Here is a 135,860-nt window from a genome sequence, read left to right as displayed (position 1 = left end):
GACAAGCACGCGAAACGTCGGATAAACTTAAAATTATGTTAAATAGTTGTAAATTTATAATAATACATAACTTCAATCCGGTCAAAAAAGTTTTTGCTTTAAATGAGCAACATTGTTTGTGATGACAGATGGTTCTAAAAGACCCTTACCTGTAATAGCCCAGTGGGAAGAAAGAAGAGAAGACGCTTAGACGCTGGGAAGATGTAATAATAGCGGGGAAAGTTGGAAAATAGAAGCGAAGAATTTCGTGCCATTCTCTCCGCCGGAGGTGGCGTTATTAAATATAATAACATTAACTTAATGTAATCCTTTTATAGTCGCATAAAGGCTGACAAGAAGAGACAATTGGACATATATTTTAGACTTATAAAGGTGTCGAAGTTTTATTTATTTATATAATAAATGGTAAAATTCAGCAACATGTATTCAAAGTGTTATTCACTGAAAGCATGTTATTTTCAACGCATAAACAATTGATGAAAACTCGCAGAAAAGTACTGTTTATATTACGTCAGTAACTCTTCAATTGACATAAACAGACTATAGTATCAACAAACAAGTAAAAAACGTTTACAACAACAGATAGTGTGTGTAGTGCGTGAATTATTGAGTGAAGTGGAATACTCTTCACTATCGCCTAGTGGCGTCTGGGTGCGAGTCTCATCCTTGAGTTCATACATTCGATCCCCGGCTGTGCATCAATGGATTTTCTGTCTATGTGCGCATGTATGATTCGCTCAAACGGTGAAGGAAAACATTGTGAGGAAATGCTTGCCTTAGAAGATTTATATGTTATAACGTAATATATTACATAGAGTAAGAATAGAAAAACTAAGACGTAGTTGTAGCCGACCATTTAAGATTCGGTAGGTCTTCTTGAAGGACCCCAAGTCAAATTGGTTCGGAAATACTTCAGTGGGAAGCTGCTTCCACATAGTGGTAGTGCGTGACAAATACTACATAGTTCGAATTAACTTCTAATGGCTCCAGTCCTTGGTTTATTGGGCCAGTGTTCGGTTTTGAAAGCGTTTTTTGTTTCTTACATACGCTAAACATTACATATTAAAATCTTTTGTGTTCAAAACATTGGGATTATTATTATTTAAATTATATAGGTATAAGCTGACTTAACACACGCTTTAGCCACTTAGATGAGAGTGGAATCACAAAACGTCGATTGTACGATAGCTAAGACGTTATAATTCACACTTAGCGTTTACGTGGAATGCTATTATTTATTTCGTAATGGATCCTTCAGCAGTTTTTTGTTTTAATTTATTTGAACGGTAAATTTAGGTATCAATAAGAAAATAGTGTTTTCAACAGGTTGCGGTGAAACATGTAATCAGTTTTAGAGAACTTATATTATATTATAAATATGAAAATATGATTTATAATAATAATAAATCGTTTATTTGCAAAGAATTTTCAGATTGATTAATTATAAAAAGCCGCACAATCAGCCATATTAATTATGATTCTTCCTATTCGGTGCACTCTTGACAGAGCGGTCGTGATCGCTAGGAAGTAGTTGTAAGGCCTACAACGCACTAGCGGCTGGCCGTGATGCGGTGTGCCGCTGCGGCAGGCCGCAGTATATACGGTCTGCCGTAGCGGCATGCCGCATTCCGGCTAACCGTCCCTATTGCGGTCCTATTGCGGTCTGCCGCAATCGTCACTCGTCAGTGCTTGTCGTTCTTGAAATATTACAAATTCAAATTTAATGACGTGGAATAAGTGATACATGTATCTTATGTTCCATAATAAACATATTTTATTTTTTTATTTTTTACTCTTTTAAAATAGGTTTACAATATTTTGTTTACATTTGTTAAATAATTATATGTGATGACGTAGGTAGGACGGCTAACCGCGCCGAGTGCGTGGAGGGGACGCGGCGCGCCGCATCATTGAACCGGTGCGGCTCGCCGCAGCTCCAGATCAACCGGAGCGGTTGACGGTTGACCGCAAGTCAGTGCGTTGTTATCGTGCGGTTTCATGTAATAATCGATGTGCGGCCCGCCGCAGCGGCACACCGCATTGCGGCCAGCCGCTAGTGCGTTGTAGGTCTAATAGTAGGGGCAGATGTGATGCGCTTCACGACGTTTTGCCATCGTTGCCTATTAGTGGTCATCCTGCTGCACTGATTGAGAGAGTCTCCTACGGCAGACTTGATTTGGTCAGTCCAACGCGTAGGTGACCTTCCGCGCGGTCTAGTGCCTTCCACCTTCCCCTGGACGACAAGGCGTTCTATGGACTGATCACCACTTCGAGATATATATATTAATTATGATAATGTCATAATAATAATGGGCTTCTTAAAGATTGCTAACCAAAAAGTAGAATTCGAAAATCGAACTCAAACATGCAAAATCGTTTCTCCATACATATTATACAAAATGCATTAATAAAATAATGAAACACTAACTATTTCATTTATTAACTAAATGTAAAAAGCGGTCCATTACAGTAAATAACAATTAACATATTCTGGGTCCGTTGAAAGCATTTTTACGATTTTTCTAAACTTTTATCCTCTTTTATAGTCTTAATTAAATTTTTTATGATTAAATCCTGTTAACACTTCTTCGGTCGTTTTACTTGAAAATTAAAATGTTGGCCTGTATAATTTAGCAGATTTTTACGGTGAATAATCATTATTTATAGTTGCAAATGTGCCCTGCCCTGCGATTCTGTAACTCACTTTTCGAACTCACACAGCGGTTTTCGCATCGGCGGTGTGAGTTCGAAAAGTGAGTTACAGAATCGCAGGGCAGCGCTGTACGATTATTGAAGATAGTTAAGCAACGCACAGGCGATATAACCCTTGGTTTAGGATTGTTCTGTATCTGTTTTGTGATGATTTTGATGCCGTTTTTGACCGACGTCTAGGATGAATTAATTTGCAATGGTCTTAAAATTATCTACTCATTTTACCACAATTTGTTTGTGTGGAAAAAAAGGGTTTCTTCATCATTTATATTTTCCTTGTACTTTTACGTTTAGAAAAAAATGCCATAACGTATCTTATACGTTGTATGGGTAGACAAACCTTCTGTGTCTGACAAACGCTGTCGACTAAATTTGTTTTTAGTTGTTTTCCTTCATTCAGCGTTACATAGAAAAGAGTTAATTGGTGCATAAACGGGGTTCGAACCTACGACGTAAGGGATGTGAAACATACGCTCAAGTATTGTCTTGACTTGGTTAGGCCAACATTGATCTATCAATCATCGAATAAGTAAAAATAAATATCATAATTATTCGGAGCGAGTCTATACAAAAGCTTGCCTCCTAAGGGAAATAGTAGCCGTTTCAAATACGCTTGCGAAGATTTTTGGTAGATGGACTTTGGATGCAATAAAAGCGTTTGAAGGTGGCGACATATTTTTTAAATCTTTGTTTGTTTTCGTAGTTACGCCCCGAGAGTATAGCCAGGCGCAGGCACTCTTCAACAGATACATTTCATTCATTCGTTACATAACAATTAACATTTCATTATTTCGCTTATATTTTATTGTTGTACTCGAGTGGTTAGTATAGAGTAAGTCCAAAATCCTCTATTATTCAAAGCACCCCGATGACACAGGAACCATACAATGAGAGTAAACTTCTTTGAACTCAGTCGGAAATACTAATCACTACCCCAAGAGTCAATAACCCTTATAACTAAATTTATTGCCAATAATATTGTAATTACAGTGAGAACAAAAACAATATTAGTTTAGTAATAAACGGGTGCCTTCAGCTGTATTCGGTACAGAAATAGACACAATTTAAAATATGAACACAGCGACCAGAAGCGACTATTTCATTAAAGCAGTTCTGAAAACTCGATTATAATCGAAAATGATGGCTCATTGGTCTAGTGGTCCCCTGACTGCAGATCCATGGGTATCCATCCCGGGTTCAATCCCCGGCTGAGACAAACATCGATGTGATGAGCATTTGGTGTTGTGCTTAGGTCTTGGGTGTTTAAATATGTATTGATATGTGTTAGGTCTATCTATGTATAATATGTATGTATATCCGTTGCCTAGTACCCATAACACAAGCTTCACCAGCTTAGCATGGGACTAGGTCAATTGGTGTGAATTGTCCAATCAAAAAAAAAAATCTGAAACTCGAAATAAATAAAAATTGTTCGTTTGACCGCTGTAAATTCAATCATTAATTTATTATGTAAATTTATTGCTTTAGTACGACGTCGTGCGACGTTCATTAAAACTGAAAAAGGTCAAATTACCGCTGTTTGTTTTTTAATTTTCAAAGGGGAGTGTATAATCTTTGTATACCAAATAAATCACTTTACCAGACAACAGGTAGTATTCATGCCTTAAAGAGTGGCGGAGAGTTTATTGCCAGTTCTTTTCTTCCGCCCTTGAGAACTGACAGTAAGTTAAAATTAGAAGCATTTAATGTATTTTTCTTTATTGACGTTCATAAGTGTACATTATGAATAAATGATTTTTGACTTTGACTTAGTTTTTGTAAGGGAAGAAATTTTTATTAGAGTCCTAAATTGTAATATGCAGTGCGCAGCAGCAGTGTTGGCTTAGTGGCTTGAACGTGCGACTCTCATCCCTGAGGTCATAGGTTCGATCCCCGACTTTCAGTCTATGTGCGCATTTAACATTCGCTCGAACGGTGAAGGAAAACATCGTGAGAAAGTCGGCTTGCCTTAAAACTAAAGGTCTACGTCGAGTGTTAGGCACAGAAGGCTGACTTGCCTATAAGACAAATGATGATGGAACAGATACAACAAATAATTAAAGAAAAATATAAATCTCAGACCTAAAAAGGTTGTAGCGCCACTGAATCCTTTTTTAAATTTTAATATGAAGTACAACCTTTATTAAAAAAAAAAGGCATTTAAAGAACTTTATTTAACATTTACCTATTGTAGTACTAGTTTATTTAAACAATTAATAGCATAACATATATCTATATATATAAAAGAAAGTCGTGTTTGTTACAACACTTATAACTCGAGAACGGCTGGACCGATTGCCATGGTATTTAATTTGGTGGATTTGTTTCCGTCCCGAATAGCAGAATAAGCAATAAAATATCGGATAAGTTATCAAATAACAATAAATAAATTAATTAATTTTACGAATGCAAAAACCATATGGTGCCATCTGTTGACAAAACTACGCATCATTTTACGTCGAATTCGTGTCAGTTCAAGAAATTCCGATCTTGAGGTGAATGAGGAGATGTATAAACATGCTTTGATCCTGATCAAAAGATGTTGGATATCAGAAAGTGCTTAACATGCAGTATCGCCATATTGACGCTAGAGAGAAGATGCCTAATGTGTAAAACCGCCATTCTTCTTTCGCAATGGCAAGCAATAAAACATTTCTGTATTTGCAAAAAAGTTGTATTAATGTAATACTTAACATTAATGAAATCCTAAAATAAGTTAAATTAAAGTAACAACGATATTATAAGGTTGTAGGGCGGAACGCAGTTAGCCAGGTGAGCTAGTTTTATATAGTTTTAAAGTTCTATCTACGAAGAAAGTATTAGAAATCCAATACTAAAGTTACATATAGTGGTCGTAAAACGTGTATAATATTGAAAGAATTTATAATGTTAGAGAATAAATTTGCTACGCCGTAGACAGCTACGACGTAGAGACCATTACTATCAAGGCATTTATTAATTATATAATATGTTTTCTTTTTTGCTTGGGTGCATGTGTGTATTAGTTAGTGTGGCGATAGTACAGAATGAAAAATATTAATATTATACTATCACGAGTTAAGTTCGGCGGCGGTTTTTATTGGAATGTTCAAATATATGTTAAATGAAACTCTTCCTTTGAAACTGGGTATCAACTGGCTTTAATCGTTTAAAACTTGAGCTTATAACCAATATAAAGTAAGGGGTAGTGGGGTTGCGACGCTAGACTAACAAAAAACTTGAATTATTTAAGGATTTTTGTCTATGTGACGATTATGTTATCTATAAAGAATATATTAAGTATAGTCAACCTATTGGACATTATCAGAAACGAGAATGTTACAATTTATAAAGGAGGATTGATTACATTTGGATTGCGCTTCTTATTATTAATTAAAAAAAAATATAACTTAACTTAAATCTTTGTTTTTTATAATAAATAAAAAACAAAGATTAAATTTTATTATTATTTATTACTTAAGCTGTCATGTGGAACATGGTATAATGGTTGCAGCTCCTTACAAACGTTGTGTAAAACAAAAAACTTGGCGATTAAAAAGAGTGGCGGAGAGTTTATTGCCAGTTCTTCTCTTCCGTTCTACGCCCTTGATTTGAGAACTAAATGTAAAGCTAGAAGCATTTCCTACATGTGTTCCTATGTGTGTTATCTACATGAATAAATGATTTTAGATTTTTGACTTTTGATAAATTCTTATCCATGGATATAGATAAGATTTTTTATCACTAGTTTTATTGCTGAAACCACATAAAATCCGTAGTGTATCATCATCATAATCATAAACTATTCTAAGTGTGTATGGTTTGTTGGTTGGATGGTTGGGTTGATCCCTCTTGCCTCGTTTCATCACAATGAGCTATAGTAACTTAAAATTTCCAGCATCACTTTGATGGCTGAAAGTCTTCCTCGGTCCGCTTCATAAGACATTTTCATTTGCAAACTAGACTCCCAGTGGGGGTCTTCCCTGGAAAGACCCCTATTGTTTAAAAAAGAGCATACTCCTCAAAGGTCGGCAACGCACCCACTAAAATAGGTGTCCATGGGCCCCAACTCCCGGTGGTGGTCTTCCCTGGGGAGACCTCCAACTGTTTAAAAAAAAGAGCATACTCCTCAAAAGCCGACAATGCTTCCACTAAAATACGTGTCCATGGGCTACGTAGACTGCCCTTTTTGGGCGTCCCGTAGGCTGGTTTGTCACCTATGCTTAAAGGTTGTTTTCTTGTAGAAACTTTATAAAATAATTGTGAACTTACTAAAAAACTGATAATTTTATATGAAGAAATTCCGGGCTTAAAAATGCCAAGAAAATGAATTTTCAATACATTCTTTTCAGAAAAGGCGAGACAATATTTTTATGCGCCATAAGGCTTTCTCGCTAGCATTTTGTTTGCTTTCAGCAACAGTAAATTCTGATGTGGGTCATCGTATCTCTACTATTGTTTCTCGAACATATAATATTATATTTATACCGAGCCGGCAAACGTCGTTTTGCCATGTATATCATTTATAATAAAAAATATGGGATTATCGTAGGGAAAAAAAACGGGAAAATATCGTAGAGGGGTGAAAGTTAGGGGTTGTATGTATTTTTTAATGCTGTATCATAAAAATATAGAAATTAAAAACTTTGTCTAAAAAAATAAAAAATAAAATTTAGGGGTGGACATTTAACATTTAGGGGGATGAAAAATAGATGCTGTCTGATTCTCAGACATACCCAATATGCACACAAAATTTCATGAGAATCGGTCGAGCCGTTTCGGAGGAGTTTAACCACTGTAGCGCCACTGATATGAAACCTTTAAGAATAATCAAGCAGCTAATTGGGTCTCTTCTCTATTCTTCTTTTAGTTCTAGAAATTAAAATGTAGTGGTGATGGTTGCTGGACCTCGATTTCTCGACCTACGTAGAAAGTGTCTAAACTTTATCATTATTAATGAATATACCACTGTGTCTTACGTCTTTGTATGTAATAATAAATATAGTTTAAAAAAAACTATAAAACACGCTTTTAAAGCACATCAAACTAAAAAGTGAAAAATAATTCCTAATTTAGGCTGAAAATGGTAATGAACAAAAATTACTGGTTTTATTGTGAAATCACATTTATTTTCCACTTTTTAGTCCTAGCAGCAATACATGTTGTCTCAATTTAATCGTATTGCTTTGTGGACTTAAAAAAAATTTCATTGTTTTTTCGAGATAAACCTATGAAATTATTATATTGTCGCTGATTCTTTATAAGTGTACAAAGTTTGAATTAAATCTGTCCGTTTAAAGTGGGTCAAAATCGAGTCCGAAGGAGTCGGTTACATACATACATACATACAGGTGAAGCTAATATAAAGCATGTAAAAAGAGTATGCAACTACCTGCACCTGGACTAAAAGTCACATTTGACCACTGTAATGGTAAACGTACCTGTAGATAAGTAAGAAGCAACCCATGCATATTCGTCATACGAGCTGAAGTTTTCCCGAACCAATTATTAAAAGGCCGGCAACGCACTCGCGAGCCCTCTGTCATTGAGTGTACATAAGTAGTGGTATCACTTAACATCAGGGGAACCTCCTGCCCGTTTGCCCCTTTCTGTATAAAAAATATTGAAAATCACTCATCAATTCGAACACACTATTTAAGTCACACAAATAGTAGGGGTAATATAGGCGTTTATGGAGTATTTAGTGCAAATGGGTCAAAGTTGGCTTTGGAGGGTTTCGTCACGACTATCATTCTTCATATTTTGGGTGAATCATACCCAAACACATTAAACTATGATCTTTATAGGCATAAAGTCATAAATGTTTATTATAAGGGTATGCAAAATGGCTGAATTTGAGAGATAGGAAAGATTTGCAATGAGTACCCTTTAAAAAAAATTGATACTTGTTTTTCGTTTTATGATATATTGTCAAAAAGCAATAGGTAAGTGTCTATTTCATGTATGAATTGATAGTCATAAGTATGTCAGGATATTCGCACAAAAAGTTCAATTATTTTACAATACGAGGGTAGACTAAAAAATTATCGCCCAAAGTAAATGTTGACAGCGCGCCATATAAGTTTTTCTATTTGTGCTATTATTGAATTAGATAAAAAAATTATTAGCAATTTCGTAATAATTTGTTAGCACGATGTAAACAACTAACCTACCTTTAATTTAAAAGAAATAAAGTATCTTTGTACCGAAAAATCTATAATGAAAAATATTACCATCACAGAATATAACGATCACAGATAAGTCGTCAAAATGCTTGTTCTTCGACTATCTAATGCAGCTTTTGAGTATAATTTCGCTGGAGACTAATTTCTGGACTAATTTCCCCACATAATATTTGTGTTATTAAAGAATAATTAACACGTAAAAAAGTTTTTTTAAAAGTTTGTTAGAGTCTGTCTTATGAAAGAAGATAATTGAATTATTTGAAAACTTTCGGATGGCAACACACAATGTCATTGAATTTCTTAGGTTAGTATGATTTATTGTCTTGATATTTCATGCAATTACTTATTTTTATTTCTATTATATATTTTTTCAAATACTTAACAGGTATAACAGCTTTAACTTTGTTTTATTTGATAGAATATTTCTTTTCTTTCGCAGGATTTGATTATTCCGAATAAAGTTGTGTTTTATAGTAAATATAGTTTTAGTTTTCCATGCAATGCTAGTCATTTAAGTATCAATAGTAAAATACTAAATACGTATAGTATTTAATTTCATAGAAATACAGATAATATCAATGAAAAAATATTTAAAAAATCAAGTATCAAGTAAATTTAATCCACAAAATATATCTAACTTTTAGGGATACCATACAATTTTTTTTTAATTTGCCGCGCTTTTTCATTATCTTCTGTCATTAGCCAGACTCTTGTTACACAAATGGATCGTCATAGGGATTGGTACGACGCCATCTTGCCTTGCCAGCGTTAGTGAATTTTTAAAGCATTAAAAGAATTCAAAATGACCTTAAATAGGTTTTATAGTCACTAATAAATAATCTAAAATCTTGTTTAATATCCCATAACGTATCTCTATCACAGCGAAAACACAACTTGACAGAAAATTAGAAGTGTACATTAGTTAATAAGAAATAACTTTCCTAAAGGTTAATACACCCTTTTTTTCTATTCCTTATACGTCAATAGATCCACAAAAACTGCGAATCACTAATATAATAATAGCAAAAATATATTTACCAATAAAAGCTTTCATAAAATGATATAAAATGAAAGTTACTTTTGAATGGATAGCTTTTACGAATGACGCAACTGCCAACCCCTCAAATTGTAAAGGTATTTCATACGAAAACGTAGGTTAATAAAAATATAGCTTGATGACTTAATTAATTGAAGTTAGATTACAAATCAGAAATTTTAATATATTATTGGATATGTACAAAAATTATAATTTTCTTTAGGCGCTTGAGAGTAAAATATTCACGGAAGAAACACTATAATATTAATATTAGCGTCACGAAGATGTGCAGCGTTTATGTCGAAGAAAAGGGAGAGAGCGATTGAGACCGATTGAGAGAGAGTGAGAAAGGGCGAACGTAGCGTAAGGCAAATACCCATGGAGCGAGAGTAGGGAGCAAGCAAGTGAGAAAGATCTAGAGAGAGAGTGAGATAGAACGAACGTCGCATCACGCACAGTCCCATGGAGCGAGAGGTGGGAGAGAGCTATAATGAGAAAGATTGAGTGAGAGAGTAAGGGAGATCGAGAAAAAATACACGCTATTGGTTGATGTATTTATTTAGTTTTTACATATTAGAACTTTAGATGACGCTACGTCTTGTGCAATAAACGCAGATTTTTTATTTATGTATATTATCATTAGCACATATACAGTATGTAAACAGTGTGAATATAGATATACAAATACATGGAGTGATCATATACTGGTACATGATAATCTATTGGGGCTTTTACCTTAGTAAAAGTTCCTCTCCCCCCTTGGATGTCTGGCTGACTAGACGTGTTTTACGGCTACACCTTATAAAATTATTTTAAAAATATTTTTAAATTTAATATATTCAAAAATAAGTGATTCGAGTACTAGGCGCACATAACTCCCGAGGATACTCAAGACAAGCTTCGTGCACTGCGAGACGACTGACGGCTCTCCCACCAAGCTCCGAGGCCACTCAAGTAACGCAGCATAAGAGTGAGTGAGATAATTATATTTGGCGCATCTCGTCGTTACGCATCCCGCAATTCGAGTGGCTAATTAGCAGTAACGCCCACCTGCGTACGAGCAAGTTAAAGGAGGCGTGGCTAGCACTAGGCCCAATAGTGATTTATTAATTATACCATAAGATTAATAGTAAATCGCACATCACTTTAAGTGTTGTCGCCTTTATATTTTTGCACTGACACGGATAGCTTCTTCTGTTTGCGATCACAAAATGATTAGAAGTCCATGTAAACAAGATGTACAGTATGGCTCCGCTCCAAACTTAAACTTAAGTGATACTAGCACTATTGATGACAACATTACTCAACGTTCGAAGCGAAGGCGGTGCGAATGTGGTGGAGTTTCGGAAGAGTCAAAAATCGATAAATTCTTAAACACGATTAATATGTGGCGACAGGAAACTGATGAGAAATTGTCAGAAATAAAAACGTACGTGCAGGATGTTGTGCGACAAAACACAGAAATTCTGGCTTCGCAGAGTGAAACAGAAAAATCTATAGAATTTTTGTCGCAAAAGTATGATGACTTGCTGTTACAATTGAGTTCACATCAAAAACAAACACAATCTTTCCTTGAGCGTGTATCTAAGGTTGAAGACACAACAGAGGATATGGACCGTCGTTCTAGGCTGAGCTCCCTGGAAATTCGTAACATCCGGCTGGCAAACAGAACTCTGTCTCAGGATGAGCAGATATCTGTTGTCACTCGGCTTTTCAAGGAGATATCGGTGGAAGTCTCGTTGTCTGAGATATTTGATATCCGCCGTGTCCCGTCAAAGTCTGATAGTATCACTCTGGTATGCACCCTGAATTCAGTTATTACGAGGGGAAGAATTCTGAAGGCGTTCAAAGAACATAACAGAGGCAGTAACAAACTCAACTCCACCATCGTCGGTGGTCCGCAACATCCGATTTACATCGCCGAGCATCTGACGGCACAGGCACGCCGCCTATACTATCTAGCTCGAGAATACGCCAAGACGGAAAAATATAAGTATTGCTGGACTTCCGGAGGCCGAGTGCTGCTGAGGCAGGCAGACCACACCAAACTCATTGTTGTTACTAATGAAAGTCAGCTGGTTGGCCCCCAGCCAAAAAACTAGATCCTTGCGACGTATTTCCGTCTTTGTTTATGATTAGATTTAGTTTTTTAATTACTATGATATTAGTACTAGGTAAAATCATTGTTTGTAACTGTGCTATAGTGCCGACGCGCCTTTACATATGTATTATATTATATTTTATATTTCCACATATAATATACCTATATAATTTAGCATTTCTGATAGTATTTGGTTCCTTAGGCTCAATTTTCAAATATTATTCTAGAGTTGTTACTCACGTAATTAATTTCATACCTCTTTATTCACACACAAATATTGTAGACACTTTTCTCTTATACATAATCTATGACTATCTCACTGATATATACTATTTAAATTGTACTCTAATTCCAATGCGTGCATATATCTTTAAGTTTAGTAAACCTGTGCTTGCACTCATTGACCATACACTGCTATTCCCATTTAATAACTGTATTGTGCTAGCAAATTGGTTACTTTTAGTTACTCAAGGCTTCAAAATTCGATCGTAATAATAGACAATTATTAAACAACATCGATAATGTATCGGTTGCTTCAAGCCATTGCTGTGATCCACATGAAGTCCGAAACTATTTACCTAAACATAATAAAGTCCTAAATATTATAACGCAAAATATTCGGAGCTTATCGGCAAATTTCGCGAACTTTGAAATTTTACTTACAAATTTTCATACTATCCCGGATATTATCATTCTCACTGAATGTTTTCTAGAAAGCAACCCGGTAATACCAACCATAAAAGGTTTCTCCAGCATCTCTTCCTGTAACCCAGTTAATAAAAATGACGGAGTCCTGGTTTACTATAAAAATTGTATTACAGGCATCTCAATTGAAGAACCCTCTGTAGCAGAAGCCAGCGTTCTCTTAATTAAACTTAATATTGATACTGCAATTTTAGGTATTTATCGACCAAGTGCTTTCAAAAATAAAACGAACTTTATTAACTCTCTAAATACCTTGCTAGAATCTCTTAAAAGTTTCAAAAATATAATAATCTTAGGTGACATAAATATTGATATTACTCCAGAGAATCTTAACCAAGAAGCTGAAGATTATCTTAACATGTTGGTTTACCATGGGCTTCTCCCAACTCATACCTTCCCTACTCGTTTTCCTTCTTCTACGTGTCTTGATCACGGTATTCTTAAATCACCTCTTACTGCTCTTACTCTTGTCATCAATTCTTCAATCACTGATCATAGTTCAGTAGTAATGTCCTTAGATATAAAGAAACGCTACTCTGCTCCTACTCGATCTATCAAAAAAGTGGATCATGATAGCCTCTCACAGTCTCTCCTGTATACAGATTTTTCATCTGTTCTCAATAACACTGACTGTGAAGAAGCAACCAACAATTTGATAGAAATTCTTCAATCAGTTATCTCTATGCACACCTCCGTAATGACTCGCTCTCACCGCACTAAAATCATCAAGCCATGGATGACCCCAGGCTTACTTAAATGTATACGTAATAGAGATAGAATGCATTACAAACTAAAAAAGCAACCTGAAAATGATATTCTGCGTAAAACATACTACAGATACCGGAACTTCTGTAATAGTCTACTGAAGAAATTAAAAAAGAATTATGAAAAAGGTCTACTACTAAATGCAGGAACTAACACCAAAAAACTTTGGACAGCTATAAAAGACGTTAGTAATCTTAATAAAAAACATGATAGACCAAGTGACCTCCTAAAATGTAGAGCGAATCCAAAAGACTCAACAAACCATGTTAACTCTCACTTTGTGGGTATCGGAAAATCGCTTGCCTTAAATATACAATCCAATCATCAACACGACTCTCCACCTCCATTACGGCCAAATCCTCCTTTTCCTCTCCAATCATTCGTCATGCTCGACACTTCTATTGAAGAAGTCGAAATCACTATAAATTCCTTGAAAGAAAGCTGTGCTGCAGGTTGGGACAACATCACGTCTGCCATACTTAAACGCAACCTTAAAATATTAGCTACACCAATCGCCCATGTATGTAACTTAAGTATGCGTACGGGAATCTTCCCATCCGCTTTTAAAAAGGCAATAGTGCATCCCATTTTCAAATCCGGCAACCGTGGCAGTGTCGACAACTATCGCCCCATCTCTATTCTGTCAGCACTGTCCAAGATCCTTGAACGCCTAATAAACAAACGTCTCGTTAGTTATCTGGAAGATAAACAATTACTTTCTCCGAACCAATTCGGTTTCAGAGCTAAAAGATCTTCATCGGATGCCATCCATGAATTAACCGATCACATAGTTAGGAACTTGGACAGCCATAGGAAGTGTCTGGGCATATTCTTAGACCTCGCGAAGGCATTCGACACTGTCTCGGCCCAAATCCTTCTACAGAAACTGGAAGCGCTTGGAGTGAGAGGAGTTCAACTTTCCTTATTTAAAAGTTACCTCAGCGGTCGGAGTCAATGTGTAGTGGTAGATGGCCATGTCAGCTCTTACCTTCCAGTGGAATTCGGAGTCCCCCAGGGCAGCATTCTTGGTCCTACGCTGTTCCTAGTGTACATGAATGATCTGTGTTCCCTGAAAATACCTAATTGCAAATTGGTCTCTTACGCCGACGATACTGCTCTTGTTTTCTCTGCAAAAAGCTGGAGGGAAGCTTTCTCTTATGCACAGACCGGATTTGATATCGTTTCGTGTTGGCTGCGCCAAAATTTATTAACTCTTAATATAGAGAAAACTTGCTATCTTACCTTCTCCATATATACTCCTCCCATAGCCTTAATCCCGTATTCCTTAACTGCCCATACACATTCTTCTGTTCCTTCTGTTCCATGCTCTTGCGCTACATTGAAGAGAGGTTGTACGGTTAAGTATCTTGGCATCACACTAGATAGTCGACTCACGTTTCAGGCCCATCTTATGAATATGTGTGGTAGAGTCCGCAAACTCATGTTTATCTTTAAGAAAATTCGTCATGTTGCCGAGCCTCATATAGTCAGAATGATGTATTTAGCATTATGTCAATCTGTTTTATTATATGCTATCACCACTTGGGGTGGTGCAGCCAAAACCCATCTGCTGTCCCTGGAACGTGCCCAGAGGGCTCTTCTAAAAGTTTGCTTATTCAAACCCATTCTTTTCCCTACTTTCACCCTCTATCAGGAAGCTCAGATACTTACAGTACGTCAACTGTTCATCCTAAACACAGCCCTCAAACAGCATCACGAACATAAACCTAGTCCTTCTTCCTCTCGATCTGCTCGCCGCCCACCCCCTGTTCACCTTCCTTCTCTCTACACTGCCTTTTCCCACCGCTTCTACTGTTACCTCGGCCCTTTTATTTACAACAAACTAAATCGCAAGCTGAATATTCACTTACTCTTATCCTTCAGTTGTAAAAAGAAGGTCACTGCCTACATACAAGGTCTCAACTATGATGAGACTGAAAACTTAATCCAACCAATGGTCTAACTTACAATTTATAGCTTATTTTTGATTTACTATTTATTTTTATACTTATTTAAGTACTGTTATCTATTTATCTAAGTACTAATATATATATATTTATCTAAGTACTAATATATATATATATATAATAATATATATAATAATTAGCACGGATGTTATATCGGCGCGATTGCACACCTACATATTTTAATTAGGTACCTCTTTTCTCCATGTTACATCTGTAAAATGTCCTTATTAATAATTTACTCTTGTTACTGGTTACTTTTTACACCATGTGGGGAGAGGCTGGTGGTCTGAGATACAAGCCCTGCTTAGTTCAGTCACCAGTCTCTCACAATCTTATAATGTTTCCTTGTGACAATATATCTGTTTCTTAATATTAGTTAATATCAATGTAAGATTGTGGAGAAAAAATAAAGATTTGTTTGTTTGTTTGTTTAGTAATAATAAATTTACAAAGATGTTTCACTTCTGACATGTGTTCTTTGTACGCACGTACATTTTTTTTATTTACTTGACTTTCAGTATTTCTGCAAGTAGTTATGATAATAGTTTATTACAAGGTTTAGAAGAAAATATTGGGAAAATACGGGTATGCAAAAATTACTAGCATATGCGTATATATTAAGATGATTCTTATATACTAGTTCATAATTAATATTTTAAAAACAAAACACGAGTCAATTGTATGTCACAATGTGTCAAATTAGACATTTTGACATACTAAGTCATGGTAAATGTTTCTTAAAGACCAGAGACAATGTAACAGATGAGAAGATAGATAATAATAGGTATTGTAAAACTTTAATTAGACATATTTTGAGTGAGACAAAGTGACTTTTCGACAGTCGTGACCCATTTGTATGAGAATTACATTTGCTCATGGTCACGTGACATCATTTAAATACAAATTCGTTTAGCGTAAATGGGTCACGCCTATTGAAAAGTGATTTTGAACAGAACTATTATAAAAATTCATTTATTGGCATAGAAAAAGAAGCTTTAATTTTCTGAAATATTTGAATTATGAACGTGAACGCAATTCTATGGCATATAATACTTAAATCTTTATTATAATACCGGTCAAAAATTAAAAAACTTAATCGACTTATAAAATACCTTAAACTTATTTTAGGTATTTAAATAGAAACTATGACGAAGGAGTTTCAATTATTATTTTTCCTAGAAGGCGCGCCATTTTTATAGTCTATAGCACGTTTCAATTTCACTGGTCTGTGGCCGCGTCTGCATTGCGCGGTTGAATTCATAATTAATTGTTAGGTTAGGTTATATCGTCGTTCAATTTTAATATTATAGATTAGTGAATCTTGTGTTTAAATGTGAATAATCTTATAAACTGTTATATGTTATAAACAAAGAATAATTTTCTTACACTTTCCCAAATATTCCTGCCTTTCATCTGTTCTCGACTTTACACAAATAAGAATACTTTTGGTTGGAAGTGTCACAACTTCATTGTGTTACAGTTTCAATACTTCCAGAGTGATGTGAGCTTTGACTAGATAAAATTTACTCAAAAAGGCGCGTCGCTTTTCCATTTTCTATACAAATGCGCTTACAGAATCCACGAAACTAAAAACTCTGATATAAGCTTACATGCAATTAAAATTTTGAACTAACTTTGATTACTCAAGTGTCTTTTCATACAGATTTCAATTACACACACCTTTTAGAATATCTGTATGTAATATATATATATATTTGCTTCTTCACAATATTTTATGGCTTTACACGCTGGTATTGACCATCTTTGTGAGAGGATGGTGCCTATAATAGGACTATAGAAGTCCTGAAGGACTATAGAAGGTAACAGCCTTGCGATTCTGTAACTCACTTTTCGAACTCTGATAAGAAGGGGGGTTGTAGTTTATTGTTTATCAGAATGCCAAATCGTAAAATGACTGCTTGACGACTGATTTGAGCGCGACCGCCGCGGCCGCTGCGAAAACCGCTGTAAGAGTTCAAAAAGTGAGTTACAGAATCGCAAGGCTGGTCACCATCCTTCCATCGCGGACAGAAAATATACAAAGAAATGAATTTATAATAAAACTAAACTAAGCTAACATAAAACTAAAGCATGATTGGTTGTGGGTGTATAAATATAATATGATTTTTAATTTTAATAAACGGTGCAAATATAACTGTTTCCCAATTTTGTTCTCTTTAGAGTAGAGACTCTTGGGCCATGGGGTTCAAGTGCATAGCTAATTAAAGATTTAAGTTGGCGATAGATAGTACCGGTGACGGGTGACCCCATAGTTGGTTCTCGACAAATAAGTAAATATGGAATGCTGGAAGAAATTTGACATGGCAAAATGCATCATTGGAAAAACTGAAACCACACACATTAAAGTCATGCTGGAAAAAACTATGGCCTGCTCTGACTGCGGAAAATGACGAAGAATCCGTGCAAGTTCAAACTTTGACTGCAAACATAGCCGAAATTGCAAATGGAATAGGACGAAATGGGTTCGAATAAATAGAATCAAGGGACATTCAGGAATAGCTTGAATCGCAAGGTGAAGATTTGACTGAAACCGACTTGGAGGAAATGTTAAATTCACAGCCCAATGAAGAAGAGGCTTCAACTAGCACTGAAAATGTGACATTTGCTGAAAAATCTTAGTGAAGGTTTATGAATGGCAAATGAGCTTTGCGATTTCTTTATGAACAATGATCCATCTGTGGAACGAAGTCTTAATTTTAAGAGGCAAATTGCTAATGCGACTGCTGAGTATCAGTCTAAATTGAAGGAGCTATTAAAAACTGCCAAGCAAGAGAAAATAACAAAATTCTTCAAACCATTACCTTAGCCTGAGGATAATGATTACATAATCAAAATGTTCAATAACATCAATAAAATTGATTTTCTTATATATTTGTGTATATTTTGGCACCTAGGAACGTATCCCCCTATAAACCCATATAAATTACCATTCTGTATTCGCGGCTTATTTATGGAACATATACCCAAGGAATAAAAAGATTTTAATGTGCTGTATATTTGTGTATTGGATATAAATACTGTTACTACTATATTAAAAGTATGTTAAAAGTTGTAAGCGTTCAGACGGCGGCAAATGATTTATGTGTTATTTCTTGTCCTACCTTTTCGCCTTTTTTAGATAAACAACATAATAATGTCCCAACCACATAAAAACGTGTCGAATGACTTATAAAGATACATGCGCCTTTGGCAACGTGTAACGCGGTATTGGGTAGGTATAATAATATTTTTTAATCGGATGTCAAGGCCCTATCCTAGAACGAATTGCTGTGTCAGTGTCTCACAAACATTACGATCTAGCCTTAACTTAAGACTAATAAGTAATTTAAGTCCAACCTAATTTACTCATAAGGATTAAGGATATTTATCATAAGAAAGTGTCCAATAACGCTACTTACAGTCTCTATTAAGACACACTGTTCTTGTGTTCTAGTTTTCCACTCACCACTGTTTAGCACTTAAGACTAACGTACACTAACACTAATTCAAATAGTCACTAAGCTCGTGATTGAATAACCGCGACTTGATGGTAGAGCCTTTGTTCGTGGGATCTATTTGAACTAAAATATAAATGTCTCAGATAATTTATTGCGTAAACTGCGGGACGACGGTTTTATTGAATTTTGATATCTTGAATAAATCTTCAATCCTTTCGATATAAATCTATTACTTTAATAATTGGAATTGTGAATAACGATAAAGATTTTATCCCCAAATATTGGTCAAATGATCTCATCAGTCGCAGAGTTAATAATTTTTACTCGAATTAACATCTTTCGCGTTTATTGTTTTTTTTTTGTTTCAGAAAACGGGCAAGAGGCTCTTCTGATGGACACTCTCAATGTCCAATTAGATCTGTACACAGCATTTTAGTGGAATCTTCAGTGCTGGTTTACGAAATACTAACAATTACATACAGTATATAAAATATGTACATATTATATTAAACTTAATGACAAAAAAATAGAAAAATTTAATGACAAAAAATATAAATATAAGTAATAAAATATAAATATAAATACACATGAAGTCTGAAACTAACTGGCATGGTCAATTCTCTTACAAGTCGTATTACGATGCCGTGTCATTCGTATGCGTAGGCTCCTAAAAAGGTACTAAGGCCCTATAGACAGGTATAAACAGGCTTTTATATTTATAAAGATTATCATGTCATCCCGATACACGCTTTGCCACTTTATAAGTAGGATAATGAGTGATAAAGCTAGACAAAGGAACTTTGCGGCTTGGGGACAATTCAACTTTACGTTGAGCAAAGTTGACGCTAAACTCAGTCTTAGAACTTTAGTCATAAAGCTCAAATTGAGTTATGAATTTGTTTCTTTGCGTTTTAGATTCAGGTGATATTAAAGTCGGCTTTTGACAATGAAGGGTTTTTGGGTCATGGTTATAGTAACAGCGGAGAATAGGCACCGACGTTATTTTGTCGTAATTTTATTTACTACGAAATATTTTTGGCTAGACCACAAACATTTCGTAGTCACAATGTTCTACAAAATTCTCTAAGACTCAAGTTTATTAAAAAATCAGTGGCGCTACAACCTCTTTAGGTCTGTGCCTCAGATTTCTGAATCTGTTTCATTATCATTTTTAATCCAATAGGCAAGTAGGTGATCAGCCTCCAGTGCCAGACACACGTCGTCGACTTTTTGGGTCTAAGACATGTCGGTTTCCTCACAATGTTTTCCTTCACCGTTCGAGCGAATGTTAAAAGCGCACATAGTAAGAAAGTCCATTGGTGCACAGGCGGAGATCGAACCTACAACCTAGGGGATGAGAGTCGCACGCTGAAGCCACTAGGCCAAAGCTTTAAAATTTATCTTAATATATATAAATTACGTGTCACGTTGTTTGTCCGCTATGGACTCCTAAACTACCGAACCGATATCAATCAAATTTGCACACCGTGTGCAGTTTGATCTAACTTAAAAGATAGGATAGCTTACATCTCAATTTATACCCGCAATATTATTTTATTGCAAAATATTTGTTTATTATTTAATAGTCACAATTCTAACAGATGGCGCTATGTTGAAAGTACCAACGTTTCACATAAGCTACAATTTAATGGCATAACCACCAAAAAAAGCGTGGTGGTCCCCATGACTGGTGTTCTCCTACCGTTTCCCTTGAATAGTTTACTACAGCTATGTAATATAACAAAAACTTTAGCCACAGCAACGCTTGGCCGGTCTGTTAGTTATTATTATATATTACAATTAAATAAATTTAATTTCCAGCAAGTATCGCAATACATCGAAGAAATGCTGCCAGCATTTAAGGTTTCCAAACTTTACATTTGTTTTAATTTTCTATTTATCAATATTTCGTTATTATTACTATGTAGGGTAAGAGTATTGTAAATTTCTGTATAGAATAATTTGTGTGTTGGTTATATAAAGTTTTAAAACGCTTTCAATATAAACACACCTTTGAAACTAACCATATTTAGTTAATTAAAATATAATTTAGTTAAGGATAACGTAAGCTTGGCTTTAGCTGGAGTCAAATATTAACCTCGTAATCATCACAAGAAAGGATTATCCATAAGTTTCATGTTAATAATATTTATTATTTTATTTTAATTTATTAAACATATTAACAACGAAAACCTGTATTACTAACTAAATATATAGTTGATAAGGCACGGAGAAACTTAGCTTATCTCAGTTCTATGTATTTAGTGGAATTTCAACTGTTCGAACAGTCTTTTGAGGTCAAAGTAAGCCTCTAACATAGTTTAAACTTCCTGTTCGACAAAGTGACTGATACCAGGTGTTTGTATTAACGTTTTGTTTTTCTATTATTAACATAACATTTATGAAGGTAATAAACTCGAAACGGGGAACTCGGGAGTTCTATCAAACAATGGAGAATTAGATATTATTGAGTTTCCTCGACATGAATCGATTGATATAAAGAAATCAATGGCGCTACAACCTTTTTAGGTCTGGGCCTCAGATTTCTGTATCATAACCATTTGTAAATCTAATAGGCAAGTAGGTGATCAGTTGACACACGCCGTCGACTATTGGGTCCAAGGCAAGCCGGTTTCCTCACGATGTTTTCCTTCACCGTTCGAGCGAACGTTAAATGCGCACATATAGAGTCCATTGGTGCACAGCCTGGGATCGAACCTACTACCTCAAGGAAGTCGCACGCTGAAGCCACTAGACACTGCTCTGAATCCACTGATATAAGCCAGAATTCATTTAATATTTTTAAAGCGGTTATGAAAATATTTTAGTACGCTGTTCCTCCGTTATTATTATAGCATTATCACTTCATTTCTGTGTGTGTATAATGTATGTATAGGATTAACGGAAAATATTCAAAATTCACTTGTTTTTCAAAATACTATAACGCATTGTCCGTTACATGGTTCTTGCTAAGAAAGTTTACTAATTTATTTATTTCGTAATCCAACAGCTAACATAAACAAAATACAATTATATTTAAGATATAAAAAGAAATCCAAAGACAGAATATTGACGACTCATTGGTCTAGTGGTTAGTACCCCTGACTGCGAAACCATGGGTCCCGGGTTCGATCCCCGGCTGAGACAAACATCGATCTATAATATGTATGTATATCCGTTGCCTAGTACCCATAACACAAGCTTCACCAGCTTAGCATGGGACTAGGTCAATTGGTGTGAATTGTCTTTTAAAAAAAAAAATACATATATACAAAAAAGCTCAAATATTTACCTAAGGAAAAAATCATTAAAAATTATTATATACATTTAACTAAGTGAATGTGGCGTGGGCTTAAAGCTTTTAAGGGCTATGGATATTCTTAATACTCCTTTTAAGTATAATTAAATCAACACTTCTACGAATGAGGCTTTGTGTGTATTTTTAGCTTCAATAAAACCTTAATTACAATAGGGGCCAAGGTGATAAATCATAGTGAATGCTACGGTGCTACGGTAGATTGTATCAGTACAAAGTCTAGAAGCTGAAGTTATTTTTAGTTTTTGAATATCGAATCTCGTAGAAACAAAAGAGGTTTTATGTTTTTTTTTGTTTGTGAAAGGTGATGGTTTAAATTTAGATTTTAATTTTATACCATAGATAATGATTCTGTTTTTAACAACATATTAATAATTACCTGAATTTAAACTATGTTACCGTGTCTCACGTGTGATTTACACGGATCGATTTTTGCCGTGCGGCTAGTCGCTTCACAAATCGCCTCATCAAGACGCATCGCTTGCCTATTTACACAGGTGACTAAAATCGCATGCGGCTCGGTCATTTTCTTTCAAAATGTTGAGTAGAATGGCTGCTCGTTCCGGAATCGAAATAGTCGATTGATTATTCAAGAATTGCTGCAAGAATAAAAAAACTAAAAAAAAAAGAATATATAATATGCTGAATTGTATTATTTTTATTCATGGGTAACGATTTGTACGAACAACGTGCGCGGAAAACACTCTCATGTGGCGGGCGATCGCCTGCATCTGATCGTTTACACGGTCGATTTTAGTCACCAGTCGCATGCGGTCGGTACGCCGCACCGCAAAAGTCGGATGCTACTCAACTTTGGGGCTTGCGGCTTTAGTCACTTGCGACCTAGGCAAATTGTCATTTAGACGGTCGATTTTAGCCGCACGGCAAAAATCGTGCGGCTTTAGTCACCCGTCTAATCCCCACTTTAGGGATGCCAATCCTAGCAAAAACAATCAGAATCTTACAGTTTGTCAACGGCACATGGAACGTAGTATGTTGAACATACGGAGGTGTGACAGATACCACAAAAATAAGGAAAAAATGCGATGTATTAACCAAAATTAAAAACTTAATGGACTTGAACTGAGGTCGTATCATGAGGTCGAAGGACGTCATAGAATGGTATCTCAGAGAAGGGAGAAGGGAAAGAGACTGTCAAATAAACAGATGAGAAGACGATCTGCCCGAAGGATGGAGATCAGCTCGTGTAAGAGACGAGAGTAAACCACAAGGGGAGGTCTATGTTGGAAGACAACTTGAACAACTGGCTGCTGCTATCTAGTGTGCTGTAAAAAAACAAAAATGAAAATATTTAAAATGTATGTTATAGCTTATGTATTATTATTATATTTCAGTCTGGGCCTTAGATTTCTGTATCTGTTTCGTGATCATTTGTCAATCTAATAGACAAGTAGGTGATCGCTATGTTTTCCTTTACCGTTTGAATGATAAATGTTCACATAGTAAGTCAATTGGTGCACCACCTGGGATCGGACCTACGACCTCAGGGATGAGAGTCGCACGCTGAATCAGGCAACCACTGCTCATTAAAATTAATGTTCTTGCTATAAAATGTATACTTACTATGTATAACTATTCTCAAAGAGTTCGAAATAAATAAAGGGGAAGCAATCTCTTACACTATGAAAGCGTTTGCTATTTTCCCTACATTTTCCCATATCGGCAATAGGCGTAGACTACGGCAGATGGCGCTGATACCAACGCCGGATATGAATTCAGCTACTAATCTATGGTGCATAGACTTAAGAATTTATAGATACGCGCACCACTACTATGTGGAACCAGCTGCCCACTGAAGTATTTCTGAACCAATTGGACTTAGGGTCCTTCGGGAAAAGAGCGTACCAATTCTTAAAAGGCCGGCAACGCACTTGCGAGCCTTCTGGCAATGTGAGTGTCCATGGGCGGCGGTATCACTTAACATCAGATGAGCCTCCTGCCCGTTTGCCTCCTTGTACATTAACAGTTTTTTTTTTGTTTCTTTAGAACTTGCTATAATGTCCTATACCCCCTAGGTGGGGCAGATAGCGTCCACTGTGAGTCTCTATCAGTCTTTCCGGCTCTCTTCGCTTCATCTGCAACAGTACGACGCCAGGTTTGCTTAGGACGGTCCTGCTTCCGCTTTCCTTGCGGGTTTCAATCCTGCCTGCTTGGTTATATAATTGGAATCTCTTGGAATGTATGGCCTATCTATTTCCACTAGCGTCACTTGATCTGCTAGCTCATTAGTTAGAGATCTTCTCGGGCCAGTAGGACCCAGAATAAGGCGAAGACAGCTTTTGATGAAGACTTAGAGCCGGAGTGAGGTGTCCTTAATGACTTTTCCGATACTAAACACGACTTCATAATAATTACTAATAGTAGGAATCTAGTAAGGGAGCGTGCAAGTATTACGTCACGTAATTTTTGGAGATTATTGACACCCCCCTCCCATGTAACGCGCCCTAACGTTTTTCTGTACAGTACTGTACCCATAATAAAACGTTTCGTGACCACCTAGTGACTCTTTATACCTAAAAGTTACGTGGAGTAAAGTACTGGAAAGTCGAAAATAATATTAACAATAACGCGTAATTCAATCCCCGCCCCGAATCGTAACGTTTTACAAAATTCGTTACGTAATACTTGAACGCTCCCTAACTCTTAAACTAAAAACAGACAAAATACTGCTTCTGAATTTTCAGTAGTAGAAAGTCTATAGATTTTTATACCCTGATCAGCACGACTTCAATTCTGCTTTGGCTTCGCCAGCCATTGTGTTCTTTTTTACTCGTATTTTTGTTCTAAACAAAAATCTCTTCTATTTTTCACCGTTTACGGCTGAATGTTCATATAAAGTTACCGAGAAAATTGCTTTCTCAAACAACAAACAACATCCTCCATACAAACATATGAAGAATTTTGTTTATATTTTTTGCATATGACAATAATAGTGTAAAATAGCATACACACTACACAGTACTAAGCCAATATGATAATGTCATATAGGCTTAACAATAACACAAAAAATATAGCCAAAGATGGAATACATAATATTTAGAAAAAGGTTCAGATATTTACAAAAGGGAACAAAACAATAAAACTTATTCAATATATTTAACTAAGTGATACCTAATTTGGCTGTGTTGTGTGATGGTGTAAAAGTGAGGGTAAGTACGTGAAGATGATGATGCAAGTGATTTCGCGCTACGGATAAGGCAAAAAGTCAAAATCATTTATTCATATAGGTAACGCAATGTACACTTATGAAAAAAATTTAATAAATATGAAATGATTCTAATACTCCTATTCACCATATTCCACGATAGCTTAAACATGTCAAGGCTAATATTGGTCGTTGTATGTCTGGGCTGCGCGATAGAAAGCTGAGCTTTTTCGCATAGTTAGTGTTGATGTGAGGAACATGAAACAAAGCACGATTTCCGGTCTTCCGGAAGGGGAAATTATCTAACCGAATCTTTTAAACGAAAATTTAACTATTTATTTATCTATTAACACTTCGTTGCATTACAATATCAAAATTTAACATAATTAAATGAAAAGGAGGGCAACTGGCGGCCTTATCGCTTTCCAGCGATCTCTTCCAGGCGACCTCTGTGAGAATTTTTTTTTAATTAGATAAGGTATAGGATAATATTTACTGACCAGTATTGAGTTAAGATATTTCGATCAAGCTTCGTTCCATTGCATGACTATGTTTATTCAGTGATGGAAAGTGTGACTAAAAACATGAGTGAGAAAATATGAACAGGAGGCAAAGCGGCAGGAGGCTCATCTGATATTAAGTGATACCTATGGACACTCTCAATGCCAGAGAGCCTCTTTTAATGATTGGTACGCTAAGTCGAATTGGTTTGGAAATAGTACAGCGGGTAGCTGGTTCCACATATGAAGACAAACTACCTTAAAAAACGCTCAGTTGTGGAACGACGCACGTCCAGGTGATACTGGTGGAATTTCGTATTCTACTTCGACGTCCGGTTATGAAACTCAGCTGCAGGGTCAACTCCTCTTGAACCTCTCCATTGTAAATGCGGTCGAAGACGCAGTGAGATCCCACATCCCACGTGACTGATCGTCAACGATTCGAATAGATCATTCGACGACTCATTGGTCTAGTGGTTAGTACCCCTGACTGCGAATCCATGGGTCCCGGGTTCGATCCCGGGCTGAGGCGAACATCGATGTGATGAGCATTTGGTGTTGTTCTTAGGTCTTGGCTGTTTAAATATGTATTTATATGTATATCTATCTATAATATGTATGTATATCCGTTGCCTAGTTCCCATAACACAAGCTTCACCAGCTTAGCATGGGACTAGGTCAATTGGTGTGAATTGTCTTTAAAAAAAAAAAATTAGTAAGATAAGTGAAGTTGTGTCTGTAACATGAAAGTAGTTGGAGGTAGCAGAAAAATAATCTATCAATATATTATCTAGGAATTTCAGGGACATCAAAAAGGGAATTATCAGGTCCTGTCGATCCGAAGGTCCTAAGTAATGGCTCGCCCTTCTTATCAGGTCATAAAAGAAACATCTTTCGGAGATTTGTCGAACATTTAATGCTTAATATTTTAGCAACTCAGTCGCCCGTATGTCAAAAATGTATTGAAAATGTGTTATTTAGCGCTTACTATAAGTTTTATAATAATATTAATTTATTTAGTATTGTCTTTTATTGACATAACTTTTAGACATAGAAAAACAAAAGGTGTTGAATGTCAAAAAGTATCACAGTTGTGTTATCTGTATTTATTTTCCTGGAGTTGGTATCGACTAAACTAAAAGATGGAGGGTTTTGGCAGAAATGGCTCACGGTGTCCTCTCCGTGTCAGAGGCCACTGTGTCTTGAGTCACCCTGACCACGCACGCTGTACAGCACGCGAAACGTCGGTTAAATTTAAAATTATGTAAAATAATTGTAAATTTCTAATAAAACTTAACTTCAAATCCGTCAATAATTTATTTGATAGGACATGGTTTAAAAATATTATTTTTTTAAATTTATTCAGAAAGATTTACAGCTTACTAACTTACTAAATATAAAGTTCTTTTTACGTCATTAAACAAATCTTTACATAAAAGTACTTAATAATTAACTGGATTGGTAACAATTAATTCATTTTAATCCTATCTATATCTATCAAATATAAACTAACTAACCATTAGTTGAGGAACACTTAGTATAACTTTTAAAACTTATGATACACTATTTATTCCACACAGGAACTTTTCTGTCACAGCTCTTCTTGCTGACGCCACACTTGAGGCGAACAGCCCTTATAAACAATAAACTACAAGCTCCCACCTTTTCAGAATGCCAAATCATAAAATGACTGCTTCACGACTGATTTGAGAGCGACCGCCGATGCGAAAACCGCTGGGTGAGTTCGAAAAGTGAGTTACAGAATCGCAAGGCTGGTCAATGTGAACAGTTAAATTATTAAACTTACCCGCCACACATAAAGCTGTTCCCTCTGTGACTTGAGGTGTATACAATAGGTGCATATTTTTTAGCTTATTGGACACACGGAGATTTATATTATTTATAGATTACTTAGTAACTCAGGACTGTACAAGTTCGCACATTCTGCCACACATAATTGCAAATTTGTGTTAAAAGCTAGAATAGAAGTTACATTATGAGTCATATTTACTCTTAGTGTCTACGGGAAGGCATCTCAATTAAATGTTCATCCGTAGCCTAGGTCTAACCTCGGATAGGCTGCATCGACAGATCTTTCTATGTGCGCAATTAAGACTCTCATACGGTGATAGAAAATGGTTAATGTCCGGCAACCTTCGAGTCTGCTGGTGAGAGTGAAGACGGAGAGTGTTCAGAGTTTCAGTTCAAAGAAATCTCGGGCCACGTCACGAAACCTATTTTAACTAAATAATTGTATTTTTTTTTGTATTTACAATTATTTATTTATTACATGGAATGTTTGTCACATTGTATCCAAAATATACAGTATTTACTTATCTTAACCTACAAAGTAATAATAGAAATAATTAAAATTGAAATCAAAACAAATTTATATTTATTTTCAACATAAAAATATATATAGTAGTAAAATAATTAAAAATTGATAAATAGAACATTCAAACAAATTTTAAAAGTTTAATGCTGGCAGAATTTCCTTGCTGTATTGGACGATTACATTATCTCTGACAAATATTAGTCGATACTTCAGATTCTACGGTACAAAGTTCATAAGGTTACATTAGACAGCCGAGTTCAGCCTTAAACAAGCGATCTAAACGCGTTAAAATGAGAAAATAAAAAGTTCTGTTTATATCTGGTTGTAAAACCTTAACGATATCGTTATTCTGATGGAATTCCGGATTATTTTGTGGTAATACTTCGGAGTTTCATGACGCTTTCATGAGCTTTTGTAACAAAGATGCAGAAAAAGCTTTAAAGTTTAAGCTTAGAAGTAATAGCTTTAGTGCTGACTCAAGTATTAGTAAACGTAATTTCAAGTTTAAAAAATATTTAAAGAGAAATAATATTAATTACTAGAATACTTTTAATAATAAGGAACATCGTATCACTTACATATATTTGTGCCAGAACTTAACCCAAAATTTGTAAAACACACCAAATAGATGCACACAATTTTAATAAATGTTATTCAGGTTATATTGAGTCGATTAGTAGTTTTAAGGTATTTTGGATCAAAAGAATTATTTGCCTAGTGAATCGATGATGTGTCAGGCATCAATCATTATATTATATTGATCTATAAAGAAAATGTGTTGATGTTTTGTCATAATCTAAATATACTTCGTCAGGTTCTTTGTCTCTTGTTTAAATATTTCTATTTAATTTAATTTCCTTCGTTTTGCGTGCAAGGCATGGGGTTGGTCGGAAAGTTTTATTACTTTAATATTCTACGTTGTGATAATTAAATGAAATATGGTAAGGTGTATTTTTTAAAAATAAACACGTAAATAAAAGTTTATACTTACAAAGGCATACAAATGTGACTACGTTCGTGGAACTTTTCTGACATTTCCTTACAAATGCGGACCGTTTCTAAAATATTCAATTCAAAGTGCAACCTCTTTGATGTACTTTGACGTAGTTTTTCCATTTAAGCGGGAATAGTTCAGCATCTCGTATTACTTGAAAGAGATTTCATTCTAGCTTTATTAAATATGTAACTTTGTGTATTAAATTTTGTAGAATTAATACATATAGGCGAACTTGGCGCAATTGTAGGCCTGGGGAAAAAGTGTGCAGGAGGATTGGAAGTTTCTTTAAGAGCAGTGTGTGACTCTCTTCCTGAGGACGTAAGTTCAAACTCCAGCTCAATGGACTTTTTGTCTATATAATACCTGCTCGGACGATGAAGGTAAATATAAAACAGCCAAACACACACAGGTAAATATAAATATATTTCACCATGCCTACTGCTGATAGAGGACAAATCTTTGTTTTTTTTATTATTAATTACTGAAGATGTCATGTGGAACATGGTGTAACGGTTGCAGCTTCTTACAAACATTTTGTAAAACAAAAAACTTGGCGATTAAAAAGAGTGGCGGAGAGTTTATTGCCAGTTCTTCTCGTCCGTTTTACGCCCTTGATTTGAGAACTGGCAGTAAATGTAAAATTAGAAGCATTTAGCATTTAACATGTAATTCTTTATTGACGTTCTTAAGTGTACCTAAATGAATAAATGATTTTTGTCTTTTTATACTGAGGACTATACTTGTCTATCAAGCCAAACAATTATCATAAAACAGATACAGAACTCTGAGGCCCAGGCCGAAGAAAGGTTCTCGTTTCGGAGGAAAAGAAAGTTTAGTTTATTAATTTATTTACTTTAAATTTCAATTAAAATGCACGGCGGTTGCAAAACGCCGCAAACTTAATTTATACAAGAATCGTTTGAATGACATGTTTCAGTTTCTTTTGACATCCTACATACTATTGATCACTCATTGGTCTAGTGGTTAGTACCCCTGACTGCGAATCCATGGCTCCCGGGTTCGATCCCCGGTTGAGACGAACATCGATGTGATGAGCATTTGGTGTTGTGCTTAGGTCTTGGGTGTTTAAATATGTATTTATATGTCTATCTATCTATAATATGTATGTATATCCGTTGCCTAGTACCCATAACACAAGCTTCACCAGCTTAGCATGGGGCTCGGTCAATTGGTGTGAATTGTCTTAAAAAAAAAAAAAACTCTAGCAGATACGATACGATGTCTGCTAACAGATTATCGAGGTTTTGTTGTTCTAAATCTTATGTAATAACAGTGTAGCTTCTGTGCACGGCGGTTTTGAAGTGAAAGTTCTTTAGGCGCATGAGGGTAAAATTTGTTACGGATGAAACGCAATAATAATAATATTAGCGTCACCAAGATGTGCAGCGTTTTTGTTGAAGAAAAGGGAGAGAGCGATTGAGAGAGAGTGAGAAGGGCGAATTACCTTACAGATTCTATTTTTAAAATTAAAATTTCGTAAAGAGAATTTATGAAATATGAGTATTTTATATTTTATGCAAAATAATTTATTTAAAACCTCAAATGAGGAATTGTAAATTAAAATGCTGTGTGTTTTTATTATCGAAGAAATAAATTTAAAAAACTAAGTTTATAATTTGTATAAATTTTCGACACTTTTAATATTTTATTTAATGACTTCAGACATGTACGCACGCACTTTTTTTTCGGTTTTAACTTTATGCCAGTTTCAAGTAAAATACACGGCGGTTTTACCCGCTTTAGTCACCTCGAATATTAATTAACACGCTTTAATTCCTTCCGTGTTAAATAGACTTTAAACAAAAATAATTTTCAATCGATCCAGCATTATTATAATACACAAACTATTCAATTTTATAAATAATAAAATAAATCGAAATTACATTCAGCAAGCAAAACCTTTATCTAATCTAGTTAATCTAAGCCATAACATCAAATTGAATGTGATTAGTTTCAAGTGATATCAATCAATGGAATTTATTAGAATCTTAATTTTTCTACAATTGAATAAAGAATTGACTTACTTTGAAACCGTCAATTAAAAATATCTAAAATGAAAAGGTTCTACTGTGCTTAATTGGTTGAGCGTGGATAGTAACTTGATTGCAGCTCATAGATGCATTCAGCTGGAAAATAAAGATTCCTCTATTAATAAAATAAATCAGTGGCCCAGAACCTATTTAGGTCTGTGCCTCAGATTTCTGTATCTGTTTCATGATCATTTGTCAATCTAATAGGCAAGTAGATGATCAGCCGCCTGAAACACGCAGTCGACTTTAGGTTATAAGGCAAGCCGGTTTCCTCACGGTGTTTTCCTTCACCGTTCGAGCGAATGTTAAATGCGCAAGAAAGTCTATTGGTGCGCAGCCGGGAATCAAACCTACAACCTCAGGGATGAGAGTTGCACGCTGAAGCCACTATGCGCTGCTTCTTCTATTATTTATTACATCTAATAAAGTTGGTGTATGATGGTATATCTCCAGCACGTCGACATATCGTGTCCTTCATATGACTTCTGAATCTCAATAGATTTAAGCTACGTCACGACGCTATATTATCGTGCCTGCGCACACTTATGTTCGAATCACCTTCAATGGCTAATGGCTGGAAGTCTTCCACGGTTCGCTACAAAAGACATTTCATTTGCGAACTACCGAACTGTGTAAGTATGACTAAGGCCTACAACGCACTTGCGGCTGGCCGCGATGCGGCGCGCCGCTGCGGTAGGCCGCACATCGATTATTACATGAAACCGCACGATAATGACGCACTGACATGCGGACAACCGTCAACCGCTCCGGTTGTTCTGGGGCTGCGACGTGCCGCACCGATTGAATGATGCGGCGCGCCGCGTCCCCTTCACGCACTCGGCGCGGTTAGCCGCAAATACCGCGTCCTACCCGCCTCAGTCATCGCTTGTTCCTTGCGCTAGACACTACGCAGAGTTTTTTTGACGATATTTTCTACTATGATATAAATAAATAATGGCCGTAACTTCTTCAACGTCCATCATGTGCAATATTTCAAGAAGCACTGACGAGTGACGATTGCGGCAGACCGCAATAGGGACGGTTAGCCGGAATACGGCATGCCGCTACGGCAGACCGTATATACCGCGGCCTACCGCAGCGGCACACCGCATCGCGGCCAGCCGCTAGTGCGTTATAGGCCTAAGGCCGACGACTTGTTATTTAAAGTTGGTACTAATATTAGCATCAAGAATTTGCAGTAAAAAAAGGATTCAACACCAAATTGTAGTTATTAAAAAATATTGGAATCGAGCCAATTCATTTCAATATTTATTGGTTCTATTGTTGTCATGTTGGAGATTATTGCTTGTTAAATACAAACAAAATGGCTGCGTCTGATGCATCTTGCTTAAAAACTTTTATTGTATGACGGAATAGATTTAAGAAGAGTACCTAAATAATGGTGCAGGTGCAAGGATTACGTGTGGAGAAAGGAAGGTAGAAAGTGAAGCAGAAACTGACAACGAACAATAGGAATATTTTCATCTAAGGACAGGAAGGCTGGGACAGCCTCAAACCTGCATATGCATAATTAATAGAAAGCACGATCTGAATTTTAACAAAAACAGGACCTGCAGATACATTATTGAAGATAATGACGTCAAAACGTCTATTTTGTAAAGGCTTCTGATTGGTTCACACCGAGGTCCGCACTAACCAGTTTCTGTATTTATAGTGTACTAGCGACCCGCCCCGGCTTCGCACGGGTGCAATGCTGATACTAAATACACGACAGAACTGTGAACGTTGTATATGAAAACATAGCGGCCCGCTCCGGCTTTGCAGGGTATTAAATATATAGCCTATGTCACTCACTGAAAAAATAATTAAAATCGATCCAGTAGTTTTGATTTATATTATATTACTGCCCGTGGCCCGCATGCGTTAAATTTGGATAATTTGAGAAATCTCGTAGGGTTCAGCAATGCAATGTAAGCGGAAAAAATGTAATGATTTACGACATCACATTAGAAACCTCAAAAATAACAGTATTTCTTTACTATTAAATCGATGTTATTATACATATAAACCTTCCTCTTCAATCACTCTATCTATTAAAAACAATCGCATCAAAATCCGTTGCGTAGTTTTAAAGATTTAAGCATACATAGGGATATAGGGACAGAGAAAGCAACTTTGTTTTATACTATATTAGTGATTTGTGATAAAAAAGTTTTGTGACATTACGAGTACTCGTTTAGCTACTGAACGGGCGACATAATTTTATTTTTAACATTAATTTCAGAGATTTAATGTTGATAATTTACTTTTAATAATAATAATACTCTGGAGTCACTATTATTATCGACCAATGAAATTTCATTAATTTTTAGATCTAGCAACATTAACAAATCGAATAAACGTACACAGCTGAGTTTTAAATACCCAACCTCAGGTTTGTAAATCGGTTTACGACTAGAACAACACTGCTGACTTTAAAATAATAAGTCAACTAATCAATCCTTACAATGTAAAATATAAATTTCAAAGACAAGTATTATATAGTTATATCACATCAAACGATTCTAAAAGGCTTTCAAGGAAAAATCCCCCGACCTATAACAAACATTATTTCGCTCTTCAAAGTTACAAAAGTGTTTTTATGCTTTTGTTATTTCTCGCTGTATTTTCTAAACAATTTTCATACAAAATCATTGACGCCTTTAGAAGTGCGAATGTTAAGTTCCAGACGGTGCGTTTAAAGTCGTTTAACTTATTACGATGACGTTTTGGACAGCTGGAACCTTCTAAATTAGATATAGACTACATTAATTCAAAAGATAAGACTCCCACGGAACCGCGCTATTTACTATCTATATCTTTTACCCTTAATGCAGCTATTGTAGATTGTATAACTAAAATATAAAAAGAAGCTCAATATAATATTTTCCTTCACCGTTCGAGCGAATGTTAAATGCGTACATAGAAAGTCCATTGGCGCATAGCCGGGGATCGAACCTATGACCTCAGGATTGAGAGTCGCACGCTGAAGCTACTAGGCCAGTACTGCTATATGGTGTATTAATTAAAAATTGTTCAATGTTAAATAAATTAGTTACAAAATATTTTAATATTTATTTTGAAGAAATTTTCCTCAATCATTTTCTTACTTGGTAATTGGTACTCAGTTGACCTCATCAATGTTTGCTTATCGAATTCCGAAAGAATTAGGTAATACATAGAAATGAATGAGAATCACGTTCCGACTTAATTGATATGAACAATGACAAAACGGTTACAATATTATTACTGTATTTTGTGCCTGGCACAATCACTTATTAGTATTATGATTCAAACCACGCCACTACATTAACTAACTCTGAATTATTAATAACTAGCTGATCCGGCAAACGCCGTTTTGCCATGTCATTATATCATTTATGGTTATTGTGCCTAACTCGACATAGATAGGTACAGTGTGTCGCGGACTTTTTTGTAGATATTTATAAGATCTATAATTACTTAGAACATTTTATGGTTCTATCTTTAATAGTTTAGGCAGGGTACGCAAAATAAGAAACTTTTTTGTTGATTTTTTACACCTTGTGTCCGAAAAACCCTAATATCTTACGGAACCCTATTTTTGTTCAAAATTAAATATAGCCTATATTACTCGTGGATAATGTAGCTTTCGAATGGTGAAAGAATTTTTAAAATCGGTCCAGTAGTTTATGAGCCTATTCATTACAATCAAACAAACAAACAAATAAACAAACAAAGCTTTCCTCTTTATAATATTAGTGTAGATAAAAGAAACGTTAAGACGTATTAAATAATGTATTATTAATTAAATTTTGTGTATCCAATTCTGTTTGTATCTTGGCCTGGAACGGGCCCAAAAAAGCGTTGGCAAACCACGGCGAAGGTGCACGAATGATCTCGTGGATTCACCGGAAGTGGCCGTGGACCAAACCAAAAACAGAGAACATTGACGGGAAATAGAGGATGTATAGCATATTGAAATATGCATAGTGAAACATAAATAGTAATCAATAGTAAATAAGAACTGTATTATTATATAAATACATCTTTTAATAATTCTACATAAGATACAACGCTAGGAAATCCACGGCCGATGTAGTAATTATTACAAGAATATGGAAAATTTACAATTTGTTCTATTGGGACTGGGATTCGCGACTATTGGGAACTATGGCGTATACCTCTTTACTATCATTTTGGTAAAAATAAAAATTGGCAGACGGTGACTTGCCATGGGACACCAAAACGATTACCAGATGTGGCAAGAGGGAAACATCAGCTGAATTAGCTAGGGATGTAGAGAGGTGGTGAACCGGTTTCGCGCCCTCAGATAAGAGTGGGTTTCGCATTACGCCATGACACTTGAATCCCTGAGCGTGTAGTATTAGCGATTCCATACTGGAATTAAAGGCCGATTTACATTATCTTAGTGTTTAGGAGAGTGCTTTAGGATAGTACTTTAGTTGAAACATGTAAACGCTACTTGCTTTAGTAAACGCTACGCTAAAGAACATTGCCTTTCAAGTTGTACTAAAGCACTCTCCTAAACACTAAGATAATATAAATCGGCCTTAAGGCAAGTTGTGGATTGTCTTCGTCTGACGTCATTCCTCCACACCTCACAGTATATATTCACTATTTATGTGTTAGGGTACGTCTGTAGGGCTTAGGGATCCGTAGGGTTGTTAGGTTCTTACGTCTCACCCTCTCATATATTTAGTCATCTAGTGTTGCTCATACATACATTACATATACTATTCAGATACTCCTGACATTCAATACATATAAATTTTAAACACACATTTCACAGTCCACTAGCAAGCTGTACAGATGGTATGTGGGCTCATTATTCACAACACAGTCCTTCAATTACACGATTATTACCTTTATAAAGCAAGCATATTTTATATTAAGTGATGAAAGTTTAAGAACTAAGTACTAATCTAAGCTGAAACTTGTTCGTTGCAAAACTTATAGACAAAATTGTTCCTAAACTTTGTTGGAAGTTTTCAGCGGAGACTATATATAAAAGGCTTACATTTTATTTATTTTTATATATTTATGTAAATCTTATCTTTATATATATATAATTCTTCTGTGAGTGTGTATGTCACTGAACTTCTCTCAAACAAATGGACCGATTTTGATGAAATTTTTTGTGTGTGTTCAAGGGGATCTGGGAATGTACTTTCATACTTTGCTTTACTAATCGCTTGAAATATCATGCAGGACAACGTCTGTCGGGTCCACTAGTAATTTATAAAATTTTACTCTCTGTTTTCAAACAGCACATAGAACGTACGACCTCAGGGATGAGAGTCGCACGCTGAGCCACTATGCCAAATCAACAAAATACACTGTCAAATGCCAATACAAGAAAATATATCTCTAGCAGGGAAGTAGACCGAGAAAAAAGGGACCTAATATTTTTTCGTTGGGAATCGAACTTAATACGAGTTATGTTATCGACACATAACTTTATCATATATAGACATATCAATCAATGTTCGACAAAAAAGGAAAAATATTAACGCGTATTTCATGTACCTATCAAACTAAAATATGATAAATCATACAGTATCGTATTAAAATCACGTTATTCTATACGTCTTTGGCTCCCTTGAGGTCCCAAAAGCAACCTTTGGCATATTGAAAAGGCTTTCCATAAAACTACCCCACACTGTGGTTGGAACCTATTTGTTTCATTTTTGTTTATAAAATTTTTTTGTAAATAATGGTGTTTTTTGAACGATTTAGACGCTTAGACACATGTTTTTAATTACTGACCACTTTAATTCCACCTTAAAGAATCATGTTTTGAACTTACTCGGCAATTTGCATCTCAAAAGTGCACTAACAGATAAGAATTTTAGTAAAATCTTTTAAAATTTTAATGTGTTGTCATCAATTTAAAATCCAAAGTTTTTTGGGCTCGCCATCACAATTTGTTTAGAAAATTGTATCTGGACGTAAACCCTACTCGTGCGCATTATTTATTTACGCTTGCTTTTACAAATCAAATCAAATATCATTTATTAATTTTCGTAACACAATGTGAACTTATGAACGTCAATTAAGAAATACATATAGAGCAAGATCCCAGGGCCGCCAGACGTCACGTATTTTCTGACGGATGAAATGTGGACGATTGGGTAGTGTTAGTATGTACTATGATCGTATGCCTACCTGCTAGCTTGGTCAAACGGCCAATTTCCAGGTATCAGGTAATCAAGGTACACAAAAACATTACTTACTTCACGTAAATTCTCATGGCTGATTTTTATATATGTTTTCGAGTGTATAGTTAAAAATAAATTGTCAATACTCCCAGACACTTTCCGTCGGCCATATTGCTTAACAGACGCTTTAATGGTCTCAAAATAATTAGTCAACTTCACGTAAATTCTGACGCTCCATTTTTATATATGTTCATCCGACAACTATTTTAAAAGCTTTGACAAGAAGACAGACCGATCCAAGGGGCCAATCATCCCCTAAACTAAATTTTAATATCTCTATGAGTGAGAGAGCATTATCTACGCGCATGAGACTGAGTGAGACCGACTGCGCTGTTAAAGCCATGAAAATTACTTGAACAGATATTTTATAATTTTTAGAACTTTTGTTGACAAGTAAATTATAGCAACAAAAATAATAAAAAAATTGACACATAATAAATAATACTAAAGTTAGCCGACATTTTTTTTTTTTTTTCAATTTATTAATTAGAACTAAAAAATATTTTTTAAAAATACCACTTATATTTAAATAGCAGCAATTTTTTTAATTAATTATTTATTGGAAATTTGGAAACAAAGTGGAAAAATATTAATTCTTCAATATTTCTTAACAGTGGCTTTTAATCTTCGTTATCATCATCATCAAATATCAATCTTGAAATTGAATATCTAAATCGTGATCGTCATCATCAGCATTATCCTTATTTTCTTCCTCTGTAAAAAACAAGTTAAACAATGAAGGTCTGAAAAAACTAAAAAGATACAAATAATATGAGAAACGAAAATAATTTACCTGATTGTTCTTCCAGCGACTCACTGACAAAACCCAGTAATTGATCTCCATCGAACCAATGAAAATCATATTTACCATCTTGTAGTGTCCAGCCATTGTTTTCGGGGTTGAAAATATTTATCATCTTCATACTTGCATTGTTCCAAAGCTAGCCCGTCGAAACTGTTGCCAAAGCTCACTTTTACAAGGTGGTAAGTTACTGGCATCGAAGTTTCTTAAATTCTTTCGATTGAATTCTTCATTTATATCAGATACCATGTATGTAAATGATAAACAACTGTAGTCTGGCAGCATCTACATCAATTATTCCAGGAAAATTGTAAACATCACAGATAAATTTTTGTATTATGTTGAATACACGTTCTTCTTCATCTACATCACCAACAAAATCCAACGTACCAAAACGGTGAAATGCTTTGTTGGTACTCTTCATTTTTCTTCAAAATATTAAAAGGCTTTTGCTTGCCCTTTTTGAATATTAATAATTTTTCAAGTAATTTTCATGGCTTTAACAGCGCAGTCGGTCTCACTCAGTCTCATGCGCGTAGATAATGCTCTCTCACTCATAGAGATATTAAAATTTAGTTTAGGGGATGATTGGCCCCTTGGATCGGTCTGTCTTCTTGTCAAAGCTTTTAAAATAGTTGTCGGATGAACATATATAAAAATGGAGCGTCAGAATTTACGTGAAGTTGACTAATTATTTTGAGACCCTTAAAGCGTCTGTTAAGCAATATGGCCGACGGAAAGTGTCTGTGAGTATTGACAATTTATTTTTAACTATACACTCGAAAACATATATAAAAATCAGCCATGAGAATTTACGTGAAGTAAGTAATGTTTTTGTGTACCTTAATTACCTGATACCTGGAAAGTGGCCGTTTGACCAAGCTAGCAGGTAGGCATACGATCATAGTACATACTTACACTACCCAACCGTCCACATTTCATCCGTCAGAAAATACGTGATGTCTGGCGGCCCTGGGATCTTGGACCAATATTAAATGCTTCTAATTTTACATGTACTGCCAGTTCTCAAATCAACTGCGTAGAACGGACGAGAAGAACTGGCAATAAACTCTCCGCCACCGAATACACACAAAATTTTTGTGTACATTCGGTAGGTCTGAGAATGGGTCGGAAACTATTTTGTAACCCTTCAACAACCAGAATTTTCCCTTTAAGTTCTTGTAATTTTATTTATGTATTAAATATACATTTATCACCTCCAAAAAAAGGGGGATATAAGAACTCGTCGTCAGAATAAAAAAAAACTTAAGTATAATATTCTTGCTAATATTATTTTGTAAGTTGTGATAGGAGAGAAAACATTTCACAAAGTGTAATATGCTATGCATTGAATTTCAGGCCGAAAAGGGTTCTGTTTACCCAGCTAATGTTGCTTGTTATGAAAATATTCACTGATTGCTTCATACCCATTAAATGGATACCCCATTGTCTATATCTATACTAATATTATAAAGCGGAAAGGTTTGATTTTTTGTTTGTTTGAAATGAAAAGGCTCCGAAACTACTGGACCGATTTCAAAAATTAGTTCACCGTTGGCAAGCTACACTATTCCCAAGTGACATAAGCTATGTTTCATATTCAAAAAAATTAGGGATGTTTACTAAAACTTGAATAATCTAACCCAAGGTGTAAAAAAAAAACTTGAGAGGGGTCAAGGGACACCCGGATGGAACGAAGTTCCTTTCCATTAATTTATATTTTAAATGGTATCATAACAGTATGATAGATTTTCTCGACACCAATATTATATGTCATCGTCTATTAAAGTTTTAAGAGACCAGGAATCTAGAAGAGGAAGAAGTATGATATCCTTGTTTGTATTAAATCTTTAAATTATTATATTTTTTTCAAAGACTTTATTATACACGAACAGTGAATTTTAGGTTCATAAACGTACGTATAGATGAATACTAACTTAAATATCACTTAAATTACGTACAGTATTGACAACATAACAAAAACGATAATTAAACACTCTTCCCGCAGACTACAGTTAAAGTTTAATGCGCATACTTATCTGTGACCGCCTTTATAGTCTGTGGGTGTTTTGGCGCAATTGTACGCGGGAAAACAGTTCTAAACGCTCCACAGATGGTGGTGCATGCCTGACTCAGGTCCGCGATTAAGAGTTTACGCGTTGGAAATAATTTTCGAACAATTAATGTTATAAGATTGTGAATTCTTGTGTTTAGTGTGTTATAGTGGACTGTGATTATTGTTTTAAAGAAAGAGGTAAGTTATTTATATTTCTAGAAGGAATTATAAATGCAAGATTAAACTTTTTTGTCGGATAGTTTCTCATACAAAAAATTTAAATAATATTATTAATATTTAAATTGTAAAAAAAAATATCGTGGTTCTGTGTTTTTAATTCAAATATTCTTAATGTATTAGTAATAATAAAAACAAATTTTAAGTACGACTTGTTGAAAATAAAAATAAAAAATTTCAGATAATAAAATTCCATTCTGTATAATTTTTCGGTGATTATTATTTTCCAAACGATGTATCCATTAAATGTGTTTTATTTAAATTAAGTGTAATGTTAAATTACATTGTAAAAATAAATAAATAGGCGTCAAAAACGTCGAAAAGTATTGAATTTGAATCTCAAGAAAACACTAAAGTTTACGGTTAAAGTACGTATTAACTCTTTTACTCCTTCAGAATTAATTTCTGCTTTTATTTTCTAGGACTGTGATAGCTATTTAAAAGTAAATCGCACAGGCTTATTGCTAACTATTTTTACGTTAAAAATAGTATATAAATCATTATACCGCCTGGTTAATACCAGGTTAATCCGTAATAACTGAAGTATTAATATTCAGTTATTACGGATGTATTAGGCAATTAAAGAACAGCTGCAGGCAGGCTCATCTGATGTTAAGGGACGCCCATGGACACTCAATGGCGAGTGCGATGCCGGCCTTTTGGTTTGGAGGAACATATAATGATTCTAGTGATTACGTCAATATGTAATTTTAATTTAATATGTTAGATGTTATAAAAACTAGACACGCCTGCTTTGACTATAATTAATGAATACTTGACTTAAATACATAGAGATGACCAATTGTGCAGGCTTTTACCATCGATCATTGATTCTCTTTGTTGCTTTGAGCCTTTGATAGGTTGGAATAGAATCCGGAACTCGATAGTGGATTATCCTTCCGTGCATTGTATAATTACTGTGATTGTTAATTATCTACTAAACTTAATTTAGTAAAAAAAATTCAAAGCGGTTGAAAAAGTCTGGCCAGTTGAGTTCTTTCTTAGGAGGTAATTAAAAAAAGAGCATACTTCTCCCTAAAAGCCGGCAACATACCTGCACGTAAGTGCTAATGACGAGCTGTAGTCTCGTATATGGCAGGGCATATATAAAAATACACGATTTCTGGAATTAAATATAAGGTTTACAGTTAAATTTAAAACTTAACATTTATGTTATTAAATAAAAAGTCCAAAAATATATAAACACGATTATAATTTACATGTATTGTATACTTTATATTTAATATATATAAAAATAAAAAACTAAACTTTAAACAAATTAAAGTATACAGTATGTATTGGTGTTCTAAAACCTATTGGTTTTAATACAGTTTTTCCTAATTAAATGATAATAAATCTTGCTTTTTATAAACTACATTATTGTATAGATATAAATAAAATAAATCAATTACCTGATACACAGCTTGGGTTCATAATACAGGACGATCTATAAGGCATCGGAGAGCGATTTAAAAAAAATGTTTTTAATATAGTAATAAAATATTCTCTTAACTTTTCTTAAAAAATTTCTGGAAGATTCAGGATAACATACGTATACGGTGATGTTTATTTGTAGTATTCGTTATGGTTTTTGCAACTTGCATACTTGTACATACGTAATAAACTCTGCGCAACGTAATAAAAATGTATTTTTATCGTAGCAATCTCTTGATAGTACTTGTAGTCTCTATATTATTTATTCAAATATGATATTATTACAAAACTATCGGCATACAAATATATATTAATACTATATAACGATAATGAGCAGTGTTGGCCGATTCTTTCGGGGTTCGATCCCCGGCTGTGCATCAATGGACATTGTACAATCTTTCTATGTGCGCATTTAACATTCGCTCGGTAAAGGAAAAGATCGTGATGTCACTCGGGAATAGTGTAGCTTGCCAACGGTGAAAGAATTTTTGAAATCGGTCCAGTAGTTTCGGAGTTTTTTCAAACAAACAAAAAATTAAATCTTTCCTCTTTATAATATTAGTATAGACAAAATTGGCAAATATTTAAAAAAAAAACATTTATACTATACTTGACAACCCGTTTCTAGCACACGACTTTCATAATAGAAGTGACGTTTTGACATATATCTTATTGGTTCGAGATTACTTTTCCTGCTATACGTCGTAAACTTCAATATTGTTCGTGGCTTTAAAATTTCAAGAGAAAATTCTCGACAATTTACAACGCAATTAATTTAATATCTTAAAAACTTATGAGTAACATAGCTATTCAATTAATATATTGTCTTTAACAAAAAAGGGCAGTGTTGGCCTTCTAAAATGCGTAATATTAGCGCGTTTAACCAATTCAAAAGGGCATTAAAGACACATCAAAATGAGCCTAGGAGACTAAAATTGAGACGGCTGATAGCGACGTGTATCTCGTTCGAATAGACATATTAAGTATCTCATGTAAATAAAATACAATATGTTTTGTAATGAGAAATAAATTTCTTTAACCATTAAGTAAAGAGGACAGGATTAACTTTGACTTAATTAATTTATTACTAAGCATTATAGAATCAAAACTTTGGTATTCTATCGCAATATGTTATACTTTCAAATGAAAATTAAATATGCATAAAATTAATAAGGTACTCGGCAAATAACCTAATAAAGTAAGTAAACAAAATATATTTAATTTAACACACATTGAAATCCAATATAAATTTGTCAAAAAATACTTGTAATAAATATTTTTAGATTTTTTTACGAGGAAGAATTCCGTCATTCGTCATTTTTACATATGACGCAGCGTAATGGTAATTAAATTTTTTGTTATTGCAACATTTATCATTGAAACTAACGTCATGTTATAAATCCCATGTAGTCTGTAGTACTGTCTAAACAAAAAGCTCCTGAGATTAAAGAAACCAGACAAACTTTTCAGCTATATAATGTTAGTATTAAAGAGATTTATTTTGTTAATTTAGACTTCCTTTGTATATTTTAGCTCAGAAAAACCTGAATACAAAACGAGTTTGAAATTTCAATACTTAAGATTGCAAAAGTATTGTGCGTCTGCATATAATCCGTAATTTACTTTGCTCAGATGGCGGAGCCCAAATATTAATTAAATATTGTTTCACGCTTCTTTGGTTTTGAATGTCAGTAGTAACAATATATGGAACAAATACCATAAGACAATGTTTTCCCCTTAATAGAAACTTCGTAGTGTTAGTTGTTGTGAAAACGTCACAGATCTTATTATTTATATAGATAATAGCTGACCCGGCCAACGTTTGTTTTGCTATGTATATTATTTATAGGAAACATTTTTTTAGTTCAATAAAAATAACTATCTACTATAATAAAAAACAGGGGCTGATCGGGGTTGTATGTAAAAATTGTCTAAAAAATATAAATAAAATTCTGGGGTGGATACACCTTATCACTTAGGGGTTTGAAAGATAGATAGTAGCCAATTCTCATAATTACTGAATATGCATTAAAAAATCATAAAAATCGGTTGAGCCGTTTCGGAGGAGTATGGGAACGAACATTGTGACACGAGAATTTTATATATTAGATTAACTGAAATGTAGTAACTCTGCGGAGCCAATTTTTATTTAATTAAAGTTATAAATAGCATCCAACATGTATTATAGTCGCTAAGGCGACGACGCTGTTCATTTGTTTGTTTGCACTAAATATTAATTCGAACTAACATTAGTACGAGAAAAGATTTTTCTTATCACCGTGTCAGTTCCCACACTAGTTTTTTCTCGTGAATAATCGTAACCATGGCAACAGAGGCAACTAATTAACTTATTAAACAGGATAGAAATTATTATATCATATGTACTAGCTGACCCGGCAAACGTTTGTTTTGCCATGTATATTACTTCTAGGAAACATTTTTTTTAATTTAATAAAAATAAGTATCTACTATTATAAAAATATAAATGAAAATTAAGTATGTATTTTTGTATGCTGTATCATAAAAAAATAAAAAAATAAATCTTTCTAAAACAGAAAAAGTAATTTTTTGAGATGGACACTCCTTATCACTTAGGGGTTTGAATTATAGTAGCCGTTTCTAAGACTTACTGAACAAGCATAAAAAAAATCATAAGAATCGGTCGAGCCGATTCGGAGGAGTATGGGAACGAACACTGTGACAGGAGAATTTTATATATTAAATTTTCAATTACACAGAGAAAAAATTGTCAGATTAAAGATGTCTCTTAGACACGGCATTCCACTTATCAGCGTGAATAAATGGCTAAGTAAAAAAATATTTCTTGAGTACTTTATAAGTTGGATAAAGAGTTCTTTTTACTTCAATATTGAAGACAATTATACAATTATTGTTCGCTCTTGTTTCTTAGAATGATTTTGTTCCTAATGAAAATGCATTATACTGACGTTTTTATACTAAACTAGCTACATCGAGTAAATTCACGTAATTTGGCAAGGCGTTTGCGACATCAACGAAACCTAGGGTCAATCCTACTAATATTATAAACGCGAAAGTTTGTAAGTATTGATGGATTTTTGTTACTCTTTAACGTAAAAACTGAATGGATTGTAGTGAAACTTTTCAATAATAATGGTTGGAAATTGGATCTATAGTGGACCAAATTATTAAACTTGTAATACTAAAAATATTCGCTTTATTTACTTTTAAGGTATATCATGTTTTATTGTTCATCAATTCTGCGGGGCAAAACAATTTTTTTTACGAAATCTCTGAGCCGAGTGAATAGTTTACCAGCCTCTTTTTTGGTCCATTTCTGGACGTAGGCCTCCTCCATTTTCCTCCAGTACCCGCTCTGGAATCTCTGCATCCATTGGGAGCCAACTTCTTTGACGATGTCGTCAGTCCACCTAGTCGAAGGGCGGCCGCGCGGTCTTTTATTCTGCCAAGGTCTCCATTCAAGCAGCCTACGGATCCATCGGTTCTAAATGCCCGCTATGTGGCCTTACCACCGTCATTTAGATGATTTTTTTTTTTTTTTTTAATACGAGGTGAAAATGCGCTTACGCAGGCCCGCATCAAGGATGTCGAGCTTGACGCGGGGACTGTGGGGCTGGGTCTACACTCAAAACCCTCTGCTATTCAGAGGGGTAGCGAGACCCCACCCACTAAAAACACCTCAGCCCTTCACATGCCCTTAATATGGGCCCTCGGGGTTCGCTAGGCATTCTACCCAAGGGTCATTTAGATGATGCGACAGCCCTACATAGCTCACATTGGTCTTTTCACAAATGAGCTCATTTCGTAAGCGATGGCGAAGAGGATAAATTGTTGAATAGAGAATCCTAAATCTAGACATACTAAAGTCAAAAGTGATACCTAGACCTAATAAATTCTGGTATCTGCTATTAACATTTGACATTATAGCTTGATGACACTCTATTTTTGAACCTAATAAAATATAGCAAGGTATTTAGGTCACTTTAATGTCCTGATAATTTCAGTCGTCTAATATCTTCACGTTCTGCGACAAATCTATATGTAGAGGTAGTGAGCTTGTACACGGGATATATTAAGAAAAAGAAAGATTAGTCATATTGTCTATACGAGTTTTTTTATGTACTAGGAGGCAAACGGACAAGAGGCTCATCTGATGTAAAGTGATACCGCCGCCCATGGACATCCAGAAGGCTCGCAAGTGCGCGGCATTTCAAGAATTGGTACGCTCTTTTCTTGAAGGACCCTTAGTCGAATTGGTTCGGAAATACTTCAGTGGGCAGCTGGTTCCATACAGCGGTGGTGCGCGGAAAAACTGCCTTAAAAAACGCTCAGTTGTGGAACGACGGACGTCGAGGTGATACGGATGGTATTTTGTATTCTACCTTGACGTCCAATAATGAAACTCAGCTGCATTAGACCAGTAAAATAACATTCTCTCTATGGGTAATTAACTATTGATAGTGAAGATAAATGCCTTAGGGTTACATTCAGTTGAAACTTAGCTTTAATTACGTGTCTTCTCTTTACACAACCCCGAAATGAAACGGCGATTTATGTAAACAGTGTGAGGAAATATAAATTATACACACGCATTTTACGAGTACAATATTTCTTTCGTATCTCGTGTCTGAGCCTCGTGGTCAGCAAGGAAACATCTGGTGCGGACCATCTGTTTCCACCGGTTTATGTCCAGTGTCTCTCTTACAGTTTTGAGGACGGTGAGTCTTTCGCTTGATCGGTCCATCTGGTTGGTGGCCACGAGATCTTTTGCCTTATGTGATACTAACCACGATCAGTCTCTCCATGTTTTCATCTCTGCGCATTGTGTGGAAATATATAATCGTGTCGGCATATGGTAGAAAAGCGAGACCGTATGCGGAGTTGGTTCCTGAAAAGGTATCAAACCTTCGTCATTCTCGATCCAAGAATGTGCACATTTCTACTCCATACAGGAATAAGGAATACTAGAGCCTATATCAAGCTGATCTTGGTTTTGATACCAATTTCTCTTTTCATCCAAGTGAAGCCTAAACATGTCATGACATCTTTAGTCATGCCAATTCGCCTTTTATATCTCGGGGACAGTGCTGTTGTCGTTTCTTCTTTAATCAAAGTGGCGTTTGTGTTTTGGATGAGATAAGCTAAACAATAATGTTACACAGAAGGATAAAGGCGCAAGAAAGAAGTGGCTATTTGATACCTTCTTCGTTTCTTGCATCTATGTAGCTTGTTACATGACATAACATTTATTACAAACAAAAACACACACACATAAACAAAATAACAACAATCAAAGAAAAAAATAAAATGTGAGATATCAAAAACAATGAAAAAATAAAAAAATCCCTTTTCCCATTCGGTTCGTTTCAAGTGTGTAATGCGTGAGTGCTGTGGCTGTAATTGGCCCTCGCTAAGCATTATGCTGAGTAGAATGTTCCACAGCGCTGGTCATTCTGCCAGAGACCACAGCGGCTAGTTTGCGCCTGAGTCGCAAAAAACAAAAGAAAAGGAATGTAATAAATACTTAGTAGAAAAAAAAACATGGACGAAAGTTCTTAATTTTTAGATGGTTACAAGTGTTTTAATTACTATAAATTATATAATGACATAATTGAAGTGAAACTTCTTTATCGGGGTTGGAAAAAAATTTAGTGTAACATTTTTTCGTTACGCGTCACATTTTTCGGTTACGCGTCACATGTTTCGGTTACGCGTCAGTGTCAGATTTTACCGTTACGCGCGTCTTTTTCTTGTCAACAAAAAAAATTGCAAACAAAAATGTATAATAACGATAACAATGATACTAAAAATTTTATTACAATTTATGAAATTCTGTAATAATCTTAGTGGTAATAAGGTAAAATGAAATAATTGTATTATTTGTATTCATGTCTGTGATATTAAAAGCCTTTTGTTAAACTTTAGCTAATTTAACTTTATTTAAACAATTTCTGTAAAGTTGCATATAGATAATTTTTCGAAAAATAAGGTCATAAAGAAGTTTCACTTCTTACGTGTGTACACTAGTACACGCACTATATTTTTTTTTATCTGATGTTTGACGTCCAATATAACCTGGAGCATCAGTTCATAGTGCTGCCGTTGTTAGAGATTTGGGATCCGATCCGATTACAGAGACAAATGGCTTCAGTTAAAACCGGACCAAGGTTTAGTTTCTAGAAGGGCATTAAATATTTTGGATCATGGTTAATTTATGAACGATAAGACAATATAAAATATTTTGATAAGGGTAAAATTTCGGCTTGTTTTATCTATTATAACTGACTGACAGCGGTTCTAAACAAATATTAATTAAGAGTTACTTAGACGGGGATATTTTTTAAAAGAATTCATAAAAATAAAAATCCGTGCATGGTAATTAAAAGAAAGCTTCAATGCCTGTATACTACTTGTACTAACATATTATATTTGACGACTCATTGGTCTAGTGGTTAGTACCCCTGACTGTGAATCCATGGGTCCCAGGTTCGATCCCCGGCTGAGACGAACATCGATGTGATGAGCATTTGGTGTTGTGCTTAGGTCTTGGGTGTATAAATATGCATTTATGTGTCTATCTATCTATAATATGTATGTATATCCGTTGCCTAGTACCCATAACACAAGCTTCACCACCTTAGCATGGGACTAGGTCAATTGGTGTGAATTAAAAACTAAAAAAAAAAAAAAATATAGATACCGGTGCGTCAAAGATCGACGGCACGATATATGATAGAGAAAAAGAGAAAAGACAAAATAAAGAATACACTTTTAAGAAAAACAACTAAGGTAACAGATGTTACAATAAAATAGAAAAACTAAAGTGGAAATGGGCGGAGCAAGAGGAACAGAAAAGTGGATCAAAACAGTACTCAACTGGTGCCCTAGGTAAAGCAAACGAAAAAGAGGGAGACAACTTAGAAGGCGGATAGACCAAAATAAAGAAACATCAGGGAGTACATGGCAGAAAGTGGCACAGTGCAGAGAGGAATGCCGGGATTTGGAGGAGGCCTTTGCCAAAAAGGGGACACAGATACATTAGAAGAGGATTGAAATATGTTTAAAAGTAAATGTATCAAAAGTAAAAAATATACAATCAATGCTTCTAATTTTACATTTACTACCAGTTCTCAAATCAAGGGCGTAGAACGGAAGAGAAGAACTGGCAAATAACTCTCCGCCCCATTTTGTAATCGCCAAGTTATTTGTTTATACTTTACACAACGTTTGTAAGGAGTTGCAACCATTACACCATTTTCCACATGACATCTTAAGTTATTAATAATAATAAATTAAAAACAAAGATTTGTCCTCTGAATTTGTATCTGAATTAAAGGCTATTATTATTAAAGATAAATTAATGCACATAGAAAAGCCTTACAATTACATTCATAAATTAATTGCGTGACGTCAAAAGAATTGTAAATTTTTAATGAGCTTGGTGTAAAGTGTGAGTTAAAATCATTTTTATTCAGTTTCTGTAAGACTATAAGAAACAATTCAGTAATATATATTATGGTGGATCGCAATACGTATTATCTCGTGTGACGGACGTATTCACCGAACTTTTAATTGATTCCGCTTCCATTCGATTTTATTGGAATCGTTCAATAGCTTGAAACCATTTTCATTGGATCTGCAATTCGGTTTTTATTTCTTGATTTGCGGCTGGATGGATATTAATCTATAAATGCCATTAAAATTGCAAGAAGCTTTTGTTTTAATTGTAAAACTTAACATAATGTAACGTCAATTACTTATTAACATACCTTATAAAGTGGATAATTAAAATATATTTTAATGGATTTCTATGATGACGGTAGGAAATAATCCAAGTACCTAAAGAAGCAATTCTGATCTCCGAGGTCGTGGTCTCCATACTCGGCAGTGCACTTGTGGTCAATTAAAAACTTCGCTCACCAACCACTTCCTTGTTGTCATCCCCAGGTGCCGCACTTCACGATTTCGATCTTCCTTTCTAGTAAAAACAGCAATTGAGAGGAATTCCTTGCCCCAATTCCTTCCATCTTCCCAGAACAGTTTAATGGGCTCATTTAAGGGGCGGTTAAATATGCAAAATCTTCTGGGCCGGCGTGCCCTCCAAGAGGTATCTTACTGAACATCAGGTGGGATTGTGGTCACACGTCTGCCCAGCTCTTAAAAAAAGAAAACAAAAATTAGGTGATGGAAAACACCGCAAATTGTAATAGATTCAGATATGCATGATATGTCAGAAAAGGCTCTTGAAAATATCATGATTTTTTTTGTATCTTCCCTATTCCTATTATTATTATTGACGACTCATTGGTCTAGTGGTTAGCACCCCTGACTGCGAATCCATGGGTCCCGGGTTCGTACCCGGCTGAGACGAACATCGATGCGATGAGCATTTGGTTTTGTGCTTAGGTCTTGGGTGTTTAAATATGTATTTATATGTCTGTCTATCTATCTATAGTATGTATGTATATCCGTTGCCTAGTACCCATAACACAAGTTTCACCAGCTTAGCATGGGACTAGGTCAATTGGTGTGAATTGTGTTTAAAAAAAAAACCCATTATAGGGATTTTAAACATTTCTTAATTATGTATATATATTATATAGTTTATAAAACAATAAATTATAGTTGTGTGGTAGGAACCTAAAATATGTACAGAGTTTTTTTGTCCACCAGGATGACGAACAATTTTACCAATTATATGTATTCTTCTCGGGTTTCCCACGAGAAATAAGCTATATTTAAATCCAACACGAATTCTTAATTTTAAGGCGTATTTTGTTTTAATACCGAGGGAAATTAAAATTTTTCCTTTGTTAACCATTAAATATCTTCTGTAAAGAGTAGGAGAGTCCATTAATATCATTTATAAGAAAAACTGGAATTACGTTGATATTTAAATAAATGAGTTTTGCTCAAAAACTAATGTATCATTACTTTACTATTTTAATTTAAATACATAATAATATAGTGATAAGAGTATTTGCTCCAACTTTGGTTTCTTCCCTTTGGAGAGACTCTTGGGCCGTGGGGTTCAAGTGCACAGGCGCTTATTAAAGATTTAAGTTGGCGCCTGGTTAGTACTGGTGACCCCAGAACTGGCGCTGTCCTCGATCAACGAATAAGTATCGCAATACAGCAGGAAATGCCAGCATTAAAGGTACACTGACACAGGGATTGTAATTATTATTATTACTATGTAGGTTAAGAATATTGTATATTTGTCTGTTGGAAATAAATATTAAAATTATTATGTGGTAAATATATTAATATGTAATCTAGTCATTGATTCTAGCTTCAAGTTTGCATGCTATACGAAGCTACTATTGCTAAAAATATATTTTATTATAATTGAGATGGTTGAATCTCGCAAACCCTTCGGCTAGTTTTGATAGGTTTTCAAGAATCAATACCTGGCCTTTTGTTCAATAAAAAAGAATGAGGAAGAGTATATTTTTACTTCTTCTCGTTCGTTCTACGTTCTTGATTTGAGAACTGGCAGTAAATGTAAATTTTTAACCATTATTTTTACTTATTAGTACAAGTTAAATAAATAAAAGACATTTTGATTTTTGGACTAAACAAGAATAAATCTGAACGGTATATACAGAATATTAAATTATTTGCAAATGTAAAACAAAATTTCGTGATTTTCGTAAATTGTAAAAACTAGTATAAAAGCACCAATTAATTCAGCTCCGACACCTCCGAGCCTAACGTTTTAGGGCTGGCACTTATTTATAATTTATTGACAGTTTTTTTTTAAATTGTATTAACTGTGTCTGTCGAAATAGTTTCTTATTTTAACCGGATACTGAAATTTAATTTAATGACTAAAGATGACGTGTCAAAGGTTACATTTGGAAACAACTGTTTTATATATTGTTAACCTTTACAACCATAGGTTTTGCTTATATCATGTCTACGAAGACTATTTGTAGATTATTCCAATAACCTACAAACTAGGTTTCAGGAAAAGCTTTCTCAGAATCCCTGGCAGTAGACAGCTGACAGACGAAACGTATGACAGCGAGAACGTTATATCTCTGAATCACGTGACGTTGGCCATAATCTAGTAAAAATAAATAATTCAGTGACGCTACAACCTGTTTAGGTCTTAGCCTCAGATTTCTGAATCTGTTTCATGATCATTTTTTTAAAATCTAATAGGCAAGTAGGTGATCAGCCTCTAGTACCTGACGTACGCCATCGACTTTTTGGGTCTAAGACATGTCGGTTTCCTTCACCGTTCGAGCAAATGTTAAATGCGCACATAGAAAGAAAGTCCATTGGTGCAGAGCCGGGGATCGAACCTATGACCTCAGGTATGAGAGTCGCACGCTAAAGCCCCTAGGCCAACATATGAGGTTGGCCATAAGTTGGTAGCTGACATAATATGGGAAACTATAGACACCTCGCAAATAGTTCAATCATAGTTTTGGCCATATGGCCAACCTCATTGCTCATCCACTGTGATCTCATCAATGGCGCTACATCCTTTTAGGTCTGGGCCTCAGATTTCTGTACCTATTTCGTGATCATTTCTAATAGGCAAGTTAACGTAAGTACAATTAAGGTTCTCCATGCTCAGTGGAGATCTTCTCGGATTATCAGATAACCAAAATACGGCAGAGATAGCGTTATTACCTATTTATTACTGCATAAAAAAGGGGCAACCCTACAATAGCACAATAGTGTCTATCAAATGTAGTGCGTTTAATGAATTTCTAACTTAACAAAAAACCTATCAAAACCGCGAATTTATTAAACGTAAATTGTTTTAAAAGTATTCTATTGTTCATTCCAAATTGTGTACGTGTTCTCTTTGTTCGCGTGTTTTCTGGTTAATTTTTGTTAAGGAAAATGGATATTATGAAAATAAGCTTTTCCCATGACGATAATGCAGACCAAAAACCTCTAATAATGTAAATCTTATTTTTGTCTATGTACGCATTTAACATTCGAACGGTGAAGGAAACCATCGTGAACCGGCTTGCCTTATACCCAAAAATTGGCGGCGTGTTTCAGGAGGTAGATCACATACTTGCATATTACATTAACAAATGACAGTGAAACAGATGCAGAAATCTGAGGCCTAGACCTAAAGAGGTTGTAGCGTTAGTGACTGATTATTTTTAAATCTTTTTTTTTTAATGTTATTTATTTTCTTTTTCTGTCCTTTTCCCGAAGGCAGAGACAACGGATCCTCACTTGCAAGGTCTTAACCCTCTAGTTTAATCCACTTTCAAGACATTCACCATACAAGCTCATCGGTTATGGGTGTTATATAACTGATACAAAATCCGTTGAAGAAGTTCAAATAGTGTAGTACTACCGTAAGTAAGTAAATCAAAGAATATAATATTTAAAAAAATGAAAGAAAACACGCAATATCTTCAATAATGACATGGTGTAAAGGTTGCCTTACAAACATTTTGTAAAACAAAGAACTTGGCGATTAAAACGGATGGCGGAGAGTTTATTGCCAGTTCTTCTCGTCCGTTCGACGCCCATGATTTGAGAACTGGCAATAAATGTAAAATTAGAAGCATTTAATATGTATTTCTTTGTTGACAAAGTGTACATTGTGTTACCTAAATGAATAAATGATTTTGAATTTGAATTCTTCCAGCTCTCTGAGCAATTCATAATTTCCTCTTAATGAACAATATAAACTTATTATTTTTTATGTTTTATGTTATCTCTTTGCGCTTTGTTCTCAGAATTCAATGAATCCCATGCGTGTTTAATCATAAATAAATAATTTCCATTATCAAAAGTTTATAAATATATTTTAAAAAATTGAATTAAATAACACGTTTATTTGTTTAGCGAGAACGATAAGCATGAAACATTAAATTACTATCACTAGCTTAATGCGTTCTAAGACTATGAGACATCAAGGAAAAGTACCTTAAATATCATAGATAGGATATTTTACTGAAAGAAGACTTTATTTTATTTTGAAAAGTAAGTATTACTGCATTCAATGATTTTCTAAAAATTACTTGTTTCGTCTGGGAATCGAACCGACTCAAATGTGAAAAAAAACACCCTTATTTTTTTGATGTCAAACAAGAGAATGGGCAAAAAATTATAATTCTTCTTAAGTAACATAGTATTGTGAAAGAAAGAAACAGCGTGAAATTTATAATTTTAATCAAATTAAAAACTCGCCCACGTTGTTTTATCGCCTTTTTTATTCACACTTATTATATTGTATATTTGTATATATATATGTATAATGTGAGTTTATGTCTGTTTATTATTATATTTATTTAAAACTTCTTAGTATACCATTGAAATTTTTTAACTTCTGTATGATTTAAAATTAAAAAAAAATGTTAACAGATTGCTAAAAAACTGTAAGGCCGCCCGTTGCCCTCCTTATCATTGAAGTGTTATCATTTTACTGATTTTGTAATGCATTGAAGTGTAAACTTATTTTACTATAAATAATTTAAACAAACTATTCTATTCTATTTTATGTGAGTCTTAAAATAACTTATATTTAACCAAACACTATCTCATTACAGTATTGTATAATATAACTAAAACAATCTTTATAAAAAGCCTTAATAACGGTGAATTTGTCCTAAATTAAACGTAAAAACCACATCTTTGAAGAATTAATGAGATTTCGTGGCAAAAACACGGTCATCTCATTATTCAGTGTCAACTTAGAGCAAATAAAAGTGACCAAAAGAATGTCCCTTTGCCCCTGGGGCTAATAAATTGTTAGGGATATTTGCCCGCCATGTTGATTACAGGTGACGTAATTTATAGATCTACGTATATAGTGTGTCTAAATTAAATAGACTAAATAATATCTACCCGCTCACCGTCTACAATATAAAAATACAATTAAAGGACACCTTACGCAGTGTTGGAGATGCTTCTGAGACTTAATATCTAATTACACATTTCACTCACTCACTCACTCACTTACTCACTCGCTCACTCACTTACTCACTCACTCACTCACTCACTCACTCGCATGCACTGAGTCGTGTTGGTAACAGTAATAAAATGATGTAAAATAGATGTAACTATATTATATATTTTTTATGGAATTTACTATAAAGTTTGTTATGGAAGAGCTGGCAACCCTGGTACAGGTATTATTTTACATAAAAAGGTTCCCAAATCATACACATTGTAATGTTACAATGAATAAACACATTTTTATTTATTATATTTTTATCTAATATCGTATTTGATTCTTCGATTCTTTGGTGTCGTACTTTAAACATGGAAAACAGCATGAACAGTAAGCCGTACTTTAACATTTCGCAATAAAAATAAATCAGTGGCTCTACAGCCTTTTTAGGTCTGGGCCTCAGATTTCTGCATCTGTTTCATGATCAGTTGTCACACGACTCTTTGGGTTTAAGTCAAGCCGGTTTCCCTACAATGTTGTATTTCACCGTTTGCGCGAATGTAAAATGCGCACATACAAAGAAAGTCCATTGGTGCACAGCCGGGAATCGAACCTACGACCTCAGGGATGAGAGTTGCACGCGGACGCCACTAGGCCAACACTGCTCTATTGTCTATTTCTTGCACAAAAAATATAAATATAGTATGCAACGAATCCGTGTATAAAAGCCCACAACGTTTATTAATTATTATTTTTTCCGCCTTTCGATCTAAAAAGTTTATTATCAATCGCAATCTTTGTTTGAAAATAATAAAACCATTACGATCGTTACTCACGTAGGAACAAAAGACAAGATTCGAACCCATGATGTACTAGTCATATTTACTACTACGTTTATGATAAGGTTGGGCTGCTAGTCCCCTTATTAAACCTTATCTTTCAAATACCCTCAAAGCCTTAGATGACATATATTAATAAACATGGTGATTTATCATCGCAGAATATTTATCACGTGCTATATAATCCTTATCATCTCGCTTGCCTTACCCATCAAATTTCACTTAAAAGCTTTTAGCTAGCGACGATACATTCTTTTACACTGGTATTGAATTTTTAAAACAATATTAGTAAATCATATATTGACTGATTAATTTTTAAATAGACAAACTAAGTCTTAGTCAGCCCTCGTAGATTGAGAGACGAGACTTAAGGCTAATTATGACTTAGATATTCAAAATGTAATACATTTTGACATATAAAAATACAAGAGTCATACGCTAAACTCTAAGAGTCACAAAGAAGTGAAAGTTAACCATTATCTAGTTGATAAAAGGGCCTGGGACTAGTGCTAGACAGGCTACTTCTAATTAATTTGCGATATTTGTTGTAAAATAAGTGTTGTTTGATGGTTTGCTATTTTAAAAGAGTACCGAGAGTTTTTTACGCCGGCTTTTTCTCTCGGCCTACACCCTCTGTCTTCTTTGCCGATGAGTAGGGATGCCTACAAATTCAAATTTAATGACGGTGGAATAAGTGATACATGTATCTTATTTTCCATAATAAACATATTTTATTTTATTTTATTTTTAATGAAACGGCAACTCATAAGCCTTCTGGCACATAGACGGAGTTATTATTTAACATCATATGACTCTCCAGCCCGTTTGACCCCTATCTTTATACATATAATTCTACTGTACGTGTGTATGTCACTGAACACCTCTTAAACGGCTGGACCGATTTGGATGACTATTTTTGTATGCGTTTGGGTGGCGCCCTGGATGACTTAGATTCACAAATCAGCTCGGTAGATGACGCTGAAGTTGGTACTTTCATACTTTGTTTAATATCCTAATCGTTTGAAATATGGACAATGTCTGTCGGAACCACTAGTATAAATATATAATTCTACTACTGTACGTGTCTATGTCACTAAACTCTTAAACGGCTGGACCGATTTGAATGGATTTTTTTTGTAATTGTACAGTACAACATCTGTCGATATTATGTAAAAATGTAAGGTAAAGAAATAAGGGTCGTAGCCTACTACGACACTTATATATGTAAAGCAAGAGAGATAAATAGGTTGTAGAGGCCAGTAACAAATGGTGGACGTAATATCGCAAGATAAATTGCACAGGTAGGACACATTAGTACCCGTCGTAGATTAGAAGACTCGCTACATTTGTACATCAAGTAACCGCTGTTGGGCTTTAATGAAAATATAAAGTTTAATAATGCTTGCCAAAGTCAGACCAACTCATTATATATTTAAAATATTTTTAATAGATGTTGGTAGATTAAAATTATTTTTTGTACGCAGCATGAAATTACAGTAGGTATTTGAGAACAAACTGACCAGTCTGACATTTCAAAATGGCGACGGTAGTACCACTTTAAGCCCCTGTCCAAGAAAGGTAGCACAGTGGCACTGTAATTATATTTACAATTTTCTTAACCTACAAAGTAATAATAAAAAAATATTTAAAAAAATCAAAACAAATTCGAAAAGTTTGGTCCCTGTGGCAGTGTACCTTTAATGCTGGCAGCATTTCCTCGCTGTATTGCGATACTTATTCGTTGAGCCAGGAAAGTACCAGCTCTGGGGTCACCGGTACTATCTACTAGGCGCCAACTTAAATCTTTAACTAGCGGCTTTGCACTTGAACCCCACGGCTCCAAAGGGAACAAAATCTAAGTTGGCGGAAAGACTCTTATATTTGTGCCGACTCTGCGGCCGCCCCAGCTTTTTTATTTTTATTAATTAATTTAAAATTATAATTTAATTAAATATTCCAAACCTTATATTTGGCTTTATTGTGACTATTAAACTTTGCAAATACTTAATACCCGATACACAGAGAAATCTCACGAGGAAAACTATTTATAAATATTCCATTCATTTAAACGAATCTTTTATTCGTACTATAAACATGTCGGTCTGCGTGTTTACATACGTGGATCTCAATAAATCACTAGTGTAAAGTTCAATTGGATTTTCACAAAAATAACTGAATTTTATAACTACTAAAACTTCAAAGTTTAAGAAAATTCAAGGTCCGTTTTAATATAAATAATTTTATTTGTGATAGGAATAGTAATTTATATTGGATCGTTATTCATATTTTGTATAATTTGTGAGATCATTAAGTCCCTTACAAAAAGATGGCATACAGCCGTCAGTCAGTTTTACTCCATTTCATTCATACAAGATCATGCATAATGAGTGATATGTTGCGCAGAATACATAGATCGCGAGTCACGTGTACTATGAAAAATATAAGCTCAATTCAGCGAAAAGCCTTACGCCATTTTCCCATCTATACTTAATATTATAAAGAGAAAAGATTTGTATGTAAGTATGTTTGTAACGGATTGGCTCAAAAAGTACTGGACCGATTTTTAAAATTCTTTCACCCAAGGTGTAAAACAATTGCCTATAAATCTCATCATCATCTTTCATCGCATGCGCTGCGAAAACTATTGATGATAGAACAAAAAAATATTAAAGAACATATCAATATACTTAATATACAAGTTTAAAGAAAAGTCCTCCCGAGTGAAACCGGGAAGGGCCGCTAGTGCTAAATATAAAAATAACTATGTATCTGCTGATAAGTTATTAATTCTTTTATTGCACTTTATAAATAAGGAAACAAGATACTCTTTATCAGCTTTTCCCCGAAAAAGCTCTATTTGTCGCTACTCCTCCCATCGAAAACACTCTTAAAGCCTCAGCTAGCATCTGGGCGTTGACATATCGAATGACGTTCAGTTTCGCGGTCATTTGAAAGGGAAGACTAAGTTATCCTCTAAGAAGCTCAATTTTCTCATGAAGGCGAAACGGTACGTTTGTCTCCTGTTACATAAAAGAAAACAAATTGGACTAAACACTAAAGCGTAAGTTATTGAATAATACTAACTGCTTAAGCTAGGGTTTCCTAGAAAAGCGGTGCCGTTATCTAACGGCCGTAATGTAACGTTGGGTGACGTCACCCATACGTTGTCTATAAATAACATCGGAGTAGGTTGTCTAGAGAACGCTGAGTGTCACCGTAACGTCAAATAGCGCTGCTGTCATTTGCATGACGGCCGTCATAGCGGTGATAAACATTAGTTCAACGTTTTTCGCGTGTAGCGGTGCCCATATTTAATTAATACAATGAGTGGAAACGTGACTTGGACGAGCGAAAATGATTGTATTTTTACATTATGTTCAAAAGTAAAGACCGTTAACAACCGTAAAGTGACGGCCGTTAGTTTTCGGCACCGCTTTTCTAGGAAACCTAAGCTTTACGATTGGTATATTAGAGATAGAGACCCGTGCTTTCGGCATTCCCTTGTGGAGCCAGTTTTAGTCATTTAATATTCAATAAGCCATAAAATTTTAAGTGTTAAGTCCTAAAAGCATGCCGAAGCTTTGTATGTACGAGTAATATTATTTGCTGACAATGTTATGTCGCCGTTGTTCAGGTGGTGTCACATACAGGGTGGAAAAATACTACTCTATATAAATAGCTACTAATATATATCTCGTTTAGGTAGCCGCTATTTATATACACAACTAACCAACACCAAATAGATTTGTGTGTGTATTTTTATCTAAAACATCGCATTTGCACAAAAGTTTTTAAGTGTAAATCGACAATATTATCCGTTTTGATAGATGTATAAGCTATCGCGGAATATGCTTAAAAGAATTAAGAATATCCATAGCGCTAATCACCTGTATTATGAGCATACACACACACACCGTTACGTACATACCCTCACTTTCACACCACACAACACAGTCGCATTAGGTATTACTTAGTTAACGTATATAGTTTTATTGATTTTTGTTGTATATGTTATGTATCCCATGTTTGGCTATATCTTTTGTATATTTTTTGTTATATATAATTTATTTTAGCTGTATGAATACGAAATTAATAAATAAATGAGCATTGGTTACCTAGCTATTAAACTTATTCGACGTTTTATAATCTGTTTGTAACAATTGTTTTCATTTGTAATTTAGTGGTGCTAGAATCTGTTTAGGTCTGGGCCTCAGATTTCTGTATATGTCTGATCATTTGTCCATCTAATAGGCAAGGAGGTGATCAGCCTCCCGTGCCCACGCCATCGACATTTTTGGTCTAAGATAAGCAGGCTTCCTCACGATGTTTTCCTTCACCGTTTGAACGAATGCTAAAAGCGCACATAGAATGTTCATTGGTGCACAGCTGGGGATCGAACCTACGACCTCAGGGATGAGACTCGCACGCTGAAGCCACCAGGCCAACACAGCTCTTGCTGTATGTAGTCCCTAATACATTATTAGACTGTGTAAGACTAACAGTTAGAAGTTACAAATATATATATATAAAATAGGTACATAAATAAACTGGAGTTTTTCGTTGTAATTATATTACTTTTAGCGAAATTCCTTCCGACAGCTTTCAATTTAAGTAGAATATATTTTTGCGTCCTAACTTGATTAACTGCCTGTATATGTTAATGATAAACATTACTAAAAAGCTTCGTGCGTGGGTTTATTTAGATTTCTTTTGACTGTGGTACTATGTTGTACGCGCTACGTCAATGTCAAGACTTAATTACAAAACGTTTTGTTTTTTTTAATTACAAAAGCTTGCCAACGCTGGGTACACTGATACATTGGTAGATAAATATACAAGATTTAATGTATCAAGCATTTAGGCAAACGTAACAGGAATTAAAAAAAACATGTGCAATTCACACGTGGCAGAAGTGAAGCCTTGATAAATTTTGGTTTTAAAATAATGAGACGAAAGTAATTTTAATATCAATTATTAATTTTGATAAAAACTACAATGATAAATAAGTTTTTATAATCAATAATATGTAAATTAGACATTTTTTCTAATCACAATCTAAATATAGTGTTAGACTTTTCTTTATATAACTTTTTTATTTTAATTTTTAAGTTTAATATCAATCTTTAATTTTGATAAAACTAAAATAATAAAAGTTTGGAAGTCGATGAAACCCAAAAAGCGACAGTAAAAAGAGATAGACATATAAATAGATAACGTGGGAGAAACTGAGATGCAATGAGAAATGCCCTTAAGTGGCCTTAAGTTTTATTTAAACATCTCCATACAAAAACCGCCACCAACTAAATTCTTGCGACAAGTTTTCGTATGTAACTTTTACAAGTTTAAGAACAAACTTTTTGTTTGCGTATAGCATGTGTTTTTTGATAAAATATGTCCTAGTGTAATATGTATTTTTGTTTTATACAATGAGAGGCTCCCTTCCTTTAAATGATATAGCCACCCATGGATGCTTACACTTCTGGAAGGCTCGCAAGAACGTTGACAGCCTTTTAAGAATCGGTACGCTCTTTTGAAAAAAATTACCCTTTTTATATTGAAGAGCCTGAAGTCGAATTGGTTCAGAGTGTGGCTTAAAAAGCGCTCAGTTGTGGAACGACGGACGTCGAGGTGATACGGATGGTATTTTGTATTTTGCCTTGACGTCCGATAATGAAACAATCCTGTACCTTACTAGTTCTCAAATCCATCCGAATAGTGTTCATATGTTAATGACTCTGAAGGCTCTTGCGAAAAAATACACACGATACTCACCTACTCATACATATATAGTATTTTTATCTCCCAGAAAGATATTGCGATTGAAACGTGATTTATTGTTATTTAATGATAATATACCTTTATTCTTAGCTACCTTGCGTATATGATTACCATTAATGTGCAGTAAATATAAATGTTAATTTGAAACTCAACAAACACCGAAAATGGCCTGTCATTAGTAACTAAGCAAGGTAGCTCGTCTTGTTTGAAAGTGATTGGCCAATTGGGAAGACGGCTCGGGTCGCGTGTAATGTTAGAGCTAGTAGTAAACATTTTTAGTTTTATTTCGTTGTAATATCAAAGCGATTTGGATGATTTAGTTATTAAAGTTCTCTACGCTAGCAACATTTTTGATAAAAGCCAGATTATTCGTGTACGATCATACCTGCAGCTGAGTTTCGTCATCGGACGTCACACAGAACACAAAATACCATCTGTATCACCTCGACGTCCGTCGTTCCATAACTGAGCGTTTTCTAATGCAGTTTTTGCCGGGCACCACCACTATGTGGAACCAGCTGCCCACTGAAGTATTTCCGAACCAATTCGACTTAGGGTCCTTCAAGAAAAGAGCGTACCAATTCTTAATAGGCCGGCAACGCACTTACAAGCCTCTGGCAATGTGAGTCTATGAGGTATTTATAAACATCAGGTGAGACTCCTGCCCGTTTTCCCTCTGTTGTATAAATAAAAACTAAATCATGAGCATGTATATAATACTTGAAACGAAATTATCAGGCTTTTATCGGTAAACAGATCATAACTTAATGAAGCCTATAAAAGAAAATTTGGAGAATATCATATTCAAAATATTTATTGACCTTATTATGTGTGGTTAGAGAATAATATGATTATAAAAGCCTCGCTGAAGGACGAAAGATTACTTCAGTTGAAGGAGTGGAGTTATACTGAGACTTTTTTTTTAATATTTTGTGGCGTATCATTAAAACTTTCAAGACGGTCAGCCAGTGTATCGTGAGTAACCCGTCTGGACCCTCAAGAGAAGGGGCACTCAACGCTTCATTTTAAAAAATATATTATTGTTACATATATTTTTTGTGTTGGAGCAGTGTTAGGCTTCAGCGTGCGACACTCATCCCTGAGATCGTAGGTTCGATTCCGAGCTGTGCACCAATGGGCTTTCTTTCTATGTGCGGATTTAACATTCGCTCGAATGGCGAAAGAAAACCTCGTGAGGAAACCGACTTGCCTTAGACCCAAAAAGTAGTAAGCACAGGAGTCTGATTGATAATTGTCTATTAGATTGACAAATGATCATAAAACAGATACAGAAATCTGAGGCTCAGACCTAAAATAAATAATAGTTTAAAAAAAACTAGAACACACGCTTTTAAAGCACATCAAACTAAAAAGTGAAAAATAATTCCTAATTTAGGCTGACAATGGTAATGAACAAAAAATACTGGTACCATTTTCAGCCTAAATTAGGAATTATTTTTAACTTTTTAGTTTGATGTGCTTTAAAAGCGTGTGTTCTAGTTTTTTGAAACTATTATTTATTTTTTATTTTTTAGTTGAATTTTTTTTTTACGGATTATTGCATTGTCATCGATCTTTGACAGTGCGCAAAGTTTGTATTAAATCTGTCCGTTAAAAGTGGGTCAAAATCGAGTCCGAAGGAGTCGGTTACATACATACATACATACAGGTGAAGCTAATATAAAGCGTGTAAAAAGGTAGTAGCGCCACTGATTTATTTTTATACTGTATTTCCTAGCAGTTTATTAGTGGCCTATTTATAAACAATATAATTATGAGAAAAAACAAATAACATATAAATAATCTTTACTTAACACACCGGTGAATTTCATATCAAAACCAGTCACACAAAAAGTTTCTTTATTGAACAATAATTGTAATGAAATGAATATTAAATTTCTTCCGTTTAGCCAATTTAATAAGGGACATATTTCTTTGTTACCTCAGTGGAAACAAAAAGAAAAAATAGCCTCTAAAAAGTCGGGCTCGTAAAAATATTACAATTTTATTTTACGGACTAAAGAACGAAATGAAGGCATGATTGGAATCTTTAACCAAAAAAAATATTTTCCTTCACCACACAAACGTCCTTACATTCGAATTCGTATCCATGGCGTCATGTATAGCTCTTTCAAAAGTAAGAATTAGCTGGAAAACTCTAGTTCCACAATCTCTATATAAATAAATTCTTGTATCACAATGTTCGTTCCCATACTCCTCCGAAACGGCTCGACCGATTCTTTATGCATAATCAGTAAGTCAGAGAATTGGACAACATCTATTTTTTATCCCCTTAAATGTTAAGTGGCCCCATCGCAAAATTTTATTTTTAATTTTTTAGACGAAACTTTTAGTTTTAATTTTTTATGATACAGCATACAAAAATACATACAACCCTTAATTTTCACCCCTCTACGATCAACCCCTATTTTTAATTTATTAATTAAAAACTTATGATTTGAACTCTGAGGTTTATTTATATATATAGAAAAATTCACTGAACAACCTAAAAAAAATTCATTCCGGAAAACCAAACAGTCTCTGGGGTAGCATAGCAAAATGTTTCATGTTGGTATGTACCTACTAAAGAAGGTAGAAGGTATGTCTATAATATTTATTAAAGCTTTACTAAAGAACCCATACAACAATTGATTTTTTCCCTTATTATATGTAATCTTTATTCGTAAAAAGAGAATTTTACTGATTACAATCAAGTATAAAGTATTTAGATACAATTTTTTTAACCTACAAAGTAATACTAAAAATAATTAAAAATTGTGTATTGCGATACTCGTATTTATTCGTTGAGCTAGGAAAGCACCAGCTCTGGGGCTAACAACAATTGATTAGTTTACATTTCTTAATATGAGTTTTAGTTGTGTTAGTATTAGTTTTAAAAAAAAAATCGTTTTTTTGTGGTCTATTATTTGTAAAGCTCCTTTAAGGTCCTCCTCCATATTTTTCCATTTATCTTTGTCTAGCAACATTCATCCAGTTTTTCCCCGCTAGTTCTATTACGTCATCTGTCCATCTTTTCTTCTCTCTCCAGTAGGTCCAGTCCAATTTGTTATTATATATTATCCCGCGCCAGTGGCCTACCAATAGGGAGTCAGGGCTGGCAAAATGCCACGGGCCCCCGACCCAAGAGGGCCCCTGCCCAAGAGATATTATGTTCTATGGCTGAATGTGAAGTCTCCAATAGTCTAGCATTGGGCTAGCGAGTTCACAGACCATTCCCTCTCGCTTAAGAGATTAGACCTAAGGTCATTAGTGGGACATATACAACGTGTAATTGAGTACGCTGAAAAAATTTATTAAAATTAAACTGAGCACAACTTGACGCTTTTTACTGATGGGGCCACATCAAAAGAATTTGCGCACTAGAAATGTTACCTATAGATGACGTTATATATATAAGGTTCTTAATAACTTGATTAATACTTCACTTCACTCTCAATTCTAATTCGGTTATTTGTACTTACAAATAACAAAATTAGATCATTCACTTCACTTCACTCTCGAAATAAAGTGTTTTGTTTCCACATCCGTCACAACAATGTACTTCTAACCTATGGCAACAATTTGAAAAGCGAATAATTTTGTTCTATTTTTGAACTTTGACTCTGCAATGCCGATAGGATCGTTTGCGTCAAAGTATTGTGGAAATGAATGGGATCAGTCAGGTTAAACCTAGTTCAAAATTCATTCGCGTGTCTAGTACAATACACATTTATACAATAAAACGACAAAGGTTCTATGAGAGCGAAGCGTTTACAGTAAAATTTATTTTTTCTACTATTTTTGCCTTAATTTGGGGCCGTTCAAGTATTACGTTAGCAGATTTACTGATATCTATACATCTTGTCAGAAAAAGTAAACAAAAATAATTGTACATTAACGAATTAATTTTTTGTAGGAATCCTGAAAAATGCATTTCGTTTAGCATAAACAATATTGTACTAAATAAGATAATGAAAGCTCCCCTCATAGTTCTTACGGCTAATACTTGAATGGCCCCTTTTTTAATTTACGAATCGATGTATTTTTTTTTCTCTTCGTGTGTGTCATGTTTGCCTATAAGTGCTTGTCACATCTTGTATTTCATTATATGTACCAATATGCCTACCGTTGGCAAGATTTTGTAAATAAATACAAAAATAAATTCTATATACGAGTATATTGATTAATGCCATGACCAAGAAGTTTGGTCGAAAGAATTACTATGTTTAATGCCTTCGGGACAGATTCCTATATAGTCATTTTATTTAATGTGATAGGAGGCAAACGGTCAGGACGCTCATCTGATGTTAAGTGATACCGCCGCCCATGGACACACATTGCCAGAAAGCTCTCAAGAACATAACAACACATTAAACATTTTCACTTCTATAAGAGCAAGTGTTAACTGAATGCAGAGTAATATCAGCACATTCCTGTCGTAGAAAAACATATCAGTGTGGAGAATCGTCGGCCAACCGACTAGGACAACATTGATCTTTGTGTAAACACAAACTATTTATAGATACTAATGGAGCATTAACCGTACTCCCATTTTTAATAGGAAGTAATATCATGAACATATAAAGGCATCTGGCGCCTCGAACGTCTGCCTGCTAATGTCGCAATAACGCTTTGTTAGTGCAATTATGTATACTCCTAGAATGGAGACAAAAGAACACGCAATTTAATATCGTAATATTGTAAAGAGACTAGCTGACCCGGCAAACGTTGTTTTGCCATAAAAATAGGGGTTCATCTTAGAGGGGTAAAAATTAGGGGTTGTTTTTTTTTGTATGCTGTATCATAAAAAAATTAAAACAAAAAATTTTGGGGTGGACACCCCTTATCACTTAGGGGTTTTGAAATATAGACTGAATACTGAATATGCTTAAAATATTCTACAAGAATCGTCAATCGGTTTCGGAGGAGTATGGGAACGAACATCGTGACACGAGAATTTTATATATACAGAGATTTGTAAATTCAAATTTAAAATCATTTATTCATTTAGGTAACACATCGTACACTTATGAATGTCTATAAAGAAATACATATTGCATGCTTCTTATTTTACATTTACTGCCAGTTCTCAAATCGAGGGCGCAGAACGGACGAGAAGAACTGACAATAAACTCTCTGCCACTTTTTTAATCGCCAAGATTTTTGTTTTATAAAATGTTTGTAAGGAGCTGAAACCATTACACCATGTTCCACATTACGTCTTTAATTAATTAATATTAAAATAAAAAATCTAAAACAAAGATTTGTCCTCTATGAGCAGGAAGCCTGGTGAAATAGGAGCACGCACTTACATTCTCGTGGGAACAACTCGCAACTGTATTTTTGTATCACATCAAAAACTAGACACTTATTAAAAATAATGTAAAAGATAGACTATTTTCAATATACAAAAATACGCTTTGATTACCATTTCATTTAAGATATATAGATTTTTTTGAAGTTATACTTCTTTTGGCGCGTTAGGGAAAAATTATGAGAGTAATTTTTTTCTTATTGTTAGTGTAGTTTTTTCTACAAACGTAGAATAAGGCGAAAGATAAAAAAATTTAAAATATTTTTATCTTGTTACGCCAAAGAAGTATAACTTAACACGTTTTTTTATTGTTAATATTTTAAATAATTTGTAATAATCCTTTATTAATTTTAGCTGGAATTTTATATAAGGTATTGTATAAAATGTTAGTAGGTATTTTATTTGGTGCTTAGTGAACGGCTATCCCATAGCAACCATAAGTAATTTCTGTAACTTGTCGGTTGCCTTGGCCTCACCCAGCTAGCGATAATGAAACATTATCACAGATCTTGTACTCATGCTGGGTACAAATGAAAACTTTATTGAAAACTACATAAACCTGCTTGAAACGTGATGACTGCATATATATATGTATATGTAATGTATATATTGTAGAATTTAGAAAAATATATTTTCTAATGTGCATTCTAGGCATAATAGCCCGGTCATTTTAGACAATTGAAATAAAGAAAATTCCGACAAAGCCAAATTTTCGTAGAGACCTTAGGTTTACCACAAGGAATAAAGTGTCAAAAGTCCCCATCAGTCCCATGTGAGCTTAGGGACTTATTCGGGGTCCAAGGTCAAAATTTTAGGTTTTTTGGATTTTTCTCGAAAACGGTAAGTTTTATCGAAAAGTACCTCAGAGCAAAGTTGTAGATCTTAAAATTCTCTATAAAAATGGTCTCTATGATTTTTTCTCTAAGACCCACTATTTCCCAGATATTGCGCTTGTAAGAATCACGTTCTACATAATATGCACACATTTCCTCACCACCTGTGAGGTAGTGTACTCGGCGCGTTTTTTTTAACGTGGTATCCCCGGTAGGCCTATTCCACGAAACTTTATTATGGATTTGGATTGTTATTTTCAGGAACAATAATTATTTAATAGTATGAAGATTATTGATATGGGTTACTGAGTTTAACTGTCGTTCAAACTTTTTTTTATTACTTTAATCTGACTCATACTCTTCATATTATTCAACTTCAACAATCATGTTTTCTTCAATTTCTTTTTGTTCTTCTTCTTCTCCTTCCTGTTGATAAGCGCTTAGAAATTGTTCAAATGAAGATGAATCAGTTGTCTCTTCATCAAAATCACATGAATCTTCCTCTCTTTTATTTAATTGAACATTTGAGCAAGAGACACCTTGGCAATTGGTACACGCTGGAGAACACTGCAACCCTACTTTTTTACAGCTACATTTGGCACTACAACCTTTCTTGCAATTGCAAAAAATAGTGTTAAGAAGTTTTTCTGGAGCAGGGGGCAGTAAAGTTCGAATCGGTTCCAAAGTATTATTTATCAATTTCCAACCCCAGACTTCAGGGTTCAGTTCATTGCCTTGCCATGTCTGGACTTGATAGTATACTTGAAACAAATGTTGACTATCAGATGCCGATGTTGGAGGAAGACAAGATAGCTGTACTTGCTTTTTGTTACGTGTATTTTTTACAAATGTTAAATATCTGTACGTATCTATGCAATCAATTTTTTTTGGAGCTTCATAAACCGCAAGAAGAAACCGAATTCCTTTAGTAATTAGTATTTGAGGTGAAGAATTAATTTCTGTAAATACTTTTGCGCAGTCAATCAAATCATTTTTTTTTTCAAATAATTTTAATACTGAATTTTTGCCCCTTCTAAACATTTCTGACGTAGTATCGCATCCGGTCATCGCATGTAAAAATAAAATAAAGTTTTGGCATTTTGGATAAGCTGATAAACTTTTAGAAGAATATATTTCTGTCCGTTGCTGCGCCTTCCCAGGTTATACTAATAATGTATACATAAAAGAGACACGAGTAGGCATTTTTGCTTGCTTGAGTACCTAAATATGTATATACGTGGTATATGTGTGCATACTATGTAGAACATGATTCTTACAAGCGCAATATCTGGGAAATAGTGAGTCTTAGAGAAAAAATCATAGGGATCATTTTTGTAGAGAATTTTAAGATCTACAACTTTGCTCTGAGGTACTTTTCGATAAAACTTACCGTTTTCGAGAAAAATCCAAAAAAACCTAAAATTTTGACCTTTGATCCCGAATAAGTCCCTAAGCTCACATGGGACTGATGGGGACTTTTGACACTTTATTCCTTGTGGTAAACCTAAGGTCTCTACGAAAATTTGGCTTTGTCGGAATTTTCTTTATTTGATCACTATTTTTATGTCTAAAATGACCGGGCTATAATAGACAATATTGATTCACCATTGAACAGTGTATCAATATTGTCTTTGGTTATAGGACTATTTCAGATAAGCATTTCCATCATACATTACATATGTGTAACTCTAGCGATTTTGGCAGCGCACGTCACAGTAGCTCACAGATGGTAGAGTTTTGCCTACTTACTTGATATTTTAGACAATTCACACTATATCTTCATAAATTGTATGCCTATGTGTTATTCTGATGTATAAGCTAAGTAAGTTATTGTAAAGTTTCATTAAAACCCATTCAGTAGTTTTTACGTGAAATAGTAACAAACATCCATCCATACTTACAAACTTTCACGTTTATAATATTAGTAGGATTTAAACCACTTTTATCCCATACTATTTACAATAAACATTTACATATATATATATATATATGGTGTAATTAAAAAAAAAAAAATTTTTAGTATGGGATCCTTTTAGGCAAAATGGCATTCCTTCCCATTAGAATCTATTCACTGGTATTTCACCAGCTATTTCATCTTAGAAATGTATATTATGTCGTCAGCCCATCACCTTTTTGGTATTCCCGTAGAACCCCTCCAATCATTAATCAGACAATACATGGATTAATAAGACACATGCTAACCTAACAATAATTGCTAATATACTTTAAAAACCATAAAAATTACCCCACAGTGTTATGAAACCTACACAATATAATAGTACCTATCAATATTTATTGTTAGAGATGTAATGAAGTGGGAGTCGAACTCGCACTCTCACTAGGTCAAGCACCATTGTGCTTTACACCGTTATATTTGTCAAATCACGGAGGCCGAACGCTTTTGTATGGAACACTGCCTGCAAGACTCTTGAATATTGTAGGAAAATTGTGCGGGAAAATTGTAGGTCGATTTTTTTATTTAATGGAAATAAGTAGAATAGTAATGTTCACAGAGTAGAGAGTAGGGCAAAGGCAAACGAGAAACAGATTTGACATAAAAGACAACACAAGACAATGGAGCAAAAGGCGCGAAATTTAAACATTACAACAGATTTATGGAAACAAGTAGTTTTAAATGTGGAAAATGGCTAAGACTTTATTTAGTTTGAAAACCAATACATCGGCTAGTAATGTTCACAGAGTAGAGAGCAGGGCAAAGACAAAAGAGAAACAGATTTGACATAAAAGACAACACAAGACAATGGAGCAAAAGGCGCGAAATTTAAACATTACAACAGATTTATGGAAACAAGTAGTTTTAAATGTGGAAAATGGCTAAGACTTTATTTAGTTTGAAAACCAATACATCGGCTAGTAATGTTCACAGAGTAGAGAGCAGGGCAAAGACAAAAGAGAAACAGATTTGACATAAAAGACAACACAAGACAATGGAGCAAAAGGCGCGAAATTAAAACATTACAACAGATTTATGGAAACAAGTAGTTTTAAATGTGGAAAATGGCTTAGACTTTATTAAGTTTCAAAACCAATACATCAGCGAGTAATGTTCACAGAGTAGAGAGCAGGGCAAAGACAAAAGAGAAACAGATTTGACATAAAAGACAACACAAGACAATGGAGCAAAAGGCGCGGAATTTAAACATTACAACAGATTTATGGAAACAAGTAGTTTTAAATGTGGAAAATGGCAAAGAATTTATTTAGTTTGAAAACCAATACATCAGCGAGTAATGTTCACAGAGTAGAGAGTAGGGCAAAGACAAACGAGAAACAGATTTGACATAAAAGACAACACAAGTCAATGGTCAAGACACAATCAACTTAAATATTACTAGTTAACAACTTTATAATCTATCCTCATGTTAAAAATCTGAAGAGCTTGTGTGGAACGGGGTAATCTCGGACACTACTGGTTCAACATCCTATCGTTTTTACCATTTATGGAGGAGCTGAGCTAGTGATTTCAGCGTGCGGTTCTCATCTGAGTTTGTAGGTTCCCCGGCTGTGCACCAATGGACATTCTATGTGCACATTTAACACACTCATACGGTGAGAAAAAGGAAACTGGCAGGCCTAACGGGAGACGGTGTGTAGAAGAAAAGAGCGTACCAATTCTTGAAAGGCCGGCAACGCAATTGTGAACCCTTAGACAATGTCACACTTATGTCTGTAGGCATCACGTGAGCCTCCCGCCTGCTTTCCCTCTGTTATATAAAAACACAGAAGTCTGATCGCTTACAAATAAAAAGTAGACCACGAAACAAATACAGAAAGCTACAAGGTTGTAGCAAAATTTTTTTTAATTATGGAGGAAGGCTTATCTATATCTTATAATACAAGGAGTAAACCGCAGGACCGCTGGTTTTATATTTTCCTATTTAGAACCTTTTTCGAAAATCGTGAGCAAATCTCGTGGAAGGGATTTTGAAGCATTGATCCCACGGCTTACATTCAGCTGAAAGATATTAATCGAATTATTTCGTGTAAAATCTGTGTTATTTCGGTGTCGGTAGCCATTTGTATCGTGAACAATAAATAATTTAAATTAAGACAAGCTTTCAGCAGCAAGCAGTGTTGGCCTAGTGGCTTGTGCGTGCGACTCTCGTCCCTGAGGTCGTAGGTTCGATCCCCGGACCAGCACCAATGGACTTTATTGTGCGCACTTAACATTCGCTCGAACGGTGAAGGAAAACATCGTGAGGAAACCGGTTTGTCTTAGACCCAAAAAGCGGAGTCCGTAATGGGTCCGTTCCGCTCGCAGTGGAAGGCGGGCAAAATTCATATAGGTAACACAATGTACCTATATGGATAAATGACAATGACAACACAATGAACGTCAAAAAAGAAACATACATTTATGCTTCTAATTTTACATTTATTGCCAGTTCTCAAATCAAGGACGTAGAACGGACGAGAAGAACTGGCATAAACTCTCCGCCACTCTTTTTAATCGCCAAGTTTTTTGTTTTACACAACGATTGTAAGGAGCTGCAACAATACACCATGTTCCACATGACATCTTAATAAATAAATAATAATAAAAAACAAAGATTTGTCCTCTATCACGGAGGCACGGTGAAATAGGAGCACGCACTTACATTCTCGTGGGAACAACACGCAAAATACCATCAATGGTCCAATCAAGTTTTGCTAGTGTTCTTGCACTATTCATTACAGCCCTGCGATTCTGTAACTCACTTTTCGAACTCACACAGCCGTTTCGCTTCGGCGGTCGCTCTCAAATCAGTCGTGAAGCAGTCATTTTATGATTTGGCATTCTGAAAAGGTCGGAGCTTGTATTTTATTGTTTATCAGAATGCCAAATCATAAAATGACTGCTTCACGACTGATTTGAGAGCGACCGCCGATGCGAAACGGCTGTGTGAGTTCGAAAAGTGAGTTACAGAATCGCAGGGCAGGAATGTTTTTCGATCAGACAGCGTTTTGCATCAATTTAGAAGGTCCAATTGAATTATAAGGAACCTCCGATCCAATTCATGATCTAACGCCTGATCCATTCAGAGTCCATCTAACTCGGTTATCAATCTTTACACCGGAAAACGGCAATCTTCATACTTTCATAGCAATTTACACTTTGCTCGACGGAAATAGCGTTCATTTTCCCATTTCCTACAACAGATCGCTGGAATCGCAAAATTTGTTAGCTTCATCGTGAGTTGAAAATGGGATTTGACTAGAGTTGAACTAATTTTCAAGAATGTTTGTTTTGGTCATAGAGTTGTCTCTTTTCCTCTAATTACCTACGCGTTAAGTAAGGTTAATCTATCTACCTATAAAAATACTAGCTGACCCGGCAAACGTCGTTTTGCCATGTATATTATATAATAAAAACAATAAAAATAACTATCTACTATAATAAAAAATAGGGGTTGATCGTAGAGGGGTGAAAATTAAGGGTATTTTTGTATGATGTATTGTAATTTTATATAATAAAAAAAAATATTTGTGTTGGACACCCCTTAGGACTTAGGGGTTTGAAATATAGATAGTAGCCGATTCTCAGTCCTACAGAATATGCATAAAAATTTCATAAGAATCGGTCGAGCCGTTTCGGAGGAGTATGGGAACGTATATTGTGACATGAGAATTTTATATATTTAGAGATAAAAGAGTTGTAGCTGCAGCTGAGTTTCATCATCGGACGTCGAGGCAGAATACGAAATTCCACCCGTATCACCTCAACGTCCGTTCCACAACTGAGCGTTTTTTTTGTTTGTGTTTTGCCGGGCACTAGCAGTTGCCCACTGAAGTATTTTCGAACCATTTCGAATTGGAGAGTTGAAAGAGCGTACCAATTCTTAAAAGGCCAGCAACGCACTCGCGAGCCCTCTGGCATTAAGAGTGTCCATTATCATCAGATGAACCCTGTTCTAAAAAAATAAAACCGATTCGTAATTCTAAAGCATCGATATTTAGGATAATATAAAGATATAGTATATATTAAATTTAAAAACAATATAGGGTGGAAAATTTGGAGGAGGCCTTCTCCCGGACAGGGGCGGCTTAGAATAGTAGAAATTTTATTTATATCTATTTTTGTTAAATATATGTCAAATAAGATATGGATGTATAAAAGCTTATTATTATATTACTATAATTATTATTTTTAGATATCATTAAATCATGCTACATACGTAGAATTTGTTTTTAATTATTAAAAAGAAAATTAAAACAATTTTTTAAAGTTTGGTCCCTGTGGTACACACTAATAATTTATTATTATTACATCCTAAATGTCAAAGCTTTTAAGTTAATACGCGCAATTTCGTCAGCCAATACCAAAAACTCTAAATTTTCACCGAAATCTTTTCTTAATAATTTGTTAAATACATAACGGTTAGCTTATAAGAATTAAAGTTTCAGTATTTATTTCTACACATAAATGTTTTCACTGACAAACGAGATAAAAGAGAGTAATTGCTCAAAGAAAATGTTAGTCGCGTGAAAATGGATCGACCCTTTGAATGGGAGTAGAATTATGCGATTGCAAATTTATTGGAGCTGAGATGAGCTTGGCTTTAGTACAAATTGAACGTCTGGTTAGCAAAACGCTTAGTTTTTTAGTTGAATACAACCTCTTGATACAACAGGAACAAGACGCTTTAAATTAATCTCCACTTTTATTGACAACACAAGACAATGGAGCAAAAGGCGCGGAATTTAAACATTACAACAGATTTATGGAAACAAGTAGTTTTAAATGTGGAAAATGGCAAAGAATTTATTTAGTTTGAAAACCAATACATCGGCTAGTAATGTTCACAGAGTAGAGAGTAGGACAAAGACAAACGAGAAAAAGATTTGACATAAAAGACAACACAAGTCAATGGAGCAAAAGGCGCGAAATTTAAACATTACAACAGATTTATGGAAACAAGTAGTTTTAAATGTGGAAAATGGCTTAGACTTTATTAAGTTTCAAAACCAATACATCAGCGAGTAATGTTCACAGAGTAGAGAGTAGGACAAAGACAAACGAGAAAAAGATTTGACATAAAATACAACACAAGTCAATGGTCAAGTCACAATCAACTATCCTCATATAAAAACCTGAAGAGCTTGTGTGGTGGAACGGGGTAATCTCGGACACTACTGGTTCAACATCCTATCGTTTTTACCATTTATGGAGGAGCTGAGCTAGTGATTTCAGCGTGCGGTTCTCATCTGAGTTTGTAGGTTCCCCGGCTGTGCACCAATGGACATTCTATGTGCACATTTAACACACTCATACGGTGAGAAAAAGGAATCTGGCATGCCTAAAAGAAGACGGCTTGTGTCAAGAAAAGAGCGTACAATTCTTGAGAGGCCGGCAACGCAATTGCGAGCCCTTAGACAATGTCACACTTATGTCTGTAGGCATAACGTGAGCCTCCCGCCCCTCTGTTATATAAAAATACAGAAGTCTGATCGCCTACTAATAAAAAATAGACCACGAAACAAATACAGAAACCTACAAGGTTGTAGCAACATTTTTTTTAATTATGGAGGAAGGCTCTATATCTTATAATACAAGGAGTAACCCGCAGGACCGCTGGTTTTGTATTTTCCTATTTAGAACCTTTTTCGAAAATCGTGAGCAAATCTCGTGGAAGGGATTTTGAAGCATTGATCCCACGGCTTACATTCAGCTCAATGATATTAATCGAATTATTTCGTGTAAAATCTGTGTTATTTCGGTGTCGGTAGCCATTTGTATCGTGAACAATAAATAATTTAAATTAAGACAAGCTTTCAGCAGCGAGCAGTGTTGGCCTAGTGGCTTGTGCGTGCGACTCTCATCCCTGAGGTCGTAGGTCCGATCCCCGGCTGTGCACCAATGGACTTTATTGTGCGCACTTAACATTCGCTCGAACGGTGAAGGAAAAAATCGTGAAGAGGATTGCCTTAGACCCAAAAACTCGACGGCGTATGTCAGGCACAGGAGGCTGATCACCTACTTGCCGATTAGATTAACAAATAATCATGAAACAAATACAGAAATCGGAGGCCCAGACCTAAAAAGGTTGTAGCGCCGCAGATTTTTTTTTATAGCAGTAAATATAATGTGGTGAGAATATAAAATTAGAGACTATATATTAAGGTATGTATCTCATCAAAAGTGAAAATCATTTATGCCCGCCTTCCACTGCGAGCGGAACGGACCCATTACGGACTCCGCTATACTCGTAACGATGAGTTTCAAACATGTGCTTCCACCAAAGCGGAGACGAGCGCAGCGTAGAGAGCGAGTTGAAAGAGTTACATATGAGATTAGCGAGTTGACCGACTTTCCCACGGAAATAAAAATGTATGAAAATCATCTTTACGAGTATAGCGGAGTCCGTGATGGGTCCGTTCCGCTCGCAGTGGAACGCGGGCATTATTCACATAGGTAACACAATGTACCTATATAGGCCGGCAACGCACCCACTAAAAATGGGTGTCTATGGGCTGCGTAGACTGCCCTTTTTGGTCGTCCCGCAGGCTCGTTTGCCCCCCTATTATATAAAAAAAAAAAAAAAAAGACAATGAAAACATAATGAACGTTAAAAAAGAAATATACATTAAATACTTCTAATTTTACATTTACTGCCAGTTCTCAAATCAAGGTCGTAGAACGGAAGAGAAGAACTGGCAAAAAAAATTCCGCCACTCTTTTTAATCGCCAAGTTTTTTGTTTTACACAACGTTTGTAAGGAGCTGCAACAATACACCATGTTCCACATGACATCTTAAGCAATAAATAATAATAATTAAAAACAAAGATTTGTCCTCTATCACGGAGGCACGGTGAAATAGGAGCACGCACTTACATTCACGTGAGAACAACACGCAAAATAACATCAATGAACCAAGTGTTTTGCTAGTTTTTGCACTATTCATTACAGGAATGTTTTTCAATGAGACAGCGTTTTGCACCAATTTAGAAGGTGCAATTGAATTATAAGGAACCTCCGATCCAATTCATGATCTAACGCCTGATCCATTCAGAGTCCATCTAACTCGGTTATCAATCTTTACACCGGAAAACGGCAATCTTCATACTTTCATAGCAATTTACACTTTGCTCGACGGAAATAGCGTTCATTTTCCCATTTCCTACAACAGATCACTGGAATCGCAAAATTTGTTAGCTTCATCGTGAGTTGAAAATGGGATTTGACTAGAGTTGAACTAATTTTCAAGAATGTTTGTTTTGGTCATAGAGTTGTCTCTTTTCCTCTAATTACGCGTTAAGTAAGGTTGAAAAGGCTATAATATTATGAATTGAATGTTTATCTATGTACCTATAAAAATATGGAAGAGTTGTACCTGCAGCTGAGTTTTATCATCGGACGTCGAGGCAGAATACGAAATTCCACCCGTATCACCTCAACGTCCGTTCCACAACTGAGCGTTTTTTTTTGTTTGTGTTTTGCCGGGCACTAGCAGTTGCCCACTGAAGTGTTTTCGAACCAATTCGAATTGGAGAGTTGAAAGAGCGTACCAATTCCTAAAAGGCCAGCAACACACTCGCGAGCCCTCTGGCATTAAGAATGTCCATTATCATCAGATGACCTAAAAAATAAAACCGATTCGTAATCCTAAAGCATTGAAATTTAGGATAATTTAAAGGTATAGTATATATGAAATTTAAAAACAAAATAGGATGGAAAAATTTGGAGGAGGCCTTCTCCCGGACAGGGGCCGCTTAAAGAAATATAAATTTTATTTATATCTATTTTTGTTAAATATATGTCAAATAAGATATGTATGTATAAAGGCTTATTATTATATTATTATTAGATATCATTTAATCATGCTATATACGTATAATTTGTATTTAAAATTATTAAAAAAGAAAATTAAAAAGTTTGGTTCCTGTGTTACACTGCCCACTCTAATTTATTAATCATCAATGCTTTTAAATTAATACGCGCAATTTCGTCAGCTAATACCAAAATCTCGCAATTTTCACCGAAATCTTTTCTTAATAATTTGTTTAATACATAAGGGTTAGCTTATAAGAATTAAAGTTTCAATATTTATTTCTACACATAAATGTTTTCACTGACAAACGAGATAAAAGAGAGTAATTGCTCAAAGAAAATGTTAGTCGCGTGAAAATGGATCGACCCTTTGAATGGGAGTAGAATTATGCGATTGCAAATTTATTGGAGCTGAGATGAGCTTGGCTTTAGTACAAATTGAACGTCTGGTTAGCAAAACGCTTGGTTTTTTAGTTGAATACAACCTCTTGATACAACAGGAACAAGACGCTTTAAATTAATCTCCACTTTTATTTTATCTATTCTATTCTTCTCTATACATCGTATCAAACCTACTAATATTATAAGCGCGAATGTTTGTAAGTTTGGATGGATGTTTGTTACTCTTTCACAGAAAAACTACTGAATTGATTTTAATGAAACTTTACAATAATATAGCTTATACATCAGAATAACACATAGGCTACAATTTATAAAGATATTGTGTGAATTGTCCAAAATATCAAGTAAGTAGGAAAAAATCTACCAGAAAAAATCTGCGAGCTATTCTGGCGTATGCTGCCAAAACCGCCAGAGTTACACAAATGTATGATGGAAATGTTTATCTTAAATGGTCAATATCTTTAGTAGTTTTTTTCTATGCCACGCTAATATAATCTACTTAAAATACTAATCCTGCGCAGACGCAGACGAAGTCGCGGGCACCAGCTAGTAAGTCATAAATACTGTGAAACAGTTTGCCTTGTCAATCCAACTTCTCGATACAACAGGATTGATACTGATATAAAAATTCGATGTCGAGTGTTGGGCATAGCAAGGTAAATCGAGGTCTATTAGCTCTAATAGCGAGCCTGAAACAACTTTAGTTCGCTGGTAAGCGAACCTTGAACTGTGTTTTAGTAACCAGTGGCGCTACAATATTTTTGGGTCTGGGTCTCAGAGGTTGTATCTGTTCCATGATCATTCGTCAATCTAATAGGCAGTTATCAGCGTTCTGTGCCTGACACACGCCGACGACTTTTTGAGTCTAAGGCCTACAACGCACTAGCGGCTGGCCGTGATGCGGTGTGCCGCTGCGGCAGGCCGCAGTATATACGGTCTGCCGTAGCGGCATGCCGTATTCCGGCTAACCGTCCCTATTGCGGTCTGCCGCAATCGTCACTCGTCAGTGCTTCTTGAAATATTACAAATTCAAATTTAATGACGTGGAATAAGTGATACATGTATCTTATGTTCCATAATAAACATATTTAATTTTTGTATTTTTTACTCTTTTAAAATAGGTTTACAATATTTTGTTTACATTTGTTAAATAATTATATGTGATGACGTAGGTAGGACGGCTAACCGCGCCGAGTGCGTGGAGGGGACGCGGCGCGCCGCATCATTCAACCGGTGCGGCTCGCCGCAGCTCCAGATCAACCGGAGCGGTTGACGGTTGACCGCAAGTCAGTGCGTTGTTATCGTGCGGTTTCATGTAATAATCGATGTGCGGCCTGCCGCAGCGGCACACCGCATTGCGGCCAGCCGCTAGTGCGTTGTAGGCCTAAGTCAAGCCGGTTTCCTCACGATGTTTTCCTTTACCGTTCGAGCGAATGTTAAATGCCCACCATAAAGTCCATTGGTGGTAATGGAAATCTACAGCCTCAGGGATGAGAGTCGCACGCTGAAGCCACTAGGCATAATTTAGGATTAATTTTATATTTGATTTAAAATACTTTTAGTAAAGAAAATTAATTAAAAACGTCAATATAACTACTAACGTTGCCAATAAGGTAATTTTGATATAGCACAAAGATAAGTTTCATTTGAAATTGTACTTTAGTGCAATGGAATACAGTTTAAATTGTAATAAATATATTTTCTTATCAAATCCGTAGTAAATCGCTTATCAACAGATTGGTGCCTGAAGTTCAAACACGTACTTAAAAGTATTCCTTATTATTGAAGAATATTCCAAAAATAATTTTTGATCTTTTAATTTACTAATTCCGAAAATCATTATGCCATCATAGCCTCCCAAAGTAGGTAAGTTAATCTTAATTAAAATAAAACCGATATTTCTGAGAACAACCAGTTCATTGAAGTATTTTCCAAAAATAAATTCGACTTTGTGTCATTAATGAAGGGTGTTTTTCTAAAGGCTCGGAATAGCACTGGTTAATTGTCTATGGGTGGCGGGAATCTTTTATAATTCAGGTATGCCTATATAAATATTTCCGAAACTCTTATATGGTTTCGTCTGCTGGGCAATTTTAAGGTTTAAATTTGAAACGATTTAAAAGGATTTTGAAGTCCTTAAACAGAATTATAAAAGGTCCATGTTTTTTGTTAATAGGCACTTGACAAAATCTCCAATACCTGGGAACAACGCAAAAAAATATTTTCAATTGGTTGTAATTAATATAAAAGCTATAAATATATCAACTATTTATATCGGGTAAGTTCGCGCCGGTGTCTGTCAGAGATAAATGAGATTTTGCAGTCTGCACTCTTCATAAAAAATTAAATTGCATCTGTGTTAGATTTATAGGCATTTTGTTCACTATTTATATCTAGTGTATATGGGTCAAAAGCAGTGTTGGCTTAGTGGCTTCAGCGCGACTCTCATCCCTGAGGTCGTAAGTTCGATCCCCGGCTGTGCACCAATGGAATTTCTTTCTATGTGCGCATTTAACATTCGCTCGAACGGTGGAGGAAAACATCGTGAGGAAACTGACATGTCTTAGACCCAAAAAGTCGACGGCGTGTGTCAGGCACTGGATCACCTACTTGCGTATTAAATTGAAAAATGATCATGAAACAGATTCAGAAATCTGAGGCCCAGACCTAAAGAGGTTGTAGCGCCACTGATTATTACTATATATAAGTTTAATAACGTATTTTTTAGCTTTGTCCGTGGTTAAGTTTTTTGTAAGAAATGGTTCGGTTAGTTTTGCGTTAGATTAAAACAAAGAACTGTACAGTTGGTGACGCATTTAGTCCAAACAATGCGTTTAGCCACGCATTGATAAGGCTATTTCACAATTCTAAGAATTATATACATTATCACACTCGTGAGAGAATTCAATTTCAATATATTGCGTTTTAGCTTATCACATGGAATAGGAATTGAGTTAATGATTAATTAAGTATAACGGTAGACTGTCAACTAAATATGAAAATAAGTGTGGATTTTTTTTGACGTCCATCAAAGCCCATGGATAGGGTCGCATTTGAGGGAGAAGTATTCTATTGCTGGATATGTGTTTATTGTTTATTTTAAACTTTATTTTCTACCATTTTACTTAAGACTAATTTGATAGAATAGTATAAATAATCGGCAAAGAAGACAGAGGGTGTAGGCCGAGAGAAAAAGCCGGCGTAAAAAAACTGTCGTTACGCAAATCATCAAGCAACACTTATTTAAAAAAAAATCGCAAATTAATTAGAAGTAGCCTGTCTAGCACTAGTCCCAGGCCCTTCTATCAACTAGATAATCGTTAACTTTATAGTAAGCCTTTTTACACAGCTTTTCTTTAATACATTTCCTACATTTATTAAAAGGCAGAGATAAAAGAGCCTCTGGGATTTTATTAAAGAAGAGTATCCCTTTTCCCAAAAAAGAATTACTAACTTTAGATAGTCAAGTATGTGGAAATTGCAGCCTACGTTTGTATCTGTTTCATGATCATTTGTCAATTTGTTGGCAAGTAGGTGATTAGCCTTCTGTGTTTGACGCACGCCGTCGACTTTTTAGGTCTAAGGCAAGCCGGTTTCCTTACGATGTTTTCCTTCACCGTTCGAGCGAATGTTAAATGCGCACATAGAAAGTTCATTGGTGCACAGCTGATCGAACCTACGACCTCAGGGATGAGAGTCGCACATTGAAGCCACATGGGCAACACTGCTCACAAAAATTTCTATACTCTTTAAAAATCACGTTCAACAATTTTACAAGCGGCGTTCATTAATAATGTAAAGTTTAGGTTCAAAAACCATTAAATATGACTTGCATGTGCTTTAAAAAAATGTAACTGTCAAAAACAACGACCCAGTTTTACTTTGGACACGCAAAGGGCGGTGCGTAATGCTATTCTATATTGCGCTGCGTAAAGTGTATGTTGGTGAGCAGAGCGGATCGCGATTTGAATTTTCAGCAATGGGTGACGTGGAAATTCTTTGTATAGTATGGAGAGCTTCACTTAAAAGACAGTATAATTCCGCCGAAAATTCTTAAATTTTCATCGCAGTTATAAATACATCAAGTTACACAACAAAAATCCTTCGAAATCTAGTTTTTAATCGGCCCATTAATATTTATCTATCTATTTCTTAACAATTATTCTTATTGTTTATTTACTATATACTTTCAAACAAGACTTCTTTACTTACACTGTTAATTTTTACTATTATTATTATTACATACTTTTTCTTTGTTTGCGTCTGAGGAGCAAACTAGCTGTTGTGGTCTCTAGCAGAATGACCAGCGCTGTGGAACTCGTCTGCTCCTTAGCATAATTGCTGAGCCAGGGCCAGTTACAACTACAACACACACACATTACACACATAAAATGTACCTTATTCTTTAAAATAAAATTGTAATTTGTAAAGCGGGCCATAGACGGGCCGCTTGTTGCAGTCAAGACCGACTGCAAAATGCGGTTTGCTTAGGAACTGCTCGAGCGGTCCGTGTATTGCGAATATGAATTTAGTAAGGAAACTGCAGATCGCCGTGCGGCGACCGCGTATTGCAGTCGGTCTTGACTGCAACATGCGGTCCGTCTATAATCAGATGGGTGCTAGTATTGTTATTATACTTAGTCTACGTAAGTTATTGTTTTTTTAATTACTTCGTGTTGTGCAGTATGGACCCCTTTGGTTAATGGCCTCCTCCTGAACTTACCATTTGGATCTGTTTTTTTTTTCTCGTTCTGTTCTGCTCGGTGGTCCACCTTTTCCTGTACGCCTTGCAATATGGCCTGCCCATTTCCATTTCAGTGGCAATCTTAGTTTTCGCCCTGATTTGGTCACATAGTATTTTGTGAATATATTATGTCTATGCTCCGCTCCATTACTACTTGGGCACACCTTCGACTTCACTCTATCCGTTTGGCGATTGTCTCCTTAGACCGTCTGGCCTATGTCCGTGTCTATGGGCGATTTTATATATCTAGGCTGTAGGTTCCTTTTAAACTTCTTTAACTATCGAAAAATGATGAATTATTTTTAGGTTATCCACAAATAAGAACTCAGAAACTGAAATGTATCTCGCTATTTCGTGATCCTGCAACATAGTGTACTTATGATTCCTGCCTTGGCAAATGAAATACTTTCTCCGACCTTTCTACGTCATGATAAATGAAACGTTAACAAATATAAAAATGAAGAATTGTTTGGGTTGATCCCTCCTGCCTCTTTTCAACACCGTACGAGTCGTACGAGCTCTAAATTTCACTAACATCATCTTGATGGTTGGAGGTCTTCCACAGGTCGTTTCACAAGGCATTTTCTTTTGCGAACTAGCGAACTGTGGAATCGACTCTCGGTGGGATATCTCTTCCCTCAGAGATACGACCTCCAAATGTTTAAAAATCGAGTGTGACCCTCAAAGGCCGGCAACGCACCCACTAAAAATGAGTGTCTATGGGCTGCGAAGACTGCCATTTTTGGTCGTCCCGAAAGCTCGTTTTTCCCCCTATTATATAAAAATATATATATATATATATATTCTTCACATTGATACGAATCAAAAGCATGGTCTGTTTTACACGCTAATCGCTTCGCTTACGATATCGTAGCAGTTTTACCTCTCCTTAGTTTGACTTAAAACCACAAACAAACAGAGTTTGTCCATCCCCTGACCTCCAGTAATTACGCAAAATGCTAATGCATCCCAAAGTTACTAACGCTAGAATTAATTTGTATTCATTTAGACTTGATTGTGACTAGGTTAACATTTTGTGACTGCAAACATCAATAGTATGTGCATAATTGTTAATGATTTTTGCAAAAAGAGTCATAACAATAATAAATAATATTATAATAATGGATTCGCTTCATCGATTTTTCACCTATAGGTTGCTTTTTTGTAAACTATTACATATTTCTGTTCATTTTACTGTTTTTTTAAATATCTGTACTAAACATATACAGATGTATTATGCAATTTTATAAAGTCTACATTCTTAATATATAAAAATAATAATAAATAAATAATATATAAATATTATGATATATTTTAGTTTATGTTAAGTTTAGTTATTTATTTCAATGTATATTATTTTATTATTAGTTTTAAATATATAAATAAATTTACATAATATTAATGTAAATATTATATTGGGAGATCTGTTTTTGTATATTGTCACAATAATATGTATAATAAATTAAAAATTAATTAAATCAATAAATTATTCTATCGAAACATTTAATGGTTGGTAGCGCCACGTTGGTATCAAATTTTAACTATATTATCAGGCCTATAGCTTAGTGGTTTAGCGTGCGACCAATCGTGAGTTTAAAACTCTCACTCACTCACTCACTCCGCTGGTTCTGCGACCCAAAAAGTGTCATGGCCTTGATAATGAGAACAGGAGTGAGATGGAGGAGTGACAATGAGAAAGAATACAGGAGTTATTGTAACAATATTTTTTAAAATCAAGATGATATTAAAAGTTGACACTATTTCAAATGTATAAGCCTTAAGTTTTCTTTGACTTTTGTCAATCAGATAAGGCTTTGCACGCTTTAGTTTGAGGCTGTTACAAATAATTTTCTTTATTTTATTACGTCTTTCGCATTTGCACTGCTCATAACTTATTACTAAATATTCAGCACACGTCATGTATTTATTTACGTTTATGTAAAGTCACGTTCTGAACTATACTGTGTAAAGTAATAATATGATGACGTAACATGTGTAGTGGTCAGGCGTGCGATTCTTGACTCAAATCAAATCAAAATCATTTATTCTTTGATTTCTGAGGAAGGTTTTTATAAGAAAAAAATTAGAAAAATAGTGTAGCACGGTAAAATATACTATATGTTGGTTTGTAGCTACTAAAAAGGTAGGCTTAAAAAGTCATATTGAGGCGAAGTTGGAGGGCAGCTAGTTTGACATATAAATATATTGTTACTATTATCTCAAGTATTTGATTAAAAAAAAACTGTTTTATTGAATTGTATAATATTTTATTACAATAATCTTAGCTTTCAAGCACGTGTAAAATCGTGTGTATATTTTTATATTTATCTACATATTTCTAAAAAAAAAACACACTGTTTTGAAACGAAAGAGAAAACATCAAAAGAAGGTTCAATAACTTTTGCGATACACATTACATTTCAGTTAAGAATAATGATTTAAATTCCAATACACTATTTTTCGTTCATTTTAAATTACAAAATTTTAAATAACAAATAACTCCGCAGTAACCTTCCCTGGATTCAAAAACGTGAAACCGGATTAAAGTTACGGGAATAACTTCAATAAAGATAATCCTTATACAGCCACGTGAATTGCTGTAACTATGTTTCTATTTTAAAACGACTAAGCTTTTGAAATCCTCTGCATGGGACGCGTTTTATAAGTATAATATAATCAGAGGCGCCACAACACACGCCGTCGACTATTTGGATCTACTATATGTCGGTTTCCTCGCGATGTTTTCCGTCACCGTTCGAGCGAATGTTAAAATGCGCACATAGAAAGAAAGTACATTGGTGCACAGCCGGGGATCGAACCTACAACCTCAAGAATGAGATTCGCACGTTAAAGCCACTAGGCCCACACAGCTCAATATAAAGGGTTTTTCAACAAGAACTTTGTTTTCTAAAACAAAATAAAACAAAGAATTTAGAGGAAAATGAATAAAATTGTTATTGTATTACAAAGAGAAAAGTTTGGCAATTATGAATGAAAAATGATATCTGGCAAATATCCACCACGACCACGCTGACAGATGTTGATTCTTTCATCAAAATTTTTAATCACTTTTTGGCAAAATGGAGGGTCTATTTCGTTAATGACATCACGGATTTTGAGTTTTAAGGCTGCAATCGATTCGATTGGCTCCGTATAGACTCTGTCTTTAACATAGCCCCACAAAAAATAATCCAGTGGGGTTAAATCACACGATCTGGCTGGCCACTTAACAGCTGAATTTCGCGAAATTATGCGCTCGGGAAATTTGGTTTGCAATAAATTGATCGTTTCATTGGCTGTGTGACATGTGGCACCGTCCTGTTGAAACCACATTTCAGTGATATCCATGTCATCAATAATAGGCCAAAATTTAGTGGTTAACATCTCGCGATACCGTGATCCATTGACTGTTACCGCATTTCCAGCCTCATCTTCGAAAAAAAACGGCCCAATCACGCCTCCAGACCACATAGTGCACCACACAGTAACACGTTGAGTATGCAAAGCCTTCTCAATAATTGCTTTAGGATTTTCAGAAGCCCAAATGCGACAATTTTGTTTGTTGACGTACCCTGACAAATGAAAATGGGCTTCGTCTGAAAAAATGATTTTTTCAGAAAAACCAGCAGGTTGTTCCTGAATGAACTGAGCGAATCTGCGGCGATTTGAATGGTCGATCAGCTTTAATTCCTGCACCAGTTGAATCTTGTAAGGCTTCAAAGCCAAATCCTTTCGCAAAATTCGCCATGTTGTGCTTTTGGATAACCCCAATTGTTGAGAACGTCGTGAAATTGACAAATTTTCATCTTCTTCAACACTGTGGCTCACGGCGGCGATGTTTTCTGTTGAACGACCCGGTCGAACACGTATTGGTGTTGGCACATTTTGTACCGAGCCTGTCGACTCAAATTTCGCGACCAAATTCTTAACAGCGGTCTCAGAAGGACGATTATGCTGGCCGAAAATATCACGAATTTTACGAAATGTAACTTTAACAGAACCACCATTTTTATAGTGGATTTGAATTATTTTAATGCGATTTTCGAGCGAAATTGAATTCATTGTAATAATTGCCAAAGCACCTGCTACGAATACCGCCAAAAACTAAATGTCAAAACTATCACGTTCTCGGTGTTGCCACAATTGAAAAACAAACTTCTTGTTGAAATACCCTTTATTAATTACTGCTGTTATAAGTATAGTTTTGATAACATGGCAACATTTATGTTACCCCTTCATTCATAAAAGCAGTGTTTTCCTTGTGGCTTCAGCGTGCGACTTTCATCCCTAGATACATTTTTAAGTGACAGTTGACGCAACATGCAATAGCCGAGAAGCTGATGATGTATATGCTAAAATAACTTCTAATTTAAGAAAAATAGTTTATAAGGGTTCAAAATCTCAATACCCAAAGATTATTTATTTAGGGAATCATGTCGCCACACACACACACAAGTCGATAACTTGTATATGCAGTCCTAAAGCTATGACTACATGTCATGAAATTTTTCTGACCTTTGCATGTTATAGACGTTATATTTGACATCCATAGGACGGAATAATGGGCCATAAGTTAGCCAGAATGTTGTCATAGGAACTAGTGATTATTGATCTACAAACAAGTCCTGACACCTGCATTATGGGTGCCGGCTGTAGGGCTGTATCAGTAGTAGCCACATCCAAAGTGCCCAGGGGAATAGTCAATGCGCCCTGGTACATTCGCAATTACGACCTCCATAGGGACCGTAATGTAGAGGATGTCACCACAATAATATAAAAGACTGCTGGAGACCACGAACGGAACTTGAATGTCGAGGCTATTGAAGAGAGAAGACTGAAAATGACAAAACATTTGAACTAGTGAATTAGTGTTACTGCGCGTTAGTCTTAAGTGTTAAACAGTGTGTAAAAAAATAGAACACAAGAATACAGAGTCTTATAATAGAGACTGTAAGAAGTGTTATTGGACATTTTCTTAAGTCAAATATCCTGTAGTCAATTAGGTTAGACTTCAATTACCTATTACTGTGTAATGTCTTAGTAAAGAAACATGTATTAAAAAGCATCGGAACTGATGCGAGGACATCTTGCGAAACGTTTTGGCGGTATTTTAAAATTATGAATGTCAGAAATCCTTAACAGAATTTTAAATAACATTTCTTCCATAGTCACTAATAATAAATCTGAAGTGATTTTTGAAGTGAAACTTCTTTAGGCGCATGAGGGTAAAATGTTTACGGCTGAAACGCGATAACAATAATATTAGCGTCACAAAGAATTGCAGCGTTTTTGTCGAAGAAAAGGGAGAGAACGATTAAGAGCGATTGAGAGAGAGTAAAAAGGAATTACCTTATAGAAATTCTATTTGTACCTACTTTGTACGCATGTGATAGACAAGAATTAAACATAGTACTTTAATTTTAAACATTTTACGAAAAAGATTTCGTTTGCCAGTTCTATAAATTAGTTTTTAACAGTTTTCAAGCGTAATAATGTGGTGTGTATTGAACGCTTTCGAATTCATACATTGTAGTACTAACGGATAACACAGTTCAACTAGTTGCACGAACCAAATTCGACTCCGTAGATTATTAATTCTCTCTTTTGTTGGACAGAGTATCTACGTATACACATCTATGGCAATATTATAAAGATACTAGCTGACCCGGCAAATGTTGTTTTGCCATGTATATTATTTCTAGGAAACAGTTTTTTATTTCAATAAAAATGACTATCTACAATAATAAAAAAATAGGGGTTTATCTTAGAGGGGTGAAAATTAGGGCTTGTATGTATTCGTTGTATGCTGTATCATAAAAAAAAAACCAAAAAGTTTTGTCTTAAAAAATAAAAATTAACATTTAGGAGTGGGACCACCCTTAACATTTAGGGGGATGAAAATTAGATAGTAGCCGATTCTCTGACTTACAGATTATGCATAAATTCATAAGAATCGGTGGAGCCGTTTTGGAGGAGTAGGGGAACGAACATTGTGACAGGAGAATTTTATATATATAGAGATATCTGTATTTTTGTATGTTAAGAATATTGTAAATAGAATGTTGGAAATAAATTATGTTGAAAATAAATCACAGAGGTGGGTGGACAACTAGCTGAACCTCGAAGGATATTTCGCAAAAGTCTAGAATAAACTTAGATTTATTTATTTTAGAATGCGTGACGACTTAGCTCCTAAAGATACTATCAAAACAACCATATCAATTACAGAATAAACAAAAAGATTGAATTCGGGATTACGTTGATCCATTAGTAAGCTGATGCTTAGCCCAAGTTCATCGAGGATTTAACGGCCCGTTTTCGAAAACATTGGTTGACCAAATCCATATAATTTTTTGTTTTGAATTGTTTGGTCTAATATCTTACAAATGAAATTCCACACATTTTACCGCATTTATATAATAATATGTGTCCAGAAAGACATAAAAGATATAAAAATCTATTGAAATTGATAAACGATCTTTTACAAGGCTTAATATTTAAAGATTTTTTTTGTTGAAAATAAACAAATTTGGGTATTATTTTCTCAATTTCGTATTAAAAGCTTCTCACCAGGTGCAGTGAACAAGAGACTAAATGTAGATTTGTGTGAGCGTCAGCAGTAGCTTAAGGCGTAAAACATTGTTCTAATGGGCTAACGGGCAGAAGGCTCTCAAGCGAGTTGCCAGCATTTTAAGAATTGGTACGCTCTTTTCTTGGACATTTCTAGGACACTTAGTCGTATTGGTTCGTAAATACTTCCGTGGGTAGATGTTGCACAGAAAATCATCGAGGTGATACGAGTGGAATTTCGTATTCGTCCTCGACGTCCGATGAAGAAACTCAGCTGCAGGTATTAATTCGAACAAGTCCAAGAAGGAGCTGGTACTGGTGAGCTCCCACTCAGATGTGAGAACAGTACCGAATTTGCGCTTCATAGAGTAGCAAGAATTTTTAATATCTAATGTATATATGTGTTACAACTGTCATACATAATTTCTAAACAGATTTATCAAAGTAATTGCTAATATTTAATAACCTACATGAAGCAAACCACAGACATTTTCTCAAAAGACTGGTTTTACGGTCCCTTGTCATTCTAATAAAAGCTAGAAATGTAAACAAACTCTTGTTTAAACTCAGAATAAATGGAGAATTAAATCGAGCTGTCAAATAATCCTTGAACTTTAGCCTGTAAGTGGATGTCTAACGTTTTACTGAAGGTTAAACAATGGTGAACATTAGCTGTTGAGGTTGTTTTAGTGACATCAAGATTAGTTAAGTAAATCGTAAATTGTAAAATCTTAACTGTAAAGTAGAACATGGAAATATTCTAGAAAAGTTTTTAATATATTACTACTATATTTTGTCGTTTCATATTTCTATGCACCTCGTTCCACAACTGAGTGTTTTTAAGGCTGTTTCTGCCGCGCACCACCACTATGTGGAACCAGCTGCCCATTCCCATTTTTTTATTTCCAAACCAATTCGACTTAAGGTACAAGAAATGAGAGTACCAATTCTTAGAAGACTGGCAACACACTCGTTAGCCCTCTGGCATTGAGAGTGACCATGAAGAAGTGACCATCACTTAACATCAGGTGAGCCTCCTGCCAGTTTGCCCCCAGTTCTATAAAAAAAATTTACTCTCTTATTTCTGTCTGATTTAGTCAATTGTTATATTTTCTCACGGGATATTTTTACTACATACGGTTTTTCACCAAGCTCGCTTAATCAAAACTTAAACACTTTATCAAAAACAACCGCTGGCATCCTTCTAATGGCTTTAAATTTTCAATTAATTTAACTTTCCTTAAATTGTTTGTACAAACAAATATGTTCAAAGTTGTTTTTCCTTGGCTGATTAATGGAAATTTTCTTTATAGGAAAAATATATTTTATAACGCTCGAATAAATATAATATTAAACACTTGCAAATCTCACGGACAAATATTTTTTTTTTTCGTTTATATATATTATATATTTTTCATAGTATAGTTAATTACTTAAAGATGTCATGTGGAATATGGTGAAATGGTTGAAGCTCCTTGCAAACATTTAGTAAAACAAAAAAGTTGTAAAAAGAGTGGGGGAGTGTTTATTGCCAGTTCTTCTCGTCCGTTCTACGCCCTTGATTTGAGAACTGGCAGTAAATGTAAAATTAGAAGCATTTTATATGCATTTCTTTATTGATGTTCATAAGTGTACATTGTGTTGCCTAAATAAATAAATGACTTTGAATTTGAATTTTTTCCAACCAAAAAGTCGACGGCGTGTGTCAGGCACTAGAGGCTGATCACCTACATGCCTATTAGATTGAAATCTGAGGCCCAGACCTAAAGAGGTTGTAGCGCCACTGATTTTTATTTTTACATAATATGTCTGCCCACTTCAACAACTTCAACAACTTCAACATTCATGAATAAAACTTTATTCTAGTTTCGACACATAGACCGCTATTATATATAAACTAACTAGGTAAGCTCCAACCAAAGGCTTTGTGCTGCATGAATAGGATCGTGAATGCTTGTGAATTTCAGAAGTGCCTTTTATCCATGACCAACATTATTAATTTGTTAATTAATTTCGACGGGAGTTAAGTTCGGTGGCGGCTGTTAGAGGGATGTTAAAATATTTTTTTTATTTATTTACACTTTGTTGCTTTATGATATAAAAATTTAACAAAATTACAAGTAAAGGAAAGGCAACTGGCGGCCTTATCGCTTTCGAGCGATCTCTTCCAGGCAACCACTGTGAGAAAAGAGAAAAAAAATGTATTAAAGTACATAAGGTAGGCAAAAAGTGCAAAAATACATGTATTACATATAGTTGTAAAGAAAAAGAAACTAAACTAATAAAGGATACATTAAAAAAAATTAAAATAATAATAATAAAAAAGTGCACATGAATCATTATAACTTAATTTAAGTTTTAAATTTTCACCAAAGAAGATGTGACAGTGTATTTGAAGAGGCGGGAAGACTTTGATTTTGTTTAATCGAAATTGAAATATTAAGTATTGAATGTTAAATTTCAGTTTTTCTTTAGTTTTATTTAAACATATTTTTGTCTATTAATGTACTTACTTGTTTTTTGTTTCGTACCTATATATTGTTTATCTATGTAATCTGTTTTTGTTTTCTGTATGGTTTAAGTGTTTTGTTTTATAATATGTATGTTAGCTGAAAGAATAATTATAATTAAATAAATAAATGAAACTCTTTGTTTGAAGCTGTCAACTGGCTTTAATCGTTTAAAACATGAGCTTATAAGTAACATTAAATTAGGGGTAGTGGTTTAATGGGTTCTTAAATCTAAGTGACTCATCTTTAGGAGCACACTAGAATAAGAAAGCACTGTTTGGTCCTCAATCTACAAGAAATACATTGAAGCAATAAAGAACATTCAAAAATAAAAAAGCTATATAGATTCCTGCAAGTACTTTGGTATTGAATCCCTGGAATTTAGAATACGACATGATGTTTTACACGCTATTCGCAATGGTTAAATTGACGGCCCTAACTTATTGTCGCTTTTTCTATTTCATACAATATAAGGCAAACCCAACTATTTCAAATTCCTCGGTCTAATACCATTTACGTAACTCAGTCATGTATCGTATACCTTCACATTATAACACATATTACCAGAAAATATATATATTTAATGTATCATATAAAACACTCTGGTATATTTTATTACTAATGTCTTTGTTATTCTTCCTTTATATTAAATATATATTATAATTATCAATAAATCTTAGAATTTATTATAAATATATTTTTATATTTTTGAGGTTATACTTCTTTAGGCGCGTTATGAAAAACTGATGAGAGTGAAATTTTACGATGCGCGCGCACCGTGACTCAAAATTAACAGAATGTTAATTGTGTCACGGTGCCCACGGTGCATTGGTCATAATTTAAAAACAACATTCGAATAATAATAGAATGTATGTTAATGTAAGAGAATAATAATAAATATTTATTTATTTAATTTTTCAAATGTAAACTGAACTTTATTGACTATAATGACTCCTTTTCCATTCTTTGATTATTTAATTGTAATTAATTATTTGCATGCAATCAAAAACTATTTTTAATAATAGAAGAAGTATAACTTTACGTACACGCACCCTTTTTTGTATAAAAAGGTAAAAATTGTTAACTGTTTATGTTTGAATGTGTATTCCGTTTTTGGCTTTTGTGTATAATGTAATTGTTTGGATATTTTTTAATGAGTAGCTGTAAATAATAATATTAAAAATGTAATAAACTAAATATTGCATACACGACGCATTTAATAGTAATAATACACAAATAATACCACTCACAGGTAAGTTCTAGTTGTTATTTAAACATTTTGCTTTAGTGAATCTAATACATAATTCAATCAGATAAGGCGAGACTAAGTCGCAAAATAAATAGCTTCTAAAAAATCTTGACGATTTAAAAAGCCCCGAAAGAACACTTAGTACGGGCTTAATCGAATCGATATCGCGTATCAGGCATTACGTATACTCGTTAAGGGCAATATTTATAGATTGAAGTATGATAGAAACTTATTTGATAAAATTAGCGAATGAAGCAGTTAAGGAAAGAGAATGGAAGAGTTAAATTCTAAGATTTGTTCCTTACAATACTAAGCCAATACGATGATGTCAAAAAATTATAAAGTATACAATATCGCTAGTGTCGAATATCGTATGTCGATAGTGTCAGAGACAGCATTCAGTAGGCGCAACGTCTTTGATAACGGGGACCTGTGCAACAGACTGGTTCTAACCCTTATCGCAAATAATCTTCGCCGTCGCACATATCCCCACAAAGCAACCGTGTTCTTGTAGAACACTTGGGTTGCTCACCACCTTAAGACTTTAAGTATATACTAGGCCAACTGTAAGTCCCGCTTTGTTTCTAATTCATTGTACCCCTCCATCCCCAAGACAAATAATGTTGGGAACATTAAGGGATAGTAGGGATAGATGTCATACAGTCTGTAATAAAGGAAACGTGTAAATTTCTGTATGCACTTCAATATAAGACTTTCAAAATTTGATTGTATTATACAGAAATAAACCAGTGGCGCTTCAACTCTTTTAGGTCCAGGCCTCAGGTTTCTGTATCTGTTTCATGTTCATTTGTCAATCTTAAAGGCAAGTAGGTGATCAGCATCCTGTGCCTGATTCAAGTCGACTTTTTGGGTCTAAGGCAAGCCAGTTTCCTTACAATGTTTTCGTTTACCGTTTGAGCTACTGTTAAATGCGCACATCAACAGACCTTTGGTGCACAGCCGGGGATCGAACCTACGATCTCAGGGACGAGAGTCACAGGATGAAGGGACTAAATGACACTGCTCAGATTGTATTATATATCTCGACTTAAAATAGTACCTTTAACCTCCCATACATTTCAAACGTCCAAACGTTTTCGTTACGTGATGGTAACGATACAAACTCAAGCTACAGTGTTCATAAATTTTATTTAACCAATAAAGAATAAGACGAACTCAATTCAGCACGATAAAATTTAATGCCCGAATATACGAAACAATTTATACGTATTGATGATACAGATTTTAAGATACGATGGCAATTCTGAAATGGTTTTGAATTAAATAATCTAATATATAAAACTAGCTAATTGTGGATAAAATTAGAATATTAATTTCAGTAATGAACTTCGTTTCTCCTTAATGTGATTTTACGTAGCCTACCTTTTTAGTACATACCTGGAACATTTTGCTATTCTACTCTAGAGACTGTTCAGTTTTCCGGAATGAATTTTTTTTAGGTTTTTCTGTGAATTTTCCTCGATGATTAATTTACGTTTAAGCTTTGATTTATTTAGCGATAATTCTCTAATTTCGCTTGTGAGTAACAAACTAGTAAAAATGAATACAATTTCCATATAAAGAGTGGTTTATCTTCTGGAGCCTGGTTGGTCGTACACTCTAATTAATTCTATTTCGCGTACACAAGGCAACAATAAAAATCAACGGTCAAATGACTCGACTATAACATTTCCATATAATCTTAGCATTCCCTGACATATTAAGTGTATTTGTAAATGCACAAACATATCATGTAGAACAACCAAGTCTCGCAACTCCGTTCTACCGTAGAAAGTTGTGAGATCCATGTAATACCAAGTCGATCAATGTATTCAGTCCCTGCTTAAGGGTCCTTCTGTCTCAAGTTATTACGTAGTTAGCTAACCTAGCAAAGTCATAGGTAACACAATGTACACTTATGGACGTCAATATATATATATATACTAGCACACCGGCCAAGCGTTGCTGTGGCTAAGGTTTTTGTTATATTACATAGTAGCAAACTATTCAAGGGAAACGGTAGGAGAACACCAGTGATGGGGACCACCATGCTTTTTTGGTGGTTATGCCATTAAATTGTAGCTTATGTGAAACGTTGGTACTTTCAACACAGCGCCATCTGTTAGAATTGTGACTATCAAATAATAAACAAATATTTTGGAATAAAATAATATTGCGGGTATAAATTGAGATATAAGCTATCCTATCTTTTAAGTTAGATCAAACTGCACACGGTGTGCAAATTTGATTGATATTGGTTCGGTAGTTTAGGAGTCCATAGCGGACAAACAACGTGACACGTAATTTATATATATGTATTAAGATATTAAGATATATATATATGAAATACTTCTAATTTTACAGTCACCACATCAATATCAAAAATCGTTTATGTTTCAATTAGAACCGTTTAAATTGAAATTTTGAAATACATCGTGTTTATTACAACGGCTGCTCCATTACTGAAATTAATATTCTAATTTTATCCACAATGAAGTTACAGGGGCTTCGAAAATGGCCTGAACTGCTTGAGAAAAGGTTTGTACGGTATTATGTATTTTTAATACAGAAAATGTGTATGACACGTATTAAACACTAAATCACTGTAATTGTTTGTTAACTACCTAGTGCTATTTTGTCTCTCTCTGTTTCAGTCAAAATGTGCTTACGTTATTTGTTTTTTAGTTTTTATTTTGTAATTGATTGTTTAATTTTTCCCCTTGCTAGCTTGTTTATGTTCTGATAGTATAATTTGTGATGTCTTATTTTTATTGTCAACGGGTGCTACTTGTCGAGTTTGAATTCGTGTATGCGGTGATCTCAGTTATTTCGACTATGTATTTACGTGTTGTACCCACTTTTTGTACATACAAGAAATCTTTGTTTATAATTTATTTTATTATTATTTATTACTTAAGATGTCTTGTGGAACCTGGTGTAATGGTGGCAGATCCTTACAAACATTGTGTAAAACAAAAAACTTGGCGATTAAAAAGTGAGTTTATTGCCAGTTCTTCTCGTTCGTTCTACGCCCTTGATTTGAGAACTGGCAGTAAATGTAAAATTAGAAGAATTAAGCATTTAATTTTTTTTTATTGACGTTCATAAGTGTACATTGTGTTACCTAAATGAATAAATGATTTTTACTATGACATTTGACACTGACACTGACACTGTGCCGTACATTTGGTTATATTTTTACACTGGACACGAAACACCTAACATTATTTGGTGACACTAAGTAACCTTAGCAATAAATTAAGACCCACCGGCCTCGGACGTGAGGGAATAAAAGACCCGAAATTAAAGTAGATAAGAAATCACAATAAGGAAGATATACAGAACATAAATAATTGGAAAATACAGTTTTTACGTAATTAAATCATGAGTACTATCTTGCTCCAATTTTCTGTTCCTCTTGCCATGTGCCCCACCTATTTCCACTTTAGTTTATTTATTTTTATTGTAACATATTATGCTACCTTAGTTGTTCACATTAATTATGTATTCTATCTTTTATATATATAATTATTCTGTGAGTGTGTATGTCACTGAACTTCTCTCAAACGACTGGACCGATTTTGATGAAATTTTTTGTGTGTGTTCAAGGGGATCTGGGAATGGTTTAGAATCACAAATCAGCCCGCCAGATGGCGCTGCAGTCGGTACTTTCATACTTTGCTTTACTAACTGCTTGAAATATCATGCAGGACAACGTCTGTCGGGTCCACTAGTATTCTATACATTCTTTTGTTTCCTATGCATCGTTCCATCGATCTTTGACAAACCTGTAGCTTTATAATTTGTATGCTGCGCTTTAGTGGGCGCCAACTTTGAGAACATGAACAATAATACTAATTTGAGTTGATTGATTATACAATCTATCCATAAAAATATTTTAACTTGACAAGAAACATCTTTATCTACAATGATTGAAATGTAAACAATTATTTTGGCAATAGGCCGAAAACAAGAATTCCTTTGTTTTGTAATTGAGAAGTGAGGAAAATGCTTTTAGCTAAATAAACATCCTGTGTTTTCATGAAATCACATTTTTCATCTCAATCATATTTTCGTAGAATTTTTGTCACCGGAAGCAGATGTTTTGATATTACAAGAAGCAGAGTAAAGATAGTTTTAGCGTTTTTTTTTTATTCCTGGCTTTTTTAATTTTCCGATGTTACGTTAGACGAGTCTGAATGTGTATACTAAATTCCTTTATATTTGAATATACTGATCATCAACTTAATAAAAAAAAATACACTATACGTGAAATGCATCCATCGACTAATTTTTGTTTTATAATATAGCGTAGCTGTCAGTTTTAAAAGTTTTTGTTGGCGGATATAACAAATTCAAAATTAGAATAGATAAATAGACATAGAATAGACAAATATGTGAAATAAAAGTCTAATATTATTATTACTATACCCAATAGATACCGCTCTAAAAATCAACAAAACCTATGTTTAATACAAATGATTGATTTAATTTAATTTAATTTAACTGGTGCTTTCATCGCGCAACAATTAAGTATCGTAATACCGCGAGAAATTTCTGCCAGTATTGAAAGTACACTGCCACAGGGAACAAACATTTTAAAATTTATTTAAATACATAGTTGCCTGTTGAACTTCGTTTCGCATTATGATTTTTTTACATAGCCTACATTTTAGGTAGTTTTATACCAATATGTGGAAAATTTTGCTACGCTACCTAGATACTGTTCGCTTTTACGGAATATAATTCTAAGTTCTGAATAAAACTAAATTTGTATATTTTTCCAATTTTTCTCCATAAATACCTCAGAGTTCAAGGAATAATAATACAAAAATACTCGAATTGGTCCAGCCGTCTTCGTGTTGTTTATTTTATTTTAACAGCATATTTTTTAATTAATTTTGATTTATATGAATTATTATCATATACAGCTTAGGTTAATATAATATAATATAAAAATATTTTTTAATTAGAATTTATGTGTTTTTTGGAAATAATTCACTGGATCATACCTATAGTTAAATGATTCATTCCTATATTAGTATTTTACGAAATTCCATTACACAGCTTTAGTTTTCAAACGCATTGAAAGAACCGCCAGTCTGTGGTACCTATCTCAAAGAATGTTTCAAATTCAAAATCATTTATTCATTTAGGTAACACAACGAACGTCAAAACAAGAAATACACATGAAATGCTTCTTTCTAATTTTACATTTACTGCCAGTTTTAAATAAAGTTTTTAGTTTTACAAAATGTTTGTAAGGAGCTGCAACCATTACACTATGTTCCACATGACATCTTTAAGTAATTAACTATAGCAGTAAAAAAATATATAAACGAAAAATAATAATAAGATTTGTCCACTATCAGTAACATGATGAAATAGGAGCACGCACTTACATTCTCACATTACGTTTTCAAATCTCTGAAAATTCGTTGCGAACTATTTGACGTCATAATTTTACGAAGAGATTATAATTATTCGCACTTGTATAGTTTTATATTATGTTAAATAAACATATTATTAAAGATCGTCCGTATCACCTCGACGTCCGCCGTTCCACAACTGAGCGTTTTTCAAGGCAGTTTTTGCCGCGCACCACCACTATGTGGAACCAGCTGCCCACTGAAGTATTTCGATTCGACTTAGGGTCCTTCAAGAAAAGAGCGTACCAATTCTTAAAAGGCCGGCAACGCACTCACGAGCCTTCTGGCATTGAGAGTGTCTATGGGCGGCGGTATCACTTAATATCAGATGAGCCTCCTGCCCGTTTGCCCCCCGTTCTATAAAAAAAAAACTTCGCGTTTTTTTGCCGTACCCCACCACTATGTGGAACCAGCTGCCCACTGAAGAATTTCCGCACCAACTCGACTTAGGGTCCATCAAGAGAAGAGCGTACAAATTCTTAAAAGGCCTCTGGAATTGAGAGTGTCCATCGGCGGCGGTATTACTTAAGATCAGGTGAGCCTACTGCCCGCTTGCCCCCCGTTCTATAAAAAAAAAAACAAAAAAAACTGAGCGTTTTTTTGCCGTACCCCACCACTATGTGGAACCAGCTGCCTACTGAAGTATTTCCGCACCAATTCGACTTAGGGTCCTTCAAGAGAAGAGCGTACAAATTCTTAAAATGCCTCTGTAATTGAGAATGTATCACTTAAGATCAGGTGAGCCTCCTGCCCGTTTGTCTTCTATTACAAAATAAAATCAATGAAAACTTGAAAACAATTAATTTAACTTAAATTAATTGCTTGTAATATGAAACCTTCGATTTATTTTTAAATCAAATGAAGCGTTTCATTTAATAATGATCCAATCAAAATGTAATTAACGTGAAATTTTCAATGCGGGAAGTGTTTAATTAGTTATATATATAACTCAAACTCAAAATAACTTTATTTATTTAATTATACAAGTACACTTACGAACGTAATAAAATAAGTTAAATTAACTGTAAATTTACATTAAATAAATTATACATGTAAATACATTAAATATAAGTAAATACCACCAGATCGCTGGTAAGAAACTTGCCGCCAACCTTTTTAATCGCTAAGTTTTGAGTCACAAAAATTGTTTGAACTGGATAAATCTATCCCAAGGATTAAGATCATTTAAATATCCGTCAGATTTATAAAAAGATTTCTTGATTAATTTACGTTTAACGAGGGTTTTAAGTTTATTTAGTTATAATTATTCTCGAATTTACCGTGGGAGATTGTTGTAAAAACTAAAGACATGCCGGTTTTACCCTTCGAGCGAATGTTAAATGCGCATATAGAAACTTCCATGGGTGTACAGCCGGGGCTCAAACCTACGACCTGAATCCACTTTTTAACACTGGTCTATAGATATATCTCATCACCTAATAGAAAAAATCAAATGATCACGTAACAGATATAGAAATCTGAGGCCCAGACCTAAAGGGTTTTAGCGCCACTTCGTTCCTTATCAATAAGTAGGTGTATTTATTTGGGTCTCTCGGCCTACACCCTCTGTCTTCTTTGTCGATGAATGAGTAGGGATGGTTACTATTCTAATTAAATGACGTGGAATAAGTGATACCTGTATCTTATGTTCCATATTAAACATATTTTTTTTTTATTTTTTTTATTTTTACGATCAAAAACTCGCCGTGGTCTGAGACCGGTCCCGACCATATTTACAAAATTGTTGTGAGAACTGGAACAACTCTAGATCAATAATAGGCGCTGATGTCATATCTGATAAAATATTACTTTTTAACTTATTAAATTGGTGATGAAAAGAAAACAAAACTGTGTCCACTTTCAGAGATTGTAATTAATTTACGCCGAGAGCCCCAGTTTGCGTGACTTTAGATACCGATGGTTAATTATGGCCTCAAGGCCATTGATTGAGCTTCGTGAGATTTGTATGAATAATTCCATCGTTATAAAACCGTGATAGGATATGTTCAAAATAAAGTACTACAATATATATAAACGTGTGCAGTAGTTTAATTTCGATCTTTTTAGGTCTGGGACTCAGATTTCTGTATCTGTTTCATGATCATTTGTTAATCTAATAGACAAGTAGGTGATCGGCCTCCTGTGCCTGACGCACGCCGTCGACTTTCTGAGTTTAGGCAAGCCGGTTTCCTCAGGATGTTACTTCACCTTTCGAGCGAATGTGAAATGCGCACATGGAAAGAAAGTCCATTGGTGTACTGTCGGGTATTGAACCTATAACCTCTGGGATGAGAGTCGGACGCTGAAGCCACCAGGCCAACACTGCCCATGTTTAAAACACGTTAGTAAATATTCTTCTTCTCCTTCTGGTGTCGCTTTCTATTGAATTGCCGGGTATCTTGCGCTGGTCAAAAAAGTTCCTCGGCGAATGGTGATGCCGGTCCACTCCCATACGTTCCGCAACCATGACTTCTTTCTTCTACCAGCCTGTTTCTTGTCTTGAATTTTGCCCATCATTATAAGCTGCAACAAGTCGTATCGATGATGACGCAAAATGTGGCAGAGATATACGGCGTTTCCTATTTTAACAGTCTGCATAAAGTTTCGTGTCGGTACTATTCGTTGAAGGACTGTTTCATCGTCACTCTCTGGAGCCAGTGATGCAAGCATGCGACCATAACACCACATCTAATAAATATTAATGTAGTAAAACCAGCTATGGGTCGGCTACCTCTGATTATTTATGCATTAAAATATGCAAGATTTTAGAACCGTTTTCAGTAAAAACCTGTGTCAAGGTTCCCAGCTCTTCCATAACAAATTTAATGCTTCATTCCATACGTGTGACACGCGTGAGTTTGTGGGTGTGAGTGAATGAGTGAGTGTAATGTGTAACTACATGTTAGGTCTCAGTAGCATCTCCAACGCTGCGTAAAGTGTGTTGAGAAGCCAGTACTTTAACAATTTTTTTTATATTGTGGGTAGTTGTCGAGCAGCCTATATAATTTATTGTAGACTAGCTGGTGCCTGCGTCTTCGTCTGCGCAGGGTTAAAATAATATTTGTCCAAATGATGTAGCGTGAAAGACATATTTTATCTTCTTTAAATACCCGAAACGATAAATATATTTTCATTTAGGAATTAATTTATTACTACCGAATGTTCATTTGAAATTTAGTTACGGTGCACTTTTTTGGCTGTAATGGCTTACACATAAGTTATACTCGTAGATATACCTAACTGTGGAGGACTTTTTGAAGGACTATTTATGATAAAGATTTATCATAAACTAGCTGACCTGGCTAACTTCGTTCCGCCCTACAACCTTATAATATCGTTGTTACTTTAATTTAACTTATTTTAGGATTTCATTAATGTTAAGTATTACATTAATACAACTCTTTTGCAAATACTGGCCATTGCGAAAGAAGAATGGCAGTTTTACACATTAGGCATCTTCTCTCTAGCGTCAATATGGCGATACTGCATGTTAAGCACTTTCTGATATCCAACATCTTTTGATCAGGATCAAAGCATGGTTATGCATCTCCTCATTCACCTCAAGATCGGAATTTCTTGAACTGACACGAATTCGACGTAAAATGATGCGTAGTTTTGTCAACAGATGGCACCATATGGTTTTTGCATTCGTAAAATTAATTTATTAATTTATTGTTATTCGATAACTTATCCGATATTTTATTGCTTATTCTGCTATTCGGGACGGAAACAAATCCAACAAATCAAAAACCATGGCAATCGGTCCAGCCGTTCTCGAGTTATAAGTGTTGTAACAAACACGACTTTCTTTTATATATATAGATATATATATATTTATATATTTTTATATAGCATTTGGTTCTGCACTTCTCGCACGCATCATGTTTCTTATTTTTTTAGTTTTTCTCTTTAACTAGGGTTGCCTGGAAGAGATCGCTTACTAGCTATAAGGCCGCCCATTGCATCCCTTATAATTTTTATGTATTGTGTTTCTTTTATTTGCAACGAAGTGTAAATAAATAAATAAACATTTCCATTATACATTACATATGTATAACTCTTGTTGATTTTTTCTATTATATGTACGAGGGCGCGTTTAATTATGTGTCCATAATCCACCGAAATATAATATTATTTATTATTCAAGTTCAATTGTCAGTCAAGTAGATAAGATTTTGATTGAGCTATGTGAACAATTTGACTATAACGATGGCTTTGTCGTAATTTATTCCGAGTTGAGACTTGATGAACGCCTAACATTAATTTACGAAAATGATTCCTACGCAACGAACCGTGAAAATTCAATCATAGTAGAGGAAAATATTGGAAAACTACAAATTTTTAATGTAGAAATATACGATATATTGTCTATAATTTTTACGTAATAATAGACTTCTACACATACTAATCTTCAATAATATGTTTAAAGAATTTTACTATATTGTATACCAAAGTATGTGTTTTCATACACAAATAATATCACTATTATATTATAGTAATCATAATTTTATTTATTGTCAAAAACAGGTTACGGTAATAACTATATTTCAGAAGCCTGTTGTGACCGCCCAGTATTGTTTAGCAATTTCAAGAAGAATTATATAAATAAACTTGCTGAACCGGCAAACGTTTGTTTTGCCATTTATATTATTTTACTTCCTAAAAATAACTAAAATAATAAGAATGAGTGAAAATTAAGGGTTGTATGTATTTTTGTATGCTGTATCAGGTGTATTTAGGGATTTGACAATAGCTGATTCTCAGACTTACTGAATATGCATAAAAAGAAAAAAAAATATAAGAATCGGTCCAGCCGTTTCGGAGGAGTATGGGAACTAACATTTTTCACGAGAATTTTATATATTAGATAGTGAAACAATGTTATGTGTTTCGCACAATCCAAGCATTCCCTGCTTACTCTTGCAGCTAATAGTTTTCTCGACTCTTCGCCAGATAGTGACATATTTGTGATTCGTATAGTAATATACTGTGATTTTAAAATGTACTTAGAAAATATTAATAGTTAGCAAAAGGTATTCTGGTAATTTTATAAAAATCACTTAATTATATAATAGTTTTATAATATTTATAGTTAAAATTTGGCCACACACAAGCTGTAAATAAATAAAAGACACTCAATACTTTGAGCACGTGTGTTAACTGAAAGTAAACAAGGTGATTTACTTTCCTCTTCGCTAGACTTTACTGTGTTTGAACTCAAAGCAAATTGCTGACAAATGTAGTAGATTCTGAAAGCATTCATTACCGAAGTTTTATCCATTCAAAACTGTAACTTGTGGAATTTTTCTAAACTTAACTCCTCTTTCCGCAGATGGCGATCTCCGTGTCTTGCAAAACGGAATTTGTTTAAAACGATCCAAAACTTTACAACAAAAAATGTGACCAAAATGGCGCTGACAAGAATATCCTTCGGAATATTACTCGCCCTTATTAATTTTACATCTTCAAACATTCATCTAAACGAAACTTCGATCAAAGACTTAGACAGTTTGATAAGTGAAAAAATCATAGACACGGTGATATCGGATAGTTTTAAAATAAGAAAATTAGAGGCTATCAATGATATAAGGAAGAGAGATGTTAATACAACAGAGGAATCAAATATAGAAAGTACTGAAGATGAAATAGAAGATACGACCATTTACTATGAATACAATAGCTCAGAGGTATGCGTTGGTGAACCAGATTACTGCAATATGACAAAAGAGGCATATTTTCGAATGATTTACGATTATATATACCCTCAAACATATGAATGGGTGTTGATAGCGACAAATGCAATAGTCTTTGTGATTGGTTTAATAGGGAACGCGTTAGTTTGTATCGCAGTGTACAGGAATCATTCAATGAGGACTGTGACGAATTATTTCATAGTGAATCTGGCGGTGGCTGATTTTATGGTGATTTTGATTTGTCTGCCTCCAACGGTGCTGTGGGATGTGACGGAGACGTGGTTCTTTGGGACTGCTATGTGCAGAATTGTTCTGTACTTTCAGGTGAGTGATTTTTTATTTAGATTAAAAACCCGTGATTGGCGATTTAGTAACTTAGGTGGTACTCGTACGAGTTTAATAGCGCCTTTTTTGTGAATCTAATTATTATTATTAATTTTAATAGTTTTGCATATATAAGGGAGAATTTTCCGTCCTATAAATCATGTTTATTTTTATATTTTGGTCACTATTTCGTTTATTGTATTTTTTAGCTATTTTATTTAAATATATGTGATTTTATTTAGGTAAAAATATTCTGTTTAAGCAAAATCTAAATACGAACTTATGAATCACAATTATGACGGGTATGTAGGATTTTCATATGCTGGAATATTCAGCTTTACAAAAAAGATTTATAAAGTATAAGCGGTAGTGACTACGTTGATAAATAAAATAACATTTCATATTAGATAATATATGCAAACAAACTGAATTACATTAAATTAGAGGGTTCTAATTAATTAATAAACAACTAAACCTTAACATATAATAACTAAAATAGATTATTAGATAATTGTATCATCATGATCTTCATCACTTTTAATTGAACAACTGTATTCAATATAGTGTAGACAGTCAAAAATACAATAATTTAATTTCTACTGAACATTTAAAAATTAAAACATAATTACTTTATGTTTCAATGTATTATAAATTTGAATTCGCTTTATTTGAATTTTAAAGTGAATACTTGACTTAATTAAAAAACACAGCTTTACCAAACCTAACAAAAAACCTAAAACCATTTCATTTTACGAGTATAAAATAAGAATTTTTTAAATCATGGCATACTTAGACTTTTTCCTGAATTCGACACTTGAGAACTAAGCTCTTAAAAGTTTTTCCTCCTACTGTGCTTGCGGCATTAGCAAAACTGTATTTAAACATTAAATTTTCTTTTTAAGAACAAATAAATATGCCTACTAGAAACTTATCTATAATAATAATATTGCGCTTGACGACATTTATAGTAAAACTTTATCGAATAAAGCAGACAGAGCAGTGTTGGCCTAGTGGCTTCAGCGAGCGACTCTTATCCCTGAGGTCATAGCCTCAAACCCGACTGAACCAAAGGACTATCTCTTCATGTGCGCTCTCACTCGTACGATAACACACTCGTTTAATGAAGGAAAACATCGCGAGTTAACCAGAAGTATGTTAGGTACAGAAGGCTGATCACCTACTTGCCTGTTAGAAAAAACAAATGCTCATGATACAGATACAGAAATGTGAGGCCCAGACATAAAGGGTTATATCGCCACTGGTTTTGCCGCACAAAAATTTCGTATTTAAAAATAATATATTATTTAGGAACATGTTAGTTTTTTTATTGATAAGATATACCATTCACGCGAGAAAGATCTATGGCTTAGAAGCCAACCTGCAGAAGAGTCTCTATTCTCCCCTTTTACTAGAAAGGGTTTTCCGTTCTACGCCCTTGATTTGAGAACTGGCAGTAAATGTAAAATTAGAAGCAATAATATTTATTTTTTTAATGACGAATCACAAGTGTACATTGTGTTACCTACGTGAATAAATGATTTTTGAATTTGAATTTGAATTTATTATACATTTGTTGCCAATCAATTAAATTATAAAAATTAAAAACTAAATGATCCGGTGAACGTTGTATCACCTACATATATTTGTGTCAAAACTTAACGCAAAGTTTTTAAAGCATACCTAGGAGATCGGAGCTCATACTACAGCTATAAAACACAAACTTACGCGCACAATGCGCCACTCACGCGAGCAATACATATAATAATTAGAATTTCTATGACAACCAAGTGACTTGAAGTTTTTCATTTCCAAACCGAACACGTCAAATATTTCCCATAGGTACTGTTTTATTGGAAGATTAATCGTTTTTAGTATTTTTCTTTACCTATTATTTATGTTTCCCTCCGATAAAACGTCCCAGAACGTCCACAGACATTTCAAGATTATAACTAGCCAATCCATCCAATTCTCGAGTTTTAGCGAGACTAACAATCAGCATTTAATACATCGTAATACAATTTTAATTCCAACGCTCTAAAATCGTTTATTATTTCTTGACAATTGAATTTTTAATTCAGTATTAGAAAATCTTAATTTTTAAAATCCGTTCAAAAAGTGTTTTTCAATGATCATGAAACAGATTCAGAAATCTGAAGCCAAGCCCTAAAAGAGGTTGTAACGCCAATGATATTTTTTTTATTATACTGAAAAATTAAGAAGGTGTATATTAAGATCGAGAATCGATTGCCTCTGCTGCCGATACCATTTCATTAGTTAGCGTATTAAATAATTTAATGTATAATATTCACAGTTAAGTTTGAACACACAAGATTGCGATGTACAACTCGCCTGACATTCATTTAAATACAGTCATCAAATATTAAATCTCGTTCGTTTAACAATAATTAAAACCAAACATCGTCTTTTCGTATGCGTAAAATGTTTTCAAACTGAGCGTTATTATGATAAGGCTGACGTTTTATTACTCATTGAGGACTTTAGATTAATTTAAACTGGGTTAAAGCTTTTATCATAATTTGTAATAAAACGGAAAGTTTTATGCGTAGCAGCTACGGCGTAGTATGTAGCTACGTGATCCCGCTACGTGCTTTATTATTGCATAGCTGCGTCGCATGGTAATTGTGTGTAAATGTCTGTTAAGAAGAAATATATTTAACACAATGTCGTTATAGAATGCCTTCATCGTTTATTTCTTCTTCTTCTGGTGCCACTTTTTTGGCTGTTAACAATTTTAAATTCCCGTATATCTTCCGCTAGTCTAAGTTCATCGGCAGATGTGTTGCCGGTCGACCGTTCTTTCCGCAGCCACGACTTCTTTCTCCAGCCAGCCCGTCTCTCGCCTTGATTTTTCCCCATCATTATAAGCTGCAATAAGTCGTAGAGTGTCCAAGATATCCGACTACATACATGCGATTTCAACTGTTTAAATACATACGGGAACATATTCATAAAAAAGCTTAGTAATTTTTCCACGTGCCCGCAATCAACTCTCATATACACGGTAGACTTAATAAACAAAATAGAGCAGAGTAGGTCGAGTGGCTTCAGCGTGCGACTCTCATCCCTGAAGTCGTAGGTTGGAACCCCGGCTGTGCACCAATGGACTTTCTATGTGCGCATTTAACATTCGCTCAAACGGTGAAGGAAAACATCGTGAGGAAACCGACATGTCTTAGACCAAAAAGTCGACGGCGTGTGTCAGGCACAGGAGGTTGACCACCCACTTGCCTATTAGATAGAAAAATGATCATGAAACAGATTCAGAAATCTGAGGCCCAGACCTAAAGAGGTTGTAGCGCCACTGATTTATTTTTATTTTATTTTAATAAATAAGGGATAAGGGATTCTGAGGTATTAATCACGAACTCCCCCAGATGCAACAAACAAGGGCGAATGACCCAATGTAGGTATGATGTTCGCTGTGCTAATCAGTGGTCGTGAAGACTCACGGTTATCTGTAGATGAACTTGGATAAATACGAATACACTGTCCGTATTACGCCTACGGGGATTCCTGGCTACGCCGGTATTGCATACGTGATGAAAAAGCTATTGGCTACTATTACTATAAAATAAATCTTAGGAAAACATGCTCTACCACTTTAAAAAGTCTGATTTGGTTAAAGTTTGTATTCATAATAACAGGGAAATTCAAAGAAAATTAAATAAGTTCTAAATAAAGAACTAATAATTTATTTATAAGTAATCTAACAGCTACATATACATATTATACAAAATTAGGTAAACAAAATATATAAAACAGAAAACATAAGTACATTAATAGATAATAAAAGAAAATTTAATATTGAACAAACACCAAATATAGTGATGATTATACCTCGGGCATAATATTTGGACATGTCCTTCGACACGAACGGTACCGACTTCTTCAAGTCATCATGATGGGCTAGTTCGAGGGCAATATTAGAGAATGGACGGGAGTATCCAGAACAGATGCGTTTGGCGAAGAATAAGAAGAAGTATGACGAGCTGACCGCCAACCTCCAGTAGTGGAGAGGCACTACAAGAAGAAGAAGAATACCTCGGACATAGAGGAACTATCATATTTAATTGTGCGTGCCTATACTTTCACTAATTGCATAAATTATTTGCAACTGTATCATTTAGACTCGTAATTCTCGTCACAAATAGACTGTAAGCTTTTTAACCAATATCGAAGACAAACAACGAATTTCTCCACTGTCTTTCATTCGTTTTCCTAATCTAACGACAAATTAGTATTTAATAAGTTATTACTACTGCTAAATAAAGTCAAAATCTTTCCTTAAAATATTTCCTCACATCTTGCTATACATATTACAATGAAGATATTGGAAAAACATGAGAAATACGTTGATAATTCACACGCCATTTCACATATACGTCGTCCAATCCAATATGTCTCCGAAGAAAATGTTATTAAAGATTATTATATTTTATGTCATTGACGTAAATATATTTTGCGAACCTGGGCCCAATAATCGAATCGCACTTTTCGTTATTTTCATCAAAAAGAAGTGTAGGAGTAATTTCGATTGAAATTAAATTCGTTAGATTCTTTTTCATATTCCACAATCATTCAAAGATATATTCCAAGGATATATGTACTGTAGAGTTGAGCAGTGTTGGCCTACTTCACTTTGTAACTTTCATCCCTGAGGTCGTAGGTTCGATCCCGGCTGTGCACCAATGGACTTTCTTTCTATATGCGCATTTAACAGTCGCTCGAACGGTGAAGGAAAACATCGTGAAGAAAACCGGCTTGCCATAAACCCAAATAGACGACGGCGTGTGTCAGGCACAGGAGGCCTACATCTACCTATAAGATTGACAAATGATCATGAAACAGATACAAAAATCTGAGGCCCAGACCTAAATGGGTTGTAATGCCACTGTTTTTTTTATGTTTTACTACTTACTTATTACTTAATATGCACCTTTTTAACTAAAAGGATGGTAACCATTATGTGTTAGAAGCAGCCACCAGGGTAGCATTTTGAGTGAATGATACAGTGTGAGTGGTGTTCTAGTGTTTCACTTATACACCATATATATATTGTACTAGCCGTTTCGCGCCCGCTTTGCTGGACGAATTAAAATAAATTTTATGTTTCATTATTTTATTGACGTGATAACGTCTTTAAAATCGTTTTAGTCGGGTGACATGTTCAGAAACTTGTGTCACACCAAAACCTCACGAGCGCGATCGCAGGTATAACGAGAGAGAGACGGACCGATCTCCCGTCTCATCTCGAGCGCTGCCAGTCATTCCGTGAATGTATGAAGAAAAATGTATATCATAGTCGAATAAGTAAACTTGTCATTTTACACCCGAAATTTATCATCAAGTGTGAATAAAACGATAGATGTAATTTAAAATTTGAAAAAATTGTTATCTTCATTAATTCCTTACTTCCCAAAAACTTATATCACCAATAAGACGTTATCACGTAAACATCTCGATCGTAAACCTACTTTACAAACAACCAATATTTTTTTTTTTTTTCATATTTTTATTATTCTTCTTTTTAACTTCCCGCTAAGAAAATTGAAATATTTCGAAAATCGAGTTTTTAACAGATGTTGACGTTTAGAGGTTCTAGGAAGCCTCCCCGAATGTTTCCGCGGTGAAGTCCGTATGGATAAATTTTCATAAAAGTAAAACAGCAATAAAAAAATGAAGGAACGTTGGAATTTAATAAATAAATAGCCATAAACCATCTAGGAAAAATTCGCATTCGCATCGAATGGTGGTAGTTTCATGTCGATACGATCAGTGGTTTAGGCGTGATTGAGCCTCAAACGAAGACCATTTTCATTATAGATATATAGATAGACCAGTGCCGATAATTTTTGAAACCTAAAAAAATAATAGTAGGATGAAACCTATTGGAAAGGGAGGATAATATTATAAAAATTAAAGGAAAAATAATTTACGGGCGATCTGAGGTCGGGAAGGGGGGCGGGGGGGGGGGGGGAGTTTTAAGGGTAAAAAACGGTTTATCTCGATTTCCGGCAAAACTAAAAGTCCTATCGAAGAAAGTTAAATGGCAAAGTTGTAGGTAATAAAAAGATCTAAAACTTTTGTATTCACTTATTTTTCACATAACCTCAAAATTTATGTGAAAAATTCAAAAAACCCAGTTTTTGGTTTTTAATTTTTATCTTTTACAAATTTCTTTTTTTTTTAACGAAATTTGGTGAAAACTTACCTTTCTATGTCCCAAATACGCTGTAATTTATTTGATTAAAAATATTCATTTTTTCACCTTATTTTGAATGAATATCGAAAAAACACCCTAATTTTCAATCGAAAATTCACCCGTCAAAATATCAGCTTTTTACAAAAAGTTGGTGTGCGTCAGTTCGTTGAAATCTCTACTTTTCTAAGGTAAAAATATATATATATATTACCATAGTCAATTTTCTCAGAAAATGCAAAACATCGTATGCAGTAACGCCCAGACCCGTCATACCCTTAATCATTAAAATTTACCTGAAATATTTCTCTCCGAAGTTGTTTTTAATTAGAAGACTCATCTGTAACGGAAAATCTGCAATCTAGTAATCACTTTTCCCAGATTAATGTTTTATCCAATTTATCACATTTGTTGACCAACATAAAACATTATTGCGGTGGCAGGTGAAATAAATTGGATCAAAGCTCATTACTACAAGTATATTTGTTTTGCCAGCATGGTTTTATGTTAATTATATTATATTAACGTGCATAAAATAACCTTTGCAATAAATAGATCAAATAAATGAAATTTCATAGATAAATACACTTTATTTAAAAACAATATTTTTTTTTAATGCAAATTTATCACTAATTCGTACAGTGAAGGAGAACATTGTGCCAGAACGTACAGAACGCTGATCTTTTTGATACTTACGTTTAAAAATATCATGAAACATACAGAAATCTGGTGCCAAGGTGGGTCATGGTACTGGGTTTTATATGTAGCGTATTTAAATTTTCAATTCTAAGCCCCTAGGTATACGAATTATAGCTGTACTTCAATGAGATTTTCTCTCTATAAAGTTAAAACTTGCTAAGAGGAAGAACTGAGAAGAACATAGTGAGGAAATTGGCAAGTATTAAAAATATGGCGTGTGTCACACAAGCCTGACCTGTGTGAAACAGAGACAGTAATAATTTTAATAATATTTGAAAATATAATAATTAATTTAATAAAATTTGGGCGCACGTGTGTGCCTTCGTCAATAAATATTTACTACCCAATATAGAATTAACTTTTTGATTCAAACCAGATCCTCGGGTAATTATTATAAAAAATATTATTTTATTTATTAACACTTTGTTTCATTACTTATTGGGACATACTCTCAGAAAACATACATATAGTAGGCAACTCTCGGCCTTATCGCTAACAAGGGATCTCTTCCAGGCAAGCTTAGTAAACCAAAGGGGAGTTTTAAGGGTAAAAACGGTTTATCTCGATTTCCGGCAAAACTAAAAGTCCTATCGAAGAAAGTTAAATGGCAAAGTTGTAGGTAATAAAAAGATATAAAACTTTTGTATTCACATATTTTTCACATAACCTCAAAATTTATGTGAAAAATTCAAAAAACCAAGTTTTTGGTTTTTTATAAACAATTTATTATTATTATTAAGGAAAAAGATAGACTAAGGGAGCAAAAATTGCATAACTAAATTAAAGAAATTTTAAGATTAGGTACAGAAATCCTAGGCCCAGACCTAAAAAGGTTGTAGCGCCACTGATTTTTTATTTTATTTTTAAAAATTTCTCGAATTATGAAGCCATAAATTAAAGTAACTCGCAACTTGTAATATACTTTGTAATAAATTCGTAACTTTTATCATCTATTTGCACCTGTTAAAACTACTTTGGGAACTTCTTTGACCTAATTTTTTTGTAATTTCTCCTAAACAGCCACTTAAAAGTTTTTCCGGATACGCTTAGCCAATTATAGAAATATTTTACAGGCTGATCCGAAAATATATGTTAACTGACTCCAAAAATAGTAGTTTGATCTATATGTACGTATATATGATTTTAAAATTGGATAATATATACTTTTCGGGGTGTGTCAGGCAGTATTGAGAAAACAAGTGACAGGGATAGAAAGAGCGGTTCGAATCGTCGATGTCCAATCCCTTTGCCAGCGGCTGAATTCCATGGCGGTGCGTAGAGATGTGGGATATTTGCATCTTCTACCGCATTTACCATGGAGAGTGTTCAGTTCGGCTTAATACCCGCAGCTGAGTTTCATCGTCTGACGTCGAGGCTATATACCCCGAGTACCCCGTTCACGCACCACCACCAGTTTATGCCACGTACGAATATAAATGACTTGTTCTCCAGTTTTATATAATTATATCGCTTCCGCTAATTCAGGGAGAGGAACGAACGTAGCTTCGGCGGCATCATCTTAAATTAAACACGGACAAACCAATTAAATTTAAACCATAAACGTAAATATTATCTTGAAAGAGTTAGAGTTATTTAAATTTTCGCTTATTTAACCTATTTACTTATCGATACTCCTCAACAAAGAATATGTTGATTTGTAATTGTAACAAAAATTATTTCGGTAGCTGCGCCCTTACTGTCTTGGCGCCTGCGTGCGAAGAGTGCGGCGCGGCCCTGCATCTGTACAAGGGATTGTCTGTCGCGCCTAGGGTAAAGAAATGTTTAAGAAGACATACCTAACATAGGTTTTATAATTTTCCTTGTCTGTATGTTAATATTAAAATTATATCAGCCGTACAAAGCTGTAATAGAATTTGCCAAAATTAACACATTTGTATAAGACAGATTGAGCAGAGGAAAATGAAGGAAAACGTTTTCACAGACACGCGATAAGAATGATAATGCAGAAAGTTTTTCAATATTAGCTTTGTAAACTTAACACGTGTTGGATGATTTGAAAATTACTTTTTCATGTAATATTAACTTGAATTTGTTCAATTAGGCTTTTCGTTTTTACTTCACTTCCAAACGAATAGCTTACCAATCTTTTAGTCCGGTCAATCTATACATTGCAAGCTACCAAAATTACCATCAAGCTGAAACTGAGTATACTTGTTCAATACACGATTAAAACCAACTTTACAAAATTTCCCCTCGTTACACTCCATGGAAAAACATTGACTCAAGGCCAAGAGTCAATAAAATGGGTGGCTTTTTTAATCGTTTTATCTCAGAAGCGGTAGCTCTTTGACCTTTGGCCTTTGACCTTTTGATTTTGACTTTTGGCCTTGAGTAAATTTTTTCCATGGGTCGTAACGATGGGGAATTTTGAAAACTTGTTTTTAATTGTGTTTTTAACAAGTTTACACACGTTCAGCTTGATGCTAATTCTGTTAGCTTTGCTCTTGTTTTTTAACCAAATTTGACCGGACTATTATAGATGTATTTTAATAAAACAAGTTTATCACAATTAATTAAAAATTTTAAAGTTTCACGCATCAGTTCAGTTTTGTATGTTTAATTTATGTTTATAAAAATGAATAGCTGTTAGTTTGTCTCGCTAAAACTCGAGAACACAGCCGGGAATTAAACTTATTAATTACGACCGTCAGTTTCGCATGCTGAAGCTAGGCCAACACTCCTTTTACAACGCAATAAACTTAAAAAATAAAAACAAAATCAGTGGCGCTACAACCTCTTTAGGTCTGGGCCTCAGATTTCTGAATTTCATGATCATTTTTCAATCTAATAGGCAAGTAGGTGATCAACCTCCAGTGCCTGACACACGCCGTTGACATTTTGGGTCTAAGACATGTCGGTTTCCTATGTTTTCCTTCACCGTTCGAGCGAATGTTAAATGCGCACATAGAAAGGAAGTCCATTGGTGCACAGCCGGGTATGGAACTTAGGAGCTCAGAGATGAGAGTCGCACGCTGAAGCCACTAGGGCAACACTCCTTTTACAACGCAATGAACTTACCTCATCTCTTTTATCTTTTTCAACTGTCTCATTACGCCACTTCTATTTAAATTCGCAAGGTGATAAATGTCGTCAATAAAGCCACATTGTCATGTTAAAGTTGTGTCGTTAAGACTATTCTAGTCGCTATTAAGTATTATTATTATATATTTAGATGGTGTAAAATCTTTAGGTCATTTAGTCGAATTCGTCGTTTAATTAGACAATTAATTATAATTACACTATAAACTCTTGACAAAACATTTTCTGGCATTATAAACCTTGGCTTCATATTGTCTTAAAAACCGAGCACTTTGCTAAATGGATATATAATTTTTATGTAACAGGAGGCAAACGGGCAAGAGGCTCACCTCATGATCAATGATACCGTATTCCATGGACACTCACATAGCCAGAAGGCTCACAAGTGCGTTGGCGGCCTTTAAAGAATTGGTACGCTCTTTTATTAAAGGACCCTAAGTCGAATTGGTTCCGAAATACTTCAGTTGGCTGCTGGTTCCACATAGTGGTGGTGTGATGCAAAATACGCCTTAAGAAACGCTCAGTTGTGGAACAACGGACGTCAAGGTGATACGGATGGAATTTTGTATTCTGTCTTGACGTCCAATGATGAAACACAACTGCAGGTCCAAACAACTCCTCCGAACACTCTCCGTGGTAAATGCGGTAAAAGATGCAGAGAGACCCCATATCTCTACGTCACGCGATGGGATAAAGCCTTTTATAAAGTGACTGATAGTCGACGACTCGAATTGCTCTTCGTTGAATAGGGTCAGAAGCTGGTACTGGGGAGTTCCTGCCTAGAGGTGAGAAGAGTACTCCATGTGTGGCCGAAATTACGCTTTATAAAGTTGCAAGCGGTGGCCCGGAGTGAAGTACCGTCTCGCCTTTCCTTCCAAACCCGGGAAGGGTTAAATTGGACTAGATTTAATCTACCTTAGTCCGAGACTCCACGTAGCAGAGTTTCGACACAAGTTTATTCCGGTACTCATCGACAACTGCACAAGAAATACCTGCCCGGCCAGTGTAAAGAGTATTCCCAGTCCGTCCATATAGCAATGAAATGTCTTGGATTATAGGCACATACTACCATAAAAATATACCTATACAATTAGTTAATTTGTTGAAAGTTTACCTCAAAATTCTTGCACTAAATAAAAAAAAATTGAATTGTGTCCTATATAACTTAACAGTGTATTTTAGTGGTCTCATGTCAGAAATATAAATGAATAGAAATATTTTTTTCTTTCCAGTCAGTATCGGTGACAGTGTCAGTTTTGACATTGACATTCATCTCGGTTGACCGCTGGTACGCCATTTGCTTCCCGCTCAAATTCAAGTCAACCACAAGCCGAGCGAAGACCGCCATCTTGATTATATGGGTGCTGTCTTTATCATTCAGTGAGTATTTTACGCGTTATTTAAAAAGGAAAACCTTGAGATACTAAGACAAGAATTCTAACATGCCTGCCTTGCGATTCTGTATATATGGAGGGAGCTTGTAGTTTATTGTTTATCAGAATGCCAAATCGTAAAATGACTGCTTCACGACTGATTTGAGCGCAACCGCCGCGCCGGTGCAAAAACCGCTGTGAGAGTTCCAAAAGTGAGTTACAGAATCGCAAGGCTGATCTTGTTTCAATAGGGATACTAGTTAATATTTGGCAAATTTCTACACTGATATGTTCTGACAATCAAGTGATCGTCTCTTAAATAGTTTCCTCCTCTATCCTATATTACGAACGTCACATACAGTGATAGTACATCGTAGTTCAATACTAAAAAATAAGAGTTCAGAAGATTGGAACTTTTTTTTATGAGGTAAAAATACGCTTACGCAGTCCCACGCCATGGATGTTCAACTTTGTGCGGAGACTGTGGGGCTTGGTCTACACTCAAAGCCCTCTGACATTAATATTAGAGGGCCAGCGAGACCCCACCCACTAAAAACTATTCAGCCCTGCACAGGCCCTTAAGATAGGACCTCGGGTTGGGCAAAAAGGATGAAATGAAATGAAATGAAATGAAATGAAATGAAATAGTTTATTCTTGCAAGTAGGACTATATAAATCACTTTTACAATGTCTTCCTAAACTAGATGAAGTCGACATTTCCTAACTGACTGCCCTGAGAAGAAATGTCGAAACAAACTCGGGGGTCTTAGTCTCTTTTATAGTCCAGATAATACAATAATAAATTAATAAATTGGTGTAAACAAATGCAGAGTATTTACTGGACTGGTCTTTGGAAGAAAGAACCAGATCGATCTGAGCAAGCCTGTGCCAGCAGACGGCAAGCATGCCCCGAATAGCTCATGCAGCTCAACCATTTTTGAGGGAGCTGCACAACCCGGTACACAACAATACCGATGATGCCCGAGTCCGGAAGACAAGAGCTAGATCCGTCCATGTAGCCACAAAGTCATTTCATTATTCACGGCTTCCGGGCCCCAGGAAGGGCTTTTGCCAGGGTCTGCCCTTGCCTTATTTTATATGTTTTTAGATGTACCAGAGTTTGTGGTTCTACAAGTGGAACGCCGAATGCAACTGCGCTTCGACGCGCAGTTTTTTATGCAGTGCTCGCCGACTTGGTCAGACGAAAGTGATCTTACCTGGCATATCATTAAAGCGTTATTTCTTTACACGTGAGTATTATTTATTATTTTGTACACTTAAACTATGACATGCCACAAAACTTACTGTCAATTCTCAAGTCAAGAAAATCTTAGCTACTCTTTTTAATCGACTATTTATTTAACAAAACAGTGTAGCCTGAGGTAGTAGGTTCGATCCCCGGCTGTGCACCAATGGACTCTCTTTCTATGTGCACATTAAAAACTCGCTCTAACGGTGAAGGAAAACATCGTGAGGAAACTGGCTTACCTCACCCTAAAAGTCGACGGCGTGTGTCAGGCACAGGAGGCTGATTATCTACATGCAGAACAGATACAGAAATCTGAGGCCCAGACCTAAAAGGTTGTAGCGCCGTTGGTAATATTCATACTAAGCCTACCAGTCGTTATATTTGATCAACAACCTACAAACACAATTATTGGTTCAATCCAAAACTCTTTCTATATTCATAGACAAATATGCATTTATTTCAAATATATACGTTAAATCAAAACGGAGAGCTTTCGAACTAATTGTGTCGTAATTCGTATTATCGCGAAACAGTAAAACTTTATGTTCTGGATTGCAGAAATCTAATCTCAGACTTTTGTCCTAGCACTAAGTAGAGTTGCATTTTTTTTTATTACTCATTGTCATTCATACATACATCAATTTATCGGTCTTGGGTATAGATTACTATTATATTGATAATTTTGCATAAGTACGTCTACTGTTTTTTCGTCTTATAAATTATTAATTTTAAAAGGCACACTAACAAACATTTACAGAGCACACACGACATGCAAAAACACAATACATGCGCATCATTGACAAGTGTGTACAACAATTAAAAACATTACAATGATAAAAGAGAAAAGAAATTGTACAATAAAAATAGAAGACAATAAACTAGAGTAAAAAAATACAAATATGTTGACGGCGCAACTGTTTTAACATCTTACGCCTGAAGACAAGGAGACTGTCCTAAAATGGATCTGCTTCACGTATCAAAGCGTCGTTTACTGCAGATAAAGATGTGTTTATATATAAATTATATCGGATATTATTATTTAATTCGTTAATCCGAGGTGAAAAATGAATTTTGACTTAGCCTACCTTTTTAGTCTCTACATACCAACATTTGGAGCATTATGCTACCCCATAGGAGCCGTCTCCACAAGCGGAAGAATCGCGACGAGTCCGCGCTTTTATCGTCGGGTAATCGCTAGCGTATGGTCGCGATTCGTAACGGAATCACAGCGTATCCGCAACGACTCGTAACGGAATCGCCGCGTTTCTTTCACGACACGTTATGCTCTTATTTTGTTCAGTATTCATTTAGAGTTTAGTGGTGCCAGACGTGACGGAAATAAGTAGTGTCTAAATCAGTGAATAAAATAATTATTTTCTGCAACAGTTTTTGCGATTCATTTTTATTTATATAGATATAATATGCATACACATTAAAACAAAAAATAAGACAACCATTTTAATCAGACTTATCCGATCCGAATATTCATATCTAAGTACATTTTTAAACTTGTTTCTAGATTCCCTCTCCTGCTGATGATGATAGCCTATTGCCAGATTGTGAGAGTCCTCTGGAGATCAGATAACATTCCTGGGCATACAGAGTCACATAAGCTTTGTCCTGGACAGAATAATTGTAAGTAAATTTATATAAATTGTGTAGTCTTTCGAATATTACTATACCTGAAATCTATTCACAGCAAATAACGATGAAAAAGGTAATAAAGAAACAGCTCGGAACTCAATAAGTTTCTAATAATAGACCTCAATCTGACACAATAAGTAGCCTTTGAGAGAAATCAGATATCGGAAAAGAAACATTTAGATTACATCATATTTTACCTATGGATCTACCATAGGTAAAATATGATTGTACCGGTGTACCGGTGACCCCAGAGCTGGTGCTTTTCTCGCTCAACGCATAAGCATCGCAATACGAGTGCTAGCATTAAAAGTACACAGGGACAGGGACCAAACTTTTTTAATTTGTTTTAATTTTCTTTTTATAATTTTTTACATCTGTTATATCGAAATCGTTCTAATTGCTCTTAAGTAGTATATCTTTCTCTTTTTATCATAATGTAGAAATAATTTGTCGGAAAGGGACGAACGTAAAGTACTTTTGTTATCATATTACGAGAGCGATTTAATTCGTTTTAGTTCTTAAAATATAAACGGTCTTTATATACATTTTTCATGTTATAGAACTTGTAATTCCTACAATCCGTTTAGTTTAGTGTCTAGATATATTTTGGGAAATTTAGGTAAATTTTTGGAATTTGAAAAATCGTTATAAAAACCAAATTTTAGCACTCCGGGTAATATTTTTTTGTTTAACAGGAGGCAAAAGGGCAGGAGGCTCACCCCATTTTAAGTGAGTTGAAGTGCGTTGCCGGCCTTTTAAGAATTGGTACGGTCTTTTCTTGAAGGACTCTAAGTCAATTTGGTTTGGAAATACTTCAGTGGGCAGCCGATTCCACATAGTGGTGGTGCGCCGCAAAAACTGCCTTAAGGCTCTTTTTGTCGCGCTTCTAAGAGCAATAAAACAATTTTCAAATTACCAATTTTAAATTTTAAGAATATTTACTGACTAGTAATGTACGTGAGTGTTTGTATCAAGTACCACTAATTCCAGTAACCGTTTACTGCACTATAAAAATATATAAACAGCGTTCTAATGTTTTGAGAGAAATACTTTTCCAGTATTTCTTGATTACATTACATTTTCTGAATATCGCTACCGTAGATTGGAAAGCAATACAAATAACAAACTCTTAACGTTACCTTTTTCAAATACAGCCTTAGGAAAATTGAAAAGGTTTTTCAACCCGAGGCTTTTTAAGTTAATATTTACAGTATCAGTAGGTACATTTACATAGTACCTCATAAAAGTGAATTACTTTGGTTCTGTTTTTGTAAGTTAATTTGCAGATAGGTCGTAGACCTATGTAGTGCCGAAAAACGCTTAACAGTGGCCTCTAGTAATCAAACTAGGAGTCCACGCTACACAGGTCTTTGGGCGTTTTTGTTTCTGTTAAAAATGATTTTATCATCGGAAATTCCCCCGTATCACCTCGACGTCCGCCATTCCACAAATGAGTGTTTTTCAAAGCAGTTTTTGCCGCCACTATGTGGAACCAGCTGACCACTGAAGTATTTCCAAACCAATTCGACTTAGGGTCTTTCAAGAAAAGAGAATACCAATTCTTAAAAAGCCGGCCACACACTCGCGACCCCACTGGCATTGAGTATGTCCGTGGGCGGCGGTATCACTTAACGTCAGGACAGCTCTTTCCCATTTGTCCCTGTTCTATAAAAAAAAATTCAGTCTTCTATTTCGATCTGTAAAAAAAACTTGGTAAAGTTGAACTAAAAAGATAAACGTATAAGAATTAACCTTTTTATTATAAAGATGAATTAAATATAAAAGTACCGAGGCATATTTAATACATTTAACACCAGCTTAATGTACTTAAATTACATTACGCAATATTCCCGAATTCCCGTAGGAATATTTCGGAGATGAAAGGATCTAAAGGGTTTGGTAATGCCTTATGAAATACATATTCAAGTGTTAAACTTTTTGATTTTGCTTGCTAAAATTACCAAATCTATAATTTAAGACTACTGTCAGACAACAGATTTTTCATTAAAATCTCTAGTGAGATACAAGTGTTGTCAATAAATAAATTTAAATCGTACAATAAAGTAAAACTTCTTCAAACTTAATTAGAAGTCAGTCGTACTTAATATATAGTTATAAGTAATTAGCGGACCCGACAGATGTTGTCCTGCATCATACTTCAAGCGATTATTAAACAAAGTGTGAAAGTACCGACTGCAGCGCCATCTGCCGGGCTGATTTGGGAATCTAAACCATCCAGGGCGCCAAACGCATACAAAAAAAGTCATTCAAATCGGTCCAGTCGTTTAAAAGATGTTCAGTAACACATACCGTAGAATTATATGTATGAAGATATAAAATACTTCATTGTGTAATAGGTGGGCTGTAAAGTTCGTAGGGTGACACATAGATGGCGCTACTAGTATTAGATAATAAGTTTTTTGGAGGTTGGCTGTAACCATCAAAAGACACGTGTATAAATTTGACAAGTGTCGCACTATTAGTTGTGAGACATAGTATTTTGAGTGAAGGAGCTTTTGTTGGTAAAAAAAGTGCATGCGTGCAAAGTACACATGTCAGAAGTGAAACTTCTTTGGCAAACTACTTTCTATCTCTTGTTCATTTCATAAATTCTCTTTACAAAATTTTAATATTAAAAATAGAATTTCTATAAGGTCACCCTTCTCACTCTATCTTGATCGGTCTCAATCGCTCTCTCCCTTTTCTTTGTCAAAAACGCTGCACATCTTCGTGACGTTCCGTAAAAATTTAACCCTCATAAGCCTAAAGATGTTTCACCTCAAAAATTTACAAAAAGGAATTTCGTAAAATACTATTGAAGACGAGACTTGGCTTGATAAACATTTAGAATTAGTTAAGTAGCTATCGTATTCAAAATTAGATATTTTTTACAGGGCTAGCAGCTAACAGACGCACTACGCCATCGATTCACACAAATGCTTCAACAGAAGGTCAACTTCGTTCTCGACGCAAAGCTGCCAAGATGCTGGTAGCTGTTGTCATTATGTTTGCCGTCTGCTACTTCCCTGTTCATCTCGTATCTGTTCTGAGGTAAGATTTAAACACATTAGACATAGACATAACATTTTTAACAAACAAAAACACACACACATAAACACACAAAATAACAATAATCAAAGAAAAAAAAAATCCCTTTTCCCATTCGGTTCGTTTCAAGTGTGTAATGCGTGTGTGCTGTGGCTGTAATGGCCCACCACCAGAATGTTCCACAGCGCTGGTCATTCTGCCAGAGACCACAGCAGCTAGTTTACGCCTCAGTCGCAAAAAACAAAAGAAAAGGAATGTAATAAATACTTACGTGACACCTAATTTGGCTGTGTTGTGTGATAGTGTAAAAGGGTAAGTACGTAAAGGTGTGTATGTGGGTTATGCTCATGATGCAGGTGATTTAGCGCTATGGATATTCTTAATAAACCTTTCTTAACCATATTCCGCGATAGCTTAATCAAGTCAAGGCTTAAATATTAGTTATTTTTCTAATCACAATATAAAGAGATAAAGTTAGTATCTTAGCTTGTTTTTAGGAAGTAACTCCTCGACTATAATGCCAGCTACATTATTCCTAAATAAACATAGTGTACCTATATAAAAATGTTATGTTGGTTTGTGTACGCTTCTAAATCTCAAAAAGTTCTGCACCGATCGAGCTGAAATTTTAGCATGATATATAATCCGCATCAAGGATAGTTTTTATCACTTTTTTTTTGTTTTTTTTTAGTTTTTTTTCACAAGTATTGCAAAATTAAACTTATATGAAATGTTTTCTTTGTTTTTTTCTCATTTTTTAACCATTCAATCACAATGTAACAAATACTAACGTTTCTACGCGAATAGGTTACTAGTGTTAAAATTTATAAATACAAAGTTTAATTAACTTGATCGCGTTGGTTTAATGAAGTTATTATGATACGGTATAATATTAATCTGTGATTACAAATTTAATTATAATAACTTTACAATTATCTATGTTGAATTCTTTCCAACACCTCGTGTATTATATTTTTTTATATAGAACAGGGGGCAAACGGGCAGGACATGCCCATGGACACTCTCAATGCCAGGCTCGTGTGTTGCCGGCCTTTTAAGATTTTTTCATTTCCAACACACAAATAAACAGTATTTACTAAATTAACCTACATCGTAATATTAATAAAAATTGATAAATAGAAAATTAAAACATATTTAAAAAGTTGGGTCCCTTATGTATCGTCGTATCCTTGATGTATTGCGATACTTATTCGTTGAGCGAGGAAAGCACCAGCTCTGGGGTCACCGGTACTATCTACCAGACGCCAACTTAAATCTTTAATTAGCGCCTGTGCACTTGAACCCCACAACGGTCTACTCCAAAGGGAACAAAATCAAAGTCAGAAGAAAGACTTTTATATTTGAGCCGTTTATCGTATAATTGCACTTTTAACTAAAACACTCTTTCGTTACTAAATACGCGCATATTCAAGGTTTAGATCCTAAGCTTGTATAAACATAAAATAAACTAATTCGTATTAAATTCTTATATAATCCCGCCATAAATTGCTTTGCACGTGCCGAGGATGCAACGTTTTTAATGGATTTAGCGGTGTTTGTAATGCAAAAACAGACTACACAGAACAGCGCTCATAAAACCTGTGTTGTGCAAATGTAATTGTAGAGGTCACGTGTTTATGCTGTTCAAAACTAGGTTCTAAATATTACTTAATTATGCTTTTTTATAATACATCGTGCAATTTCCTTCGGTTTTTGGAACGAAGTTCCTTATCGCGCGTTGTGAAAGGGGGCTAGACGGAAAAAATTCTTACGAAAAGTTGTCACGACACTTTTTTGCTATTTGCTATTGTAATACACGTTCTCGTCCGATCACCGAAGTTAAGCAACGTTGGGCGAGGTCAGTACTTGGATGGGTGACCGCCTGAGAACACCTCGTGATGTTGGCTTTTTTTTGTAGGGATAAGAAATGAAAATTATTTTTGGAATCACTTAACTAAATTAGTCTTGTTGGAACGAAGTTATCGAGCGTTGCGAAAGGGGGTTAGACGGAATAAATTAAGACCAAAAGTTATAACGACACTTTTTGCTATAGTTGTTATATTTTACATTTTCGATTTAGCTATCGCCAACGTCCATACCACGTTGAATAAACCGGTTCTCGTCCGATCACCGAAGTTAAGCAACGTCGGGCGAGGTCAGTACTTGGATGGGTGACCGCCTGGGAACACCTCGTGATGTTGGCTTTTTTTTTCGTCGTAAGATTGGTGTCGAGAAAATCTATCATACTGTTATGATTACCAATTAACATATAAATTAATCGAAAGGAATTTCGTTCCATCCGGGTGTCCCTTAACACCTCTAAAGTTTTTTATGATAGATGTATTTCTAAATTTTCGTTTGTTGTAGTACAGCGTGTATTTTTGATAGTTTTTTATTATGACGTCACTATTGATGTATCTCTAAATTTTCCTTTGTATAATACAGTGTGTATTTTTCTAATTCACCTTCCCCTTGAAAGCATTACACGGCAAAACAGACGAGTTATCCATTTATAATTTGGACCGATCCCGTAACTAAAGTGTCTGCCAATTTTTTTTTAATACAGAGCTAATTACAATATTCTGACCAATAGAGAAGAAAAGACACAATATCCGGTTATTACGCAGCTGTCATTCTCCGACATCCGTTTTTGTCTTTGATCATGTTAAAACGGATAGGGTTAAATTAGGAGTCATTTTCAGATAATGAATTAATGTCTAGTAAGATTCAAGAAAAAGTGTTTAAGAAAACCTATTTCAAACCATTCCAGATGATAAATTTTTGATTGTGGCTTAGTAGCGAGCGTGGTATAATTTTGCCTTTTAAAATTGGGTTGGATTTAAAATTACGTCGTCCGAATTTGATGATACTGTTTATGTAGGTGACCTTGATTGTAACACCTCCAAGTGATTTTTCCTAGTTTCTAGGATACATTAAGATATTGGTAAGAACAACTCGTGAAAAATGCTGCGTCAGTTGAACTATTTATGAAAAATACTAGCTAATTATTGCATTATTAACATTCTTACAGAAGTTTAAAGAAGTTTCCTGCTGTATTTTGTTTTAAATTGTAATACACTTTCTAAGAAAACACTTTTTTACCGGATTGAAGTTATGTATTATTAAAAAACTTATAATTAAAATTTATGTTAATAAAAGACAATACTATTGACTTTCTATATTATTATTAAAATTTGGCATAGAAATAATGATTTTCAATTTAAAATATATATCTAATATATAAAATTCTTGTAATACAATGTTCGTTCCCACTACTCCGATACGGCTCGACTGATTCTTATAATTTTTTATGCATATTCAATAAGTCTGAGAATCGGCTACCGTCTATCTTTCAAACCCTAAGTGATAAGGGGTGTAAACCCCAATTTTTTTTTTATTTTATAGAAAAAAAATTGTTTTTATTTTTTATGATCCAGCATACAAAAATATATACACTTAGTTTCACCCCTCTACGATCAAAGTCTATTATGTATTATTGTAGATACATAGTTATATTTATTGAACTACATTTTTCCTAGAAATAATATACACGGCAAAACAACGTTTGCCGGGTCAGTATAACATATAATATCTTATAATATTCAATATCTCCACAGGGTAGCATACGACGTGAGGCAGAGTGACATCATGACCTGTATAGCCCTCATCTCTCATGTGATGTGCTACGCTAACTCGGCTGTCAACCCGCTGATTTACAACTTCATGAGTGGTAAGTAAATACATCACGATTTAAAGAAAAAAGGAGACAGTTGCAAATGTTCCTCATATATTTTTTACGGTAAGATTTGGAGTCGAAACTTACCGAATGACTGTAATAAAATGTAAAATTAATGCACTAAAATTTTATTTCACTTTAAAAAATATAAATGTACTAGCGACCCGCCCCGGCTTCGCACGGGTGCAATGCTGATACTAAATACACTACAGAAAAACTGTGCGGCCGGCCGGTACCGCCGCAAACGCTACGTCCCGCAATTTTTAAATCTGTAATATCTTCGAAAATATTCACTTAAATCATACGGTGTAAAGGGCCATATTAGCCCGGTCATTTTAGACATAAAAATAGTGATCAAATAAAGAAAATTCCGACAAAGCCAAATTTTCGTAGAGACCTTAGGTTTACCACAAGGAATAAAGTGTCTTGACTTTGCTCCGAAGTACTTTTCGATAAAACTTACCGTTTTCGAGAAAAATCCAAAAAACCTAAAATTTTGACCTTGGACCCCGAATAAGTCCCTAAGCTCACATGGGACTGATGGGGACTTTTGACACTTTATTCCTTGTGGTAAACCTAAGGTCTCTACGAAGATTTGGCTTTGTCGGAATTTTCTTTATTTCAATTGTCTAAAATGACCGGGCTATATAGATCTATATTAAATGAACAATGTATTCAAGGTTAAGTTAAGGTTCAATTGGTTAAGGATTAATGCTGTATTGGTTAAAATCGCTTCGAAAATTAGCCATTATTTGTCGTAAAAAGTAAATGACAAAAAAATGTTATTGTGGGTTATCCATAAGAGATAGACATATACCATCACGGACTTTTCTGTAGACCTTTTCAATGTGTACAATACTTAGTACATTATTTTGATAGAACTCGTAGGGTTCAGCCTGCGTTTGCAATGTAAGCGGAAAAAATGTAATTATTTACGACATCACATTAGAAACCTCAAAAATAACAGTACTTCTCCACTATTTAATGGATGTTATTATACATATAAACCTTCCTCTTGAAACACTCTATCTATTAAAAACCGCATCAAAATCCGTTGTGTAGTTTCAAAGATTTAAGCATACAAAGGGAAATAGGGACAGAGAAAGCGACTTTGTTTTATATTATGTAGTTATAAATATTATTATAGAAAAGTTGGAATGAACTAATTTATAAGTAGTTCTGAAAAGAACTTTTTAATTGGAACGTTGAAATAGTATGTAGTTCAAATAAGAAGATACTTATTTTTTTGCAAGCAAAATAGCCTACATTAATCAGTGATAATGCAGCATTCAAATGTTTTTTAATTTATTAAAATCGTTAAAAACTAAATTAATTTTTAAAATCGGGCCAGTACTTTTGGACCAATTCGTTACAAATATACTTACATACAAACGTTTCCGCGTTATAATTTTAGCATTTCGATTTTTTTATGTAAAATAAATAAATCAGTGGTGCTACAAACTTTTTAGGTCTAGGCCTCAGATTCTGTATCTGTTTCATGATCATTTGACTAATAGGCAAGTAGGTGAACAGCCTCCTGTGCCTGACACATGCCGTCGACTTTTTGTGTGTAAGGCAAGCCGAATGTTAACTGCGCACATAGAAAGAAAGTTTATGCACAGCCGGGCATCGAACCTACGAACTCAGAGATGGACGCACGCTGAAGCCACTAGGCCAACGCTACTGTCAATATAAGTTAAAAAAAACTTATTTTACATATTTGAAAATATTTCAATCCAATAAAATTTGCATAACGATACAGAATTTTCAGCATGAATGTGAAAATTTTATCGTGATTAAATTAATGCATTAAACATTACACGAACGGAATGTTGATGATTGTGAATCTTCATAAAATATCGTTTATAATACTTGTATTAAAGCTCTTATAACAATTAAAGCAAATAGCTTGTATCAGCGTATTTTTGCATTTCTTACACTTACCTTATCTAATTCTTTTTACTCCTTCCTCCTTTTTATTTAATTATGTCAATTGTATTAAATTTCTGTACATGCAAAGAAGTGTAAATAAATATTTAAAATACTTTATTGAATATTGTGTTACGTGTTAGGTATTTTTATTATATAGAACCGATACTCGTTGTTTTTATTATATACTAGCCGTTTCGCGCCCGCTTTGCTGGACGAATTAAAATAAATTTTATGTTTCATTATTTTATTTTTTTTTCATATTTTTATTATTCTTCTTTTTAACTTCCCGCTAAGAAAATTGAAATATTTCGAAAATCGAGTTTTTAACAGATGTTGACGTTTAGAGGTTCTAGGAAGCCTCCCCGAATGTTTCCGCGGTGAAGTCCGTATGGATAAATTTTCATAAAAGTAAAACAGAAATAAAAAATGAAGGAACGTTGGAATTAATAAATAGCCATAAACCATCTAGGAAAAATTTCGCATCGAATGGTGGTAGTTTCATGTCGATACGATCAGTGGTTTAAGCGTGAAAGAGCCTCAAACGAACACCATTTTCTTTTTATATATATAAAAAGATAGCAGTGTTGGCATAGATTAATCCCCAACTGTGCACCAATGGACTTTCTATGTGCACATTTAACATTCGCTCTAACGGTGAAGGAAAACATCGTGAGGAAACCGGGTTGCCTTAGACCAACAAGTCGACGGCTTATAACCTCCTTTATCATGGAACAGATACAGAATTCTGAGGCCCAGACCTAAACAGGTTGTAGCGCCACTGATTTTTTTTTGCCGATACTCAATAAACTTTTAATCTAGCGTCTAGTACTATCTAATCACTAATCTCCATTGTCTTACAAGTTACAAAAGGAATCTCAACACAAAGAAACAAAGATTTTCTAATTACTGGTTTTCTTTTATGGTTATTTACCCTCGATTTTTTGTAACAATGGAGAGATAATGTTTGATGAGGCAGACACATTTTTGAATCTATTTCGTTATTATTACTGAGGTTATGAAACCCGGAATCGGAACTTTTTTTTGTTGTAGGCGGGCTGGAAAAAACATGTATCTATTTCAAGTTCGATGTCTCCATCTTTGTTAATAAAAATAAATAGCAAAATATGTTGCTAATCTCAAAACTCGAAAACGGCTGGACCAATTCGAGTGTATTTTTGTTTACTGTGTAGTGGTATTTTATTTATTCAAATTCAAAATCATGTATTAATTTAGTTAACACAATGTACACTTATGAACGTCAATAAGGAAATAATTATTGAATGCTTCTAATTTTACATTTACTGCCAGTTCTCAAATCAAGGGTGGAGAACGGACGAGAAGAACTGGCAATGAACTCTCCGCCATTCTTTCTCTGATTCTCAAATTATAAAAGCGATAATGGCATTGTATAAAGCAGTTATTAGGAGCCATTTAGAATAGTACTACGATTTGGGCCCCACAAGAAAACAAATACTCTTTAATGGTTACATGAGGTTATATGGAGTGTAGCCATTTTACCCAGTTTTGTATCCAACTATGCTTGTCTTGGGTATAGGTTACAACTTAGAGGTAAGCAAAGACCTTACTATCACATTATATTTTTTTAAGGTTCTTTGAGGTAGAATATATAATGCGGAAATGTTGGAAAGACAATATGTAAATGTAAAATTATAAGCATTTAATATATATTTCTCTATTGACGTTCATAAGTGTACATCGTGTTACCTGAATAAATAAATGATTTTGAGTTTGAAAATTTGGCCATATGCAAAATAAACCCTATATTCCTTTAAGCTTTTTTACAAATTCTTTTTATGTTATACCGAAAATTCAATTCTACGTTTAATGAACCCCTAGGTATTTGACTCTTTGACTTCTGCAACTCTTGGAATTGGCTGTCCGTGATCTATGTATATGTTAACGTAAAATTGTAAACACCGTTAGATTGTAATCTATATCGCGAGATTATAAACTGTCGAAAGATTGTGAACCTCAACGAACTGCTTACAATTTAACGTATTATTATTCGGTAGATTGTACTACACTAACTTAGTTATCATTCAAAATTCTTTGGTCAATTACAGATTAATTTTACTTCCCAACAATTTCATATAACTATCGAATAATAATACGTTAAATTGTAAGCAGTTCGTTGAGGTTCACAATCTTTCGACAGTTTACAATCTCGCGAGATAGATTACAATCTAACGGTGTTTACAATTTTACGGTGACATATACAACATAATAAAATCGTAAATTATGCTAAGCAACGATATAGTTAATATTAAAATAGTTCTTAAGGAATTCTTGAAGGTTTCTATTTAAGTCCGCCTACGCCAGACCACTGTTCCTATTCAGTTTATTTTCATTTCACCATTGAAACGGGTCTTATAATTTAAAATTTATTAAAACGGCCCTGCTTCATTTTTATTATAAGTAGTAGTACCTTGAGACCCTTTTTATTTTACTTGTTGGTTGGAGATTTCGCTTAGAGATTTATTAATAAGCAGACGCAGGAATGTCTGCTAGATTTATTAAGAACTTAAATTTTTCTTCGAATTCAACATATTAATAAATTTCTCAATTGAATTAAAACTGTAGTAATTATTAATAACTCGAAATCATATGTAAGCACAATATTCATTCCTCAACATCCGTTTTGATATTTTTGCAAACACTTGCCGGTTTCTGTATACCGGCGCAGGATTATTTGTACAATAATTAATACATCTCCTTCTTTTCTCTTTCTCTTTCTTTACGCACTACTTCGCCCAACGCTTTTTCTCATTCAGAAGCCTTAAACCACCTTCTTAAATACAAAAACTTTATACATTCACTAACAATCTCAACCTGGCCTATGCTGAAAGTGAAGTATTAGATTGTGCAACAATAGTTTAATTATAAAATCTAATTATTATGTAGAATATTATGTCATGTACTAAAATAAATAATGAGTCAAACGGAAGAGTAGCCCACGATACAGTCAATACTAGTGTGGGGGCTAGTGCACATTCTTTTTTTAAGCTATTGCATAGATTTTATCGCGGGCTTTGAGCGCGGCGACCGAATCAAGAAATTCCGTAACGAAATAAACCTAACACACGATGACGTAATAAAGATACGTCCAATACGCGTTAGAGCGGGACAGAACGCATACTGCATCTCACATCGGTTTACTTTCTGGTAGAATGGTAGATTGAATTAATATAAAAATAATTATAATTACATAAGTTGATAAAACATGCTATGCAATAGCTTTACCGCGGCAGTCCCCTAGTGCCACACGTATTTTATTAATTTAACTTTGTTTTTATGTACTAGCGGGTCGACATTTATTGTCTAACCTGTTAAACAGGTTGAGCTGTTCTGGTCTTCTCTGAGGGCGTGGGTTCGAATCCCACTTCTGTCAAAACTTTTTTGGTGGAGGTTGGTCTTTTAAAAGCGCTGCTATAAATTTTTGGAATTAGAGCACACACGGGCGTCTTGCTCATCCACTGTGGACCGTAGCAATATGTGCTATGTGCGTTAGGAAAAAATGATGGGAGTAAATTTTTACGATGTGCACATCGTCGCAAAAAATCGACACCCGCACACCGTCACAAAAAACCGACACCCGCACACCGTCACAAAAAACCGACACCCTGAATATCTGTTCAAACGTCGGTAAAACAGTCTGGGCCGCTAGTTGGCGCTTGTTTTGTGTTATTTTTTGTAGATATTGATATTTCTTTAATATTGTGGAACATTTTTTTTTCTATCATCAATAGTTTTCGCAGCGCATGCGATGAAAGATATTTTACAGGCATTTTTTCACACCTTGGGTAACATTATTGTAGATTTAGTAGGGATCCTATCCTATATTAATCAGTGATAATGTAGCATTTAAATTGTGAAAGAATTTTTAAAATAGGTCCAGTACTTTTTGAACCATTTCGTTACAAACATTACATACAAATCTTTCCTCTTTATAATATTAGTATAGATTAGTATAGATAATAAAGTTTTCTTTTTCTTTCTTTCTCTCTTATTTCTCGGGGGTTTCCTCCGTGTAGACAAGTGTATAAAGCCAATAAATAAGTAGAATTGTAGACAATAAATATTACAGTCATAAAATACTTCTTAAATTTTTAACTAGATCAAAGATGCATTTTAGAGTATAGCTTGCTAGATGCTCTTGTCGTAGACAATACTAATATATTTAGATTTCTCCAATATACGACACAGAATATTTTGCTTGCAGGTTTCCCAGGCTTTTCAGGTTAGTATGTGGTTTGGTTTGGTTATTCGGAAACCGCATGCACCCAATATTTTCCTTATGTATTCGCACGTCCTTTTTATCTCTACACTCTTTATTCATAAACTCTATGTTTTGTCTTTGTCACTCTTGTGTCATTCAAGGAGATGCTGTGAGCTAAATCAGTTTTTATACGTTTATGAAAAGCAATGTATGTGTCGTGTTATCATTGTAACAAGTGCTCAGACGTCTATAGATAGATAGATATACTGTTGACGATCGTGATTTTGGCAGATTAACGTAGCAATAACACCTGGCTTTTTAAACATGGAGCCCAGCAGCAATATATGTTAAAACAATAAACTTAAATATTTAATTAGTACCGTAAATGAATAATTATTTGAAATGTTATTTCGTTTCAATGATTAAGTTCATTCGAGATGCTCTATTTTCATAATAAGTATTTGTTCGAGCTGTAAACAAAAACGCAGTCTTAAAGAATATTTAAATAAATAATTTACTGAACATAAGAACTTTTGAAACCTCAGGATCTTTGGTGTAATTCAGAAACCAGCTTACCCATCCCTATTGCAACACTCCACGTTTGTTCCAGGTAAATTCAGACGCGAGTTCCACCGTTCCTACTTCAAATGCTGCTGCTGCCTTCCACCACCAGAGCAGAACGTATCCTTCGCTCCCATCGGCAGCTCCAGAGCCGGCACCACACGAACTGTCGTACGACGGAACGATTCCTGCGCGAGCTACCGTCTCACTCACCTCTCGCCTTCGAATAACATTCACCGCGATCCGCGAAACACAAACACGTCGTTCATCGAACATATGAATGGAAATAGACGGCTCAAGGTTCGTGATGATTCGATCAGTGAATCCGCTCGATTTACATTGACAACGGATGTCAGAGAATGACAGAACTACAATGAAAGAAGGGAATGCGATTGTTTTAAGAGAAATGAAGAAAGATACAGTGCTGATGTTACAGAATTGGAGAGGTCTAAGTTTAATCGTAGTTCGAATTATCAGAGAAGGTAGGTACGTTTTCTTAATGTCAATTTATGGATTGATTTATTTCAATTGCCAACTCATTTTACCTAGCGATTGGCCGAAGACATGTCAACCAATGAGTTCCCAAGTGGACTCCATCATTGAAAGTTACAGAATACGGGATAGCCGTAAATAATTTTTATTTAAAAATAAATATTTTTGAACAAAGAAAATACAATTTGTAAATATGAAAGCTATAGTATTTATAAGTGTAATTTATAATATATGTTTGGACATATATGATTAAATAATTAAAAAAATATGGTCCTAAATATTATCATTTATCAAGCTACGTAAGAATGTAAGTGGCGGATTCTGGTTGGTTTCCGCTGGAATTTTATTTGGAAGGCCTATACAAAAATACTACGATTATTTTATATACAACTTTGTTCCTAATTAATACATATTACAAATAATCTTATTTTTAATTGGTTATCAAAATGTAAATGTAAATATAGAATAGATATATTAAAGATATATTTTCTGTATATAAATTCTATTATATTTAACGAACTTGAAAGAGTGTAAAATATTAATAAAAAATGTGCGCAATTCACGCATGGTAGAAGTGAAAATAGGTAAAGTCGATGAAACGAAATTATTTTTGACAACTATTTTTGTCCTGAGTATTTTAGTTTCTTATTTTGAAGCTGTCGAATTTCCATACAAACATTTATCCAGGTTTAAGGTCGGAATTGGAATTTCGTGCTTCAAGTCAATATTGAAGGAGTCGCTATTGAATGTTACAAAGTATCAGGATGTAAATAATGGGAACATAGATGGACAAATCAATCCTTTATTTGCCTTGAATTTGGTATATAATATGGATAAATTAAAATAAAAACACAACCATATAAATTTGGCATGCATAAAAAATATATAAAATTATAAATATTAAAAGCAATTAAATTATTTATTTTAACTTCGTTACATTAAAAGAAAAACAATTAACACAAATTATTAGGGATGCAACGGACTGCCGTATCGTTAACAAGCGATCTCTTCCACGACATAATAGGGAACTAAAAAAGGAAATTTTACGGGTAAAGTGCAAAAATGAAATTACATGTAACACAGAAAAGTTTCCAAACTTAATCTTAATTAATAAAATAAACTAAAAACTAAAAGCTAATCTCACGGTTCATGAATTACAATTTATTATTTATTTATACGTTCTAAAACAATGTGTATGCCTAAAATACAAGAAAATATTACATCCCAAATTTAACACAAATAAACATTAATTACAATAGAACATAAGCAATCTATCGAGGGAAAATATTAAACAAACAACCACAAAATAAAATGTGCGTATACTTATGTACGCGCGTAAGAAGTTATACTTCTTTGGCATTATTAAAAATAGTTTTTGATTGCATGCAATAATTAATTAAATAATCAAAGACTTGAAAAGGAGTCATTATAGTCAATAAAGTTCAGTTTACATTTGAAAAATTAAATAAATAAATATTTATTATTATTCTCTTACATTAAGTGTAACATAAATTCTCACATATACAATTTGCACTTGTATAATGAAAATAACTATGTATACGTATATAACCTTTATTTGTTTAAAAGGTAAATGTCATTATGGTCATTCAAAATTCTTGGCATAGCTGCTAACTTCACGCATATTCTATTTCTTATTCCTATCTCGCTCGCGAACGCTATAATCATACTGATAATTTTGTGTCTCAGGTGCGCGCGAATATTCTTGAAAATATATCAATATTTTCATCGATGTTAATAATAATAAGAAAAAGTTGTAAGAGCGAGATAGATTATGTTATTGTATGTAACATATTCTATTTTAGTATCTCAAAACTTATAAACTAAGACACACTTCACATTAAAGCCCCGTGCCTCTGAAAATCCCATTACCTACCCCTTTAAAGCATAATATTGTTGTTCTATAAGCTGTGGGCAGGTGATTAATAGCTTGATTGAATAGCTATTTTTGACGTGACAACGTCTTATAGTTCGATGGAGCCGGCTGCACGCACGAAATAACATGACGCATGCGGCGTTACCTCGCTCTGAGGCGTTACCTCGCTCTGAGGCGTTCCATTTAAGGCTTGAGGTGCAAGCGAGAGTGCGGAACGAGCGACAAAGAGGCACAATCGGCCTCCGCGTTCGGCAGCGTTCGACAGCTTTATTGTATATAAAGTACATATCGTATTATATCGATTATATTGTAATCGCTAAATTCAATTGAGATTTCCATTTACCTCCTCTATATCCATACAAAATATCTATCAAACAAATAAAATTAAAATTTTATTTTGCAAAATGCAACCATTCCATCAGTATTTTCTTATGACGTTGTCACGTTCAACTATCGTCAGTAAACCGACTTTACAGGCAACCGATTTTTTAATACTGCGCAATACTAGATGGCACTTACAGCCGCGTTGGATCCTTCAGTAGATACGGGCAAGTATCTTTAAATGTCTTGAATAAAAATGTCATAAATAACGCATTCGCAAGCCAGCTGGCTGAGAGTGGGCTTAGCTTCAATCGAGCTTAGTCTTTCTAACATATACATTATATAGTTATATATTTTATATGAGAACTCTTCATGACTAACATATCAAAATGTATATGTTTTGTAGTCGCTCTATTAGTAAACACAGGAAATAGTAATACAAACTAATTCAATGCGCTGACGTTATTTCTAAATTGGTTTATTTTTAACCTCGTGTGTATTTAACTTGACTTAAATAATTATTAATATCCCCATAGTTTATTAACCTTCAATAGCTAATACATATGTTCCTATCATTCTAGTGACAAGAGATAATATAGCTCAGTTAAAAACAGCCTGTTTTTATTAAGGAGGTATATAATCCTTCAAAGTTCTAAGTTTATCAACACACCACAGACTATGCTACAAAACTCATACCCATAGACAATTAACACGTATTCAAAACAAAAGTTACCATATATTAAAATGATATTTTGCCGCGGCAATTTATTTCCAAGAAAAAATCGTTACGTATAGTCCTTTTCACGAAAGAAGTCCCCCAGACGCGGCGCTGCAATCGCATGACGTAATGTTGCCATTTATGAGTAAAAAATTTACCTATTTTATTTACATTTAGCAGATGTAATTTATCAAGTAATATTATTTTCTGCATACTTCGATGAAACAATATTTCTGTTATGTAAAAAGTATATATTTATTTACTTATATTAGCGGTGTTCTACCTACTTACAGGGAAATGTTGAGAAAATAGGGTAAAGAA

General features: G+C 34.6%; 1 protein-coding gene and 1 non-coding gene across 2 annotated transcripts; both read left to right on the top strand.

Moving 5' to 3' along the window:
• Positions 1-40,412: 40,412 nt before the first annotated feature.
• On the top strand, positions 40,413-133,057 carry LOC125059915 (orexin/Hypocretin receptor type 1-like). Its single transcript, XM_047664613.1, has 8 exons — positions 40,413-40,550; positions 103,671-104,355; positions 115,567-115,714; positions 116,816-116,957; positions 118,476-118,591; positions 121,495-121,651; positions 125,266-125,378; positions 132,164-133,057. Exons 2-8 carry the CDS (start codon positions 103,747-103,749, stop codon positions 132,475-132,477), a joined length of 1,599 nt encoding a protein of 532 aa, XP_047520569.1. The 5' UTR covers positions 40,413-40,550; positions 103,671-103,746; the 3' UTR covers positions 132,478-133,057.
• Positions 123,734-123,852, top strand: LOC125060069. Its single transcript, XR_007118796.1, has one exon. It is a non-coding gene; the product is annotated as a 5S ribosomal RNA (ribosomal RNA).
• Positions 133,058-135,860: the final 2,803 nt, after the last annotated feature.

This window comes from Pieris napi, chromosome 20, assembly GCF_905475465.1.
Source record: "Pieris napi chromosome 20, ilPieNapi1.2, whole genome shotgun sequence".
In the NCBI taxonomy this organism is placed as follows: Eukaryota; Metazoa; Arthropoda; class Insecta; order Lepidoptera; family Pieridae; genus Pieris; species Pieris napi.
Note: the sequence above shows the minus strand (reverse complement) of the source record. Positions and strands in the feature narration are given on the sequence as shown.

Bases quoted from the DNA above. Each gene is read 5' to 3' on its own strand.
- LOC125059915 (XM_047664613.1), top strand. From the start codon at position 103,747: ATGGCGCTGACAAGAATATCCTTCGGAATATTACTCGCCCTTATTAAT. The intron at 118,592-121,494 runs GTAAGTAAATTT...TATTTTTTACAG, and splicing joins TTGTCCTGGACAGAATAATT to GGCTAGCAGCTAACAGACGC. The intron at 121,652-125,265 runs GTAAGATTTAAA...ATATCTCCACAG, and splicing joins CATCTCGTATCTGTTCTGAG to GGTAGCATACGACGTGAGGC.